Source organism: Mauremys mutica, chromosome 8 (genome assembly GCF_020497125.1).
Source record: "Mauremys mutica isolate MM-2020 ecotype Southern chromosome 8, ASM2049712v1, whole genome shotgun sequence".
Taxonomy (NCBI): Eukaryota; Metazoa; Chordata; order Testudines; family Geoemydidae; genus Mauremys; species Mauremys mutica.
The window spans coordinates 97,086,134-97,229,112 of record NC_059079.1 but is presented as its reverse complement, the minus strand read 5'-3'; the positions used below and the strand labels follow the sequence as shown (position 1 = coordinate 97,229,112).

Genomic DNA, 142,979 nt, shown 5'->3' with positions numbered 1-142,979 from the left:
TACTCATAGGAACTTTAACCCTAGCTCCAAGTGTCCTATCCATAGGAACTCTAACCCTAACTCTAAGTGCCCTACATTTAGAAACCCTAACCCATAGGAACCCTAACCCTAGCTCCAAGTGCCCTACCCTTAGGAAGCCTAATCATATGGGGGGAAGCCCTACCCATAGGAAACCTAACCCTAGCTCCAAGTGCCCTACCCATAGGAAACCTAACCCTAGTTCCAAGTGCCCTACCCCTAGGAAGCCTAATCATATGGGGGGAAGCCCTACCCATAGGAAACCTAACCCTAGCTCCAAGTGCCCTACCCAAAGGAACCCTAACCCTAGCTCCAAGTACCCTACCCTTATGAACCCTAACCTTAGGGCTGAAAGCCCTACCCTGAGGAACCCTAATCCTAGCTCAAAGTACACTACCCCAACCTAACCCTAGGTTGGGGTGCCCTACCCATAGGAACCCGAACCCTAGCTCCAAATACCCTAATCTTAGGAACCCTAACCCTAGGGCGGGAAGCCCTACCCATAGGAGCGCTAACCCTAGCTCCAAGTGTCCTACCCATAAGAACCCTGACCCTAGCTCCAAGTGCCCTACATTTAGGAACCCTATCCCTAGGGCGGAGTGCCCTACCCATAGAAACCCTGACTCTAGCTCCAAGTGCCCTAAAAATAGGACACCTAACCCTAGGGCAGGAAGCCCTACTCATAGGAACCCTAGCTCCAAGTGCCCTACCCATAGGAACCCTAACCCTAGCTCCAAGTGCCCTACCCATAGGAACCCTAGCCCTAGCTACCCATAGGAAATCTAAACCTAGCTTGAAGTGCCCTACCCTTAGGAACCCTAACCCTAGGGTGGGGTGCCCTACCCATAGGAACCCTAACCCCATCTCCAAGTGCCCTACCACTAGGAACCCTAACCCTAGGGCGGGAAACCCTACCAATAGGAACCCTAACCCTAGCTCCAAGTGCCCTACACATAGGAACCCTAACCCTGGCTCCAAGTGCCCTATCCATAGGAACCCTAACCCTAGGGTGGGGTGCCCTACCCACAGAAACCCTAACCCTAGCTCCAAGTGCCTTACCCATAGGATCCCTAACCCTAGGATGCGGAGCCCTACCCTTAGGAACCTTAACCCTAGGGCGGGGCGCCCTACCCATAGGAACCCTAACCCTAGCTCCAAGTGCTCTACCCATAGGAACCCTAATTGTAGCTCCAAGTGCCCTCCACTTAAGAACCTTAACCCTAGGGCGGGGCGCCCTACCCATAGGAATCCTAACCCTAGCTCCAGATGCCCTAACCATAGGAACCCTAACCCTAAGGCACAAAACCCTACCCATAGAAACCCTAGCTCCAAGTGCCTTACCCATAGGAACCCTAACCCTAGGTCCATGTGCCCTACCCATAGGAACCCTAACCCTAGCTCCAAGTGCCCTACCCATAGGAACCCTAGCTCAAAGTGCCTTACCCATAGGAACCCTAACCCTAGGTCCATGTGCCCTACCCATAGGAACCCTAACCCTAGCTCCAAGTGCTCTACCCTTAGGAACCCTAACCCTAGGGTGGAAAGCCCTACCCTTAGGAACCCTAACCCTAGGGTGGAAAGCCCTACGTATAGGAACCCTAACCCTAGCTCCAAGTGCACTACCCATAGGAACCCTAACCCTAGGGTGGGGCGTCCTACTCATAGGAACCCTAACCCTAGCTCCAAGTGCCCTACTCATAGGAACCCTAACCCTAGCTCCAAGTGCCCTACTCATAGGAACCCTAACCCTAGGGCGGGAAGCCCTACCCATAGGAATCCTAACCCTAGCTCCAAGTGCCCTACTCATAGGAACCCTAACCCTAGCTCCAAGTGCCCTACTCATAGGAACTCTAACCCTAGGGCGGGAAGCCCTACCCATAGGAACCCTAACCCTAGCTCCAAGTGCCCTACCCATAGGAACCCTAGCTCAAAGTGCCTTACCCATAGGAACCCTAACCCTAGGTCCATGTGCCCTACCCATAGGAACCCTAACCCTAGCTCCAAGTGCTCTACCCTTAGGAACCTTAACCCTAGGGTGGAAAGCCCTACCCTTAGGAACCCTAACCCTAGGGTGGAAAGCCCTATGTATAGGAACCCAAACCCTAGCTCCAAGTGCACTACCCATAGGAACCCTAACCCTAGGGCGGGGTGTCCTACTCATAGGAACCCTAACCCTAGCTCCAAGTGCCCTACTCATAGGAACCCTAACCCTAGCTCCAAGTGCCCTACTCATAGGAACCCTAACCCTAGGGCAGGAAGCCCTACCCATAGGAACCGTAACCCTAGCTCCAAGTGCCCTACTCATAGGAACCCTAACCCTAGGGCGGGAAGCCCTACCCATAGGAACCCTAGCCCTAGCTCCAAGTGCCCTACCCATAGGAACCCTAGCCCTAGCTACCCATAGGAAATCTAAACCTAGCTTGAAGTTCCCTACCCTTAGGAACCCTAACCCTAGGGTGGGGTGCCCTACCCATAGGAACCCTAACCCCATCTCCAAGTGCCCTACCACTAGGAACCCTAACCCTAGGGCGGGAAACCCTACCAATAGGAACCCTAACCCTAGCTCCAAGTGCCCTACACATAGGAACCCTAACCCTGGCTCCAAGTGCCCTACCCATAGGAACCCTAACCCTAGGGTGGGGTGCCCACCCACAGAAACCCTAACCCTAGCTCCAAGTGCCTTACCCATAGGATCCCTAACCCTAGGATGCGGAGCCTACCCTTAGGAACCTTAACCCTAGGGCGGGGCGCCCTACCCATAGGAACCCTAACCCTAGCTCCAAGTGCTCTACCCATAGGAACCCTAATTGTAGCTCCAAGTGCCCTCCACTTAAGAACCTTAACCCTAGGGCGGGGCGCCCTACCCATAGGAATCCTAACCCTAGCTCCAGATGCCCTAACCATAGGAACCCTACCCCTAAGGCACAAAACCCTACCCATAGAAACCCTAGCTCCAAGTCCCTTACCCATAGGAACCCTAACCCTAGGTCCATGTGCCCTACCCATAGGAACCCTAACCCTAGCTCCAAGTGCCCTACCCATAGGAACCCTAGCTCAAAGTGCCTTACCCATAGGAACCCTAACCCTAGGTCCATGTGCCCTACCCATAGGAACCCTAACCCTAGCTCCAAGTGCTCTACCCTTAGGAACCCTAACCCTAGGGTGGAAAGCCCTACCCTTAGGAACCCTAACCCTAGGGTGGAAAGCCCTACGTATAGGAACCCTAACCCTAGGGCGGGAAGCCCTACCCATAGGAACCCTAACCCTAGCTCCAAGTGCCCTACTCATAGGAACCCTAACCCTAGCTCCAAGTGCCCTACTCATAGGAACCCTAACCCTAGGGCGGGAAGCCCTACCCATAGGAACCCTAATTCTAGCTCCAAATGCCCTACCCATAGGAACCCTATCCCTAGGGCGGGGTGCCCTACCGATAGGAAGCCTTACCCTAGTGCAGGAAGCCCTACCCATAGGAACCCTATCCCTTGGGCGAGGTGCCCTACCCAGAGGAACTCTAACCCTAGCTCCAAGTACCATACCCATAGTAACCCTAACCCTACCTTCAAGTGCCCTACCCATAGGAACCCTAACCCTAGGGCGGGGTGCCCTACCCATAGGAACCCTAACCCTAGAGTGAGAAGCCCGACTCATAGGAACCCTAACCTTAGCTCCATGTGCCCTTCCCTTAAGAACCCTAACCCTAGCTCCAAGTGCCCTACCCATAGGAACCCTAACCCTAGGGCTGGGCGCCCTACCCACACGTCCCATTAACTTTGATTGGATTGTCAGCACTCAGCTTCTTCAAAAACTCAAGCCCTAGCTGTCTTAATTTGGGTACCGGAAAATTGAAGCCACCCTGGGGTCTTAGATAGAATCCACTGATCTTGTCCATCTTCTCTTGGTGACGTAAATCCTTCTTATATTCTATTATCTGTACTACAGCTTTTACTGGTACTCAAGAAGTAATGAGCTACTTAGTTGGGGGAGGGATAGCTCAGTGGTTTTAGCATTGGCCTACTAAACCCAGGGTTGTGATTTCAATTCTTGAGGGGAACTAGGAATTCGTCCTGCTTTGAACAGGGGGGTTGGACTAGATGACCTCCTAAGGTCCCTTCCAACCCTGATATTCTATGATACCTCACCCAGGCATGAGCACATGATATGAAAATAACAGGCAGCACAACTAAACTATTAAAATCTCAATCCAAAGGGTCTAGTTTTCATGTGCAGAAACATACTGCTCACATGATGCCAATAGAACAGAGCAAGTTGCCTTTCAGCATGCAAAATAGTGTTTATTTTTTAACTCTAAAAAAAAAAAACCATCTGCAACTGACTTTTCTTCCATTTTGAGTTTTTTCCCTTCCTGCTATTATATCTCGTGGCCTTGTTAAAGCCATACAATAATTCCACCTCACGTTAGATGTAAAAGCAATGGGCCGGATCATGTCCCTGAGAATTTTAGCCCCATTTCTGAGCCCATGAAGGCCTGTTCAGTGCTGGATGTGTGGGGGTAGGGGGGGTATAGAGTTGAGATTGTCCAGGCTAGGAGATGGGCATCTTCTCTTCTCTGCCTCACAGACATTAGTCAGAAATAACAATATAGCCTAGGGCTCCCTTGCCCTTCTGAGGGTGCTGGGAGCAGTTGGGCCAGGAGGAGACCTTCACTAAATGGCTCTCATGAAGTCATGCTGCTATAGAGCTGGGATTAAGGGAACAATGAATCCTAAAACCAGTGCATAGATCTAGAACCTCCAGACAAATGATCTTGGCCTCCTGTGGATCCACCAGATTTGGGGTGGATCCTATGGCTTTTTCCTGGAGAGTGGCAAACCCTGCCATTACCTTTATGATCCACGTGGCAGGAGAAACACCCTGCTAGGGGATTTTTGCACAGGAGGAGATGCTATGACTAACATTAAGTAGCAGAGTTGGGGGCAGGAGGGGTGTTACTCTGTACTTTACTTTTCAGGGAGGTGATCATATGGTTATATTTCACATTTTAATCAGCCCATTTCTGCTGTGAAAAGAAGCACTGTGCTATATGGCTTTCTCTCTTGAATGAAAGGAAGCAGTGTATACAGAGCGCAGTAACAATTTCTATTAGTGTAATTTATCAGCAAAAGTAAAGAGCAGTGGAAATACCAGCAAAACAGAAGCTAGGAGGAGGTCATATGACTATGAATCATAATCTGTTGCAAACTATCAAAGACTCTGTTCAGTGCACCACTGAGCAAAAGCAGCTGGCACTTAGAGTAGCCGTTTATATCACTAGATATAAAAAATTGCTCCTGCTTAAAGCAGAATTAGCAGCTCTCAGTTTTTCTGATGTTTTCTATTATGATGCTATGAAATCTCATGCTTCTGAATTTAAAATTTAAGCACAACTAGATCTGTCAACGTGGACAACAGTTCTGATATTGAGTCAAAGGACTCTTCATTTCATTTCAGTTTGAGAGGTGTTTCAAGAGCTGCAGAGGTTGGAATTCCCCAAACTCAAGAATCCAGTGTGAACTTTGTATTTACACATTAATGGAAGCATGTCTAGGAAGGTATTTACTAGTTTAATTAAAAAAGAGGGAGTCCACTGAAAGTTATGTAAGGACCCTGTCTGGTCTGAAGGAAATAAACTTAATTCCACAAATATTCTAAAGCAGTGGTCCCCAACGCGATGCCCGCGGGCGCCATGGTGCCCGCTGGGGCATTTATATCCGCCCGTCTAGTGCCCAACAGGAGAGAGAAGCCGCGGCCCCACGCCTGCCGGGGACAGAGAACTCCGGGGTTGCAGGCTTCATTCTATGTTAAAGTAAGAATAATAAATATATTCGGACCAGCGGTTCAACAATGTTTTACTTTTTTAAAATAAATAAGATGAAAACTGTGATATTTATTTTGTAAAAACTCCTTAATTTTTCTTACAGGTAGATAAAAAAGAGCAAATTCACATGGTAAAGTGAAAGAGTAATTGCCGAATAATTTAATTAATTCCTTTTACATGTAAAATTACCCTTTTTAATCTTATGGGTTCATATATTATGTAATATTAAATATGCTGTTTTTCGTATTATTTAATGTACAAATACAAAATAAGCCTTGAAAAATTGTTGGCGCCCGCCCCATTCTTCTGAAAACATGAATGTGCTACTGGCCACAAAAAGGTTGGGGAAAGCCAATAACAGTATTAACAAGGGAAGACAACTTTTATAAATGTCAGTTTAAATTTTATACCAGAAAGTTTCCTTTGACTGCACTGGGGGCAGCATCAAGACAACTGCAATTTTGTATTCAGATATCATGCATGAATTGGCCTATAATTATCTTACCCCCTCTGAAACCATTACTAATACTCTGAGCAGTCAGAGTATACGGGACAGAGAAGCAGGCAGTGATGTTATTAACACATACCTGAAAATCGGAGTTTTTCAAACTCAAAGTAATTTTCTTTAGGATTTGGCTAGCGGGCAGATTCTTTTCAGGGAAACCTGAATTGCATTTAAGCAATTGCCTTTTATTTCTTTGGTCTTCCACTATAAAATTGCCTTTGCAATAAAAACTTTTTATATAGTAAGTTTGAATCTGACCAGTACGATGCTATTTTGTGGACTACTAACTGAATCTGAATCCAAGAGGGCATTATGATTAGGGTGACCAGACATCCCAATAAAATCGGGACCGTCCTGATATTTAGGTGTTTGTCCCGCATCCTGACTAATCTTTGGTCAGGACACAATTTGTCCCGATATTTCATTCTGCCGGCAGCACTCGCCTTTATTTATTTATTTATTTTTGCTGCTCCACTGGCAGCACTCAGCTTGCCCCCCGCCCCAACACACCTGCTGTTCTGCCAGCAGCACTCACCTCTTTTTTTTCCCTCCACCAGCGGACACCTCCCCCTCCATGTGTCCTGATATTTTCTCCCCTCTCATCTGGTCATCCTAATCATGACTGTGCTGCATTTTGCAAGAAGGTAGGTGCAAGAAGGAAGTGGAAACCATTGCTCAAATGCCAGTTAAGGAGACATTAAGCCAGCAGTGACCACCTGTAAGACTTTTCCAGGCATGGTCTAAAGGCAGGTTGGGCATAAAATGGGTAAAGATCAAGAAGCTAAGAGTCCTGTAATAGAAGAGGATAATCAGAAACTACAGAAAATAATAAGATACTAAGATAGAAGAAGAGTAAGATACTAAGGCCTGGTCTACACTACAATTTTAGATCGAAATTAGCAGCATTACCTCGATTTAACCCTGGACCCATCCACACGACGAAGCCCTTTTTTCAACTTAAAGGGCTCTTTAAATCAATTTCTTTACTCCACCTCCGACGAGGGGATTAGTGTTGAAATCGGCCTCGCCAGGTCGAATTTGGGGTAGTGTGGATGCAATTCAATGGTATTGGCCTCTGGGAGCTATCCCAGAGTGCTCCATTGTGACCGCTCTGGACAGCGCTCTCCACTCAGATGCACTGGCCAGGTAGACAGGAAAAGGCCGCAAACTTTTGAATTTCATTGCCTGTTTGGCCAGTGTGGTGAGCTGATCAGCACAGATGACCATGCAGAGCTCATCAGCAGAGGTGACCATGGAGTCACAGAATTGCAAAAGAGCTCCATTGTGGACCGAACAGGAGGTATGAGATCTGATTGCTGTATAGGGAGACAAATCTATGCTAGCTGAACTCCGTTCCAGTAAACGAAATGCCAAAATATTTGAAAAAGTCTCCAAGGGCATGAAGGACAGAGGCTATAACAGGGACTCGCGGCAGTGCCACATGAAAATTAAGGAGCTCAGGCAAGCCTTCCAAAAAACCAGAGAGGCAAACGGCTGCTCCGGGTCACAGCCCCAAACACGCCACTTCTATGATGAGCTGCACGCTATTCTAGGCCAGCACCTTGTAGTCGGGAATCATTGCAGAACAAAGTATTGCAGCATATGGTCCCGGTGTTTGCTGGCATTCAAACAACATCCGTTCTTTATCTCTTTGTATTATCCTCAGGAGATTGATATCATTCATGGTCACCTGGTTGAAATAGGGTTGTTTTATTAAGCAGACATTCAGAGGTGCCCGTTCCTGCTGAGCTGTTTGCCTGTGGCTGAACAGAAATGTTCCCCGCTGTTAGCCACGTGGTGGGGGGAGGGGTGAAGCCATCAAAATGTGACCGTGTAACGAAAGCACATGTGCTATGTAATGTTAACAGCAAGGTTTACCATGAAAGAGTGTTCTCTAAAATGTGTCTTTTTAACTACCACTCTCCCTTTTTTTCCCCTCCACCAGCTGCATATGTTTCTCCTTCCCAGAGGCTAGCGAAGATTAGAAGGTGAAAAAAAATGCACTCGGGATGAAATGTTCTCTGAGCTCATGCTGTCCTCCCACACTGACAGAGCACAGCAGAACGCGTGGAGGCAGACAATGTCAGGAAAGCACAATATGAATGCGAGGAGAGGTGGCAGGCTGAAGAGAGTAAGTGGCGGGCTGAAGAAGATAGATGGCATCAACTTGCTGACAGAAGGCAGGAGTCAATGCTCAGGCTGCTGGAGCATCAAACTCATATGCTCCAGCATATGGTTGAGCTGCAGGAAAGGCAGCAGAAGCACAGACCGCCACTACAGCCCTTTGTAACCAACCACCCTCCTCCCCAAGTTCCATAGCCTCCTCACCCAGACGCCCAAAAACACGGTGCAGGGGGCCTCCAGCCACCCAGCCACTCCATCCCAGAGGATTGCCCAAGCAACAGAAGGCTGGCATTCAATAAGTTTTAAAGAGAAGTGCGGCCTTGTCCTTCCCTCCTCCCCCACCCGGTGCTACCCTCCTCTCCCACCCCAGGAGACATACGGTGACGGTGAGCTGAGCGGGCTCCATGCTTGCCGTGATATGGCGTCTGCACAGGTAACCCAGGAAAAAAGGCGTGAAATGATTGTCTGCCATTGCTTTCATGGAGGGAGCGGGGGCCCGACAACATGTACCCAGAACCACTCGCGACACTGTTTTTGCCCCATCAGGCATTGGGATCTCAACCCAGAATTCCAGTGGGCGGCAGAGACTGTGGGAACTGCAGGATAGCTACCCACAGTGCAATGGTCCAGAAGTCTACGCTAGCCTCGGTACTGTGGACACAGTCCACTGACTTAATGCACTTAGAGCATTTCGTGGGGACACACAGAATCGACTGTATAAAACACAATTTCTAAAAAACCGACCTCTATAAATTTGACCTAATTTCATAGTGTAGACATACCCTAAGAAAATACAGAGCAGTGAAGCCCAAGAGCTGGAGAGTGTGGTAGGCAGGTAGAGTCAGGAGAGGAGTAGCTGACAGCATCAGAGGCAGTAATGGGAACTAAAAACCTTGGGATTTGGCTAGGAGGAGGTAACGGTCATTTGATACATTGAGAAAAGTTCCTCTTGCGTGCAGCAGACCGAAGCTATGCTCATTGCAGCAGTGAGCCAGCCAAGCCATGGAAAGAGATGAGCTATACAGACAGAGAAGGGAGCAAGAAGTGGTGAACGCAGCAAGGTCTGCCAGTAAAGGAGATGCAGAGAGGAGACTCTTGGTGACACCATGGAAAAAAACTTCTGGACACCGAGGTCACATTCTGTTTATGATGCAACATTTTCAAATGTTACTCAGCTTTTCAAGTACTAAACCCAGCTGGCCACCTTGTTGGCCATTTGAGCAGGAAGTGGCCACAGAGCAAGTGAACCATAATGACGTAACTAATTTCACACCTTGATTGCAAGTGGTCAGTGGCTAGGGTGAGGTACATTTCTAGGGGTAGAGGGGGAAGCTGACACTGATACGGCCTATATTGTACTTATTCTGTAAATAGAGGACGTTGTCTACAGTTCTTTCAGGATACATCTACACAGCAGCTGGGAGAGGGATTCCCACCTAAGGTGCTTGAGCTGTGCTTGAGCTAGTACCTAAAAATAGTGAGGACATGGTGGCATGGGCGGCGGCTGGGACTAACCTCCAGATCCCATACCCAGAGGGTCAGGCAAGATTGCAGCTAACCCAAGCCATAGCCTGTGCACACTGCTAATTTTAGAATGCTAGATCAAGCAGAGGTAGTGCATGTATATGGGAGGAGGGATAGCTCTGTGGTTTGAGCATTTGCCTACTAAACCTAGGGTTGTGAGTTCAATCCTTGAGGGGGCCACTTAGGGATCTGGGGAAAAAATTGGTCCTGCTAGTGAAGGCAGGGGGCTGGACTCAATGACCTTTCAAGGTCCCTTCCAGTTCTAGGAGATTGGTATATCTCCAATTATTACCTTTATCTACCCAAGATGGGAATTACACCTCTCAGCTACTGTGTAGACATACCTCAGTCTGGCATGTTTCACTAGGACTAAAAATTCACCTTATTATTCATACAGTGCCACTGATGTGTTTCATACTTTACAGACCAATTACTAAAGAAGATGGTGCCTGAGGCACCCGCACTCTAAATTTGTCATAACACAATTAAGGACGATAATGAGAGAGAGCTTGGGGAGAAAGGTACAAAAGGAGGAGGATTCCAACAGTGAAAGATAGTGAGATAAGTTTCTCTCATTAAACTTGTCCAAAAAATTAATCTATTAAAAAACTTGAGGGGAAAGTATGCAAAGAAGGCTGGGGCAAATGTCAGCAGTGGAAGGGTTAACTGGAAGACACGAGTCTGAGGGTGGATTTGAACAATGAGAGTGAAGTTCATGGTACACAGGATCAGAGAAGATGTTTAGAACAGAGGAGGTGGCTGGAGAAAAGTCACAGTGTCATTTGCAGGAGAAAGAGACTGGGGAAGCCACACGGTTAACTGAGCATAAAGCATGAGCAGAAGTAGTGGGCAGCTACCTGACATGCAAGCACAGGTAGTGCTGGGCAAGTCCCTAAGGGTGAGGATGTGGAATTAAACACTAGAATACATTAAAAAGGGCTTGTTTACATTCAAGACTATTTCCCTCTAAAACTGAAGAGCGAGATCCTGGTTTAAATTGAAGTAGCCACACTAAAGCTACATTGAGTTATAATCAGAAGATCGGGGCCTCAACTTTAACGCTGAAACAGCTTTGGCCTACAACTCTCAAAAATGTCTGTTACCATGGGAAGGTTCTGTTTTTCCACTACCCCATAATTGAAGAAATGGTTAACATACCTAAACTATATTTTGAAAATATAATTTGCCTCTAGGCTGATGCCTTTTACAATGTACCAAGTTTCAGAACAATGAAATTTGAAATGACAACGATTCAGACCTTTATTTAAACCATTTGAGCCATTTAAGAAAATGGAAGCTTTAGAACAGAGTGAACATGATCATTAATTATCACAGAATAAGCAGCACAGCTGTAATTATCTTGTTCTCCTAGAATATCTTCCTGAAATTTTGTCATATGTTAATATATGCAAAAAGAAACACTTCTTCCCTCCCTTTTGCAAGTGATCGACATTATACAGGATTTCCAGTTACAGCGGCTATTAATAAATCTACTCCTTGAAATGTAGTAGTTAATTTCTCAGGATTCAGTGCACTTAGTAGTCTATTAAAAAATATAACTTGTCCCTCCATTACTGTAATTTTGAGGGGATTACACAAGAATTGCTGAAAGTGGGCTTTTAAATGGAATCTAAACCCTCTCAAGTAAATAGTGTCTTAAGTAAGCAAATAAAATCCTCAAGCCTTTTGGTACCCTACACAAAAACAAACAAACAAATAAAAAAAAACATAGTTTATAAACACTTTTATTTAAAGTGTTTGAAACAATGATATTTCTCACCCCCATACACTTTAAATATGGAGAATTAAAAAACAAAAAACCCCAAAACACACAACTATCCACACATTCCAAATTTTTCCCTCAAATACTAGTGGTCCCTACCAGAGTCCCAGTTACAAAAACAATGTAGAGCTTTGCAGTGATCACCTTTATGTATGGATTAGATTCTTGCACCATCTTCTCAGGCTCAGTTTGCACAGTTTACAGAACCATTTTCTAGCATTAGCAATGCCAAACCATTCTATATAGTCAGCTTATTAACCAAGACCAGAAACACTACAATTATTTTTTGTTTCAAAAACAAGAAAAACCTCCTTAATGTAAAACACTCAATCTCCACCTCTCTTAGCCATACCACATGCACTTCTATAAGAAATATTAGTTTCATTTTCTGTGATGTGTAAGGGAATATATGTTTGTTTTCTATTAACACCCTAGGCCAATTTCCACTTCCAGATCTACGGTGCAACCCTAAGGATGTCAATATAGTTGCATAGGTGTAACTGAGAGCTGTGAATGTAATCCATTATATCTGAGAGACAATTAACAGTAAAAACATCATAAATTTCACTTAACATAGTTCAACTTTATCTTGTATTAATCAATCAACTTCGAGTTCTCTGACTAGTACAAGGTAAAAAAAATAGGAATTTGGTATATTCTATCTCAAGCCAGTTGAGTCAAACTATCACAGAGGCCTCAGATCAGTGCACTAGCTTGTGATGGTCCAAGCCAGGGCTTAAATTCTCAGATTATTTCTTGGGGATCGGGGCTTCAGCCCATGGGAGGCACCCTGGTTCGGGGCTTCAGCCCTGCGGGTTTGAAAATATTTACCAGAGCTCTGCTCCAGACAGCTCCAGCTTAATTTAAGCCCTGGTCAAAGCAGAGCGCTGTGACATTAATTATTGGTAATCTAAGCATTTCTCATGGGGGGAAAAGTGAGTTTGTTCCACAGACATTCCTGGTAATATCAAAACTAGTGCTAAGGAGTTAACAAAAGAGAAAAGTAAGTTCCAAATTAAACAAACATTGTGGGTACATGGTTAAAAACAGAACACAAAAAGAACAGCCAAATATACATGCTGGTCACAGAAAGTTCCTTATTTTCTGTTGCACAGAACAACCCTCACCTCCCTAAAAAACTTAACTCCAATGCCAAAGTCAAACATTATGTCTATAACAATTCAGCATCTGATGGAAAAAGCAGATTATGTCTCCATAATCAGAAGCTGTAATTTAACAGCACAAGCATAGGAGTTGGAGCTACCCTCGGACTGTACTGTAATTGTTAAATACATGTTTAAAGTCTGACCCCTAGTGGTTGCAACTAATCCCACACTAAAATACAACTTGGGACAAAGATCAATGGATAAAGAATTGAAATTCTTAAGAGAAAGAGGAAGGAAGTGATAAGATGATATCAGACTTTTTTTTACTATGTGTAATTAAACTGGATGTGGGCAGTGTTAGGTTTCAGAGGCAACATGGTTCTCTTTTTTCATATAAGGTAATTGTTTTGTGATAGGGAAAGGATAGCACGTACAGGGAACTTCCTCCACTGCTGCCTGCTTGTTGTTCCAGCCCCGCCTTGGGTGAGGAGGAGGAAGAGGTATGTAAAGAATGCAAGATCTCAGAATAAAAGTGCATTACTGAGAGGATCTCATTAGAAAAGCTCAAGAGTTTTCTCCAAATTGAAGTTTCTAGAAACTTCTACAGCCTTCTATAAATCAACCTATGGTAGGTACTTATATGACCCCAATCAGTGTAATATTGCAGCATGTTGTGAACATTAATACAGTTCTCCTGGCAATGCCCGTGAGGTAGGGTAGTTTGGTAACCCCAGGGCCGGTGCAATCCATTAGGCCACCAAGGCAGTTGCCTAGGGCGCTAGCATTTGGGGGGCGGCATTTCGGGTCCTTTGGCGGCGACTGCGGCAGGCAGATCTTCCGCCGCCCCGGTCGTCGTCGTCATTTAGGCAGAGGAACCTGGGGCAGGGGGGGCACGGGGAGGGCCACCTGCAGCAAGTAAGTGGGGGGCACGGCACACAGGGGAACCGCTCCCCAGTTCACCTCTGCTCCGCCTCCTCCCCTGAGCACGCCGCCCTGCTCTGCTTCTCTCCCTCCCAGGCTTGCAGTGCCAAACAGCTGATTGGCACCGCAAGCCGGGGAGGCGGGAGAAGCGGAGCAGCGACGGCGTGCTCGGGGGAGGAGGAGGAGCAGAGGTGAGCTAGGGCAGGGAGCTGCCGCACGGCTCCCCGGGCTGGGAGGAGCAGCTGCTGGGGGGGGTGGGGGGCGCTGCCTTAGGGTGGCGGGGGCAGGGAGCTGCCACAGGGCGGGGGCGGGGCACAAGGTGGAAGTTTCGCCTAGGGTGCGAAACATCCTTGCACCCGCCCTGGGTAACCCCCTTTCCAGCTGGAGAGCTAAGGCACCTAGATCATGTTTTCAGAAGTGCTCAGCTCTTATTTAGGTGACAGTGTAGGTGGCCAGGTTCTCAAGAGGGCTTTGGGTCCTGAGGTTTTGTGAAAATGTGGCCCAGAGTAACTTGCCCAAAGTCACATTGGCACTCAAGAGACCTGGATCTCTGGAGCCCAACCTTAACCACTCAACAGGGCTTCCTTTCTGCAAAACTTAGAGCTATTCTCATGCAACCCTCAAATAGCTGCTCACGTCTCACAACTAACTGATAAATTCACCTTCTAATTTATATTTACTATGATTATAGAACCTTTTCTTCTTTGTAATTACTACTAGGGAGGCACATTAAAAATATGCTTGAGTCTCATGGCTGCTGCTTATGAGCCCAGCTGAAGATAGCATCACCTCTCTGCAACTTCACCCAGGAGACATTCACAGCTTCAAATGAGGAATAAGCAGCCGGAGGTTTGGAAACAAAATATATCCCACTTCTGTACAACTATCTTTGGTAATAAAAATCCAGGAACAAGAGCCATGTGTGTGCATGGGGAAGATGTGAGTGCTGCCTTGAGCCATTCTGATGCACAAGTGAAGGTGTGGGAGTACAGGACATAAGGAATCTCTTCTCCACCAAGAGCAACAGGGCAAGATCTTTCCATCGTGCTCAAGATGGATAGGACGGTTAGCAGCAAACATGCTGGCCCAGGCAACATATCCCCAAAGGAGTCTGGTTTGAGTTGTGCGGTGTGTCTATGTTGCATTCGGTTACTAGTACTATCCAGAAGTACTGACCCCTACACCATTCCCTGACCCTGCATCTCTGTGAGAAATCCTTCCCTGGCTGGTAGCATACCTGTTGATGAGAACACAACAGGAAGCATCTCTTCTCTTTCCTATGCCAGCCAAGGCAGGGTTTGACCCTTTAATATACAATTGCTTCTAAAAAGAGCAAGTTTAGAACTTTCCCACAATGCATCTGTCAAATAGAATTGTGCAGGTAAAAAACTTGGTGAAATGCAGATCAGCCACCCTCTCCAGGGAAAGGTAGAAGCACGTCAGTGCGGTAACTGAGACACTGGACCATATTGTAGCTTGTCTGTAAATAGAGTTCTTTAATTTGTTCTTTTAAGAAAACCCTACACACAATACACTGCCTGGAAATCAGATTTCTCTCAGAAGGATAAAGGCCTGGGTTGAGTCTGCCAGAATTTGTACAGTGGTTCAATGAATTTCCAACCTAAAGCTTAGTTCTGTAGCCAAGGAATTTAAACAAATCAGCCATCCCCTTGTGGCCAGGGTGCCTTTGCCCTGCTGCCTTCTTTATCATCCCTCTTCCAGGTCCTTTTACACGGACTCCACTTGCTTGTGCCTCCAATCATCGAGTGGGGTTGATTCAGGCAAAATGAACTCAAAAGTCTATCTGATGGCATGGCTCTTACCTCAGAACCTGGGTGACCAAAACAGTTGCTTCATAGGGGCCTTGCTTCAGTTCTTAGGCTTTGACCTGCTCTATGGTTCAGCTTACCACTACCCTGTTCAGAGTCGACTCCCTTATAAACTTTCCAGAATCAGCTTCCCTCAAGAACTGCTTCAGCTATCTTATAAGGACACAGCTGCTTAAGATTCCCTCATTTAGCAAGCCTGATCCAGGCTTCAAGTCCCCTGCAGGCAGCTCCCTCACTCCCTTTGCTCTAGGTATCTAGCTAGCAAGGGTGAAAAATCAGTAAGGGGATGGGAGCTAATAGGTGCCTATATAAAACAAAGCCCCAACTAGCAGAATTGTCCCTATAAAATGGGGATATCTGGTCACCCTACTTTGCTTTCTCATAAGGAAAACAATATATTTGTGCTCTGAACTCCTTCAGTGCTCCTACTGAATCTGAAAAATGGGTTGATGGTTTAAACAGAGTGCACACACCCACATATAAGTAGAGGGTGTTACCTTCAAAACAAACATCTAAACAAAAAGGCCTACCTGTCTCATGGGTACATGCTGATTTTTCCTTTTACTTACAAAGCTATTCAATTTTTCTCAATGATAAAAGTTGAGTTTGAAACATACTAGGCTCTTGCATAAAGGAGATAAATACCAGCTGTATGTCAGCAACAAACTTGTTAGCAATTTCCTTATGTACAGAGAGTACAGACTTGGCTGGCTACTCCCATCCCATAGGTTTTAAAGGTAGTCTTATGGTCAGTTTGTGCTAAGCCACACAGACTGCGATCACAAAGACTTTTGCTGCACCCACTTGAGCATGGGAATACTGACAATCTTTCAGGGGTGAAAAGAAGGTATTGATCGATAGCCGTTGCACTTCCACTGCTGCCCTGGCACTGACTAGGAAAAGGGGTTAATTAATGACTCTTCTGGGTTCAGGGAAATGTAGGAATTTATTAAAAAGGAAGTCAAAATAGATTTAAAAATACCGGACAGCAAGTGTTGCAACCAAAGAACGTATAAATGCAGAGCTAAGAATGAAATAAATGTTAGGTATTGTTAACATAAGTGCTTTCTAAATTCTGCACTAAGAACATTACTGAATTTACTCCTAGCATAACGATCTCTTGCCAAAGAGCCACACAGACTCCAGGCCAGTTGGCTAACCTCATACATGCAGTAGCAGGAGAAAAACTCATGATTATCTGCTGTGGTAACACAGGCTTCTTTCTAGTCGTTTATCTAGAGGAGCAGTTTTACTGGCCAAACAAGTTCAGGGACCTGATAAACATTTGAGCAGGTCGGACAATCCATAGAATATAAGGCAATAATACACAAGCATATGCGCCAATACACTGTAGTAGAACTCTACTACCACTCATACTGCTCTAGCTAAAATCTAAGCACCTCATTATGCTCTCGGACTTCAGACCTAATACTGCAGTCCTTATTCAGGAAAAACTCCTGTGATGCTGCATGCCATATGTTTTATGGAAATATGCTTATGAGTTTGAATATGATGTAACTGGAATATGCTTTATGCAAAAAGTCTCTTGCACAGTATCATAAAAGTTATAACCTACTGAATATATCCCTCCTATTTGTATGTATGTATCATTCTTGTAGCTGAAGCTAGAAATATGAAGTAGAACTCTGAGGTCCTATTGTAATTATTCAAAGTGTGGGTCATTAGTGGTGGTTTAGAATCTTGATGGCTCCCATTGACTAGGAACATTGGTTGTAAATGGTTTATTTACCTGCAAACCTTCCTGTATAGGTGTGGGCCAGCCCATGGGGAATGGAGACTAGGGGTCTTACAGTGACATGTGACCATGTCATCTGATAATGAAATCCATCTTAAATCTGGTACTTTTCCATTTAGAAGGCAGGGGTGGGGACAAGCACAGACAAAAGATTCCCACCTTGTGCCAAAGCTATAAAAGGGGGTGGAGCAGGACAAAAGAGGCTGCCAGTCATGAGAAAACCCCTGCTTACCACCTGAGATGTCTGCTGGAACTAACAAGGACTGGACCAGGGGAAAGGATTGGGCCCAGACTAGGAAGGAGTCTAGTCTGTGAAAGAACCTTATTGGAACATCTCTGAGGGTGAGGTATTACCTGTAATCAGTTTCTTAATGTATTAGGCTTAGACTTGCGTGTTTTTGCTTTATTTTGCTTGGTGACTTAACTTTGTTACATAACATAAAAACGGCCGTACTGGGTCAGACCAAAGGTCCATCTAGCCCAGTATCTGTCTACCGACAGTGGCCAATGCCAGGTGCCCCAGAGGGAGTGAACCTAACAGGCAATGATCAAGTGATCTCTCTCCTGCCATCCATCTCCATCTTCTGACAAACAGAGGCTAGGGACACCATTCCTTACCCATCCTGGCTAATAGCCATTTATGGACTTAACCACCATGAATTTATCCAGTTCTCTTTTAAACGCTGTTATAGTTCTAGCCTTCACAACCTCCTCAGGTAAGGAGTTCCACAAGTTGACTGTGCACTGCGTGAAGAAGAACTTCCTTTTATTTGTTCTGTCTGTTATTACTTGAAACCACTTAAATCCTACTTTTTATACTTAATAAAATAACTTTTGTTTATTAATAAACCCAGAGTAAGTGATTAATACCTGGGGGATCAAACAGCTGTGCATATCTCTCTATCAGTGATAGAGAGGGCAAACAATTTATGAATTTACCCTGTATAAACTTTATACAGAGTAAAACAGATTTATTTGGGGTTTGGATCCCATTGGGAGCCAGGTGTCTGGGTGCTGGAGACAAGTAACCTGCTGAGCTGTTTTTAGTTAAAGTCTGCACCTTTGGGGGCATGGCCCAGAACCTGGGTTTGCAGCAGGCTAGTTTGTCTGGCTCAACAAGGCAGGGTTCTGGAGTCCCAAGCTGGCAGGGAAAATGGGCTCAAAGGTAATTTCAGCACATCAGGTGACAGTCCCAAGGGGATCTCTGTGACCGAACCCATCACAACTCCCATTAACAGTTGTGCCAGAGATTGGCCCCTGCATCTTGAATCAAGACGAGCTCACACTGTACAAGCTGTGTGCCAAGCAGTAAACTCAAGACTTGTGATTATTAAAAAGCCCATTGATTCTTTGCTCAATTGCTTTTACATTGCCCTAACCAAAATGAAACACTAAGTCATTTGATCCTTGCTATGCTGCTCAGGAGAAGGAAATGGAGAAATGGAATTTCAGAATGGAGTATGAACAGTTAATCAGTTTCTTTTCTTGCTGTCATGAAAGCTTTCATAACGTTATTGTGATGCTTGAAAAACACTGCAGTGTTTTGTTGCTGTTTTCATTCCTCCCAGAGATGTACAACCCCCCACACTAATAGATACCACCTTACAGTGTAGGCCGTGGCATGTACAATTCAAAATCCTAGCAAAAATTATTCTAATGATTTTTGCTCTAAAATACACTGGTTTGCTTAACAGCGTTTCCACTGTGTATGTTAGCTGTTCTTAAATTCCATTCAGCCTGGGGTCTGCTTAAGGGAAATCCTCCCTTGAACAACCTCCCTTCCCAATCCCAAATCCATAGCTAGCATGAGCAATAGACTTAGTTACATGAAGAAGATATGAGGAGAGTGTTGAGACCAGAGGGAAAAGTAAATACACTTTAAAATATGGCTATGTGGCTACAGCCCCCTCCCCGGTTTTTATCTGTGCTGGTTTATTTCCTCTTGGAGGATGTAGGACTTTGCATTGATTAGTACTGAATGCCCCTGAACCCTCACTGGTACAATCTCTCCTGGTTAGTTCTGTGCTGTCCTAGTGTGTGTTTACTACCCTTCCATTTTTGCTTTAGTGCCACATTTGATCGTGGTTGAATTTACACCCAGGCAAAACCTGAAAAAGGAAAAACTTATTAACAGATCTTGCTTCTGCACAACAACCCAAAGAGGCACAGGCATAGAAGTGAGCTCTAGGAATAGAAGGGCACTGTGCATGCACAGTTGACACTTTCTGTGATGGCAGAACCATCCCTTGATTCAACCACTCATGCATCACCCTTGTAAAAGAAGCAGCTCTGCAGATAATCTGGAAATGAACTGTGGACCAGTGTTTGAAAACCTCATGTCTATGCACTTGTCTTTCTTTTTTTTTTTAAATAAGATTGCTAAGAATAATCCAAAAGACAAGGTGGGTGAGGGAATATCTTTTATTGGACCACCTTCTCTATTCAATTTCCAGAAACTTTCAATCTCTTTGGCTGTGGGGTTCTACTTTTCTCAGATGTACAAGAGCTCTGACTCAGTAAATGTATCTCCTGTACATCTGAGAAAAGTGGAACCCCTTAATCAAAGGGGTTGAAAGTCTCCTGAAACTGAATAGAGAAGTTGGTCCTATAAATGATATTACCTGACCCAGCTTGTCTCTCTGATATCCAACATGGCTCCAACAACACTGCAACAAGAATAATCAGGCCAGCTTTCTTCTGGGATAATCTTAATACAACTCTTTAGACTGATATTGAGGCCAACGTTTTCAGACTTGCATACATAACATTAGACACCTAAATCCCAATCAGGCATGGAATTAAGTGATCTCCGCACCTCTGATAATCATAAGATTTAATTAGGTGCCAAAGTAGGGATTTCAGGTGTCTGATATTAGACACCCACGTTTCAAACCTGTGGTCATTATGGTTTGTATTGTCACCCCCCACAAGTTAAAAAAACAAAACAAAACAAAAAGACACAAACAAGAGTCTCACCAGCAAGTAAACTGACATACTGTATTTATTGCACAATTTTCCCCTAAAATTGGGAATGGTTATTATAATACAAGTGCACATCTTGGGAAATATATACAAAAAACAAGAGAGATAACAAATATGTACATTTTACCCAGCATTTTACACATACCACCATCTAAATAATTTAGAGAAAGCAAAAAAATTGTCATAAAACATCTGTCATAACTAACAGGGAAAATGTATGCAAGGTGTAAAATCCTGTTCTTTTTATTATTATTAATTAGTATTTTGTTTTTAGCAGACCAGTGTTTTCCAATTGCAACAAAATAAATTTGCTAGTATATATGTTTAGTATACTTAATGTTTTTAGCCTCAAAATTAAGACATATTAATAGAGGTTGAGAATATTGAAGAAAAGACTCAAACAGATTAGTTTTCTATACACAAAAAAAGGTGTGATACATTTTAAAAAGTCAACACTACAGTGCTGTTAAAGATCCCTTTTAAAAAATTATTCATCAAAAAAGTGCATGTACCACATTTCTCATGTACCATAAAAGATAAGTTACAGGAACACTGCCCATCACGCTAAAGTTGAATTTGCATATTTACCACAATGGCGATATGGTTAGGAAAAGTGTCCCTACATTTTAGACCTAAAGCTCAGATATTTGTCTCACATGGGGAGCTAGCATCGGTGACCTGATAACCACAGTGGTGGCAGAGTGGCCACTTTCAGAGTCTAGGACTGACTGAACAAATGATTGCATTAAAACGGTCTAAGGGAGCTGTGTTAGGCAGAAGAAAGCGGAAAATGATTCATCTTAATGACAATTTTTTCCTCTCTCAAGTAATTCATTTCATGTTGGCAGAGGCCATGTGTTTCTTAGAGTCAACCCCAATTTCAAAATAATGTCCAGAGTTTTCTTAGTGATGAGTAAACAGAAGAGAACATAGTATTTTCTTGTAATAATTAATTAGGGGCTCAATCCTACAAGGTGCTGAGCATGGTGCTGATCCATCAAAGCACTTAAGCATGTGCTTAATTTTAAGCATGTGCTAGTACCACTGACTCCAGGTGAGACTACTTGTGTTTAATGGGACTAGCACATGCTTAAAGTTAAGCACGTGCTTAAGTGCTTTGATGGATCAGGGCCAGAGTGCTCAATACATTGCAGTACTGAGTCTTGTAGCACTATTGCGATCAGGTTATATTAACTGAAAAATATGTACAATGTTCAGGATTGTAATTATTGGCTACATACTGTATTCTAGCAAAAATAGTTTAAAATTCATATTTTAGAACGCAATCCTACATTACTGATGTGTGTTTGTAGAATCAATCCCTTAAACATTTGTTGTGTTCATTCCAAAACCCAGATGTAATATAATCATGGGCTTAAAAGAGGACATTTAAACAATAAGCAAAGTGACAAATTACATCTTTAAACTACGTATTAAATATGAAAGTCTTCCCTGCAGCAGTCAGCATTAGATTTTGTATGCAGACAGAGTTTCAGGACACATGCCCATATTAAAGTTTGGCTTTCTTACCAAGTTAGATCCCAATCTTACAAGGATAATGGTGCAGGTGCAACTCTGTCCATACGGATCCTTGTAGGAATGGAGTCCTAAGATTAAAGTTATGATTTTTTTATACTAGTACTACCAAAACACACTGGGTGAAATCTTTGCCCTGTTGAAGTCAGTAGAGTTTTGATATTGATGTCAGCCGGGCTGGGATTTCACCCATTGTTTTCAAGTTTGAATGGGGGGTGGGGGAAATTGTTTTGTTTTTAAAACAACATCTGCAAACCACAACAGAGAGCATGTTACATGATTGAAAAAAAGGCTTATAGAAAGAATGAGCTATTATAGAATGGTAAAGATAGTTTAGTGAACTAGTGAACCAGTACCTTTCACTTTTATTATGGCTAGTCTGTGAACTCCGGCATACTGAGGATGATCAATGAAAACAATAACTGTAATAAGCTACATGAATTGGCTGCTAGGACAAGAAAGCAAAGAGTAGCATATAACGCAGTATCCAGTTAAACTGAGGTAGTAGAGCCTTTTGAAACATAATCGCCCACCTACTGTACATTTACATGACTTACAGCAGATTGGTTCCACATCAGCTATGTTTACAACTACTGTGCTGTATATATGACGGCAAAACAATAATGAGTGAATAAAGGAGAAATGCTGAGAATGGTAGCTGCTCAAGTCAGTAGAAAAGGGATTACAAGAACTTGCATCGAGATATTTTGTCTAAAAATAATTTTGATATTTCTATGCAATGGCATAATCAGGCATCCACGTTTGTAGAACTTTTTTTTTTTTTTAAAAATATAGCAATTAGTTACCTGAGCAATTAAGGTTAATAGTCTATTTTTTCTCCCCCAGTGCTTTGGTACAATTATTTCTAGCTCATTATTTCACTCACTGACTGACTGCTGTAAAAACAATATATTGCCAGAATATTATAGACTGTAAAAATATTAGAGGTAACAGTCATGGCATTTTTGGGATACCACAGGGAAATTTCAATCAGCATTCTCTCTTTAGCGTTTGTTTTGCTTCAAAATTGCATTTCTTCTATTTTTCATAAGTCATGAAACAAAGTTATCACTATAAAGCAACATTTAAACATTATAGCCTTTGAATACCTGTTACAACACCAAGCCAAGAAAGGGAAAGAGAGTCACATTTGCCAGTTTGTTTGTTGGCTACTCCCCCCTTGAAAAAAAGAGTACAAATACATTTTTAGCTGAGTGTCATTAGTAAGTTGCTTACAAAAATCATTTTCCCTTTGAGAAATATCCACAATTTGACTATTTAGTGAAAAAGTAGAAGTTGTTACAAATCATTGCCGTTTGAGAGTTAAAGATCTTAATACACTCCTAATAGGTATACGCCAGTCTCAAGGCAGCTGCTTTCTTTTCCTGTTAAAGTTTACAATCAGCAAAAGCACTGTACATTATTACAAAGCAGTTCTTCCTTGCATTCCCTGTTTTTTCATTGTACATAATTGGCCTCCTTGCAGAAACTGCCCAAACCATTTGCAGTTCTTCAGCTTTTTCTAACATCTTGGGTTTTCTTCAGTAACCTCAAACTCGGGCTTTTCAATTACTATTATAGTTTAAATTCTTTTTTATGAATGGCCAAATGGGGGGGGGGGAAGAACTCTCCAATTGTTTGTATAATATGCAGTCAATGACTGAGACTCAGTCAGCTCAGCAAGCTGTTCAGTTCAGTTGCCTCCAGCGAAAAGGAACCAGGACAAGTGTGTTTCATGTCTGTCTCCTTGTCTTCCGTTTCATTTCCAGGGGAAAAAAAAAAGTTAATCTCTATGCCCTCCAGCATTTTAAAGTAGTATCTGGGCAACATATGGAGAGTGAGTGCTTGCTACAGCTGCCAGTAAAGGGAGGTCGCTGGATTCAATCCTAAAAGGAAGAAGAGAAACACTAAATCTAACCCAAAATGTACATGTGCATTAACTGCTAGATTATCCATGCCAAGCTAAGGTTTTTGCAGCTGGACTATTCAAGGAGAGAAGCTCTCTATTTTATTTATAAAGCTTTAAAATGCAAGTCATTCTAAATGTAAAATTAAAACATTTACATTTCTGAAGTCAAGGCAACATCACTATTTGTTATTAAAAACAGGAACAATCAGTTCGTTTTTAAACGGACATCAAAATTAATTCCTGGTCTGCCTGGTGATTCACGGACAGATCTTCTTTGTCATGCAGGAAACTTGGGTTCCATTCCTGCCTGCTCTCTTGGTCACTGAGCTAACCATGCTGGCAAGGGAATACACTGGGAGGAATTAATCCTACCCGTTGCACACACATGGCTGAGTAAAGGAGCTTTCTGTGGGGAACTCAGCACAAGTTAGGCGCAAAGGAGGGAGTGGAATTCATTCATTCCCCACTCACAGGCAAGCCATGGTACTGTGCAGCAGCTCGTCCCTTTGCAGATACTACTTCAGGCTGTGGCCGGCCCCACCCACCCGCCCTTCAAGCATAATGGCCTATTTAGAGCTGGTGTGGAGACTGCCTTCCTAGATTCCATTAAATGGCCTCTCTGCTTGTGCCCCATTCCCATGGAGAGGTGCTATGTGGCGTACATGATACAGAGAGCGTTCTCTGTGCCCTCTGCCATGTGGGGAATGTCACCCTGGAGGTATCAAGTGCCTTGTGTTATTCAACAGAGACTGGCCACCTAAAAAATGGTTCTAATGAACTCTGGAGTGGTGAGTCCAGAGCAGGGGAAATGGAGAGGGATCTTAGAAGATATGGAGACAGCCCCAGAATGGGAAATGCATGTCAAACTAAGGGTCCTGATCCTGCACAGGGATCCACTAACGCAGACCCTGTGGCTGTGACAACTCTACTAGTAGGTGTGGAGAGGATTTATGGTGGGGGAAACACATGTGGAAACTCTATTGAACAATGTTGTGATCATACCCCAGTATCACGCCCAGCTCTTTGACATGAACTCGCATCTGGCCCTTGAGGTATTCAGACAGCATCTTGCTTTTGAAATACAGCTCTTGCAGCCGATCTTCCAGGTGCATAACACACTAGGAACACATGAAAACAATCACATCAGAAACAAAACACCTTGCAGTCCCTATACCAGCCAAATTCCAAAGGGGAACAGCACAGTCCCCATAATTCTATTTTCTAGAGTGGGCCATATCAAGGTAAATAATTATTTGAAAGCACCTGGCAATAGCAGGGGAAGACACACAGCTAGAATGATGCAAACTTTTGTTTAGATTTCTGTTCTGAAAAGTATTTTCTATGTAAAGGATGGATCTTACTGTCCTAGTCTAGCAAGACTTTCACCTATTTCAGTGGAAATTTTGGTTGCATATCAAATCAGGACCAAAGACAGCTATCTTCATTACAGAACAAAGTTTAACTGAAAATCTCAAATGGGCACAACTGGAAGTTAGATAATGCACAATATGATCAACTGTGGCTATGTGGAAGTATGAGAAATATCAACTTACAGCATCTTCGTTAACACACTAATTTAAATGATATTCTCAAAACATATTCAACCCTTTAGATCTCACCCATACTTACAAAATTTGGAGATAAATTATGCTTGTAAAGCTGAAGAGTGGAATGAAGCAGGTTGGAGACAAGGCTAGAGACTAACACCTCTTTTCCTAGTTTATTATCAATCATTCGCCTTTGGCTACTGGCCACTTGCACTGTCCATTTATCCGTGTCTGCGATAATGCAAACAGCCTCTGCAATTGGTTCATCCAAAACAGGATGCTTTAAAAAAAAAAAAAAAAAGACAGAAAAACAATAGTTTAAGTCTGAGAGTAACAAAAGACAACTCAATTTTTCCAAAAATAATTTCTTCCTGAATAGTGACGGCATTTTTACATACACTGCAATCCCTTAAAAATGGATCTTTATAACAGAAAAGCTACCACAGTTTTAAATGGATAAAATCCTACATTTTCCAAAGTAGTTTTCTTTTTATTATCCTCTATTGTATCAAATATCTTCTTCCAAGAATGAATATGTTTCAGGGCCTACAAATTTTCCCCTTGGGCATTCAATAAATATTGATGTGTCCTGTTTGAATGGAGCTGAAGTTAAATGGATGTAGGTTAAAATCATATTTTTAAAAAGTCACCATGTATGCTGTTATTTCTTTTTTGTATTTCACTCAGTTTGGACACTTTAAATAGTCTGGTCAGTTTCACTCCTGTTACTAGTCAAGTTTTCCTTAATGTCAGCAACAGCTCTGGGAATAAAGTTTGTTAACTGTTGCTGCAGAACCAGCAGAGGGAGCAAACAAGGATGTCCACACTCAACTTTTTTAGTGCCTTCAAACAGCGCCTTTAACAAAATATTTCTCTGCAATGGATTTTTTTTTAAAAAGAAATATTTAGAACTCTGTTGGCCCTTTTCCCATTAGATTTTTGGCTTAACTGCTTGAGAAAACATCTCTTTACCCAGAGCACCACCATATGTGGTGCTATGGTACAGTATGATTTTCTTTGAAAGCCAGTGTGTAAAATCTTGTCTAATATTTTATATATCCTGCCAGCGCTTGATGTTATCGATTCAGTTGACGTTTGTTAGGGGAAAAAAAACAACTCTCTTTATTTTGTGGGATGTAAGAATGAAGCATTTGTTTCATGCCACTATTCATTTTGAGATACTGAACTCGTTTCTCAAAGTTCAGCTGGGCTTTATTTATAAATGGGTGAAATCCATCCAGGTGTGCAGGGCAACTCAGTGGCTGATAAGCACCTGATAGGGCTATGCGCAGGGAAGGGGAAGAAAACTATGGAAATAGCCACAGATATGGGTAGCCAAACCTGCTGCACATAAAATGGTGCCATTACTGGGGCTCTGTTGCAGAAGGGATCGTGCCAGAGGCCCTGTTTACTGCTCACGGAAAAAAGTGTTCTTTTATCTTTGCTAGGGACTGATCCTGCTCCCACTGAATTAAGCTATTGACTTACAGGGAAGCAAGATCATGTCCTTCAATGGCAAATGTAGGAAATGATGCACTTCCACCCGATACACTCTTCCCTCCAACCCGCCCAGTTTCCAGCCTCTCCCCCAGTACAGATCCTGGATTATGTGGCTAGGACTCTGTTGGGGAAGAAACAGTTCCACAGAGTCCCCTTTCTATAGGAAAGAGTAGGAAGAGAAAGGGAGATCAGAGTGCAGAGAGTCCTGCTCCCCATGTGGCTCGGGATGGGGTGTTTGCCTCTCTTTTCCCCACAAAGCCAGCACCATTGGGTCATTACCTTCTATGAAAAAGAAATAACAGTACTGGGAGATCCCAGTATTTCTGAGGACTGAATGTTAATTTCACCACTGTACGTTCTGCTCTGCAGACACTCGGGACACCAGCAGTTTGTTGGGGAGACATGAATGGGGAAGGCTGTATGGCAGTTCAGACTCCATACCTCATAATCACTATCTATCAATGGGGTTGCTGCAGCACCTAAAAGAAGAGAGACTTCATGATTTCTCTAAGATTTAACATGGATGTCTCTCTTCTCCTAGGGCAGGATCCTTCTTCACTGGCTTCAACAGGACCTTAAAGTGCAAATCTGGAGCAGATAAATATAACGACGTTACTTGGGAGCACTAACTGATAGATGAGAGCACTGAGGACAAACTCGTGAAATGGGACTATGGAAACTAGAATGGAGCTGTGACAATAAATATTTCCAGTTCTAGCAGGTTTGCCAGTTCAGAAATATTTGCCTCTCTTTATTGTGAAGGATACATTTCATTGGATATAGTTTAATTACCTGCACCGCATGCGACAAATCCGACACCAAACAGTGTCTCAGTTTTTCATCATTTCCTACTCCTTGCAAAACAAAGTCAGGTACGTAAGATGAACAGTAGCCACCTAGCAAGGACCTTCCAAAATTGGCAATACTGGGCTGGATAGAGTTCACTTCAACTAATTTTGACCTGCAAGAAAGGTATATCATGGACATGTACTATAACTAGCACTGATTTCTACTCATTTCAGCTTGAGCAAGTGTGACATTTTAGTTCCAATCATCTCTCCTCTAAATGTGATCAGCTGTTCAACTACATTTTAAAAAGCAACTTTCAGTTCAAAGACAGTTTAAAGTATTCAGGCCTGTGCATAAAATATGGCAGAGGAACAAGATATGAGCCAGGGTTGCAATGCATAATTAATACTGTTAATATCCAGATCACCACTCTCTTTAAATTCATTTTACAACCACCAAGCCCAAGAGAATCTTTCCAACCATTGATGCAAAAATAGGCTACAGTATCTCAAGTCATGTGTGTGGGGGAATGAGAAGAGATGAGATTATATTTGCCATGGTGTCTGTTATTGTTGAAAATACTTACCCAGGAAAAGGGATCTCATCTTCTTCTGTCCAATCTTCGTGCTCTCCTACGTAGTAGTTACTGTTTTGTCTGGTTAGATCATGACCTGTATCTTCACTTTCACTGTCACCGAGAGCACTATCTGAGCTCTCATTTCTTGGAATGTCCCAATCAGATCCTGGGGCAACTTTTTTCTCTGAATTCTCTTTATCCCCATGGGGGACACAAATAGAGATTTTGTCTCTTTGGTCCTGCTCAGCAAAACAGTTTTTGCATGTCTCCTGGCGAACAGATTCCATAAATTTACAAAATTCACTGGGTAGTTTGCTGTTCGTTGTACCTAATTTTTTAGAAAGTTCTAAACTACTGCCATGATCTAGAACCTCTATAGCTGCTTGCACTGGAATATCATCAATAGTCCTGGTTTCAATCGAACCATCATCCGTAAAATACTCATCAAACAGACTCATGCTCTCTGCATTGTAAGGATTCGGATTCCAATTCTGATGCTCGCTGGCAACTCGAGGGAACGGTTCAGCTGTCCCACAGCCTCTAGTTTGGTCCTCAACAGTTTGTTTTGCTTCACAGTTCTGAGCAGCACTCGCTCCTTCCTCCATTGCTGCTTGGTTGTGATGCCTAGCAATTTGTTCCACGACTGCTTGACTTCTGAGGTCAATATCTGAATCAGGAGACATGGAATCTCCAATCAGGAAAGTCACCTTTGTCTGAGCCTCAGCGGTACTACAAGGAAATGCATCAGACAAGAGCTTATCCGGAGGCTTCTTTTCCACTGCTATACCTGTTGATCTTGTTACTCTGCTGGCCTGGTTACCAGACTCCAGTGACTCCTCAGTCTTCCACGTTCCTGCTGTTGGCTCTAATCCCGACTCTGCCATTGCACATTTGTCCACTGACGCTGACCCCGTGCAGATTACTGTCTCCAATTTGGTGTCCAGACAAGATATCAATTTATCCTTGCACTGCTTAATGTCAGCAGCATTTTCTTGGCAGTCAGCAGCAGAAGTTGTCCTGCTCTCATCTGAAGAAGTCTCCTGCTCCACCTTAGAGGCATTTGGGGCATATTCTCTCTCTTGATGTGAAACACCTTCTGTATTTTGCCCAAGAAGAAGTGGACACTTGCAATATTTACAGCCACAGTTAGGAGTTCTCATTTCTTCAGACTCACTAGATAGCAAATTGCTTCTGTTCCTGTGGATTGTTATGAGCACATATTCAGATTCCTCTACTTCTCCTTTCTCCAGCGTAGTAGTAATAACTGTTCCCGGCATTACTATGGCTTCATCTTCCCCATTTTCTAGAAGATGCGTCTCTTGTAGTTCAGAGCATCTTATGAAGTAAGTGAGGAAATAAAGCAATCTCTGGACTAGATCTTGTCTTTTACCAACCACCACTGTTTTTGCTAATCTCACAGGTGATCCAATAGCCCCATACAAGTCTCCTACAACAGAAAACAGAGCAAGCATAAATATTTTGCAGCTTTAAACTACTCATGCTGTTATTATACAGATGCTAGTTTTCTAAGCCAGATCAACAATAGATGAGATTTGTGGGACGAACTAGACCAGTGAACCTCCCTAGTGCAGACTCAGCTTATACTGGCAAAAAAAGTGCTTTTGCTGGTACAATTGTGTCTACACTAGTGTTTTAGCTGGGATAGAAATGTTGCCCAACAAAAACAAAACAAAACCACACACTCCTAATCAATATTTTTACACTAGCAAAAAAGTTTTTAGTGTCAATGTTGCCTCAATCAGCCTGGGCGTCTCTGTATTTAGGCTTGACAGGATTAACTTTAAATTGTTAGTCATTGATAGACATGGATTTCACATGGCAGAAATTGATGAAAAAATCACGAAGAGTTGGCCAGCGCAGCCTCCCCCACACCTAGCACCCACACGGATCTAGTGCCACTGGCCCTGCTGTCATGGCCCAGCACTTTCACATTCTGAAGCCCAGAGGCCACTCCTAGGCAGGAGCCGTTCAGCCATAGGGTGGCCTCTCCCGTGGCCAGGAGCTTCTCCTCGGGGCCCTGGTCAAGGATCTCTGCTCCCCTGGACTAGGACCGCCTTCCTCTCACCTTGTGCCAGGTGCCTTGTGCCCCTCTGCTGCACAGGGAGTCCCCTGCAGCCCAGACATCAGTTCTGGGAACCCTCTGCCTCCGCACTGTCAGCACTGCCCTAATCCGAACCCCAATATTACCCCCCTTAATTTCCCACAACTATGAAAATTAAAATGGTTAAAAACATGCTTAAAATGAAAATTGATATTAGTTGCCAACATTACGAAAAATTACAAAGTATTACAAGTTCTGCCAGGTGTATCTCTGTTGAATACAGAGAATTGTAATAGCGCTTTTTGACTCATACAGAAGATGACGCACTGATCAGAGGAACACATGAGCTGCCCTATTGAGTTCAGAGGGAAAGACGTGTGTTTTCTTTTCAAGGGGTAATTATTTTTAGAGGGATCCTTCCATGGGCAACAGCCTTAACAGCAACCGTGAAACTATACACCGGAAAGGGGTTACTACGTCTGTCTCACCATTACAGTCCATAGGCAAGGGAACCTTTCACCTCTATGTCACCAGTTCAAGTCTGGCCCAGATTTACAGCCACTGAAATTTAACCTCTGCTATCACTTCAGTGGTCTGTGGATGATGATTAGATGGGTCTCACACTCTCACTTCAGTTCCTGCTGAGCAGGCGTTTACAACACAAAAGCCAACGGGCAAGCTCAGTAGAGAAGCCAAAAATTCAGTGATCACGGAAACTGAGCTAAACTTTTCCTTCTAGAGGAGACTCCTCCAGATCAGGGTTTGGGGTCACTGCCAGGGCAGTAGCGGGAAACTTGTGCTGCCACAGCCTGTGCTGAACCTGTTCTGTGGATACCGAGGACTTTGCTCTCCAGGGCTCTCTATCAAGCACCTTTAATGAGCACTAAATTCATTCAAGCGTGTTTACAGTGCAGCTCTGCTCACGGTTGTCGCCTGTTATGAAAGTGAGGATCAAGGAGAGTAAATGGCCAGGGATGGTTTATTTCCTCTTTCTGGTCATTCTGGAGGCAAAAGGGGCCCCAGACGGATCCTCTCTTTTTCCTCTTTCTTTTCACAGGTAGTAGCCCCACCCCCCGCTCAGGCAATACCCCCCAAGGCAGTGGGTGGAGACAGATGCAGAAGCTGGGTCAGCAGCACCTGCCGGAGGGGATGAGACTGCTCCTGATACGACCGTAAAGAGCCACATCCCCCGAGGCCGGAGGAAACCCCACTCCCACCTACAGGAGAGCGAGCTGAGGGAAAAAGAAACCCGTGCCATGAATCAGTGCACAAGGTGACTGTGAGAAGCACTGCACAGCTGCAGCTCTACCCGGCAGCCTTCTCGTCCTCCCACCCAGCTCTCTGCAATGGGGGAGGAGTTCAGCTGGGCTATCAGAGCTGCTCTGGTTCTTTTCTTTGTGCAGGCGAGTGGGGGCTTGGCCGTTTTAGAGGTGCTCGGGGGTGGAGAAGACTCACAGGGAGCCAGAGGGCATTGCAAAGGCACAGCACCTCCCGAATAACGGCTCTGGCTTCCAGCAGATTCCTCTCGCAGGCCAGCCCTGCCTTTACCGTAGTGCGAGAAATTCTATGAGGGGAACCCAAGTCTTCCTTTCCCCTGACCAACCCACTTCCATGGGACCTTCTGCCGGAGGGGGGTGATATGACCGAATTGTAGGAGTCTTAAATCCTCCCCTCCGTTGCCAGCCATGAGATGGTGACATGAATAACCACACACAGGGTCTGAGCCATTGAAGGCTTTCCATTGCTTTTAATGGGCTTTGGAACGGGTCCTTAGCCAGAGAATTTCCTATGGGTTTTTTTTGCATTAATCATTCACTGCACCTTACCATTCACGGTCCCTTTAATTGACAACACAACTGTTTCTTATTAAAATTAATCTTTTTATTAAGTTTTTAAGTAAGTAATTTTCCTGTTTCCTGCCATCCCCCCCAACTTGATTTCGTCAAGGACAGCATCCCAGCAGCTAGAAAGTTTCCCTAAAGAGATCCACAAGGGGACCAAAATCCCCCATCACCATCAAGGCACTTTAAGACCTTCCCTGCATAACTTAAAAGGGACTTTGTATTTTTCTGCTGCAGCTTGATTAATGGCAGCGCTTAAAGTAATTACATAGTAAATGCAGTGTCTCTCTGTAAGCTTGATCTATAGAGCTGTATCTTGGTCTGAGGGCACAGGGTTTTACTTGTAAATGATCAATGGGATTGGTCAGCAGAAGTCACTGTATTCATACACATATATGTGGTGCTCTAACGGATAGTTTGGTGAGGTTTAAGTCATACCTAGTTGTGCCCACAGTGGGTTGTATGGATGAGTCTTGGCTAACATGTCCACACTCTGGGAGGAATGCTTTTCCAGGAAGATTTTTATAGGTGGCTGTCCATTTGGCATGACTGTCGGGACCCAGGCCAGATGGTTAGTCAGAATTGCAGTCAGAAGGGCTGGTAAAAATCTGAAAATGAAACGCTCGGTGTCACTTTTTCCCAATCAGGCATTCATAGCATTAAAGCAACAGCAATTCTACAATCTACAAAACGCAGGAATGCTAGCTTCCTCATAAGAACGCAGAGACAGTAAAGACCACTCGGCCTGCTTGGATTTCTTTATGCATCAGGCTGGAAAAGAAAATGTACTGCCCCAAGGTGAGAGGCATTTCTTGGAAGGGATATACAATTAAAACTGTAAAACATTTCCATATTATGGGCATCTTAATTCCTCAGTTTAGCAATATTATGAGACTTCTATTCACCAATGATTCCATGCATAGCAAGCTGTTTATTGTAGCCATAGATTGTGCTAAAAATCTCTTGTGAAACCAAAAGATCTGGTGAATATATTTCCTAATAGTACACAGAGTACCATACTGCCAATAGAACTAATTGTAAGTCCAGTTATTATTAGAAAACACGAAACATATTATAGAATTTGCATCTAAAAGTAAAGAGTGGGTTTTAATTACTTTGACATTCCACTTTAGTAAATCTTTCACTGTCCAGTAGTTCTTAAGTATGAAAAAAATCTTCTCAAAACACAAGTTATTGGGCTTTATTACAGGAATAAATTGGATGAAATTCTACGGCCCGTGTAATACAAGAAGTCAGATGAGAATATCATCTAAAGAAATAATCCTTTTTGGTCTTAAAATCTGTGAATCTACGAAAAAGAACATCTCAGGAAAGACGGATCCTTTATAGTTACTATCAAACCCTGAAAACAGAGAGTCTCTGTGCTTCAATTGCAATTTCAAACTGATACAGTCACTTGCTTTCAAAAAATGCTCCAAGTTCTGTGGCATCAACACATAGCTCTGTGACTATCAGCCAGGAAAGGTGCATCTCTAACAGGCAAAACAGTTTTCAATTGCCAAGTTAAAAAGTTGGGTGAAAAAACTTTTTGAAAAACAGAACTACTAGATTTAATGTAATGATATAACATGGTTATTGATATTGAACGGATACCAACTTCACATTCAAATATAAATTGAACAACAATCACTGGGAAGACTTCAGATAATCCTTTTGAAATATGAGATCAAACAATTCTTCATCTGAAATAGGACTTTTACTACAGCAGATCTGAATTTATCATTGTATGCTACTTTCACTCTATCAAGGAATGACAGAAGAACCTACAAAGCAACATACTTCATATGATAACCAAATTTTAAATGGATTTATGCATAAACACTACATTAAAGTATTTTAAAAGTCATCAAGGTGTCACCTTGCTGTGTCTAAATATGGGAAGACAAAATTACGTGCTTCCCTCCTTCCAAGCATTTTCTTTGTTTTTGTCCATTTGTATTTCAACCAAATTGCGTTTTCCATAGGCCTTTGTTTTGCAGAGATATTAAAGGTAAACAGAGTCATTCAGGACAGAGAGAGACCTTGTATCTTGCAAGTGTTTGAAGTGCTTTGTATGCTTATGGCACTCCAAATAAACAACACTGATGCATCTACAGCTAATCCAACCAGATGGGAAATTTGAAGTGTTAGTGGGTTATAGACTCTATCCCTATCCCATATTTCTGGTGGCTCAGTAAGGTTAAACTGAGTTCAGTGGAGCAGAACCCCTTGATCTATTAAAGCATTATGAAAAGGTAAACTACTTCTGTTTGAATTATTTTCTGTAGGCAGTATTCTGCACAGATTCCCGCTGCTGAACTGAACTGAAAGGAATTTCTTATGTTGAGAACTGTACACTGAGTGGATATTTAACATTTTAAAAGTCCCATTTGTTGGGGAGAGAGAAAGTATATGTGGGGAAAGACAAATATGACGGATCCGGGGAAGTTCTGACCTGCAAAATGTCAGAGTTTTCCTGCAGTCACCTGTTAGGCAGTCAACTGTTGGCAAATCTTAAAGGAGAAGCAGCACCTCATAGGGCTTCTGAGTTTTAGTGGCATTTTTGTTTGGACATTATTTTTCCACACATTCTTCCCCCCAGCAATGCTAACCAAAGGAGCTGCAGGAGGCCAGTGAGCTGGAGAAAGGGTTAAGAACTCCACTTCTCCTACAGATATTTGCAGAGAGGTGACCAAGGACCTGGCACCCCAAGATTCCTCTTCAGACCAACAGGTGGTGATGGTTGGCCTGACTACAATTTCAGGTACCTCTGCCAAAAACAAAAAAAAAACCCACCCCAAAACACCCCCAAATCCCTCTGGGCCTGAGTAGAACAAAGTCTATTTAAATACAGTTTTGAAGATCTTAAAAACCTAAAGGCTTTAGTCCTCTCCCTCTTGATTGCTGGCTGGAGAGACTAAGGTGGAATAAATGAATGGAAATTTGGAACTAACTAGAAACCTACAGATGTTGGGTTTGATTCTCCTTCCACACCAACGTGTATTAGAAGCATTTCTATTGAAAATAATGGAGTTACATCAGTGTAAAACTGGTGTGACAGAGTGTAGAATCAGGCCCACAGACTTCGATGCTGCTAATACCCTCACTGGAGCATTTAAAAGTACACCATCCTGCCCCGTTTAAAACAAAAATCAAACAAAACCATACTAGAAAATATATCTTAGTGTGTACAGTTCAGAATGACTGAGGGCTGAAGAGTTTAATCTTGGCCAAATGCTTCCATCCCTGGTGGAACTTATTTTGGGAAAAACATTTTAAATTCCCTCTACAAATCATCAGGGTTTTCATGTTCCACTGACGTCTGCTGGCACTCATACTGCTGCAAGAGATCCCTTACTTACAGGAGGTGGACCATAATGCACGGTAATTGTGACCATCCTGTCAGGGGGATAAGGATTGCAAAATTACCACTCAGAGGCAAAAGTAAAAGGCTCTGAGGAACAGCAGAGTCACATTTTCCTTTGAGGGTGCCCGAGCAACACTGACCAGCTGCTGGATCTTCTCCTGTCCATTTCTTTGAGTTAAGAGCTGCTTTGCAGTTCTATTCTCACTCAGACTTCACATATTTGTGCTTGGTTTAGGATTTCAGTGAAGCCAAACACTTTTTAATCTCCCATATTTATGCCTTGGAGGAAAAGGATGAAGAGAAGACAAAAGAGTGAATCTATAAGATTCCACAGTTGAGTTAACCAAGTACTTTTTTATTCTGAATTCTGCTTAACGCTTTACTCCTTCGGGTCCCGTGGTGGGTTCTAATGTAGCACAAGTCCCCATTCATTCTTCATGAGGCCCTGGCTTTTTGTGGAAGCCAGGCTAACAACAATTTGGCTCTTCCTGAATTTCTGGCTCTCCTATTCACTGGTTTTGAAAGGTAGATTAATGCATTCATGGGGATGTTTTCCCTCCTCCCCTCATACACACATGGGCCCATCCCTGATCCCTATAGCCATCTTCTGAAGGCTTATTCTTGAGTTGGGGATTTGATGAGATTCTGGGAAAGGAGTCTTTATGAAGAGACTTTTTGTTTCTTCCTCTTGTCTTGCAGACTAGAATGTTTGTGGACCTTCAGGTACATTGACAACGTAAAAACAAAACCCTGCAACTGCGAGTCTCAGAGCACAGGTCAACTGACTCGGGCTCGAGGGACTCCCGATACTGGGCTAAAAATAGCAGTGTAGACATTCAGGCTCGGGTTGGAGCCCTAGCATCTACACTGCTATTTTTAGCCCCATAGCACAAACCTTGCAAGTCGTCTTTTGCAGCTTAGACATACCTTTAGCTTCCACTAGCTATTTCATCAGCCTTTGTTTATGTTAAACACTGACAGCACGAGAAACAAAACAACTAAACTAAATAACTTACTGATTTTTGGAGGCATTTTCCATTAAGAAAGTGAACTCCTTCATGAAGCGATGGCACAGCTGGTTCTTTTCTGGGATCCCCGACATCATGGTAAGCCAGACAGGTTCGCCAATACGCGGCATGGTATAGAGATTGCAAATAGTTGTTCTAAAAGAAATTTAAGAAGGAGAGGTCATATGGCTAAAGAATTTATGACAACATTTAGTTCCAGTGGCTATTTTTGTCAAACGTAAAATCTGTGTTATCAACTATTAGCCAAAACTCCACAGAAACAATGAACCTTTCACTAAATACACCAAATTCACCTTTCCACCTTTGCGAGTTAAAACGCTAGAAACTCCTTCTCAAACTGAACTGATCTCAAACACAATAATGCTCATTGTCAAGATTCAACAGGTTCCCTATTTAGAATGCAAAGGAAATGAAGGATTCCAGACAAATAACTGGTACAGCATTCCTTTTTTGGTTTGTTTTAATAAATGTCCTGCTTTTTATATATGACATTCAAGCCACATAAATCCTTCCCAAGTCTGACTTATTTGGTGAATATGGCAGTTTTTCTGTGTGCATAATTTATGAAGTATTTTGATTTGCTGCTTCGTTTAGAATCAACAAATATCTCCACCAAATCCATGAGTATATGGATTTGCAGAGAGACACACCAGTTAATTTCTTTACATGTAAATTTACTGCCGGTAATTACTGGACTGAAGGTTTACTGCACCTGTCCATGCCTTTTTAGTCTTACAGAGGACAGTAAATATATGATTAGAACTTTGGCTGTTTGCTAAAGCACCAGATTAAAATCTCTCAGATTACTGCCCAGCTTTCATCCCCCATCCTAAGGAGTTCTGTTTTAAGTACAGCACCATTAAACAAAATATTAAACCAGCATTCCAATGCTGTCAGCAACTTCGAAGAAGTCAAAGGAAATGCCTGACCACTTCAACTGGATTTTCCCCAACTAAACAACTACCTTTTTTTTTTTTTTTTTTTTTTTTTTTTTTAAAAAGAAGAGGAATAGAGTAACAAGTATCTTTCATCTAACAAGATGTGCGTGTCTCAGTTCCTGGTAAATCATGCCTACTCAAATCTCTTGCTTACAATGGTCTTCTCCAAAAAATCAGTGTATTGGCCCCAAACTTATTCTCTGCTCAGAATGGACACTTCTAGACCAGCAAACCGACGGTTATGCATGCCAGGAAGATGAATGCACTCAAGAAGCAGCTGCCAAAAAAGCTGAACAAATGAAGATTTAGTTGAAGTTCTCTCGGAAGTGGAGAAGCTCTGGAGGAGAGCAGCTGCGATACAAGCCCATGGAAAATATTCTAGTATGACAGCAGAATTCAAAGGCAGAAATTGCCCCCAGGCAATTGGGCTCCGCGAAAAAGAAAGAAAGAAAAACAACAACAAAACAAAAAAAACCCCACAATGCCAGAAACCTCAGAGCAGATGGAAAATCTCTGCCCAGACTGAACACAAAGGGCCTGTCAAAACTTCCAACATATTGTACAGTGTTCGGCAAAGCAGTCTGAGAAAAGGGGAGGGAGGAGGGCTTTTTCTCTCTTTTTAAAAATGATCTGCTCTACTGATTTTCATTTTTAAAAACAAATTCCACCCGGTGTTAGTAACATTCAGAACCGTCCCTCTCTTCCTTGTCAAAATCTCTACAGTAAGAGCTCGAGTCTCAGTTACTCCGTTCCTGCACTTGTGGCAGGAGAGCAGTGGGATGGGAGGCAGAGGGGAGAAACACATATGGCTTTAAAGCCACCTTTGTGCTCACCGTATTCTCGGGCAGCCTACGTGGCCCTCAGAGTTAAGTTAGTGCCCTGAGGCTGCTCTAACTTACACTCTGCTCCTCATGGCTCCGTGTGGGCTCTGGGAAGCAAAGAACAGGGGCTGGACAGTGTGCTGTGGCCCTGGCTGTGTGCATGGCCTGGGGTGGTAGGGAGTGGAGTGTGTTTGTGCTGAGGCATCAGAGCTTGAAGGTCTCAGACACAGTGCTGCTGCTTCAGTTCACTGGATGCCTCCAGGGTAAATCACCACACTTATGAGTTATGGCTAGAAATGGACTTATCAAAAGAAAGCCTCCCACGAGCCCTGATTCACAGCCCCTTCTCTTCAGTGGTCTTTACATCTGGCTAGTTGAGTGGGAGAGATCCTGAGTATCAGACTGCATGTGTGTGACAAAGTGGGACTGTTCTTAATGTTTCCTCTGAATACTGTGTGGGTGCCTCAGTTTCTGGCTGACACTGTCTCCTGGCAACTAATGGCCCGGGCTCTTCCCCCTGCAAGGGGATGCTAAAGGTGTGGGAGAACAAAGAGGTCAGGTGACCTCCTGGCCCAGGAAAGGATCTCAGCAGAGAAGGAGGGGCTGGAGGGGGTTTCACTTTGGAGCTGGCTGGGGACGGGAAGTGAGGGCAGATGGGGTTGTCTGGCTCGCTGGGCCCCAGAATGGACACGGCTGAGGGGTCCCGTTCTCTGTACCTACAAGCTCTGTTTTAGACCATGTTCCTGTCATCTAATAAACCTCTGTTTTGTTGTCTGGCTAAGAGTCACGTCTGCGAAGCGAAGTCGGGGTGCGTGCAGGACCCTCTGGCTTCCCCAGGACCCCACCTGGGCGGACTCGCTCTGGGAAGCGCACAGAGGGGCATATGCTGAATGCTCCAAGGTCAGACCCAGGAGGTGAAGCCGTGTGAGCTTCTCGCCCTGAAGACAGTCTGCTCCAAGAGAGAGGAGGCTCCTCAAAGTCCTGACTGGCTTTGTGGGGAGCAGTTCCAGAGCATCGCCCGGGCACTGTGTGACAATATGACAGAGCTTAAAACTGGTATCAGACTGTACATTGTGAGACACAGCTGATCTTAAAAAGCTAGAGGTAAATCGAAGAGTTCAACATGTAATAACCCCTCTGTGCTTCCGTTAGTACAGACTAACACCAAATCAAGCCCTATGCAGCTGTTCAGCTGTTTTCAAAGGAAAAATAAACTATTTCTACACTAAAACCAAGATATTAAAATATTTGTTTTTGTTGAAAGGAGAGCTTGAGTCTTATGACTTGTTATTTACTATTCTGGTAACCGAGGCTGCATCTGCAACTGATAGTGTTTCCTCAGAGACAGATCAGATTCCACTGGCCACCTGCCAGCAGGCATGTGACTGCAGTAAAGGGAACCTTCAATACCAGACATGTAAGTAATGGCACAGAAACCAAGGGCAAGGATTAACTGCGTTGCAGCTCTGCAGACGGGGGGGGAATCCCTCCTTTAACTTCTCAGAAATATTTTTCCAAACAAAACTAACAAATATTCCTGCTTTCATCGATCATCAGCCGTGATCTGCAGCAAACACCGCATTTAACAGACCAGCCCCCTCCCCTTCGCTATTCAGACCCGAACTTCCCCAATTCTGTATGCACATCAGCACCTTAAAGTGACAAGTCAGGGAGAGTTCACTTCGTAAGAGACTCTTTTCTTGTGAAGGTTCCAGTACGTTAAAAATGGTTTGGATATAGAAACGCGTAGGGGAGTCTGAACTTTAGCCTAGAACTCGCAGACACTCCTGGTGTGGTGGGCTAGCCGGCATGTCCCTGGCAGCACAGGAAACACTAAAGAAAAGATCATCTCTCATAATAGACTTCTCAGCTTTGAAAACATACACAAAGCCTTCGGAGAGTTGTGCTGCGTGTGCCTGTGGGTACAGAGAGCACCTAGCACACCCTGGCTGCTACCAGAAGACAAATAACCATAATGCTTATTAAGAATCCAGCAGCAGTGTTGACTACTGGTTAGAGCACAAGACTATGAATCTTTTCCCTACCCTACACTCACTGTGACACCCTGGGCAAATTCTTACACTCTTGTAGCAATAGAGGAGCCCCACTGGGAGAGGCACTGCACAAAGTCAGATCAAAAAGATGGTCCATGCCCCCAAAGGACTTCTCTCCATGCCTCAGATTTTCAGTCTGTGATATGGGCAGTAATAATACTTCAGAGAGGTTTACTTCATCACTGTATGTAAAGCTCTGAGGTTCTTGAAGGCAAAAGTGTTCTTAAAATACTATTTTATGATGTGAAAATCTTAAAAGATACTCAAAGTATTTTTCTTTTATGTTAAAATAATTTTGCTGGCTTGCAAAATTCACCAACACTTACATTTTCCCTCCCCCACTCCGTTTTATTTTCCTCTATAAAATGGGCATTTTCTTTAGACATGAAAATATTACACTCAGAATGCAGGATTTTGGATTAGGAGCAGGTGTGTTCTTTTTTGTCACCATACCTTCTGCTGCTCTGGGAGAGCCCAGGCAATATGCAAGACTCATGCACCTTGCTGAGTTATGCATAATGTAAGGGGCCACACTGCACCATCAATTTTTAAGCAGAACTCTCCACTGAAGTCAGTAATGTAATCTGCTTAAATATCACTGGTATGAAATAGGCCTAAGTCTGGTGCAAGCATGTTAGAAGAGGTGTTTCCCTTGTTATGTTTTTAATGTTTCCTCATCTATCTGCATATTTACCACACCCGAAGATGCCACATGGATATTATTCAAATGCATAATCAGCACTATTAATACACTCTGTTGGCTTGGCCCTTAGGGTTTTGAGAGCATCTGAACGTGTATGCAAGTACAGTAGCTTATTTTACAAAGCACGTTTCTGCGTATCTGAGATCTGAAGACAGCTTTCAGCCTCTGAGTCCAGTGTTACCAGCTAAATCCATTAGTAGATTAAACAATTTAAAAATATTTTAAAAGCGTACAACAATGCAAGGTAGATCTAGAGTTTGATGCTGAACTTGCAACACGTTTATTAATATCAACAATTTGCAACAGGACAAAAATTTCAGTCTGGGCCATTCATGGAAACAGCTTCCCCTCTGAGTATGAGATAAGAGGAGCAAACCAGGGCACTATTTCTTCTTTACTTAGGATTATAAGGTCTCTGGGGCAGGGACTGTCTTTTTGTTCTGTGTTCATACAGCACCAAGCACAATAGGTAGAAGCCCTAGTTGTAGTCAGGACTCCAGGTGCTATGATAGAACAAATCATAAGAAAGAACATGTGCAGGCAGGTAAACGTAGAAAATCTAGAGGGCCAGATCCTCTCCTGTATTAGAGCACTTAACACTGCCATACCAGCACAAAGCTGACCTAAACCATCTTTTCCAGCCACAAGAGGATCTTCCCTGCATAGGTGAGTCTTTGGATGGTAACAGCTCTTGCACTCCTACCATCCCCAGCAGCCAGTGCAGAAGTATGTGGCCAGGGAAAGTTATACGTCTTAGTGATTCATGGGCTGCTTTCAGAGCCACACGGGGCCAGAGGCAGTTGGTGCCCATTAGATTTAAAGTCTAGCTTGGTCTGCATCTTTAACATACAACATATAAAAAGATGACCATTACTTTAAAAAACAAAAAACCCAGAACCAGACTAACTTCATGGTAAATCTCTGTATCTCGGAAAGTCACAAGGCAGGGCCTCTGTTCAAAACGTCTCTTGAGAATCCCCATTTGCGTGGCCAAGGCTTACCAAGGATGTTGCAGATGACTGACTAGATGTCCCGTGGGAAAGGAGGAAACACAGGCTGCGAGATGCAGCATTATGCTACTTACTGCAGAATTAAGCTCATGCAGAAAGGCTGGAGGGCGGGGGGAAGGGGAATTCAGAAAAAACAAGGCAGGTCCCAGAATCTAACAATGGACGCTGCCTGCACGCATGGTGAGAAGAATAATCCCCTCAGGATTCCCCTTCCTACCTGCTGCCCAAAACAGATTTTTGTGCTTGGCAAGGAGAGGGCCACGGGTGGACCATCCTCATGATCACTTTACCTCAGAGAAGTACATCAATTAGTCTTTCAACTCCTTGGTGGTAAAGCAGGGAGCCCCACTCTCAGCAGATATAAATTAACCTTGTGCCATTGACTTCAGTGCATTTATGCTAGTTTATACCAGCTGAAGATCGAATCAAGAATGTAGTATTCTCGTTGTTAGCACGGGGGTATACTAGCAATGCCTTCACTATGGGGATGATGGTGGGGTTAACATTTCACACACACCCCCCACAAACACATGCACAAAAGAATTTGCTGAATAATACAGAAGTCAAAGTGCCTATCCAGAAGATATTCCATTTAACCCCAAATGGATTTTTGAACTCAATAATCCAGATGTTGACATTAAGATGCACCTCTTTTGTTACAAACACTTTATTGATAAAAAACAAAACAAACCAAAAGCAAGTGTTTTTCTGTTCCACAACAGCACGTTTTATAGTCCGCAGGTTACAATACAGCACTACCATCCTGTACAGCGCAGAGAAATAAGGTTCTAGAAGGCTGCCAAAAGCTGCAAGGCATTTGTAGCATACATACCTTAGTTAACACACTTAGTTAAAATATAAGGCTGCAGCCCCAGGAAATCCATACTGGATTTACTTCACCCAGTTACGCTGCAATGGAACAATATTTACAGCATCATGGAGAGGCTGCATAAAACTTGTAGTGCACAAACGCGTGCACTGAGGGTTACGCAACCCAAGTGTCGTGTGAATAATCACGTTTGACAATACTTTAAAGCCTCAGAAAACAAGCCTGTCAATCTTGCCCTATAAAGTGGGGTGTTTTATTTTACTTTTCCGCGTGCATTTTCACCCTACAAGTATGCAGATGAGAATCTTCAACTTCTCTATTCAAACTGTGCACGTCATCTGCACTTCGGCTGGAGCACAACCAAACAGAACTTATTTAGAGGGGAAGAACCCACGGGTGAGTTTCTTCTGTGCTGGGCCTTGCAGAAGCACAGCACAGCACTTGCATCCTAAGGGAGGGAGCCTAAAGGCGCTGCAAGCCACCTTTGAGCCTGCCAAGTCTCCTGATGCCAGGCTGCTCCTAGAAATAGCCACCAGGATAGCATATGCAGCCCAGGTGGTGTTGAAAAGGCTCACAGCGCTGTGCATTACAGGCCTATCCCTCCATCCTGGACAGACAGCCGACAGCATAGAGCAGCTGCACGAAGAACTGAGGCTTTGGCTCATTATGAGATGAGAGATGTTTGGAAAATATAACAACTGTGCTATGTTTGCCCTTAAATATCACATAATCCATGGCTATTCAGTAACACTCCTGTAATTCTGCTGACTGAAACTAAACTGAAAAGTCTTTTTTTTTTTTTCAGATGAATGGTCCTGCAGGATCTTTCACTGCTAAGAAAAACACCCTGTGAGTGGAAAGCAAAAGGTTAACTACTTCTCTTACAATATAATGTTGCCTTCTACAGGGCTTGTTAAATGTAGTTCTAGTCTCCCTTTTTAGGGGCATCCTGCCATTCCTACCTAAGTGATGACAAATCACTAGGAACAGACAGATTTCATTTTTCTTCCCCCCTCCATCCCCTACGCTACTTGAATTACTGAAGGAAAATGCCAGCAATGTACTCATCGGTGTTATTTCTCAACAGAACTGAATAGAGGCTAGATTTTGATATTGCCTCTCTCCAATGTGCAGGTGTCAGAAGAAAAAGGCTTAGACGTTTTTTGAAAGATGCTCCTCCTCTACCTGTCGGCAATTCCTGCAGAGCAATAACTATGGTTCCCCTCAGAGATCTGAGAGGGGGAAAGGTTACGTTCCATTCACAGATTAGGAAAAGATGAACTAGAACAGTGTTTCTCAACCAGTGGGTCGTGACCTGCAGGGTAGACCATGAAAGGCAATCAGAGGGGATGTGAGACATTGAAAACTTTATTACAATGTAAAGCAGAGAAAATCTTGCTCACCTGCTCCCCACACAGCCCTGCCCTTTCATGGTCAAGTAGTCTCCGACATCCTCTCAAAACACACACCCAGGTAAATTATACAGGCTTGGCAATGGTAGCATTAATACAGTTTTCACCCCGACTTTTACAGTAAAGGTAAGTGCGTCAGCAATCATTTTTTACTTTGAATAAAAGAGGTTGCCAATCTGAAAGGGTTGAGAAACACTGCACTGCAAAGGATCTGGAAGAACTCAAGCACATAAAAAGAAACAGCATTAAAAGATTTAAGACTAAATACTCACCTGAATTCATTTAGGGCGTCTACAATTCTGTTATATGCCAAGCTCCGCTGACTGGCATCAGCTGATCTACGGCTCATTTTCATAGCCTTGAAAACAATCATTAAACAGATAATGAACACCAGTCATGGCAACAGAAGTAAAGAAAATGGAAAACAAAGTCATGTGTTTGGCTTTATCTTTTATGCAACCAGTCAGGCAAATAACATTTTTTTAAACATGATAAATGATGGCACATTGCCAACTTTCATATGTAGGGAGAGTTATATGTATTTGCAGTCTCTTTCTCCTCCGCACTTTCAGTCATTAAAGTTAGAAAAGGCTTCAGAGTTTTCATACATTCACTGCTAAAGCATTTCCTAGAAGTGGGGTTTGAGATGACTTTATATGTAAAACCATTCATTCATTCTTAGAAAATCTGATACGATTAGGAATCAGCAAAACTCAAAAATATTAGAGTTATTTAGAGCCCACACAAACCCACTGAAGGATCCTGAACCTGCAAAGCAATCTGCTAGAGTGTAGCTGAGAGAAAGCGGCAAAGGAGGTCCTAAGCCACGTTTCAACCTTGGCTGATATCAGAGCTGGCTGGGAGCTGAAACTCCAGTGCAAGTTAGAGCAGCCTCAGGACTATTCTAGCTTCCAGTGACCCTTGCAGCATAATGCAGCATGCTTTGTCCCCATCCCCAACATAGTCCCTATGCTGTCAGTAGGAAGCATGGTCAAAGATCTGACCCACTGAGCATAAATCGTCTCTGGTATAACTCCATTACCTGCGAGGAATTTGGCCCACTGTATTACAGATACACTAGTAAGATGCAAGAAAAAAAAAAAAAAAAGAAAAAACTAATAGAAAAAGTGCAAGAATCCCAAGAGACTGCATTTACCTGTTCTATTGCACTCTTCAGTTTGTTCATGTGACTCTCAAAAAGAGGGAAATGTGAGAAAAAGAACTCGTGAAATTTATTATTTTCATCTTCATCCTTTGAGAGTGAAAATATCACACCAATTGCGATCTTCTTTTTCCTAACAATTCCCGGGCTGGGACCAGAGCTGTCATCTGACAAATTAAAACTTTCCTCCACGGACCTTGTAGGGGGAAAAGAAAAAGCTTGAGGAATTCATTGCTTTAAATGGCAGTTTGAGTTCTATGTAACTAAATATCAGAACATTTAACTTAATCTAACTCCTTTTGTTTGCATTTGCTGTTAAATCATCTTCCTTGGTAACAACGGTGTTGTCATTCTATAAAAGTATGACACATTATTGAAAGATGGGCCTTAAATCTCAAAGTCCAGATCTGAAAGTTTGTGAATTGAAATACCAGATCCGAACTCCACACTTATCTTTGCCAACGGTTTGCTTTTTTATTAGGATCTCAGGGCTCCTTCTCTTCAGAACTTCAACCCATATTTTTACCTGCAATTTGTTGGCGGTTTCTATTATGTGAAAAAACAGTAAACACTATGAAGAAATAAACCATAAAAAGCACCAGAGATCCAATTCTAATTTCACTTACACCAATATAAATACGCCACCGCGTACTGTGTTACGCTGGCGTATGCCAGAGCAGAATCAGACTACAGGAATCTGCAAGAGTCTGAGGTAAAATGAGCTTTATCATCTCCAGCTCACCATCTAGGGAAGACCCCATTCTCCAAGCTTGTGGTCTGACTGCGACGCCAGCGTCTTTGGTAACTGCTGGCACAGCTTCTGGTAAGTGAAGAGCCCGGGGAGGGAAATGGAGTGATGAGCAGGCTGCTAAGAGATGCTGTAAGAATTAGAAAAACCAAGTGAAACACTTTCTACATAGCTAAGGCACACAAAAGAAAAGAATATTGGGGAAATTATGGTAGCAGTTAGAGCAAGGGTCGGCAACCTTTCAGAAGTGGTGTGCCGAGTCTTCATTTATTCACTCTAAGTTAAGGTTTCGCGTGCCAGTAATACATCTTAGCGTTTTTAGAAGGTCTCTGTCCATAATATATAACTAAACTATTGTTGTATGTAAAGTAAATAAGGTTTTTAAAATGTTTAAGAAGCTTCACTTAAAATTAAATTAAAATGCAGAGCCCCCCGGACTGGTGGCCAGGACCCGGGCTGTGTGAGTGCCACTGAAAATCAGCTCGCGTGCTGTCTTTGGCGCATGTGCCATCGGTTGCCTACATCTGACTCGTCCTTCCTAGGTATACACATTTCTTATTTTAAAAATGTCCAGTTTACAGTAAAACCAGCAAAGTGTTCCAGCACATCAGAGCTGGAACAGACTTTAAACCCTCCAGTGTAGAGGTAATAAACAGCACAGGCACTGTATATATATGCAGATACCTTGCACTGTCTCCCCAACCCCACAAGGGTGAGAGAGAAAATTCTTTTTCAAAAGATAAGAAACTTGGGAGTTTCAATCCATTAACCGCTCTCCAAAAGCGGAGGTAGAAACAGACGGGAAGGATGGCTATTAGATGCAAGTCCCCAGTCGTAACAGGCCCAGCATCCTGAGTTTATTGGGGGAAATTACCCATTCTAAAAGCTGGAAATTATTATTGCCCTCAATAATAATGGGGCACAATATTTTTGAACACGTTATGAGTTTGATTTGAGTCTTTAAATTGCCCAGCTCATTCAATTGTACTACGGCACTCAAGAGTATTTTTAAGTATATCAAGGGTGCCTAAAGTATATGGATAGGTGCCCTTCTCTAACATTTGCATAAATATAAATAAATGAATACATACATTTCAAAACAGATCATTATAGTAGGGAAAATCAGATTTCTGGGATTCTGGTTTTAGAGACGTCACCAAGCAACACAGAAAGTGGCTTAGGTAACAGGATAGATGGATATCTAATAGCAATCATTCATTAGTGTCCTCTAGTGTGCTGGGTTTTACCAGATCTTGCTATGCCGCTGTCTCTATCCTCATTCTGCTCCCTCCCAGGCATGTCCATAGGGTTGCTGTGAACTGTAAAATAAGGCATACTAATTAGCAAGAGAATATACATTTTCTGTCCCTCTTTTTAGTGTTCCATTTAATTAACAAAACCAAATCATGCTCATCTCATTCCATTAATTTAGATATTTTTCAACACACTGTGCAAGACCATCACCAAGAGATGCTGTTAAGCTGAACAAGCCAAAACATTTATTTGAAAAGCTCTTACATATTTTTCTGAAGTCTGCCTCTTTATTTTAAGCACAAAAAGAACCAGACCCACATTCATTCTCTCTCCGACAAAAAGATTTTGGAGTAAAATTCTAATGTACCAAAAGGGTATTAGCCAAGCAGCTAAAGCCCTTTGTAAAAGACAAAAAGAGTAACATAGATTTTAGATGTGTATAAACCAGCAAGGTTGATAAAAGCTTTATATACAAGTCTGGACCACGTAATTAATAATTCTTCCAAAATATTTTACAAAAGTAGTCAGGGAGGAAAAGGATTACTATTAAAACTTTATATAGTGAATTGCTTGTTCAACTAAGCCTTGAGCAGCATCTGTATTCACAGCCAGTCCTTATGTGTACAGAAGATCAAAAAAGTGTCTCAATCATAACCTTAAATGTGATATATTTTACAGATCTGTGAAACACAAGCTACTCATCCATGGAAGTAAGACCCAGCCACTGAAAACAAGAATTGTTCATTTTATATGAACCAAAAGTGACACATTTCTTATAAATTTGGTTAAAACAAGTCCACATCTAAATTAGTTTGGAAAGCAACTAGTGTCAAATATTGCCTCCAAAAATAGATATGCACCATGCAAATGGGTAAATGTCTATAAAACAAAACTCATTAAGAGACCAGAACTTTTAAAGCATCAGTCCTGCTCTCTAGGATATGTGCTTAAAATTCCCACAAATGATAAAAAGCAGGCATCTCTGCTCACTTTACATTTTCCCCATGCCCTCCAATTTCACAACTGTATTTTTAAAGCGTATCTTATTTCCATGGCTACACTACAAATCCACACATCTCTGTTACATAAACTAGACTATGCACATAGCACACTGCAAACCTGCAAAGAAAGAGGCGCTCCGGATCAGGCGGAGCGGACCTTGTTCAGAGAACGCTCGCCTAGGGCTGCAAAGCTGTGAAAGACCTACATGGCAGAACGTAAAATACATATGAAAGAATGAGGTTAGTAAAGCAGAGCAGAGTCTGTAGAGGGGAAAAAAAAAGATATAAGCCAACATAAATGCAGACCAACAGATACAGAAGAATACAGCTCTTACGCTCAGCAAGAGGTACAATCCAAGCTGAAGTACCTATGGTTAAATCACTGTATTTCCAAATATTATTATTTTTTTAAAACAGGATCCAATTTTACATTACCTCCCATAAAAGGGACTTTTAAAATACAAATAATTAATTTATGCAGTAACTTAGGAACACCTACTAGCTCAAAACTTTAGCTTGATTCACAGATATTAAATTTAGCCTGATGTAAAACATTTGTTTTAATATGTCCATTGACAGAGTGGCTAGGGTACTCCACCTCCCAAGAAGATGAAAAAAAAAAAGCTTGAATAAATTAAGTTTAATAGAGTGGTGAGAAAAATTACAGGTCAGAATCACTGCTCATGAAAATTAAGAGTCAATACATGACATTAGTCACAAGAATGGTGAACAGAAAATAAACATTAACAACTTTAAAGCCATAGAAAAATTCATTATTGACCGGGAAGTTACAACAGGGAAATATGTTATACTTGTTCTACGTACGTAATAAAATAAAATATAATACTGACATTTTTAATTAGTTAATTGCCAGCTGCAACAAAAAGCTGAATTTGGGAAGCTATTGTGCACCCAAGGTTTTCTATGTAAATTGATTTAAAAAATTCAGAAGGCTGCACTTCAACTAAAGCTCCCTTCCCTTCTCTTTAAATGACTTAGGGACTAGCTTAAAAAAAAAAAAAAAAAAAAGCAGGCATGTATGAAAAGAGCAGTGTGTAAACAGTCCCCAACAAAAACACACAGAAACTTTTTTTATATCACGAGCTGGCAAGAGTCAGTGAGTTAGAAGCTTTTTTTTTCAAATTTAATTTAGTTATTACAAATGCTCCAGTTATAGATTAACTTCTTGGCCCTGTCTTGCCCATTGTTCCCTCTGCCTTGAAGTGGGAACTGTAAACAAACGCTGATGAAAGGATTGAAAGTTCGTGAGGTTTCACTGCGGTCTCTGTATTTTTGTTTCTTCTTCTGAAATGCTCTGTCATTTGTTAGCCGCGTACCTCTGTGACTCCCAATTGATGTACTGACACCTCCTATAGCAGCACACTAGGAGAGCTATTTTCCTTCTTTTTGCTGCTGTAGAAGGCCATCATTATAATGCTTTGCTACATCTAAATCACTGAATCGTAACAGTGACAATGTCCAAGTTTTAATTTTCCCTGTGGATTTTTTTGGGGGGGGGGGGGGGGAAGGAGGCAGGAAGGTGGGGGTTGGCATACTAACAATTTTGCCAGACAAAAGCCACTGTCTTACAAATTGCAGAGGAAAGGTGAGATTTTCAAATGTGCCTGAGTTAGGAACTTCTTTAGTTTGGCTCCTAACTCACTTAGGCACTTTTAAAAAAAATCTCACACAAAGCCCAAAGGAAATACTGAGTAATGAGGACGACGTACAACTTTGACTTTCCACATTTTGTGAACGTGGATGCATTTAATGGACAACAGTTTCAAACCCATTTACAAGGCTTCCCTTGTAAATGAATTACTGGCAAGAAAAGTAGCACAAGCCTATTATCATTATTATACCTCAATTAGCTTGCAAATGATGATGCAAGTTTTAAAGAAATGTGTGCCACAACAAGGAGGAAAAAACATCTGTTAATGTCTCTGAACCTTTTTAAAGCAGGTTCATTTCTGCAGTTTCAGCTATAAAATTGATTTTAATATAATTACTTAATTTCTGATCTAGCAAGGAACTCAAGCACATGTTTAAATTTAAGCACCAACGTCATCCCATTGAGATTCATGAGGACATGGATGGACCCTTGTTCCCAAGAACTAATGCCATTATTTGGAAGCCAAAACCCCATTTTGTGGTAACACGACATTCACTTAGCCTCAGAGGTCTGAATGCTAGAGCAGAAGAGTATGTATGTCACTGATAATCTTGGAAGCTGATCACTTAACGTTTTAAAATTAACTTTTTCCCGGCAATTTTATTCTAACTACAATAGAAACTTGGCTTGAAAATTAAATTTACTAATTAAGGGAAAGTGGTGCTTATATTGGTGTTTCCTGATATAGGTTGTACTTAAACCTCTAACCAAGATGGAAAAAAATGCTTTGTGTCCCATTACCAAGACCTAAGCTGTATGGCTTACTCTCCCCAAATCCATGCCAAGGTTTCCTTCTATAAAATCCCTTGCTACTGTTTCAGTGGGTTTTACTAGCTGCATAATAAATGTTCACATATGGAAGTTTTTACAACAGTTTGAAAATCTAGTGCTTATTCAATTAACAAAGATACTAAGAAAGAAAATAAGCTTTTAATTACCTATATTTCCAAGGAGTCCATTCATAATTGTACTATGGTCTGGCTTTAATGTATTACTGTCCTGATTAATGAACTCAAGACTATCCTGCAACCTAAAAAAACAAAACCCAACAAAATCAGTAATTCACATTTTGGTACAGTGCTGCCTGATTTATTGATAGCCTGAATGGAACAGACTAGCAACTAGTGCAGGCTTTCATTAAAGTTGTGGAAAAACCTCTACCACCTAAGAGTGTTCACAAAGCCAAGCCAGCTGTACAGTTAGCACATGCAAACCTAGCAGCAACATGGTGGGCCCCATCGAGGAGGCCGTGGTGAAGGTGGACAAGCTGGCCGAGGAGCACTCATGAGCCACTCGCTCCGTCATGCCTCTCCCCCACCGCATCCCCACCCAGCTCCCCAGGGCCCCAGCTGGGTGTCGTGTCGTATCTGCAGAGTATATTTAAAGTTTCCAATAAAACATCCGTCTAAAACAAAACAAAAACAAAACAAAAAAGTAGCTCAAAGACAGACCCACTCTGGAACACCTCACTCCCAACAGGTATTATTGAGTGCCTTCAACTCTCATTGAGTTCAGTAGGAATCAAAAGTGCTCAGCCCCTTGCAGGATCAGTCTCCAATTGCCAAAGTGCCAGCACCTGCGCTGAAGGAACAGTCCATCCCTTTGCTTAAGGCAAGGTGAGGCAGAGATGACCACAAGCAAACAGTGGAGAGGCAAGCCACAGGAAATAATACAAAGTTCCTTGTGATGTAGAAAAAAGAATGTTGAGGCTCCTGACATGATCAGAATTCTCTTCCAAGTAGTGCTTAGGTTGAGTTACTCAGATGCAATGATACTATTTCTAATGTACTCACGTGTTTAGACTTCCATAGATGCTACTTCCAGTTCGAGCTGTAAAAACCTTGCTAAGCATGAGCTGATGAGGGGAGCTATGAGACAATAAAGGAAGAGATCAGTACAGAAATATTGTCCCAAGACTTCCTTGTTTCTCCATTCACATCCCTTCAGATTTTAAAGGCTTAAATGTATAGCACGGCAATTAGCCTAGCATTATTATATGTCTAAAAACATTATCAGGATAAATACTATTTGTACCTGAACCTAGAAACTGCCTCTGCTCTGCATTGGGAACATTCAGTTGAATAACAATTTTACCCCAACACAGAATCTTGTGAAAAGGACATCAGTTTAAAAAAAATAAAAAAAATAACAACCAGAATGAGTCTCACCGGATCTGGTGAATTTTCAACGTAGAACCCTTGTAGCTCATGGCCACAGAGCCAAACATCATCTCCCCAAGCATATTGGCATCAGAAGAGCATCGAGAACCCTGCAGAACAAATCAGTTAATTATTTTGTTATGCACTTGAGCATTTCAAAAGCATGTTTTCAATTAAGGCCACACAGAAACAAGGAAAAAATATTAAAAAATGCTTTGCTCTGATGGATGCAAATATCAGGTACATTTGCAACATACCATGGTGTAGGCCATTTAAAAGCCTATGATTGGCTGAGATAAGTTCTACTCCAAGAAGCAATCTTAAGGTGGGTTTGTGGACTGAACCAATCAGTACAATTAACAGAACAAACCTATCTCTATGGGAGGTGCTGTGCATTTCTGTACTGGCTGCTGGCAGTTGTTACTGAAGACACAGCTGAGTCCTAAGGGTGGAGTGGAGTGTGATATATTCTCAGGAATTGATAAGGGATCAGTCCCCAATTTCAAGGCCTTGATTAAGGGGTAGAATTCTGCAGCCACAGGCAGGTTTGTATGAAATGCAACTTGTTTACAAAAATGTACAACTCCAACAGACTGCTATACAACCTATTTTCCCAATTAAGATTTCTCCTGTTTGCAACATAGGTAATTATAAAGAAAATTAGAAGACCTAAGTAGTCTGTGCAATATTACACATAATAGTACAGAAAGCATTTCTAGAGGTGACTGAGTGATGCAAAAAGGGATTTGTAATTATGCTCAAATAAAGTATTGATGAGTTTGATTCACAGTTATTCGTACAATCTTACGAGTTGTTGTTCAGGAGTATTCAGAAAGTCACTCTGGTATTTGTGAAACAGTTCACAAATACCGAAAGTCTCACAAACTTTAGTAACAATCATTTTCCATCTGAACCTTTTTACTAGCAGTAAAAGTTATTTGTAATTCATTATTTTCCTCTTTAAAAAGTTTCAACTATCCAGACAAGAAACAGAAAAAAATATCAGGTGACTTAAAGTGACCACTGAATAATGAATAGTAAATTGCTGAACAAAAACAGTTCACAGTCAGCTGAAATGTGGTCACAGACTATTCCCCCTCCCCTGGGTCTCCCTTTTCCACTGCAAACAAAAACTAGGTCTCCGCTTTTAAGGCCATTCATGGATTAGCCCCACCCTATCCATAATCTTTTATGTACAATCAAGCCTTCAACCCTCCACCCTTGCCTTGCCAATGATGCCAGCCAGCCTTGAACTCATCAGTCCAATCGTTCCTCAATCACCTTAGTGCTTTTGCCCAGGCCACCCCTTATGCACTGGGAGGAGCTCCCTGTAAAAATCCAAACAGACACTATATTGTCCTGCTTCAAAGGCTCTCCTTAAATCTCACTCTGGGCTTGGCTACACTTACAAATTTGCAGCGCTGCAGCAGGGTGTGAAAACACACCCTCTGCAGCGCTGCAAATTGCAGCGCTACAAAGCGCCAGTGTAGTCAAAGCCCCAGCGCTGGGAGCCACGCTCCCAGCGCTGTCCGTTATTCCCCACAGGGAGGTGGAGTACGGACAGCGCTGGGAGAGCTTTCTCCCAGCGCTGGCGCTTTGACTACACTTAGCGCTTCAAAGCGCTGCCGCTAAGTGTAGCCAAAGCCTCTGCCATTTACCAGATATTTGACAAAGGCAAGGCAGTGGGTGTGCTGTGTCTGCTGCTTATTACACTAACAATAATTGTGTCACTTATCTTGTGTTCCTCCCACATCTGTTGTATCCACCTGTTGTCTCTTGTCTTATATTTAGGTTGTAAGCTCTCAGTTTCTCCATTGATTACTGTCACTCACTAGTTGCGGTACTTTTTCCCAGGTGATATCATGCACTGAATAAGATCACCCTTTTTCATAATGCCACAATAATAGCACCTTTCCAGTCCTGTAGCACTTGTTCTTTTACCCATATTTCATTAGAGTTTTATTAGCTGCTCAGTCAGAATTTTCCCTCCTGCCTTCAGTACATCTGCTTGAATTCTGTGAACATCAGGCGTTTCCCTTGTTTGAGGCCTTTGATGACTTCTTTAATTTCATTGGATGTTATTGGTCCCTCTTCGATTTCTAACTTAGCACTGACATTTCACTCAAACCTGTGCATGATTGTTGGCTCTGGACAGTTTAATCTGAATGGAAATATTCTTTCCAGGCTTGTTCTTCATGCATTTTCAACATCTGTCCATGACAGTCATTGACGGGCATCACCTGTGATGACCTAGTCTTTCTGAGAGGTCTTTCACTATTCTATAGAGCTACTTGAAATCTCCTCTCTTGCGCTGCTGCTTCTGCCTCTGCAGCCTTCTTCTGAACCGGACATTTCTATATTGCCTGAATTTTTTCTTTATTTCTTTGTCCTTTCCTCTGCATCTGCCTCTAAGAGTTCTGCCTGTGTCTTGCACGATTCCTTTTTTGCCTTCAGGGTTTTCTGTTTGTCAGTTGCTGCCCATGTTTCAGATGTAATAATCTATGCACCTTACTTCTGTCCTCTTCGGAGGCCCACTACTTCCTCTGCTGTCTCAACTACCGTCTTCTTCCAGGTTGACCATCTGTCTTCCAGACTTCCATCAATCTGTAAAATACTGGAACGGTTGCTAAATGCAATCTGATCTGCATTTCTTTGTCCTGGAACTTCTCTATTGCTGTATTCTTTTTGTCCATCTTTGTGGTCTTTTTGAGTTTAAGTGGTAATGTGGCCTCTCAGAGATAATATCCGAGCCAACATCTGCTCCTCTGCTGACTCTGACATCCTTCAAAGACGACGCTCACCTCTTAGATATACACACATGGCCTCTCTTTACGGTGTTTGAGCCACAGAGATTCAAGAGACATTCATCATTATAAGTTATAAGCTTTCTGCTGCTGTGCCCAGGACACTTCCCAGCCAATCGAGTTGTTGCCAATTTGTGCATTGAAGTCACCTACCATCAAACTGAGGTCTTGATTAGGCATGTCATCCAATACTTGCTGCACCTGCTTGTAGAATGGATTCTTGTCACTGTTGCCTAATGTATTTGTTGGTCATATACTTGGGCTACATTTTACACTACAGAGCTTACAGCTGTAGTACTGCAGTGCAGATGCTCTATGGTGAGGGGAGAGAGCTCTCCCATTGACTTAATTAATCCACCCCCAACGAACGGCAGTAGCTCTCCTGCTGATGTAGTGCTGTCTACACCAACACTTAGGTCAGTGTAAATTATATCACTCAGGGAGGTGGCTTATTCACACCCCTGAATGACAAAAATTATACTGATGTAAATTCTAGTATAGACAAAGTCTTGGATTATTGTACATATGTTTTGTTTGCATCCTGGCTGTTATTCCGTCATTCACTGGCTCCCAAGCCAGCAGGGTTTTCGCTGTTATATTACCCAGCGTAATTCCTACACCTCTTTCATGGGTTCCTCCTCCTCAGCGTAAGATAATAGCACCATCTTGCCACTCCCCGTCTACCTCATGTCACTGACACCAAGTATGTTCAGATGGTATTTTTTCATCTCTCGTGCCACTTGTGCCAACATTTCCGTACTACACATAGTAAATACATTCGATGTGCCTACTCTTGTTACAGATTTGGTGGTCAGGATTCTGTGTCTCCAGTTCTCAGCTTCCTTTTGGCCTTCACCGAGATCTGTCATACTGGGGTTTTGAGCTCTATGTGCACCTACAGTCCTCAAGTAATGGCTTAACGGAGCTGCTTCTGTTGCAGTAAGGTTAACTCTGCTACTCTTAGCAACAGTGCCAGTCCCACGCTCAGATAAAAGAGTTGGGTTCTGCAGCTGCATTTGCGTCCCACTCAGGTAAAACCTTCCTGCAACACAAACTGTTCAGTTAATTATTGCAGCAAAGAAATTATTGCAGTTAATTATTATTAATTATTATTATTATTAATCCTGTTTATGATGTTGTACCAAAGGGCCAACCAAGAATGGAGTCCTATTGACCTATGCAATGTACAAACACATAGTATTAGACTTCCCTTCGTCATCTTCCTTGTCCCAAAGAGCTTATACGCTAATAACAATAATCATGTACACTGCCCAGCACAATGAGGTCTTAATTGGGACTATTTGACTCTACTGCAATATAAATTATTTTAAATTATTTACAACTGTAAGAGCACTTATGAAAATTGGGCTAAATTTGTAACAAATAATTTGACTAGCTCTGATTTGCTGCATTCCATCTCCTTTTAATCTTTATTTGGCAACTTCTGCCTTAAAATACCACAGTTCAGAATTTCACACATATTTAACACCTGGTTAAGAAAGATTTAAATCACCTGGCACCAGCTGAATGTGTCGCTATAAAGGATAATGTACACTTTCATGATTAAGCAGCAGGCAATGGCATTCACTAACATTAATCTAAACAGGTTCATCAGGGTTAAGTTCAGCCTCATCAGGAAGGAAGATGAGAGGAGGGGGTTGAGTACTGTTCTAAATGTGTGTGTGTGTGTGTGTGTGTGTGTGTGTGTGTGTGTGTGTGTGTGTGTGTGTCTTTTGCAGAAATTATTTCCTCAAATTACTTTTAGTAAATATAATTTCATATCACATACAAATCTCAACACTTCACTAATATCAGACAGGCCTACACCATAGTAATACCAGATATAATGTCTGCCAATGCATGGGGAAAAACAAACTGAATTATAGAATATAATAAAGAAACCATGGACTATCCTATGGAGAAAGTGCAATAGCAACACAGTATACAAGTATTTATTGAAAAACACGTGGGTTTGGAAAATCTTTTTTAGCCGAAGATGAAGACGGAACATGCAAAGAAGTTCTCGCCGTGTGGTATGAGTAGGGATGCTTACTTACCTTCTTTGCATATTAGAGAAATCAAGGGATGTTAATTCTTGTTTCCCAAATAATCCAAATATAAAAGCGAAGGCTCACAGAGTTTGTTCAATTGCTTCCTTAGGGCCTGATCCATGGTTCACTGAAGTTCATATGAGGTCTTTCCACTGACTTCAAGAGTCTTTGGATCAGGCTCACAATATGCAGTAGAACCTCAGAGTTATGAAAACCAGAGTTACAAACTGACCAGTCAACCGCACGCCTCATTTGGAACCGAAAGTTCAGAGTTACGAACATTTCAGCGTTATGAACAACCTCCATTCCCGAGGTGTTCGTTAACTCTGAGGTTTTACTGTATATGTAATGTTTAGGGGTTTGAGCAATTGTTTTTTTCTAGGTTCCAGCAGTGGGGTGTTCAGAGGACAAATATGGTGCCCCCTGAATGGCACATACTGAGGAAATAAGATTTTAAAATGAAGTAGGAATTCTAAAAGGGGAACTGAAAGAGTTTTTCTATAAATTAAAATATTTGTAAATATTCCAAAATAAGAAGTATCTGGGTATTTAAAAGCCCAATTAATTGTGAGTATCTGAAAATAATAATTAATTGCTGTTTTCAAAATACATTCTTTTTAATTCGTTGATCCAAACAGAAGCCTGGCCATAATCCATCTCTGCGGGCGTAATACCATGTGTATAAAGACACAGACATCAGGTCATGGGTCCCAAACCAAAAAGCATCCCTACAGAAGTCAACGAGACTTAAACAAATGCCCGGAGTTAAGAATGAGCTTCAGTGCTTTCCTGAATGAGGGCCTTAGAGCCTAAACTTTTCTTGTATGTGATCATCAGAGTGAGAAGAGCTATATGTTTACTGCTGATCGTTCTATGGAGATCATGGATTTTGGACAGGCTGGACCAATGGCTTCTTGACAAATTAAGGGTTGACTCAATTACCTATGCTTAATATTTTGCATTTGACACACTTCTGTCTATTGTTATTGTGCTGATTGCCTCCTTCAGTGCAAGGGAAGAGCACATGACGCCATGAGTAATCATGCATTTCCTGTTACTTGACTGGTGAGAGTTTGCCATAAGCGATACTGATTGAGCACAAAGGAGGAATGTCACGTCACATCATAGGCTAGATAAAGGACTGCACACAACAAGCAAAAAATCTTCAGACTAAAATTAAAAAGTTACCCAGGCCAATCAACTGAAGATGTTCTTGCGGCTGATAGAAACTCATGCCACTCTTTCCTCTCATCTATGTGCTGTCTTTCCAATCATATTCATAAGTAAGCAGGGTCACTTTTTGTACTCATGTTCTTTTTTGCCGGCAGTTCCTCTGGCTCCCCGCTAGCTGTGCCTGACCCTGACTAAATTAAATTCCCCAAGGACTCCCGGAGCTCAGACACTTCAGAGCTGCTGCACTTGGGCACTAGGCAAAACAACAACAAGCCACATCCTTTGACTTTGTCAACTCCAGATGGCGGAGCAAAGACTTTAGAACAACATTTGCAAATGTGGGTGCCTAAAATTAGATACTTAAGTGTGCTGATATTCACAGGGTACTAAGCATGCACAGCTCCTACAGAAATCTATGGGAGCGGGGTTTGCACACTCTCTGGGAAAAGTTAGACTAATTATTTAGGTGACAACCAAGTTTGGCCTAAATCTAAACAACTTTCCCAATGTCACAGAGTGAGCTAATGGCAGAATCAGAAACAGAATCCAGGCCTCCAGATCCTCCCTAGAAATAAGGAATATGTAAAGAAGGCCACTGGATTCTTCTACTTACCCTACCCATCAAAATAAAAACAAGGAGATATCATGAAACTCAGACAACTCATTTAAAACATAACACTTTCCGCTGCTTAGCTCTTTGAATCATCAAAGCAGTTTGCAAAAAGGATCCATTACTAAGGTCATAATATTTTAACAGAATACCTAACTTCTGCAACTCACTATCACCCCAGGAGCCCAAAAAAGATGGGGCATGAATAAAAATAGCAACTACCACTATAAAAATTGGAATGGTTGGGTCATTACACCAGTTGAATCTATTTCCCTATGTTAAGTTCTCCTCACACCTTCTATGGGCCATCTTAATTATCACTTCAAAAAGTTTTTTTTCCTCCTGCTGATGATAGCTCATCTCAATTGATTAGACTCTGCCTGTTGCTATGCATACTTCCACCTTTTCATGTTCTCTGTATGTATAAATATCCCCTGTCTGTGTGTTCCATTCTATGCATCCGAAGAAGTGAGCTGCAGCTCACGAAAGCTCATGCTAAAATAAATTTGTTAGTCTTTAAGGTGCCACAAGTACTCCTGTTCTTTTTGCGGATAAAGACTAACATGGCTGCTACTCTGAAACCAGTAATATTTGCATGATTTGGAAAGCCCATTTCTGACTGGTAAATTTATAGCATTTTAAATTTCTGCTTACTGCACATATTGCACAAAATAACCTTCTACACATTTAAACAGAATTGCAACACAGTTGTAAAACCCAGGGCTCATGATCAAACAAACCTTCAGCCTCGATGTGAGAAAAAAATACTAGGGCAAGATCCTGCGAACACTACCAGGTACAGTATGTTCTACTGTGTGAAGTCATCTACAAGTATTAGCAATATCAGACCTTATTTAGAAGCATCTGAATGTATTCTAGTGACATCTGTGAGTGCTTTAGATGGGACATAATCAGAATTCCACACAGCAGCCTGGGACAAAGCACCATATTTCATCTTCTAAATCACCTACAGCATAGTCCCATATATTTAAATAAAACTATTATAAAACGTGCTATTAGCATTATGTTATTGTATATGTATTATGTGCAACCTTTGCAGTTGGAAAGTGGAAGTCCCAATAACATAATGCTAATAGCATATTTTATAATAGCGTTTTTTAAATATATGGGACTATGCTGTAGGTGATTTATAAGATGAAATATGGTGCTTTGTCCCAGGTTGCTGTGTGGAATTCTGATCGATCTCACACACACACACACACACACACAAATACACACACACACACTTTATTCTCCAGTGCTAATCAGTGTTTGTACAGAGCCTGCCCAATTGACAAGAGAAATAAGTAGCTGTAGGTCGATACATTGGGGAGCATAATGTTCTCTTGGTTACATAGGACACTGTGGGGGTTCTGTTGTGCCACAGGAAGCACACCAAGAGAAATGGAACAGCTCCTCCTTTCAAAACCACACAAAATACCCTTCCAAGAAGGGCGAAGGGGCAAATAGGACTTCAGTCACCCTATTGAAACTACGGAGAAGAGCTGTACGGGAAAGAAAAGACAAAGGGAATACATTTCTGGTCAAATATAGCAACAGCTAATGTGATGATGAATAAAATCAATGCAGAAAGTTTGTTCATTTCTATCACCGATGGGTTAAGACATCAGTAGCGCTGTACCTCAAAATAAGATGCGTAAGGGGCAACTTCCCTCAAACACGCAATTAATTCATTACAAAGAGTATAAAGGCTCAGTTCTATTTTAGGATGGCTGAGTATAAAATGCCTGTGATCCATGGAAGCTGAGATGACAGAAATATATCCGTGTCAGATGACTCTGGCTACTCTTGTAACCAAAACCTCCACACTTTTGTAAAAATTAACTCAAGTAAGATAGCACTGTTACGTATCCTTCATCTACAGATTTACAGCTGTATGTTGTCACATTACCTTTTTTTTTAAAAAAAAAGTTTCCCCTGACATAGAACATTTGACTTTAAATAAATGTGTAATTCAGAATATTTAAAAATATCATGAAGCCTAGGGTCTGTCACTAGACAAGGGCCCATACAGGTCCGAATACTCAAAGGAACAAAATGTCCCAACCTACCATTATGGGTGCAAGTCTCATTTCACAGATGGGACTTATTCTCCAGGTCCTGTTCAGATATGGCCCAAAAGGGCAGACCTCTGATACTCTGCCATTCAAGGCAGCGCTCCTGAGAGAACAGTTTGCCAGGTTTTAGCGCCCTGGAACCCAAACCCCTAGTCTCGATTCACGATCCAACTGCGACCTTAGTCTAAACCTTAAAGAAAAACTCCTGCCTCAGGCTGTCTCTAATTTTCAGCATTTTAAAACATTCGATACATCTGTTGCAAAATTTGACAAGATTGAAATAATATAAAAGGATTCTCACCTGGTATTTTGGGCATTGGTCTTTCGTATCAGAAGACGAGGAAGATGAATTGATGGAACTGTCCAAGGAAGAGGAACTGTCTCCTCCAGGCTTCAGTTGGCAACATTTCCCAAAGACTCTCACCTGAGCATCACTACAGAGTTTCTGAAACACAGACCACATGCCTGTCATTAGTTTTCACATCCCTAAAATCATTGTTTAATGGCACTGGAACGATCTGGTCTTGTATTCCCAGTTTAGGAAGCGTATTTAGCGGCAAAAAGGTTATATGCCAAGGCAAACAGTAAGCAGAACGAGGATTTATTTCTCCTCCAGAGGAGGCTGGGCTGCTTTCCTTAGAAAACTGAACCGGGAGCTAATACAACGCTCCTTGTTCATTTTCTTAAGAAACTCCAGGCATTGAAGCTGCTTTGAAGTTTTACAGAGAATAATTACTGGGCACAGGAGCAGGAGATTGGGTGGCAGAGAAAAGGGTGAATACAGAGAGAGGAACAATAGATTCCACCTGCCTTCTCCCCACCTTACGTACATACTAGTAAGTGTTTATACAGTCTTGTGGTTGGCATAGCACTTCATAGATGCAGATGACAATTTTAAAAATTCAACTTTTTAACCCTAATGGTTGTGAAGAAAAGCCTGAAAATGCAACCCAAGTGTAAGCAGAGTCTGCAAAGGGCCAGAAACAATAGCTCTGAGAGGTGCGTATTGCCCCAGGCATCTCAATGGGATGGGCATCCTGCCAACACCACCCCAGCAGGGGGCTCTGTGCATGTGTCAGCTGGCAGAAAGAAAAAAGTGCAGGGAGGCCCAGCCCATTCATCCAAGCAGATACATGCCAGCTGCCAGGGTAAGTACTAGGTCCCTGCCACTCCTATTCCCACCATTGGCCCTGTGCAGGGAGAAGATGGTCCCCTGCTGCTCCTGGGGGAGGAGAGGTGAAGCAGAGGGAGAAAGGAGCACCATGTCTCTGCCCCTCCCTCCCTGGGCAGGGTAGAGGCCAGTGCAAGTGGAGTGTGGGGCTCCATGTGTCGTGGTGTATGTAGGTGACCAGTTTGCGATAATCTGGCCCCAAGTGTAGACAGAGCTCATGCGCTCACTAACATTTTTCCATCAAGTTGCCCACACTAGTATTTGCACTGTTGCTACCAGTAGTGAAGCTACTCCAGTGGGAAAGGTTAAAGAAAAACGTATAGACAAACTAGTGAGTCTGTGGCAGAGCTGGGAATGGAAACCCATTCTCCTGACCCCTAGGCTTGTGCTTTACCCACTAGCACAAGTTCCGTCTCAGAGGAACCACCTCCTATTATGACACACCAATCCTTATGGGGAGCACGCTGAAGTCATGCAGTGTGGAGATTTGCTAGTGGCTCATATTTTTGGCTTACGCCTAGAACACAATGCCTGGAACATGTGAACGATAATCATATGACTTTAGTAGGAACTCGTGAACTAGAATTGCATTTTATCTCTGACAACAATGTCCTAGGCATCATGTGATAAAAAACCACATTGAATCCACAGGGTTACAGCAGCTTGTGCAGGCAAACCACATTTCAGCTTTACATTTTCCATCAGATGTTGCAAGTTCCCATAAGAAGATGTGGTAATAACAAGGCTTACTTCAGGTTAGAAGTATATTAAATGCATTTATGTAAAGGGAAAAACTTCTGTGTATGAAATGAACATTTTGCGAAACCTAATCATTTCTCTTCACTAGCACTTGAATATTTTCAGCATAGTAGCTTTTCCCAGATCCGCTGATGAGATCCGTCTTGAAATTAGAGTTTCCTAATTTAAATACTAGAGGGGAACAGACATTTGATCTTTGCAGTGGAACGCAAAATGAACTAAGGAACCTGTGAAGTAAAAGAGGTCAAATGTTCAAGATCTTTCAGATACCATCTGTCAGCAGCTTACAAGTAGCAAATCATCTGTAAAACGCAGAACACTGACAAATTTTGGAACATGCAATTTTAGAATCCAGCATGTGCTTATGTATAACCCGTTGGGCTATGAGATCAAGTATCGGTAATGCGCCTCCTCTCTGTAGTTATGGAATTTGAATGTCAATGAAATATTAGGTGCTAAAAATTGCTAGATATTATGCAACAAGGGAATAGGCCCACTTGTGTTCCAGTATAATATTCCAAGCATTTTCAAGTCATATTTCCCCAAATAAAGAGGTAACTACAGAATTCAATAAGATGCACAAACAGAAGTTTCAAACCTATTCTCTTTCTTCCCAAATGCACATAGTGCAGCAAATCGAGTCTCTAGATAAAATGCTGCTGGCAAATCTCTGCCATGCACAAAGTTGCCGGAAAGGGGAGCTGGGAAAGGGGGTCTTTGCATCCCCTGGCCAGAGTTCTTATGCACAAACTGCTGACAAGACTCAGCTGCAGATAGATATACACTAAAGACCCACTATGAAACAGCTCTCACCCCAGTGGCCTTGCTTCTGGGCTTCTACCACGTACATCTGCAGCAGGCTCTTTCCTAAATCGTCTTCCCCAACCTGCCCCAGCCATGCCTGATCCTGCTAAACCCCTTGATGGTTTTACAATGGACTGTCACTGGCTCCATAAACTCTTCATTGTATGGGCAGGGCACAAGCAGCACTTTTGCTTCTTCCACCGCGGATTAAACAGAACGAGATTAAAATGAAAATAATGGAATCTTTAAAGTTATGGGAAGCCAGAATCAATGGGATGAACCCTTTGCAAACACACATGGATAGGTCAGGGTAAATGAGTGTGGGGGAAGGTTTCTTCTCCTGCCTGTATAGGTAAGGGACTCTGGTCTCTGAGCTGTTGATCCTCATGTGGATAAAATGTCTCACTGTGCCCCAAAGGAGAATTGCTGTAGAAGCGAGGTCTCCATTAACGGAGCTCAGACTGGACAGAAGAGCTAGCATTTCCAACACCTCAGAAGTAACAGAGCTGCTGGGAGAGGGGAGTGTAACCAAACTCAGGCTGGCACCGGAGTAAGCTGCATCCTGACTGACTAGAGAGGCCTGAAATAAAGCAGAGAGAAAGTCTGTGAAAGAAAACAGGGAGAAGACTCTGGAAGGCTGTAGGACTCCAAAAGTCAGACTCTCAGCAACTGCAGGAAGGACAAGTTTCCTGAGGCAGGTGATGGAAGCACCAAAAATGAGAGTAGAGTAGAAAAATCCCATTGGAAGGGGACCTAAGGTATTGGACCAAAGCCAAGCAGTGTGATGGGGTGGGCGTGCATAAGAGAGAGAGAGAGAAAAAACATTCATCATGCGTTTTATTCTTTTGTCTGCCATAGTAGGTGCTCAGATTTCACTGCAATGAGGACAATGTAAGAAACCAACCAAAAAAGAACACTAAGCTGCCATCGCTTGAGAACTATCCATCCAACAGCCAGGCTACTCGAATCTTCAGAAACAAGGGGACCATCACACTGATGAAAAATGGATCTAGAAAAATTAACTCTCTGAGTTTATGATTGTTTATGGACAACAGCCTGAATTGCTGCTGATGTCCTGAACTGAGGCTATAAAAATATTAGTGCATCCGCCTAGAATATTAGATGGTTGCACATTTTTTCAACTGCCAGGTGTTTTTTAAAGTGAATGTAGCACTCCTGAAAGTTGTCAGCTTTGTTCTCAGTGTTGTCTAACTCCTGCAAGTATTTACAAGACAAGCAGGAGCAGTGACCGGGAAAGACATCCCTCTGCTGGCCCATCAATTCTGACTGAAGGGAATACTGAGAGCGAGGGCAGGATTCAGTCTCCGTGCTGCAGAGATGCCAACTGTAACAGTAGTCTCTTGCTCCCCGAAAACCTGTCCACGAGGAAACAGTTTGAGACCATCATCTCAATTTCCCAGGTCACCTCCAGGCAAATGGCTCAATATTCTGTTACTAATCCCTTGAGCAATTTAATGCCCAACACTTACCCTATGCTTAAAGCATAATCAAATGTGTGGGTAATCCTGGCCTGTTTAAAATTATGTGCCGTTTTATGCTTTTTAACCAGTGTGGCAGTTGGAGTCAAAGATTCCAAACGAGGAGGTCACGGAGTGCACTAGCATTTGGTTAAGTGTCACTGCACCAGAAACAGTGGCCTATGCAGCACTTTGAAAATGAAACCCAGCGGCTCCCCAAACCCTCTTGCTCTTCCCAGCCCTGTGAGTAACTCTGTGACACATAATGCAACCCCATGCAGTATCTTTGGGGACCACTGAATTTAAATGTATGAATGGTTTAGGTATGAATGTGTTCTGCTCTGTGTGGGAGGGTTACCACAGCTCCTCCAGGAACTAAAAACAGTGGCAGGCTGATTAAGGCACATCACTGAAACTGTAAACAACCCCAGAGAGGTTCCACCCCTGTGGTAGTTTGCATATATTTGTTCCAGCTGGGTTTCTCAGAGACCAAGGGACAAAGAGAAAACTTGGGCTATATAAAGGCTGAGTATAAGTAGACTTAGGGTCTTTCTTTAGATTCAACAAACAGACAGGACCACTGATCCTAGGAGGACCCAACCCTAGAGTGAGGAGTTGGAAGGGCATTGATCTACCAGGACCCCATAACATTGATGGGCTGTTTCTGGTACGTTAGTAAGCATGTAGGAACCTTTATTGTTTTTATATGTTTCTTCTGTAATGCTTTTACCCTAAGAATAAATGTATGCTGCTTAGAAAGAACTGTGTGATTACGAGTAACTCCTGGCAATACACTGTTCATAGCCCTCGGAAAGAAAGCAAAGCACAGGCACTGGCCTTAGGCAGACTGGCTTGCTGGGAATATCATAGTATATGGCACCAATCAGAAGAGAGTGGCTTGGATCCCTACCCAGAAACGGGGGATGGCTGGAAGTCCGGTACCTGACTGGGCATTCCTGGAGTGTGTGTGTTGGGGGGGTGGATACAGGTGTCGTTACCCTAAAACTGTGACAAACTCCATTGTCCATCATCTGAACTCCTAATGCTAGTGTCACATTAGACTCTCGTTTACTCCTTCCTAAATCCAATCCAGCTGTCGTCGCATCTTGTTCCTTTGCAGCATCGCTAAGCTCCACCCTTTCCTCCCCAACACAACTGCTCAACAACTTGGTTCCCGTTTGCCTTGTCTACTGCAAACTCCTTTTCTCAGTTTCTGCCTTCATTCCTTCTGACTCTTCCTCCTTCTCTTGTTCCCTCCATTATCATTCTTTAAACTTTCTTCGCTACACACCTCCTTATGCTTAGAAAATTCTCCCACTTCTCATGTGCCAGTCAGCAACCATTTTCAGTCAAATCCCTTTTTGAGAATGCCCTTCACCCACTAATCTTTGAGCCATAAGCCACCACAGGACAACACAAAGCAAAAACCTAACTAACAAGACATAATGGCAAAAACAGAACACATGCACTCTGTCCTCTGGGGAAAGCACTGATGCAGGATTCCCCTCCTAGCGTTTACTTTGACCTCCTCTTTCGCCTCCATTTTGTGGCATCATTTCTGTTGTGTCCTTATCAAATTTGACTGTAAGCTCCTTGGGACAGGCACCTTTCACTACTGGTAGTTTTTACATACCATACACATTCATGATCCTATATAATTAATGAACAATAACAGCTGAGTACAGAACTGTCTGGTCCCTGCAAATGGCCAACGTAAATGCAGTGTCAAGGTTGGGAAGTCAAGCACTCAGCTCAAACATCAGAAAATACAGAGTGAAGGCTGAGAGCTCAGCATTGGCTCTGTCCTCTGGGGCCTATACCTTAAAATAGGGGTGAGAAATCTGTCTTTCCATTGCATATTTGCATCCAAATTCAAACCAGGTCGGATATTAGTTTTTCAAGGATTTCTAAGGAACATTCTTCCTGCTCGTGTGCACATAAATTGTCATTGGGACCCAGTGAGGAGGCACATTTCTAACTAATCTCTGGGTCTTGCAGATAGAAGGAAACAGCAATAAGGGAAAGGATGCTAGGGGAGAAGGAGCAGGTTCAGATGTGACGCTACCCGGAAGCATTAAAGTGATAGACAGACATTATCCCCTAAAAATAAATTAATAAGGTGCCATTATGAACAAGCCTCACAGTTGTATGAAGTGCAAACACTGAAATCTTTATGAAGGCAAGTAAATCAGATTTACAAAGCTGCCAAGAGTGTTGTGACTGTTTCCAACACCTGACTGACTGACAACTACGGCCCTACAAAATTCACGGTCCACTTGGGTCAATTTCATGGTCGCAGGATTTTAAAAAATGGTAAATTTCATGATTTCAGCTATTTAAATCTGAAATTTCATGGTGGTGTAATTGTAGGGGTCCTGATCCAAAAAGGAGTTGTGGGGGGAGGGTCACAAGGTTATTGTAGCGGGGTTGGGGTACTGCAACCCTTACTTCTGCGCTGCTGCTGCCAGTGGCACCTCCTTCAGAGCTGGGCAGCTGGAGAGTGGTGGCTGCTGGCAGGGAGCCCAGCTCCGAAGGCAGAGCCACCGCCAGCAGCGCAGAAGTAAGGCTGGCATGGTATGGCATTGCCACCTTTACTTCTGCGCTGCTGCTAGCAGGGTGCTGCCTTCAGAGCTGGGAGCCTCATCAACAGCCACCGCTCTCTGGCCGCCCAGCTCTGAAGGCAGCACAGAAGTAGGGGTCACGGTATTGCCACCCTCTTAAAATAACCTTGCAACCCCCCTGCAACTTCCTTTTGGGTCATGGCCCCCAATTTGAGAAACGCTGGTCTCCTCCGTGAAATGTGTTATCTGTATGGTACAGTGCAGGGGTTCTCAAACTGGGGGTCAGGACCCCTCAGGGGGTCGCGAGCTGTCAACCTCCACCCCAAACCCTGCTTTGTCTCCAGCATTTATAATGGTGTTAAATATATTAAAGTGTTTTTAATGTATAAGGGTGGGGGGGGTCGCACTCAGAGGCTTGCTGTGTGAAAGGGGTCACCAGTACAAAAGTCTGAGAACCCCTGGTATAGGGTAAAAGCACACGTGATCAGATTTCATGGTCTGTGATGTGTTTTTCATGGACGTGAATTTGGTAGGGCCCTACTGATAACATCTGAAAGATGTAGGTGTTATGTGTGGCTATTTGGTTAAGGCATTGGTAATGTCTGCCCTTTTCACCACACTCTGCCCTCATGTACTCTGCATGCAAATGATTCCTGTTCTGATACATCTTCTCATGATCTGATGTCACAATGCTGAAAAACACAGTCTCTTTCTCCTGAGATACTGGCAAAACCAAAGTGGAAGAAGCCTTGTCTAACTTGCTGCTGCTCGTGGGGAAAGAGACTAGTCATCAATTAATTCCAGCACAGTATCTAAGAATTGTGTAAGGCCCCTGGATACAGAAGGCTGACTAATCAGTAGGGCCATAAAGTTGGGAAAGAACCTGTTGTGCCTAGTACCAAAAAAGGCACAGGATACACAAAAGGAAGTCACTTTGCCCTGTCCTACATGCCAAGTGCCCAGGCATCACAGCTGTCTAACATGGATCTCACATCTAAGTGACAATGCCTGGCACGCTGCTCGGCCAACATTCTCAGTTCCTGCAGCCTGCAGTCCCTGCCACGCGGCCCCTTCTCAGCCTTACCACAGAAGTTTAACCCTCTAGGGGTATGTCTACCCAGCAAAAAAAAAACTGCAGCAGCAAGTCTCAGAGCCCAGATCAATAAACTCGGGTTTGTGCTGCAGGAATAAAAATGACAGGGTAGACACTGGGCCTCGGGCTGGAGCCCAGGAGCCAAGGCTCTCCTCCTTTGCCAGATTTCAGAGCCTGAAAGTCTACACAGCTATCTTTAACCCTGCAGTGTGAGCCCCACCAGTTCTAGTCAGTTGATCTGGGTGCTGAGACCCATGGCCACAGGTCTTTTTTTTTTTGGCTGGGTAGACATACTCAGGTTCCCAGACTCAGGAAAAGTAACAGCTCTCCTTCAAACTGAACAACAGGCAGTTTTCACCATGGCTATCAACTGTACTATGATCCCAAAGTAATAAAACACACAGAGTCACTCGTTAGGGAGAGTGTCTATTTGTCCCTTTCTTTGTATTTCCATTTGTTTCTTTCAATCGTCTTAATTTTCTCAATCCTGTAAAACCAAGAAAGAACGATGGCTTTTTGCAGTGTGCGGTGATAGCAGACTGTTATGCAGACTTCAGATTGCAAAGTCATAATGTCTGCAATTAGTTAATTCCTCAGTCAAGTGCAAATTTTAACATACAATGTTTATATATTTCTTCCCCTCAAGTCATCTAGCATAGCAACAATCATGTGGTACCTCAGATAGAAGGTTATCACCCATTAGCCTTCACTGTAATTCTGTTGTGAGCATTCCAAAAAACTCATTTACTTGGCTTTTTGGATTATCAGGGGGCAAAGAGGCAAAAGAGAATTATTTAAGGATTTCATCAGACATTCTTTCTGATATATAAACATTTCCCACACACAAAAAATGTTATTAGGATGTCTGGTAATGTTAGATTAGGCCCCACTAAAAGAGGATACTGCTGGACAATTTAAGACCATCAGGGTCAGCTTTTAAATTCTTCATCTATTCAAAATGTAAAGCCAAGCATCCATACAACTGATTGATTTAAACCAAATTCTCCTGCCTGGAATAGGCACCTCCCTGGTGTGCTTTAAATTTCATAACCATCTCATCCCTTTATAGGGTTTAAGCTGACTGAGCTACATGCTCACCTCAACTGATCACTCTCGTTAGAGTGCGTATAGTAACACCCATTGTTTCATTGTGTGTGTGTGTGTGTGTGTGTGTGTGTGTGTCTTCGTACTGTATTTTCCACTGCAGGCATCTGATGAAGTGGGTTTTAGCCCATAAAAGCTTATGCTCAAATAAATTTGTTAGTCTCTAAGGTGCCACAAGTACTCCTGTTCTTTTTGCGGATACAGACTAACACAGCTGCTACTCTGAAACCATTCACCCTTGTCTCATCAGATGCAATTCTGATATATGCAGGGGATTATGCATAGACAAAAGACAGCTGAGTACATCCTGGACTGCTGCAAGCACACTACTACTAAACCATCGTTGTGTTTAGTTGCATTACACTTTTCACTCACAGCAGAAAATCAGGGATATAAAATGTTTACACCGGTAGCTACATATTAAAAAGGGGCATTCTATGATAATGTGCTGCTTTAAGGTGGGATTTTCAACAATGGCTTAACTCAGTTTACTTGAATAGGAGCAGTTGGGCCAGCGCTCAGTGCTTTTGCAGATCTTCCCCCTTAGTGTATTTGCAAATGCACAGAGGTATTAATCACATTAGGGGCTTGGCTACACTTACAAATTTGCAGCGCTGCAGCAGGGTGTGAAAACACACCCTCTCCAGCGCTGCAAATTGCGGCGCTGCAAAGCGCCAGTGTGGTCAAAGCCCCAGCGCTGGGAGCGCGGCTCCCAGCGCTGTCCGTTATTCCCCACAGGGAGGTGGAGTACGGACAGCGCTGGGAGAGCTTTCTCCCAGCGCTGGCGCTTTGACTACATTTAGCGCTTCAAAGCGCTGCCGCGGCAGCGCTTTGAAGTGTAAGTGTAGCCAAAGCCTGGGAAATCCAGGGAAAAAAGCAGAGGACATTGCCTTTGGAGAGGCAGTTAACAGATACTCTTTCACAGTGGACAGCGCCCATCCCACACAAATGTCTTACTGCAAAAGGGCAAGAGTGCCTTGGAATGTGCTTAGAGCCAAGATCTAACTTTATATATGCAAGGAGTGTCCTTGTTAAAATCATAATAAATAGGAGAGAAAAATCAAACCAACACAATTCCTTGAAAATTTCCAATACGTACTAGTAACTATACAAGTCTGTACTGCACTAGCAACACGCTGAGTTAAGGATTGTGGTGCACATTTTTAGCTGCAAAATGTGATAATTCTTGCAAAGATTTGCTGAAAGAAGGAAGATTGCATGAGATGACCAGTATTGGAATCATTTCATTAAAGTCAGACTGAAAGTTGGGGAACGTGGCAAGAAATGTATCATCATAAATTCCCTTTCAAATACCAAGAATGTGACCAACTATAAAATAAATGAAGTCATTAGTGGCTAGCACTGGGCATTCCAGATTTGCAAGCTGAAAACAATTTTTCCCCTGCGTCCTTACCTCCTATTTCTTCCCTGTTAAGAAATGGCATAAAAAGTAGAGATTGTGGTGATGTGATTTCAGATGCTTGTCACCCTAGTAAAACAAGTCTATTTTTAACAGAACTCTAGCTACCAAGCTGTCATGCTGAACTATGTATCAGTAATGAAACCAATAATGATGGAAAATTGTCTGGGTAATTATAGACACTTTTTAGATCTGCTTTGAGGACTCCAGTAAATCAACAGGAATAGGACAAGGGGGTCCCTATTACAGACAGACACGAAGCTTTGCTTAACTAGCACAGCAATAGCACAGGCGGATCCAATATATATTTTGTTGGTTATGTACTTTGGACATTTAAATTGGTCCATTTCGCAGTGGCACTTGCTACTGTTACTGCAATTAAGCTTATGTTAAGTACCTAACACCTAAATTCCCAGGAAGAACAAGGAAATCTGGGTCTTGAACTGTGGATATAAAATTGATATATTCAGCTATGAAAGTCATGAGAGTTCATGCCCAACGCCACACAAATTACTTCCCAGAGTTAGAGGGAGGTATTTGGAGGAAGCAGGCAATCAGAAATGGGATGAGAAGCAGCAGGGTTTCAATAGGCGGGACCATCTTCAAACCTGAAGTGAAGACAGGGGTTTTGTTTTAATGTATTGTACTGTTCCACTTATAGAACTTAGCTGTATGTGAGATCCTAATGCAAAACTAACCATGACCACCAATTTGCACTCAGATAATGACTGCTATTTGAAGATCTTAATGGCTTTGCAGGCGTTTTACAAAACGGAGAAAATGAGGTTCAGAGAGAATTCACACAGATAGTCTACGGTAATGCTGGCCTAGAACTCAGCTTTCCTGTGCCTACCCCCAAGAACATCCTCCTTCAACCTGCTATAGCAATTACACTGCAAATTCACAGATCAATAAACAGCAGTTCATTCCGCTGATCAAAGGAAAAAACAAAAAGATAAAGTTTTCAAGTGACTTTCCACCAAAGAGCTGGTACAATAGTTAGAAGAAGAAATTTTCTACTGTCTCTCCATCACCATACATGGCATTGCTCAGGCCAAAGAAAGCAAGACATCTCTTTGAAAGAAAAGGTTAAAAAGTCCAAGAATAAAAAGACCACTGTTGGAGGGAATCACTGAAGCTCAAATACTTTGCAACACAATATTTATTTTAAAATAGCATAACGTGGATCTTTATGTTTGAAATGTGAACACATATACGAGGCATTTTATGTATTAATTTTGTGCTACTTTTAAAAGATATACAATATACTGTAATCAAGTATCAATTAAATGATTAGCAATGCTCACCGACACGGATACATCCTCGGTTTTTCTTTTAGAGCTGGAGTCAAATAAGACATTTCGTCCTCTTCTTTCACAGTCCTGATACACAATCAGTCGGATCTGACTTGGGTCAAACTCGGGCAAAGGCCAGCTTGAATGGAAAACAAAAAAGGACAGAAGTGTCTATTACCACGAGTTATTACATCATTCCTTTTACAATTTTTGTATGCCTGACTTTATTAAAAAATAAAATCCAGTACATGCAATGGCAATTTATTAAACATGTTGAACCTATGGCAAGCATCATGCTTATGTAGATGGAGGGCCAAATCGCACACTGGTGTAAACTGGTTTAACTCAGCTGATAGCAGTATTAATCATAGTATCAAGGGGTTCCCAATTCTCTCAGTTTTATTGTGAGTCTGGTGATTTTTAGTGTTTTTTCTTAAAGCCCCAGCTGCTGGAATCAAGAGATTGCATGAGAACCTTGGCTTTCATTAAAAAACAAAACAAAACACAGTGGTAGTAATTTTTTATCCTTCATGGTTTCCGAGAAAAATTTGAAAACGTGAAGTGAGTGCACCCTAAAGCTTCAGTAATCCAAAGGCAAATAAAGAGAGCCCAACATTTTTTTCCAATGTCATGATTTTTAAGCCAAACCTCATGATTTTTAATGCTTGGGGTTGATCCATCAGCATTTAACTGCACAACTGAAAAGAAACACACAGAGAAGCCACTCATCCTCCCCTTTTATAAGGGCCCAAAACACTGTGAAATGACAGAATGTTTGTGTTAAAACATGATTACGCTGGTGTTGTTACTATAGATGGGTTCAAACCAAACCCCTAGATTAGAATCACCCCAAACACTGGACAGTCTACAGCTGGATGTGGCTTGGGCCTATCTCCAATTATTATAATTGCTGCATTCCGACGCAGGGAGAGACAATTCGGGCCACCATCATCAGCATTATAAGATCTTGTGTTACTAGACAGGGCCTTTATTGAGATTGTGCTTTCTGGGTCCCCTGAAGAGACACTTATCCCCAGCAATTCCTCCTGTAACCTGGTGAGCTTCTTGCAAGCCTTCTGCATTCAGGACTCCAGTGACTTAAACTAGTGTGAGCTCTGCAAATTGATAGCTTGCAAGGGGTCAAGTCCACAGGGTACTTTTTACCTTACTACAGATGGTACTGCTTTTATGGCTGCATCATAAACTTAATGTTATTTATATTTTTAGCGTGTGGAGTAAAGGTTGCTGTGCAGCCTAAAGAGAGCAGGAGGCCATGCACTGAGACTCCACAATCCAAATAAAAAACAAACAAACTATTATGGTAGGGTTGCCACCTTTCTGATGCCTCAATAACTAGAGCATCTCTGCTCTGCCTCTCCCCCCTAGCTCCCACCCCCTTCTCTGCCGCTTCCCCCAGCCCCACCCCTGCTCCACCTCTTTCCTCCAAAGCCCCACCTCTTCCCCACAGATTAAAGAAAAACCAGACACAAATGGCACCCGAGACACGCCAGCCAAAATCCAGACTGTCCAGGTGAAAACCGTATGGGAGGCAACCCTGTATTATGGAGTAACTAAAAATACTAGGAATCTGTAAAAGATATTCATAAGTGTTACTGCTAGATTAGTCTCAGCCTGGGGGAAATTTAAGCAGCAGCAATAAATACGGTTCTCTGGGCCTCTTGGGAGAGGAAGTCCATTTCCTAACAGCTTAGCCCCACAATTTAGCAACAGAGGATAAAAAGAGAAGCTGCAGACAGGATGCTATGCAACAAACAGTAAGAGGGAAAAAATATAAGAGAAAACTTGAGCAATTTACAACTGAAATAAGTTGATGTCCAGAGGTTTGAGTGTAAGAGCCTGGTCTTGTCTTGACGTACGCACATCAAGCTAGTTACCCTCAGTGAAAGCTGCATACCTCAAAAGGAGACCAAGTACTACTCTTTGCTAGAACAGCTATTAAAATGGCACAACAGAGTCAGAGTACAGCGCTTGCAAGCAACGCTGGTCCTCTGCCCTTCTCCTGCATCTCCTACCAGCAGGCCCAATCCTGCAGCCTACTGAAATCAATAGGAATTCTGCCATTACTTCAGTAGCAGCAGATTCTGGCCCATTAACACTGCAGGCTCTGCAGCACTAAACAGGTTCTGACTGATAGCTGGTGTAAGAATCTGGTGAGGCTCTGCTTCATGGGAGAGGATAAGTGTCACTTACTGTGACACACAACCACACAACTATTGGTTGGGATTGCACCAGAAGAGGGTTATTTAACTGAGACAGACACCAAACCACTACATTTGGGGATGTTTGGCCTCAAGCCAAACCCCTACACCCAATCTCTAGTTCTTGAGGCGAGGCCAGTAGATAATCTCAAATTCACAGCCCCAGTAGGAACATATGGCTGGGGCATCTCCTACCCCTAGGTAAAGTAGGTGGAAAGTTTAGAAACCATTCTCAGAAGCTATGCCATTGACACTATTATAAACATGTACTAATAATAATCCATTGCTTGCAAAAACATTATTTTCATTTGCCCCACTCCTTCAATGCATTTGAATTTGCTTCTCTCTTAAATAAGAGCAGGACTTCTATTAGTCAGTACTTCTGACATTCGACTTTGAAATCGCTTCACTATCCTGACAAAGAAGGGCAGGAACCGTTCCAGATGTTCAGGAAAGTCTGCTCATAACAAGCTCCAGGAGCAGATTACACACGAAGAGGAAAGTAAGCTAAATACAAAACCCTTGCTGCATTCTGCAACATATTTGATCAAGATAACAAGAGCCTGTTTGCTTCTCCGTTTCTGCACATGTCATTTTAACTTTCTTGACACAATTCTTCAACGTGTACTGTAAATCATATTCGTGATAGTCCCAGTTAGGTGTTATCTGTGTTACATAACATAGCTCTAACACACAGCTTTAGCCTTGCAAAATATTCTCTGGCAGTACTGGAGTGTTCCCTGTATCAGAAGAAACTGAAGAGTACTAGCAGACGGTTCAATAGGACAGACAGTAAACAGAGGCAGGCTGGCCCCTCTAACTCACACCTGTCCCGTCAGCAGTTAGGGTAGGTCTATACTGCAATTAGACACCCATGGCTGACCTGTGCCGGCTCGCAGGGCTATTTAATTGCAGTGTGGACGTCCGGGCGAAGGCTGGAGCCCGGGCTCTAAGACCCTGTGAGGTGGGAGGGTATCAGAGCCTGAAGCCCGCAAACCCGAATCAGCCGGCACGGGCCAGCAGTGGGTGCCTAATAGCAGTGTAGACATATGCTCAGACACACATTTTAGCAGGAAACAGGATACACAGTTGCTCTCCTGTTTAGCAGATGTAAAGTATTGTAAGGCTGACATCTAAAAAGAGCATCTGGAGAAAATACACAAACTACTGTCTGCTATATGTAGTGCACCCTCCCAAAATAAATACTGCAGGGCAATACTCTGGGACAGATAGTCACTGGTGTAAAAGAGAAAAGAAAAAAAACTTACACAGCTAAGGATCTGCCCATCTGTATTCCCAAAGTGTGGGGGATTCTCTTCATTGTAGAGGAAGATGATGGTCCAGTGGTTAGAGCACTAGCGTGAGACTTGAGGTTCAAGTTCCTGCAGTGCCGCAGACTTCCTGTGTAACCTTGGGCAAGTCACTTAGTTGCTCTGTGCCTCCGTTCCCCATTTGTAAAATGGGTATAATGGTACTTCTCTCCCTCATAGGGGTGTTGAGAGGATCAATATATTAAAGACGGTGAGGCACTCAGATACTACCATAATTGGCACTACCTAAGACAGAGGGCCCAAGCAAGGCTGTCAAAACCATTTAGCTCTTAACCTGAGACTCAAAGGATGCAAAAGGACGGCCTTGTATAATGCCCCTCTATTGCTGGCAATTTCACTTGTGTGGCATAACAACCTTTGGGGAAATGATGGTAACACGCAGAGAAAACTTTTTCCTTGGGGAGAAGGAGAGTGAGAGGAAAGATTCATGGAAAATACATTCCCTTAGCTCTCCATATAGCTATATGTAGATATTCTTTTCTTAAATGGTACCTTCCTATGAAGCGTAATTGATATTTGGTTGAGGTTTTCACAGCATTCTAGGGGATTTAGACTCACATGTTCTACTCATGTTAATGAAAGCCACGTCTAAACCTTCCAATACTGCTGTGAAAATCTTGACCGGTTTGCTAATGAGACGTTTCTCCTGCATAAGCCAGCTGCTACTACTTGATCTTCCTGAGCAGCTGATTTTAAGAAATCTCAGTCTGTTGTGATGATAGAGGATTTTGATGTCACAAATTTCATATTCTGACCTCACTGAAGGACCAACAGAGGAAAATGGGGTGGACCATTTCATTTAGCACCATAGAGCACCCGTCCTGATTGTATTACTGTAGTTCCCATAGGCCTCAAATAAATAATAATTCATATAGAGTGAGATTTTCACATGCACCTAAATAATTTATGAGCTTTAGAAAATCCCATCCATAATCAGCAAATTATGTAAAGAACATGGCTGTTTAAAGATGGGAAATATGAGAAAAAGAGTCTCTTTAAAGGTTATATAAATAAACAGATTCTTTAAAACACAACTCAGAAATGTAAGCCATTTTCTTTAGATCTTAGCAATGAAGTGCTCGAGCCTGGCCCCTAAATGGTGAAGAATGACTTGGTTCTACAGGTAGACTTCCAGATATCACATTGCACGTTAGTTGAACCTGCTGCAATTAGATCATAAAGATGGACTTCTCTCCAAAGGGTAATACTACACAACACAACCAACTGGGTGCATCATTTTTAACTTCATCACCTTAAATGTCATGGTCATTTCTGCTCCTGCACTGAAGGTGGAAGAAGTGGGGGCATAAGCAATTCTGAGAATACTACCTGGCTGAATCACCAAACTAATACAGTAATTTTCAAAAAGTCACAAATGTTTGCAAATCTTGTTAGAAGTAATACTCCTAAAACATCCACTCATGGAAATTCAATGATCAGACACATTCTCTTTGGTCTTCCTTTCCCCTCTTTGAATCCCACTGAATGTAATTTGTTTGCAAAACGATTTAAAACACCAATGCTGAGATTTGTTCAGCAGTACACAAGTCACCATTCTGAATTCCCTCTGATAAAGGATTTTCTCACATATCTCTAACACACAGCATTTGTTGCTACCACAAATATTTCTCTTGGTGGTGATGGGGTGATCTTAAGATGATGTTATACTGCATCACTATGGATTTAATAAATGAGACCACACACACAAATGCTCCCTCGGTCCATTAAAAGTTCATTTTTTTTCTGTAACTAGAAACACACAAAGCCCCCTTGTTCTTTATAATATCAACGGAACCTTTTTCCACCACAGTAAGAAATTACCTTAATGATGGTTTTTCTCTCTTGGCAAAGATTTTACCTTGAATAAGATTTCATGTCTAAATGACTTGGGGCACTACTAGGTTACTTTTTAATAACTAACACAACATTTTTGGAAGTACAAATGAATTCAGAGCAAACTAATCAAGACACTAAATAAACAGAAACCTGTAACTTACAATTACCAAAAAGCCAAACCTCTTTAAACAAAGATATGGCCAGTTCTCCAAACAGCAAGCTAAAACTATCAGTCAAATTATTGTTCTCAACATCATGTTACCCATAGGTATGAAAACTGCCCAGTGATGAATCACTTCAAACTATTTTTAAAAGCATCTACGCAAATGATATTTATAGTTTACAGCAGCTTATCTGTTCTGCATGTTTTTCATGTTAGCACCTTTTTAGAATGTTGATAGAAACAGCCATACTGGAATAGACCTCTGGTCCATCTCGACTGGTGCCCTCGCTCTCATGATGACCAATGCCGGATGCTTCATAACACAGCTAGCAGTACAATGCTATGTATGGGGGGGCCGGTATTTTTTCTTGGCCCAGCTGGTGATCAGTTACATTCTGAAGCATGGGGATTCACAGCCCTTGTGGTTTTAACTAATTTACCTGCAGATGCTATTCTTAGAGGAGTGTTATTATTATGTGTACGGCAGTTGTGATTAGAGTCCCCAGTCCAGGACTGGGACCCCATTATGTTAAGTCTTGAACAAACATATAACAAAAAAAGTTTGTCCCTGTCCGGAAGAGCTTAGATTCTAAGTCTAAAGGTGAAATCCATTTCTGAAATCTTTCTAAGCTGTATGCATTTAAAATATCCTGCAGCAAAGAGTTACACAGTTTATCTACAAGTTGCATAAAATATATATATTCTTTCTATTAGGTGTACATTTGCTGCCTATTGATTTTGAGATCCCCTCCGTTATTTTATTATGGGGGAAAGTAAACAGGAGCACCTTATTGGTCTTCTGTGTACTATTCATTACATTATCTCTATTACCTCTGATCTTGTTCTATCTCTTGTCAACTTAAGTACTTCCTTCCCTTTACCACTCCCCACTCCACAATCCTCCAGACATTTCTGCTGTGTGCTCCTGGATCTTTTCCTTTCCTATGCCTTTTTAGAAGATGTGACCCCCTTTCCTTCCCCCCCCCCCCCCCCCCAAAAAAAAAGGAATGCAGGACTTGCAGTCAGGACATACCATGTTCTCTAGCATTTTCTCACCACAATTGAGTAACTCACTCACTGTTTTGACTGCTACTATACTTATACAGATGTATGTTGAACTATCCAGGACACATAGATCTTCTTCCTGAAAGAGTACAACTAATTTGGAATCCGTCAGGTATGTAATGGGTTGTATGTTGACAGTGTTTCCAGTTTTAATGTAGCCATTTTTGCTAGGGACACCAGAAATGCAAATGAAAGAAATTATCCAAGAATGAGGAATCCAGTTCATACCACTGCTTTGCATGGTGTTTTTAGCAGGGAGGTCTACTTAAATTTCTGCGACATAATATGGCCTTATGGTTGCAGATGGAGGAAGAAGATAAGCAGATTCCATTGCTAGTGCAATTACAGGACCAATACTTAGAAAAGTTTTGCAAGGTACAGGTGTCCTTAAAAGGTCTCAGGCCACTGCAGGGTTGTATGTTCATTTTGGTGAATTTTAGGATGTACGGCTCAATCCCGCAGAGAAAATTCTAACCTCTGAGATTTGACAAAGGTCACAGTCAGTGTCAGCTGATTGGGAGGGAGCTTACCCTAATGCCCTGGTCGACACTGCCTCCTACAGCTGTGAACTTTGTCTGGGATCTTCCAGCAATCAAGGGTCTGTGGCTATGGATGGTTGTCAGGGAATAACCAATGATCTCTAACGCAGGATCACTGACAAGCTTTTAACCCTAGCCATTGGTTTGAAAAGGTTACATTTTCAAGGCTTGCCAGGAGGAAGAGGGCTAGAAACTGACTTTTCTTGTAAATGAAAGCCGAGTCTGCTCTTTTACATTTCTGGAGGGAGGAAGGGCACAGCTGCAGGCTGCAAATGCCAGCTTTGTGTCACATCTATAAATCTGTCTCATTGATCTATCAGTTTAGCAATCCTCACTTTGAGTAACTGTAATAGCCAGTCTCTGGGATCCTTGAGTCGCTTGCACTGTGCACATACTGTACCACTGGTCACATAGAAAGCGGTCAGACGTTCTGCACTCTGTACAGTATACCGGGATCTAAAATTCGGCTGGTTTCCACCTTTACTGGCTCCTAAATTCTAACTTGCTGTCTGATTCCCTAACTGCAACCTACACTAACTTCAGTTTGTTTTCATTTTTAACTCCCACCTGTTAGTCACTTGCTTCTATTTATCCATTCAGCTCTCACTTGGATGCCTATTTCACACTCTAAACGCCAATACACTCCAAATGCCTTTTTAAAATATGGACTTAGTTCTTCTCTGCTGGCTCCTGAGCAAAAGTACACAGAATATAAAGACACAGTATAGACTAGTTAACCATATTATAATTAACATGTTAACCTGAAATCATCTTGAGACAGTGAAAACAAATCCCCTAGAAGGTTTGTGAAAAGGATTAAATTTGTTGATCATCTTTACAACTTGACTTCCAGCAATCAAAAATTTAAAAAGTCAACACTAGCAATTCCTCAAAATAGATTTTTGGGCATATTTAATGCATGCCATTCCAGAAAACACTCATTTAGTTTCTAGGGGATTTACAAACACACACAGACTTTCCCTAAGGTGTTCTTTTGGAAAACCACTCTGTAATATATAAAAACACACAAAAAGCAAGAATAGTCCCTTTAGATTAAATTAATTAGCACTGAACACAACACTTCATTATTTTAGCACATCAGCATTAGCCTTTGCAAAATTATAGCAGATGGCATTAATTTAAGGTATTTTTAAAATGCAGAATAGTGCCACTATATACAGCTATAGGCATTATCAACTATATTTATTTTAGAAAGCATGACATTTCTACAAAAAAAGTGTTATGGCAGCAAGTCTATTGTTAAGATATTTAGTAACCAAATTGTTAAAATAATTTCAATAATGTGAATATTTATCGTACCTGGGAAGCATCTTTGTCCCCCAAGCAGTTCCACTTTTCAAAATCCCTATAAACTCCTGTTATGCCCAGCTGCCAACCCAGGTTAATAATAGCAATGAGCCATATTCATCCAAAACCACAAGACTGTCAGGTGACATATTGAGAGGTCTGAATTTAACTCAAACAAAAGACTCTCCATGTTGCAATGCAAAAAGCTTAATCCTGGCAACCGGATCATAAAACCAGCCTTCAAGAAAGCAGATCCCTGAAGCAAAATATGGGCTTTTGCACAAGGATCCATCTACACTGTCTTATAGTTTCATAACCAATCTCCTGTCCTTCCATTCTGCTGCCCAGTCCAGGATCTTTACTAAAGTAAACATTGTCTGTTTTTCCAGTTCCTTTGTCTCCCCAAGTGTATTACTGCGGAGGAGAGAAGATCAGTCTAATTCATTTGATAGCTAAATGCTGCTTTGGCAGTCAACGTAGGCTGTACATGCCAGTTTAAATCTATCCTTCTTCTTTAGCGAATCCAATATGGGTTGAGACTCATGACCAGAATCCCCTGGCAACTGTGGCTGCAGTTCTAAGCCCTCGGGATCCACATTTGTAAGGAATTCAGACTGATAGAAGAAGAGGGGAGAAAAACAAAGCAGCTTGCTCTCAGACACCTCCCCCTTGACATTCTTGGAAGCTGCAGGATGCTCCAGTCCAACCCTGGCTGACAGTCTGAGCCAGGCGAGTGGAAAAGCAAGCACTAATAGCCATCATGTGACCCAGAGCTGTCAGTATATGCCACCTGGATCTGCAATGAGCCTGCCAGCCAATCCCAGCTCTGCCTTAGATTCATGCACACAGATTTCACTATTAAAATAAGGCCTTGAAAGGTTTAACAGTATAGGGGGCCTGCTTTGTACTGGAAATCCAAAAATGATGCCTACGATTATTCACATTTATTGCACAGGTTTGGATTGTTGATACACAGTTACAGTGCAGAACTTAAGTATGTTTCATGCTAAGTGAAAACAGAAACATTTTATGTTTTCCAGCAACCTCCATCCTTCACCACCATCAATCTCCAACAGGAACAAAGAAGGCACTGTATGCTCTATAGAGGCTCATTAAGATTACAAGTAATCAGGAACAGTCAAGACAATCGGATGGCAATACACAGTTTAGAAACAGGAGATGTGTAATAAGACCTGCTAAGAAATCCTGACCAGCTTCAGAGCTGTAAACAAGGTTTCATAACTGCTCTTGGGGTAACCCCTGGCCATAGAAGGAAGCTGTTTGGTAATACCATCACAGGAGCAAAAAGCTCCGTGTTTATAGGATTCGTCCCAAAGTCTTTGGAATTGGGTGGACAGTGAAACATCCAGAAAGGTTCAGCATGCGACAAAAGGTGTTAAATATTGGGTGTGTGTGTGTAGAAATAGCTCATATTATTAATTTTCTTATTATCTTGGACTAGGAAACAGTAAGAAGTATGCAGAGGTAGAAAATTAACACACAGTGGGGACCATCACCCTTAAAAATTTGGGAGGAGCCCCACTTTAATTTTACTCTGTATCTGGAGACTTAAGGGTTTTGCTAGCACCTAGGATACACAGGGAGTTACCAGAATTAGTTTTCCATCATTAGGATTTTCTGCAGCATTTCTCCCTTCCCCCGCCCCCCAATCGCAAAATTCACTGTTACTGCTAATCCCTTCATTTCAGAGAAGCAGAATGAGCTAATACATAGCTTCATAAACTTCATTCCTGGAGCCTGTCCTGCAGAGGATTTCCTACCTTCCAGGGTGAATTCCACTGAAGAACACAGAGTTCCTGTACAAACGGATACTCCCGTGGAACACGCAGAATGTTAGGACTCTAGGGGTGAATTCCTGGCTTCACTGAAGTCAATTGCAAAAATCCCACTGGCTTCAGTGGAGCCAGGATTTCACCTCAAAACTCTACCTGAGTGGTGTCTTTTTGATCCTTTGTAATGGGAGCAGGAAATATATATATACCAGAAGTAGAAACTCAATCCAACATCCAGAACTACAATCTGTTATGCTCATTACAGTGACCAAAATTAAGGACCAAAACTCTGATCCTGCAAACAGTTATGTGTATGTTTGACTTAACACTTAACCAGTGAGTAATCCCAATGGCATCAGCAGAACTACTCAAATGAGTAAAGCTAATACTGTGAGAAATTGTTGGCGGGATTGGTGCCTTAAACCCAGATTCTGCCTTTCATACTCTGAACTCCCTTTCAATGGGAATTATAAATGATAACGTTTGAGCCTGAGTTATCTTCTTGCTTACCAAGAGGCACAGCCAAGAATACAGTAGCTTGCTCTTGCTAGAATAAAATTGCTTGAAAACCATCTATGTGACGTGCTCTGTATGCGCTGCTCTCTATAAAAGTCAATGATGTCAAAAGTGACCTTTTTCCTAGGGATGCAGCAGTGAGGAGTTGAGCCCAATGTATTATGTAAACATTTATTTACAGGAGTAATGCCTGAAGTTTCCATTTTATCTCACAGTAACTTGATGCACATTGAAGAGATGAGCTTTGAAAGAGGACACAGCCACAGACTAACAAGTGAGCAGGAAAAAATCTGAATGGATATCACTCAAGATGTGCTACGTGAAGTCAACCCTCATAACTGTAGAAAGACAGCAACAACTGCCGCATCCTCTACCGACAATACTCTGTATGTTTCAAGAGGGCCACAGGATAAGTTAGAAACACGACCACCATAATGCATGCATACAAAAACAGTCCACCTTCTCCTGTATGGCTACCCAAGACACATCCTGTTCCACAGAGATATATGGGTAGCAACAGGGCCCCACTTCACCTGAGGACCATGGGAGTTTCTGGTCCCATAAGGAGCACAAGATCGGGCCCTGAGTTAGTAAAGTAGATCTAATTACACTATCAGTTATTTCCCACATACAGTTGTGTCCTCTTCCCTGTGCTATTTGCATGTAATTAATTTTGTGATAGAGTTGCAGCTTCTATTACTGACAGGTGCCTCCATGAAAAAGGACTTCTAAAAATATTGTAGTTCAGAGAAAGTTGCCTTCATTTCCCATTTAAGCCAATGTTTTCTCATTGACTTCAATGGTGGATACAGACACTCAGCACCTCTGAAAAATCAGTCTGTTTTTTTAGGGGCTTAAATATCAATATGTATATGAATCCAGGCTTTCCCAGCAGCTTAAAATTAGCAGCAACCAAGAGAATGAGGAAGAAGGAAGGCAACCTATATTTCCTCAGCAAGATAACTGAAAGAGCTATATTTTCTACCAATCTAGAGAAACTTTTAAGAAGATCATAGAATCATAGATCCTGTCAACCTGCTTAGGCCCCCAGATTTATCTTCCTTAAAGAAAACTAGACCCTATGGTTTCCAATGAGAAATGCTTTTAGATAGATATATAAAATCTAAAAGCTTCGTAACCTTCCTACGTTAACAAAGCTTTAACGTAGGAAGGAATCCTGCAAACCCTTTACACATGGTGCTCACATCAAGTCAAGAAGACTTCACGTTGGAGGGGCTTGACCCTAAATAAGAATCTGACACAAGGAATCCTTGGGCAATGCCACATGAGATTTACCTTTCTTTTCACATGATAAATGTTTGAGCTTGAGCAGGATGGCTGTCCCCCTTTAAAAACTACATGAAAAATTAAGAAAGTAAAGATGCCTAAAGTGAAACTAAACTATCAGAGAAAGAATCTGATGCATAGTTAAGCTACACTGGAACACTGGTGTTTGTTTTGTATCCAGTTTCCAACTGCCATCTCCTATAAATAAGACATGAGACACCAAACAAACCTACATAATACCAACTGGTACTGCAAGACAACAGGGCATTTTTTCCCCTGCCAAACAGTTATTTTATTGTGCACTCCCGGGTAATCAGAGAGCTGAAGAATCTCTCTCTGTAGCTATGAAAAAATAAAGAGTAAATAGTTTAGTGTTGTGTGTATTTAATGGAAAGGTTTGGGAAAAAATCCCAAAACAAATCACTCCCAATAGATACAAATAGTTATTGTAATCGAGTGGGGAACACAAACTTGTCTTCACTTAGGTCATACATTTAAAAAGCAAATGAAATTCTCTTGTCCGGAAAGGAAGCCTTTTTTAATGTGTTGATTTTTTTCTGTGCAATTCTGGCAATGTTTTCTTTGATCCTTAAACCCATGTACAAAAATTTTGCCTCTGTCTTCCATTCCTTCATCACAGTCATAAAGACAACCTTACATTCAGTGGTGAAGCATCTGCATTTACCTTCTGCATAAAATAACCTGGCACACAATACGTTGGATTTCCCCCATTAAAACTAGCAACAACCTTTCCTGCAAGTTCCCAACACTGTGAATTATTAATACGAAAAACTAATCTTGGCTGTTTCACAGTGCAGGACACGAAGCAGTCTCAATGCAACTCAAGGTACTTGAACAAAAACAAGGTTACTAGCTTAATTTTCTGACTTGCGAAGTCTATTTCTTACATGAATAAACGGTGAATTAGCATTTTAAATGTTGGAGGTCATATATATGTCCAATACATCAAAGAACTCAGAAAGGGCACAGTGTGAAGATATGAAAACATTTACTATCAATAGAAGAGAGTCTGAATATAAGATCTCTGCTGTCACTGAATCTGAAGGTGTGTGGGCCAGCTTCTCAGCAGCTATAAATCAGCAAAATTCCATCAGAGAATTGTCAATATCCAGCATTCAATAGTCATGAATCAGGCCCCCAAAATAACAAAATTACCTTAAGAATCATGAGATTTTAAAAACAATAATACACTTTGGGTTCTTTTTATTTCTCTTCTGGTTTTTGAGCCTTTGGGAGTCATGTTCTCAAACTTTTCTCTGCAAGAAGGCTAGAAAAGGGTTGGGTTTTTTTAATCGATTAAATCTGGCACTCTCATAAAAATATGCCTCCAGGAGCCAGAGCTTTAAGAAAAACAAGTATTGTAAGACTCTTGATGAAACTTGTGAGAGCTGGCAACACTGCTATTACTTCCATGGAGCTATGTTGATTTACACCAGCTTAGGATTCTGCCTATCATCTGCTTCTATATCAAGAAAAAGTAAATTATTTTATTAAACAGTCATGTAACTTCCTAACAAAAGGACCAATTATAAAAGATTATGGATAGAACTATCCATAACCTATAAACACTAATGTACCTATACAGCACATATCCACACTCTTAATATCAAAACACCTCGCTGGGCTGGCATCGTGGCAGCAGGAGACCAGGAGCAATACAGGATCCCTGCCTTTTACACAAGACATGAAGGTAATATCACTGGGATCCAAACAAAAGGTCACCAATTGCACCATGTTTTCCTCCTTCCCTTCTGGTCAATTGATAGAAGAGCATTAAATGAAACCATCTGTTTTCTCCTGTAAGGGTGCGTGTGTCTATTCCCAGAACTCAAGGGCTCTGGAAATGACAGAATGACTGGGAAACTGTCACATCTGCCTGAAGAATTCCCCATTTGCAGCAAACCAAGTTGAATGTATTTTTTTCCATTCCCTTCTGTCTCCAGCTACAGCTCAGCCAGTCCACCCTGGAATGCAAGAACTCATCTCAGCAATACAGACAGAGAGATGGATAGGAACGCCCTCCTCACAAGGGGACGTTCTCTGCCATTGCTCTGACAATTACCCACCTCAAATCAGTACTGCCAACGCTCATAATTTGATTGTGAATCTCACAATATTTGGTGTTTTTCTTAAAGCCCCAGCTCCGGTAGTCTGGGGGACAATCTCAGCTTTCATTTAAAAAGAAAAAAGTACCTAGCCCGCGTGGTTGCAGGGAAAAGCTTGACAAAGGCTCAAAACCCAGAAGGCAAAAAAAAAAATGTATTTTTCAAATCTCATGATTGAAATGCATGGAGTTGACAATACTGCAGCTGCTATGCTATAGTACAGGGGTCGGCAACCTTTCAGAAGTGATGTGCCGAGTCTTCATTTATTCACTTTAATTGACGGTTTCGCGTACTGGTAATACATTTTAATGTTTTTTAGAAGGTCTCTCGCTATAAGTCTATATATTATATAACTAAACTATTGTATTGTAAAATAAACAAGGTTTGCAAAATGTTTAAGAAGCTTCATTTAAAGTTAAATTAAAATGTTGATCTTATGCTGCCAGCCCACTCAGCCCGCTGCTGGTCTGGGGTTCTGTTCACCTAGGCCGGCAGTGGGCTGAGCGGGGCCTGTGGCTGGGACCCTGGCTGGCAAAGGGCCGGCAGCCAGAACCCCAGACCAGCAGCAGGCTGTGCAGGGCCGGCGGTCGGGACCCCAGACCGGCAGTGGGCTGAGCCGCTCAGCCCACTGCTGCTCAGGGGTTCCATCCGCCGGCTCCTGCCAGCCGGGATCCCGGCTGCCGGACCCGCTCACCCCGCTGCTGGTCTGGGGCCCCAGTCCTGCCCACATACAGTGGGTACCTAATCTTCTCCCTGGTTCTGGCCCATTCTCTTCCTCTCTGCACTGAGCTGAGGGTGGGAGTGCACTGAGCACAGGGCTGGGGGGGGGGGGGGAAGGTTCTGGCCAGGAGCTAGAATGAGGAAGGGGCCTCAGGGTTGGGGCAGGAGGTTTGGGTGTGGGGCACTTACCTGGAAGCTCCCATTTGGTGCAAGGGGTGCAGGTGGGAAGGTGGGGTGGGGTGGGGTGCAGGAGCTCCCATTTTGTGCTTAGGGTGGGGATGTGGGGGGTGCATGGTGGGGCTGGGGATGTGGGGGGGTGCAAGAGTCAGGGCAGAGGACTGGGGGCATGTGAGGGGGTGCAGGTGTCAGGGCAGGGGGGGCTGGGTATGTGGGGGGGTGCCAGAGTCAGGGCTGGAGTATGGGGGGGTGTGAAGGAGTCAAGCAGAAGGCACAGGACTCAGGGCAGAGGGCTGGAGGGGCTATGGCCCTATTCCACCCCCTTCTTCTCGAAGGCTCTGCCCCCACTTCTTGTCTGCCTCTGCCAGGAGCAGGGAGCACGCTGACTCTGCTCCTTCCCGACCCCCTCCCTCGCAAGGGCCATCAGCTGATCGGCCAGCAGGGAGGGAGGGACAGAGAGGCGGAGGAGGGGCAGGAACCCAGCATACTATGAGAAGAGGCAGGGGAGCCGTCAGGACCAAGCTTCTGCCCCCTGCCCCCGCGGGACTCTGGCAGACAGCAGCATGCCATTAAAAATCGGCTCGCATGCCATCTCTAGCAAACTGCATGCCAGGCCACTCTGGTCTGTAACTTCTTGGCCAGCAGAGCAGATTTCCCCAAAGCCAGCAACCATGCACTGCTTTGTAACCCAAACAGACCATAACCAACAAACTCAAGTTCAACAGGACTGCTGTCCAGCTCTGGGGATACACAGATGACCCCTGGTGGACATCTGCATCCTGCAACTACTGTGTGAGAAAAGACTCCAGCTCTAGGGGATGAGGGCAGGCAAGCCAGTCTCATGCAGACTGAGGTTCCCAATAGGGTTGCCAACTATCTAATGGCACAAAACCAAAAACTGGACACCCGACAATCCTAGTTCCCAATGACCACCCCAGAAGATCCACACATGCTGCTCTGGAGCCCAGTATATGACAGAGGTTGCCAGCATCAATGAAGCAACCTGTTTATATATATATAATTTAAAAAATGCGCTGCAGGGTTTGTTTCCCAAATCTTATAAGGGAAAAATACTGCCTTGCCTGTGAAAGTGATATGGCTTGAACATGTAGTGTGGGGATTTGAGCATTCTTTGGCTATAGTCCACGTCCATATAATTGATTAAGGTGGCTGCACTTGTGACTAGGTGATAATTGAGAACCTAATAAATCTCCAGACAAGTATGTGCCAGCCGGACTTGGAAAGCAATTGCGACAGAGCCTCTGTAACGTAATGCAATTAAAAAAAAATCAAAATTAAAATAGGCTATTAGTTATTTTTCACCCACAAATGCCAAACCAGCTGGAATGTCTCATCCTGCATTCCTTGGCCACCAATTGCATCTCCAGCTGGAATCAAAGGGAGCTTGTGGGGGAACACGGACCAATATCTTAAAAGACCTCCAATGTCTTGAAAACACATGTATAAACTCAACCACTCCAACGGCTCCATCCATTCCCCTCTGTCGCCCCGCCCCATGTATCATTCTTAGAGTGTAGATTCTCCTGCAGTTTATTCAATCCATTATCCTGGAGAAAAAAAGTATTTGGTTGTGATTCAGAATTTCTCAGACAAAGAAGACGACAGACGTCAGCAGTGATCCTCCAAAGATTCACAATGATCAGGGTATGAGTAACATTTTACTCCATCCCTCATGTGACCACTTAATTATGTGTTGATTCATTCAGTCATGAGATACGAGTGAGACACAAGCAAATAAGGATGCAAGCCCTAACGCCAAAGAAATAGTCATGCCTGTTCTGCCAGTTTCTATATTAGCAAAGCAGAGAGGGGACATCCAGTTCTGACAGGCAAAATGGACATTTCTTTACATTTAAGCCAATCTCCAAATCACTTCAACCTTCTGCTAAGAAACAAACATTTGAATGGTCTGGGAACTGGATGCCCAAGAGTCCCCTGTTCATTTTATCCCAGTCGCTGAAGTTAAGACCAGCTGGGATATTCTTATTCTTACATTTTTTAGACTGAACCTTGCAAGGAATGTAGGTAGAGCTCTCTGAGAGCAGGCCCTTTCCTCTGTGATCCAGGTCTGAGTTGTTTCAGGATATGAAGCATTTATTTTATTTTAAGTGTATGAGCAACTTTCCTAGGATATGATCCTGGCCACGGCAGTATTTCTCGGGTTTCCTTTTGCCAAACAGCTTTTTTGTACTGGGCCTAGCTGCTATAGCAACAGACTCTTTTAAAAAAAATCAATTTTCATTATAATGTAAACCAATTTGCAGTGTGGATATTTACAGTTGGAAAAGTTGGAGGAAATTAATCTACATGTATTTACTTGAACTAAAGCCTGACATATTGACACTTAAAATACTTTAACACTTTCAGTGTGAAATCTGGTTTCACAGTTATTTGACACAGCATTTCATTGTTACTCAGTGTACGTTAACTCATTATGTTACTGGATCATTTATAAAAATATTCATATAAAACTGACATTAAGTAATGGTGAACTAATGACTTTTCCACAGACTATATTTTATTTCATTTGGATGTGTTAGATACCTACAGCTTATTTCAATGGGAAAAATCTGCATGGGATCTTTATATACAACCTTGAATCTTTACTAGATAATTTATTTCAATAGTAACATTTTTAGACACTTGTGGCCTTATCCTTCCTCATGGGCCCTCTAATCATAAAGGTTCCTTTACAAATATTAGGCCCTAATTCAGCAAGCTATTTAAACATGTGCCTAACTCTAAGCATGTGAGTAGTCTTACTGAAATCAATGGAAATACGGTATTTAGGGGCTGAAAGTAAGGTACGCATTTAAACACTTTGCTGAATCAAGGTCTTTGGAATGCACCAAAACACTTGTCATCTCATCACTTCCAGTGATTCTTTGTCATTTGTGAAGAGCCAACAGGCTCTTGGCTTTGCACAAGACAAACAGGGTATGTCTACACAGCAACTGACCATCCGCAGTTGGCCCGTGTCAGCTGGTTTGGGTTGCAGGGCTGTAACCCTACAGGGTAGACATTCAGGCTCAGGGTGGAGCCTCGGCTCTGGGACCCTCCTCTCTTGTAGGGTCCCAGAACTTGTGCTCCAGCCCAACCCCAAACATCTACACCACAATTTTACAGCCCTGCAAGCTTGAGACAGCTGACCTGGGCCAGCGGTGGATGTTTAATTGCTGAAGTCCTTGAACGACTTAAAATTCGAGGGCCTGATCCTGCAAACATATTACGGAGTACACCAGTCAATACCTGTGTTTAACTACAGGTAGTCACGGACAATATTCATGGCAACAGGAGCAACATGCAGCAGCAGCTGTTTGAAGGGTCAGGATATAAAAGAAAGATGCATCTATCTAACATAAGACGCCCCAGGAAAGAGACAGGAAGGTGTGAATTGAGTAGGTTTGTTCCCCCGCCTCCCATACAACACTGTGATGGAGAAGACATGAGAGGTTAATGTTTGTGGGCACTGCTCTGTATCTTTTCTACTTAGGTGGTCCCCACAACCATAGTGCCTGAACACCTCCCAGTCTGTAAGATAGTTCTCCTCACCACACTCCCATGAGGCTGGGAGATGCTTTTTTCCCCATATTACAGATAGGAAACTGAGGCACGGAGACACTAAGTAACTTGTCCCAAATCACCCAGGAAGTCTGTGGCCAAGCAAGTTTTCCCAAGTTCTAAACTATCTTTCTTCTGTAGTCAACTTCTTCTTGTCAGCGTTGCAGAAGATAAATTTCAATTTACTTACAACTTTTAAGCCCAGTCATCACTATCTAATTGTAATTAACTTCAGCAAAGGGGCACTGAGCCACCAGTCTCTGGGAATACATCTTCCTTATACCTTAGTTGATACAACAGACAGCTGTGTCATATGATTAAAAAGTATATAATGATCCTTATGAAAACCAAATTGTTCATATTGATTAAAAAGTAGTTCTGATACATGCTACTAAAAATCAAAAGCACAAAAGAATAGCTCTGAAGAGGAGATTAATTTAAATTATATATTGGATTTTCATTATAGTGATAAAGTCAGCACTCACTGACAAACGAGGATATGACCAATCCAAGATGGTGTTTCATAGAATCATAGACTATTAGGGTTGGAAGGGACCTCAGGAGGTCATCTAGTCCAACTCGCTGCTCAAAGCAGGACCAATCCCCAGATTTACCCCAGTTCCCCAAATGGCCCCCTCAAGGATTAAGCTCACAACCCTGGGTTTAGCAAGCCCACGCTCAAACCACGGAGCTATCCCTCCCAGGGCACCCTTAACACAAACCAATATGAACATGTCTCACACAACTAGCCTCTTGTACCTCAACCTTTACATAGTCATCTAACAAGTACTACTGCTGGCCTAAAACTATTGAGACAGTCTTGCTGAGCCTATGCTTCAGTGACAGAGACAGCAATAGAAACCTTTGGAGAATGTTGAAGCATTCTATAGCCTAGCCTTAATGGGGATGTAGAGATAGACAACGGCAGTGGACAACTGATCATCCTGGACAATTTAACTTAAGTGGCTTCAGATGTCTTCAAACGGTACTGTCTCCTTTTCATTGCTTTTGCTGATTTGTGGCCCAATTCTGTAAGCCACTGTGTACAAAGAACTCCTGTTTGTTTCAGTTCTGTGACCGGAGGGTGTGCAGACCAGCTCCTTAGTTCAGAACAACAGTCCACCTCTGAAGCAGGTGGGCAGTTTTTACATCCTTTAACAGATGTAAAACAGGCAGTGCATCCTTTAACAGATGTACTGAAGAATACCGATGCCTCCTAAGGATAGCAACTAATAAAGTGGGTCTATAATGCAGTTTGCGTTCAAGGAGGCATATGGAACTGCTGCCATATGAGGAGAGATTAATAAGACTGGAACTTTTCAGCTTGGAAAAGAGACGACTAAGGGGGGATATGATATTAAAAAGGTCTATAAAATCTTGACTGGTGTGGAGAAAATAAATAAGGAAGTGTTATTTACTCCTTCTCATAATGCAAGAACTAGGGGTCACCAAATGAAATTAATAGGCAGCAGGTTTAAAACAAACAAAAGGAAGTATTTTTTTTTCACACAACGCACAGTCAACCTGTGGAACTCCTTGCCAGAGGATGTTGCAAAGGCCAAGACTATAACAGGGTTCAAAAAAGAACTAGATAAATTCATGGAGGATAGGTTCATCAATGGCTATTAGCAAGGATGGGCAGGGATGGTGTCCCTAGCCTCTGTTTGCCAGAAGGTGAGAATGGGTGACTGGGGATGGATCAGTTGATGATTACCTGTTCTGTTCATTCCCTCTTGGGCACCTGGCATTGGCCACTGTCGGAAGACAGGATATTGGGCTAGATGGACCTTTGGTCTGACCCAGTATGGCCATTCTTATGAGGGCATTTCTCTGCAACTTAGTTCAAACTCAAGTACTGAACATTCCCACTCAGTTTCTACCCTACTGGGTCTAGAAGCTGGATGGGCCCCTTCATAATTAACTTGCAGAAGAGACAAGAGAGTCCATTTCTGTCTGTTTAAATACTACAAGAGTCATGTGGGTACTGTGAAGAAAAAGTCTAGACTGCTCAATTCTCCATAACAAGAGTGATGCTGCTCACTGCTTTTCCAATTTAAGATTTCTAAGGTGACCTGAAACTATTTCAGGTAGGCCTATATAGAGCAGGCACTGAAAGAAACTAATTAACTTGACTTTACTATTCTATAACTGTAAGGAGATCAGGACAAATAAAGAATGGACATCTGAATACACTGCACAGAAGAACAGCTCCATCTGAGGTTTGCAAAAGTAGAAAAAGTGGATAGCCTGGTAGTTAAGAAACAAAGTGAACCACAAACTTGATTCTACAAAATGCAGAGTGTTCTGGTCCCCCGATCCAGCACAGCACTTATGCATGTGCTTAGCTATTAACCTCTGGGTCATCCCACTGACATTAAAACTAAGCACAAGGATAAAAGCAGCAGCCTAGCATGAGGGTACAGGTGAATGCCCAGACACTTCCTGGATGAGGCCTTGTACCATCACCAGGAAGGAGGCGAAGAAGCATTGTCACATCATCAGTGCTTAGCTGCATGGAACTGCCTAGTCAAATTCAGACTATTGAAAAAAATAAACAAATACCAAAGTAAAGACAGGCCAAATCTAGACCCTGAAACCTGGATCCCTTCACATTGCAGTTAGAAGGGAAGGTGGACTGCATCTGAAACCCATCTCTACCATCATGGTCAATCAAGTTAGATCCCAGACTGGAAAGGGATCTGTTTTATAGTGCAGGTACAGCTGAAATCTCCGTTCCAATACATCATTTTAAGCCAGCATCTCAACAGAAAAAAATAAAAGATGTTTTCAGAATTACTGAACCCAGACCCAATCCAGATTCAGTCTTCTCAGGTCTGCTTTATATACAGTTGACTTAAATGTCAAACACATGCTGGGGCGGGGGGTTATGCACAGAAAGGTTTTATGAATGAGGTTTTATAGAATTACATTATTTCTCCAATCTACTTTTGAGTGGCACTCAACATATCATCTTTTGTCTCTCTCATATGCTCCTTTCATTGAACTCAGCCAACTGTGAACAGCAACATGGAGAAAAGGAGAGTTTATAAGCTGTTGCAAAAGGAGAGTTTATAGGCTGGAAAATGAAGTATTATTAGACTGGTGGTTTTCTCCTTGGGTTTATAAATTATGCTACACCCAGCAGTACAATAATAAGGGTACAAGGTTGAAAATAATAATACACAGTGCTTGAAAAAAAATGATATTAAGATATATATAGCTAAGATTTTCAAAAGTGACAGGTGCTTTTGGGTGCCCAACTTGAACCATCTAAATGGGGATGGGATTTTCAGAAAAAGCCAAGCACCCAATTTCTGAAAATCAACCTTTTTTTAAGGTGTCTCAAGTAGGATGTCCAGAATCATTAGTCATTTTTTAAAACTGTAACCATGAACACACACTGTATGGAGATCATGGGTAAAATTTTCAGAAATGCCTTAGAGATTTAGGAACCTACGTCCCACAGTTTCAATGAGACTTAGGCTCCTAAGAGTATAAGTCACTTTTGAAAATGGGACTTAAGCTCCTAAGTGCCACACATTTAAAGGTATATAGGTGCTTAAAGATGCAGATGGGCACCTAGTGGGATTTTCAGTGGGAACGAGGCACCTAATCTTAGACATTTATGAAAATCCCACGAGGCCACTATCTGAATCTCCAGGTGCCTAAATACTTTTGAAAATCTGGCCCTAAGTGCCTATGTCACTTTGGTTGGTTGGTCAAACTTAGTACAAAGGTTCAAAACAGAGAAATTTGAAATTAAGGAAGCAGCAGCCACCTTGTCTCACCTTTATTGCATAATGAAATACACTCAAACTGTACACAATAGAACAAGCACTGTCTTTATCACTGGGTTCAGGCAGCACATACAAAACAAATCAAATTTTGCCTTCACAATGTATGCCATCAACAGAAATAGCTGATAAAAGCTACATTGTGCAGTTGGATAGGCTGTATTCTATAGAGATGATAAAATCCACCCGTTTTGTTGCCAACACTAATGAACTAGTTCAGAGTGCTGTGCAAGTCAACCTAGGCCAACACAGCGGCTTGTCTGGCATGGCTAGAATGACTCCTGTCTGCCTCTTGGTGACACAATCATGCTGTAGCAGAACAAACCGTTTCTGGTGTAGCGCTGATCTGATCCACTGCAGGATACCCACAGTGTCAGCAAGCACATTTTGTTTCGTTCAAGTAAAACCGTTAAAAAAAAAAAAATGGAACAAAAACCTAGTGTTCCCCCTATTCCCTGGGGAGCAGCAGATTTGGCTTTACTCTCACTACAGCGCAAAAAGGAACACTAGTGTTTTTTGTCTAGCTTTTTTCCTCTATTAAATCAGTTCCTGTGAGCATTTGGAGGATGGGGGGACCCTACGAAAGCTGGTGCCACGGATATCCTGTTGTGGACCATTAACAGCATGACAAGAAGCCATCTATTCTGCTGTATCAATTAGAAAGAATGGCTCACAAGTTGGATGGCTTGAGCTGTCAATACCGCCAGGCTGTGTTCAGGCTGGCTTTTCTAAAGGCACTGTTGGCAATATAATTGCTTGCTCTGCTCCTGTTCCCTGCTCCCCTCCTTGGCATTGTGTATGTCACTTAAAATTATCCGAGTAAAGATCCTAGCAGCTTTTGCTCTGCAGCCTGTGGTGCAAAAACAGGATGGTGCTGCAGCCAGAATGAACATGAAAGAGGGAGCGGCTGAGACAGCAGGCCTCCAAGAAAGGGGGTAATTTGGAAAAGGACAAAAGAACAGGGGGGAAAGTGACCTGGCTTCACTTGTTTCTTTAAAAAAAAGAGAGAGAGAGAGAGAGAGAGAGAACATGAATTTCTTTTCCAAAGCAGAGGAAAATGGATGTCATTAGCAGAGAGAACAACAGATAGAATTCAAGGAAAATACAGAAGAAAGAGGTGCGTGGAGCATTTAGGTGAATTAATTCTTTCATGTGTGTCTCTCCTCTCTCCCCTTTATTGTTGCACTACATTTCAGTGTAGTTCCCTTGAAGGCTGAGAGAGCGAGAGTGTGAGTGAGTGAGTTTGTGTTTTCAGGGTTGAAAGAGGAGTTGCAGAATGTTACCACTTCACATCCAACTAGGCTGACCAGATCGCAAATGTGAAAAATCAGGACACTCTGGGGGGGGGGGGGGGGGAACGGGGGGGAGAGATATAGTTCTGTATATAACACAAAGCCTCTAACATCAGGACATCTGGCCACCTTACATCAAACATTCACAGCAATTTTAGTTTTTAATTACGTGCCATTTTTAATGTTACTTCTTTCAAACAAACATGGATTGCAAATCCAATCTACTGCCGTTTTCCTGCAGACATGCTGAAGATGGACACAGCACATGCATCTGCTGATAAAGAACAGGGGCACAAGTGAGGGCACCTGGGGTACCTCTACATTGTAGCTGGGAGCGAGCCTCCCAGCTCAGGCAGACAGATTCCTGATAGCGGGGCTCGAGGCAGCATCCTAAAAATAGTGCTATGGATCTTGGAGCTCCAGCTGGAGTTTGGGCTCTCCAGCCTACGGGGTCGGGTGGCCTAGCTCAAGTCTTGTCTACTCTGGCTGGGGGAATCGCTCCCAACTGCAGTGTCGACATGCCCATAGGGAGCAGTCTCTGGCCAGTGCATTGTTAGTAAATGCAGGAAAGGAACAAAAGAAAAATGAGATCACTTTAAAATACCTTCGCCTCTTTTCTCCCCGTACCCTTTTCCTCTCTTACTTGTTGATATTTTAAATATCCTAGTAGCACCTACTATTCCAAAGGAGCGCTTAGAAACTATGGCCCTGATCAGGGAAACAGGTGGACTTTTGTACCCACCGGGATCCATTTACAGGAGCAGGCCCTGTGTACGTATACGCATACAGAATGTACATTGCTCAGGGTGAAACAAAAAATAATATACAACTCAACGCAGACCACAGTTTATGGCCTTGATTCAGTGACGTGCCTAAGTATGTGCTTAGTGTTTTGCTGATTAGGGGTGGACTTAAGCATGTGCCCACATACATCAAGGTCTAAGAAAGCAAACGTACCCAATTAAAGCAAATGGATCCAATTAAAACTCAGGGAGGAGGGGATCTGGGGAAATAGCATCTTGTCCCTTGCTCTAGCTCAGCCGTTCTGGCGTGGCTGGAGTTGGCTTTGACTTGCTTCAAACTCCAGCTGGAGCTCAAGTTACAGGCCCCCTGCCTGGGGCTGAAGCCCTCGGGCTTCAGCTTTAGCCCTCCCTCCCCCACCCGGGGCAGTGGGGCTTGGGCGGGCTCAAGCTTCGGTCCCCCCTTCTGGTAATTTTAGTTGTCAGGTGGGGGTCGCGATGCAATGAAGTTTGACTTGCTCGGCTGGTCTCTTTTTCTTCCTGTTTCATTCAGTTCTGACCTCTCTCTCACCCCTTCACCCTGATGTGTTCTCCATACCGGGCTCCAGCTTTCATGGCACTGAGTGGCTTCAACTCCTATAGACTTCAATTGGAGTTGAGGATGCTCAGCACTTTGCTAGATTGAGCCCTTTAGGTTTATCTTTATTTCTAATTTTCTTCTGTGCTGCAGTTACATTCCCTGTTTTCTGTGCTAGTTACCTGTCCATTCAGTAACTGATACACTTCTTGAGTTTTACTTTGTTTATATGGCTCCCTCTTCCATTTGGTTGCCGACTAGTGTCCTCTCATGAGCACAATTTATCTGACTTGTTCTGCGGGCTACTAAAGGAAAACAAAAATGAAGGGAAGCCTTAAAATGAAAAGTGCTAAAGGAAGGTGGAAAAACATCTCCTTATGCTAACGGGGGAATGGCATTTTATATTAATTCTCAGAAACAGAAATCCCAGCTTCTGTCCCCGAAGTTTGAAAGAATCAGTCTTATTCATCCGAGAAAACACACACACGCATGCGCGCACACACACACACTTCACTTCATATGGCACTTCATTAATCAGGATAGTTTAATACACTGATCTTTACATTTTACATAAACACATTTAGATTAACCAGTGCATCTAATTTATCTTCATTTTATAATGCTGTGGTGCTTTTGTTCACTTAACTTGTTCAGATGGGAGGAGAAAACCTTAACATATAAAGCATAAAGTTAAAGTTTTTTAAAAAATGCAACACTTAATTATGTTATCCATCACCCCAGAAGAATCTGCTTCAGTCTACTCTGATCTTTGCCTCTATGTTTTCTACGTATGGGTTTCAAAAATGTGGCTCTTGCCTATTAAAGATCAGTGCTTTGTGTGTGATCTGGGTTCAAAAGATGTGGGTAGTTAAGAAACCAAGTTTATTCTAGTCTTTTCAGCTTCTTCATAACCATCCAATTTGTCAGTAGGAGGACTTCCTTTTCTACCAAGAAAGTAGAATAATTTCCAGTAATGAGTCAACTGAAATATGTTTAAGTAATGAAAAATGTTTTTCTGTCTGACTATTTTAGTCACCTATCAGAGATCAGTCTACCTTTAAATAGAAACAGTCAGCGCTCTAAGCCAATTCACTGGCCTAAAATTGGAGACATTTCATTCAATTTTCCCTCCCTTGGTATTCACCCCTTCTTGTCAACTATTAAGAATAGGCCACTTCCACCTTAACTGAATTGGCTCGTTAGCACTGACCCCCCCGCTTGGTAAGGCAACTCCCATCTTTTCATGTGCTAGAATATATATTCTGCTTACTGTATTTTTCACTCCATACATCTGATGAAGTGGGTTTTAGCCCATGAAAGCTTATGCCCAAATAAATTTGTTAGTCTCTAAGGTGTCACAAGGACTCCTCATTGTTTTTGAGGAATACTAGTGTCAACTGGACAGAACAGGATTATTTCTCTTACATGTTCTAGTCTGTTTTCAGGCCACAATTAGTGCTGGAGACATAATGAAAACATCATAGAGATGTATACTGGAGATATTTTTTAAGTGGAGATATACCAATCTCCTAGAACTGGAAGGGACCTTGAAAGGTCATTGAGTCCAGCCCCCTGCCTTCACTAGCAGGACCAATTTTTGCCCCAGATCCCTAAGTGGCCCCCTCAAGGATTGAACTCCCAACCCTGGGTTTAGCAGGCCAATGCTCAAACCACTGAGCTATCCCTCCCCCACAAAATAGCACTAATGTATGATGGATGATGTTCATGCTCCAAAATGAGGATTCCTCCTGGTTCTGATGAGAATTCCTCCTAGGGTAATGGATATGAGACAGCATGCTATATTGATATATCTAACACTATCAGCTGCTTATGCCATTGATCACAAGGTGTTGCTGAATCATGTGCAGGAACTATCTGGGGTGTATGAGTTCTCTCTATAGCAGATCTGTTCATTACTAAGTGGCATAGGGACTTCAATCCAGAGAGCCCTCTAATCTGAGGCAAATATGTGGTCTGGTTTATCAACACAGTTTCAACCTATATACAAAAGCCACGTGGAGTGACAGCCTAAATTATGATTTTAGGGTTTAGGTTTTGTTTGGGCACCCAGAGGTCACCAAGCATAGGCATCTAGAAATTAAAGGCTATTACATGTTCACAATACAGTGAAGAGAAAGAAGTCATTCTGGTGACACTTATACATTTCCTAACTCATGTGATTATAGAGAACTAGAGCCAGGGAAGGAGGCACCGACTTCCTGAAGTGTGAACTATTCTGAGCTTGTATGTGTATACGTTATAAAATAATACACATACTACAGGCTTATGCAGTACTTTGAATACTACTTCCTGTTGTAATTCACACGTTCCAACAATGAATGGATTTTGCTTTTGATTACAATGGGAAATATTATTAAACCTCTGAAAAGTACATCACTGTATTCTGAATAATATTATCTACACAAGCTACTGGTTTCACGATGGAGGTGGGCAGGGGGGAGGAGGTTGCCAGGTAATCAGTCTTATTCATAGGTGCAAATTATCCCACATAAAAGTCTCCGCTGAACATTAAGTAAAAGAAAAATGCATCATTTAAAAAAAAATCCTCTTTGAAGCTGATACAGTAAAGGCTACATAATGACTATGGAACAGAACACACGTCTACATTTATTTTTAGAAATAAATGATTAATCTTTCTGAGGGACTGCCCCTTCTGAATGGAATCTTTATGGTTGAATCCCTTAAGCAGTTAGTCTCACATTTGTATTGTGCAAATGAGTTTTTCAAAGGAATATTTCTTAAATACAAGTGATGTTACTACTCAGCGTAAAGTGGAGTAACTGATGCATTAGCAAGGGATTTACAAATGACTGACATTATTTTCTGTTTTTAATTCACAGAATTTAGCTGATGTAATTTCTTTTTCTTCCAGCAACATTTCCAGAAAATTGTCCTTCCCACCATACCCCAACCATTTTGAGCTTTACTAAGAGCCAAATTCTGCTCTCAGTTACATGAGTGTAAGTCCACCATAACTGGATGGTGGATTTACCCTGGTGTAATGAGCACTGGAAGTTACACAAACATGATTTTCTGGGAGTTACACAAAGGTGATTTTGTAGACACTCTGTTACAGATGTAGCAACAGGCAGGGTGCGTTCTCTCAAGCACAAAAATGCCGTGTATGCTATTTTCCACTTGTAAAATAGGCTATAAAGTAGCCATTTTTAGAACTAAGACAGAATTACAGCAAAATAAAATCAAGTTTCAGCCTCTAACTCATTTGGGCCAGTTTATCCAACAATTCACTGTGAAAGAAAATAAAAATTGAACCCAGTATGCGCTCTGAGTGTGTGTTAGCTCAGCAGAATACAAGGGCCAAATCCCCTAAAGAAAAGCATTGAGGGGATTGAAAACCCCGTAAGTAGTTCCTGACTCATCACACCAACAGCGGCTGGGTGGGGAAGGGATCTTCCTCCCCCCAGCACACATCACAGAACAAATCGGAGAGAGAATTTCAGGGTCTATTGTATACTTCATGCTCCCCGCCCCCGTCACCTAAGACCTGATGTGGAGGAGGAACAGAAGGATGCTGTGCAGAGCACCTCAAACTCCTCTAAGAGCCCTTCCTACCTTCACCAAACCCACACTCCCTTGACTATGGGGAGAAGTTTTTGTGTTCCATTACGTGGAGGTAATTTTCAGATAAGGTAACACTGACAGCATATCTGCAGGGTCTGAGGGCACCTCTCTCTCTCTCACCATGGAAACAGTACCCACCCCATACCTCCTCTCCCAAGCCCACCAAACCCCAGCCTCCCCCATGTCACAACATCTGGCTCACTTGCCACCATGACAACCCAATGGAGGAAAGGGCAGCCAGAAATCCATGTAACACTTTCTTCACAGAATGTGCTACACAAAACAAAAAGGCTGCCAAGCGTAATCAGAGTAATGCATGAAAAGATGGCAATCAACCATAGGAAGAATCTCTGATCAGCTGGCAAGAGGAGGCCATCTAAGCAGATACTGTGGAAGCCATTTTACTACATTGGTTAGATCAGACCGCATAGGTCTAACCTAGGGTCATCAATTCTGGTAGGATGAATTCCTGGAGGTTTCATCACATGACAGAATCTTTAATTAAAGATTAATACTTAATTCCTGGAGACTCCAGGACAATTCTGGAGGGTTGGCAACTCTAAACTCCTTAAGATTCCAGAGATGGAAAGGGAAGCAATATAATTCATTTGCTATAGCTTCATTTCAAATAACATTATCCTAACGAAGAGACAAGACGCTGGGAGTGGAACACAGCGAGACACTGCTCCAGAGGCAGCCTGGAACAGGTCAGAGATTAGATCGCAGCCCTTCTTCATAAAACTCGTGCTGTCCCAGCATGAGGAAGTGATAATGCAGAGAACACAGAAGGCTGATACATGCACATATCACAACAAACCCGTGATCTTTACTACAGCACCTGATCTCACAGAACACAAAAGAAGTGCTTGGCCACTTAAGAAGGAGGTAACATTACTAAGGGAAACAAAGGGTGACTTTAGTGTTTTGAAGTTGGTTGATTTCACATCTTTTAATTCCTTTTTTTAAAAAAGTTTAAAGGCATTTTCTAATCAGCAGCAGGGGAGCAAAAGGATCTTTTCACCTACTCAGTTTCTCCCTTGAAAAGGGCCAGATTGTGACCATCCTGCACACCCACAAAGGAGAGTGTAAGGTGCTACTTGTATCACTGGCGGGTGGAGGACAGCTGCCCCAGAACCACTACAACAGTGTTTCTCAAACTGGAGACGCCACTTGTGTAGGGAAAGCCCCTGGTGGGCCGGGCCGGTTTGTTTACCTGCCCCGTCCGCAGGTCCGGCCGATCGTGGCTCCCACTGGCCGCGGTTCACCGCTGCAGGCCAATGGGGGCTGCTGGAAGTGGCGGCCAGTAAGTCCCTCAGCCCCCATTGGCCTGGAGCAGCGAACCATGGCCAGTGGGAGCCACGATCGGCTGGACCTGTGGACGGGGCAGGTAAACAAACCAGCCTGGCCTGCCAGGGGCTTTCCCAACACAAGCGGCGACCTTAGTTTGAGAAACACTGCACTACAACCTCGCCCATACATGCAGGGGAAGTGGGAGTAGAGCACACACAGGGTATCAGACTGGTTCAGGGAACATTCCCTCTGGAGCATGGGGCAGTTTTCAAAGGCACAAAGGGTAGCCAGGCACCTAAGTCCTCCTGACTTGCAATGGAAGTTAAGTGCCTAACTACCCTCTATGCCTTTGAAAATCTTCTTCCCCCGTGACTTGCTGTATCACAAGCTGCTTTCTGGAGCAACACAATCATGCATTGCCCCATACACGGTGCTTGCAGCACAGGCCACATTTAGCCCTAACACACCTTACAGGGACACGGTGAAACTGACTATAAACAATGTGCCATCAATACATAAAATAAACAAACTGAAAAAAAGTAGATGAGACTCTTTCCCCTCTCGCCCCCACCCTTTGTTTTCATAATCTTACTTATTAGCTTGTCGCTATAGTAGGTACAACATTTTCAGGCAGAAATGTGATCTTCAAATTGATATTGTGCCTTTAGTCGAGATCCTTATTTTTGCCCACCTGGAGAGGAATGCAGGACTCCTAGAACCGTACGGAATTCCAGACTGACTGTGTCAGGCCTGGTGTAACGTAGGACTTGGATGTTGGCCATCTTAATAAAAAGTGTAAGCACTTTTGAAACCCCGCAGGGATGCTAATCTGAACCTATTATACTGTTTGTTTCTGCGCTCAAGGGTGAATCCTGACTTAAACAACCAAAGGATACATAATGGATCAGATGATAGAAAATGCCTCAGCAAAATAAAGAAAGACTATCTGAAATAAGTGTTCTGGAAACAGAAATGTAGTTAGGGTACATAAAAAATATCTTTCATAATGCTAGCCAAAGTGATCATAGCTGGAGGGCAACTTCAGCACGATTTCTAGTGAGAGCTGAATACATAATAAATCTTGCAAAACTCAAGCTAATTAGTAAGCCAAGAGGTCAGAGACTTTCCCACTCGTATTATAACAAAGAAGGATGGGGAAATGCCAGAAACAGAAAGAGAAGAAAAAGCAAGGTTTAATACAAAATCCTAGATAAACTTAATAAAAAAAAGAATTTTTTTTTTTTAAAAAGCTTCATCAGAATCTGGTGGGACACGAGGTTATAAATTGCTTTTTGGCAAAGCTAAAGCCTTCTAAACTTAGGAAGGCTAATCTGTATATAACTAAAGTTTCTCTGGCATTGTTGGAGGTATTGCCAAATTAAAATCAGATAAGGCTCCTGATCAAGATGAGTTTTAGAACTGGCTTTAATAAGACTTTATTGAAGGGACTTGAAAAGTTTTGTAAGCAGACAAGTTTTCTGATACAATATCCTTGGCTGCACAAGCTTTAATTCCAAAAGAGGACACATCAGCTTGACTGGCTGATAGTTCAGCTGAGGAGTTATTTTATATTCTTACTAAAGACTTTTGTTAACCATATTATCCACTAGAACTGGAGTGGCTTTCTAAAGTGATGGAATAATAGGTTTGATTCTCTGGGCCCACGCTGGGCAGACACAAAACCACCTATTGTTGATGGATGCAAAAAAGGCCTTTGACTGGGTGGAGTGGGGCTTTTTGTTTGCAGCAGACGGTAACCATAAAAGGGGTTTTGGCAATACTGTATCAATTGGGTTAAATCACTCTGGATGCTCAAGCCCAAAGCCTGATAACACAAGACCTCCAAACTGTCTGACTCCCACAGGCTCTAAGCTTTCTTAGGCACCTCATACATCTTTCCCTTAAGGGAGGGCATGCAGAAGAAAATTTCTATCACCATCTCTATTCTAAGAAAGACTTATTCATTTCCATTAATTTCCAAGTTCAAAAAAAGAAGTAGAGGAAGCTTATCATCAGTTATGATGGGAGTGGGAAGGCTATGCAGATGAATTGCTTCCTCTAGCTTCTAGAGCATCTTTGTATCATGCTACCCATTCTCATTCCTAGGTTTATTCCAATTCCCTTCATAAATTCAACTGCCAATATTATGTATAAAGTAAATAAATAAAATAAAATAAATCTCAGGATACATTTTAAAGCTACTGCAACAGAAGACGGAGGGAGTCCAGGTTGATAGCAGATATTTGCCTCATCTGCTTTCAGGAAATATTACTCTACAGCCAACCTTAGGTCTTTCATATATACTGGAAACTTGACAAATCATTATCAATCAAGCAGTTTGTGCTCCAGAAAGACCCCAAGGAAAAGTATGTTTCCAGAATCGCTGCAAGTAGTCTGGTCCATACACAAGCAGGGGACACAAAAGTAACTGATTCCCTGTCTCTCCCTATTTGGCAAATTGTGTTCTCCCTCAAATACAGAAACATCTAAAAAGAGCATCTGGTGGGAAAATGTCTGCAGAGATACTCCCTGCTGTTAGTAGGAGGAGGAATTTGTATGGTTTATTTTTAAGTTGGAACATTTCCCACATATTTGTACCCCTATAACAGATGCTTTGACAAGAGCAAAATAAAGCTGACAGGCATTCATGGAACACCACCCAGGACGGGAAAATTATTCTTTAGAGCTCCTCAGATCAAACAAGATACTGAGAGGTCCTATTGAGCTCAGACCTGAAGGGACTCTCAAATTCAGTCTATCCTCCTGTTAACTGGAAGGGATAGCCAGATGCACAAGAGAACTCGTGTGCACAGAGCTGTTCCGTGTAGCATAAGGAAGCTCAATGGCTCTGTCATACACAGAACACAAGAGTGCATCAAACCACAGTTAAACATTATAGGCCTATATTTCTTCACGCTAGTGGGGTGAGTCTATAATGAGGTTGAGGACCCATGTCTTAAAAGGCTCAAAGTGAGCAACATACTTGAACTATATAGAAAGATGTAGCCTGCATCTCCCATTAACTCCTGAGTTTTTGACTTGTAATAAAAAGGAATATTTCATTTGCAGAAAAAGTAAAAATAAACTGAATGATGAGGCAGCTGGTAACATACAATTAAATGCAGCACTGTAGTGCACTATTAGAAATCCAAAAAAAATTCCATATTTACCCACCTTCTGACCCTGCCTCCAGCATTCAGTAATATAAACAGCGCAACTAGGATTTATTGTGAAGGTGACAGTTTAGCAAGATGAACAACAGATGCTGCTTAATTTAATAAGATTTTATTTTTTATTTTGTTTTGCTTTATTTTTAATACATAGTTGGTTAGAGAATTCATAATGCACAGAGTTCATCTAATGGCTATTTTATATATATATATATATATATATATATATATATATATATATATATATATATATATATATATATATATATATAACTGAATATTCTCGATTTTAAATCTGGATGGACTTGTTTTTAATAACAGGAACACAGAAATATAGGAATTGCCAAATTACCAGACTGGATCAGACCAGTGGTCAACCTAGTCCAGTATTCTGTCATCAACAGTGACCAGTACCAGATGCTTCAGAATAAGGTTCAAGAAACCCTGCAGTAGTTAGTTATGGTGTAAGGTGCCCCAGGGAAAGTTTACTTCCTATTCCCCAATAGCAGAGGTTAGCTTATGCCCTACAGCATGTTAAGGGTTAATAGCCCTTTCAAAATTCCTAGGGATATTTCTTTTAACGTATAATTACTATTACAACTTGGATATTCTTGCTATCCATAAATGTCTAATCCTTTTTGGACTCCTTCTCAGCGTCTGGCCTCAGTGAGATCACAGGGAGTTCCACACACTAGTTTTGCATTGTGTGAAAATATAATTCCTTGTATAAGATTTGAATTTGCCTTTTGATTTCATTTAATATCCCTCAGTTCCCACAGTATGTGACAGGGTGAACAGAAGTTCCCAATCTACCTTCTCTGTACCATTCATTGTTTACCCATTTATCAGGTCCCCTCTCATTCATCTTTATCCCTTTTGAGATTTATACATTGGCATTACTTTACTCTCCATTTAGGATACATATGGAATGGGGGACTAACATTTCACTTGCTTTTTAAACCCTGCGGCTGCACAGTGAGGTCTTCCCTGAGCTGGCTGCAGTAATGTTCTGCTTTTTTCCCTGTTAATACAGAACACACTTAGGTATCTCACTAGATGAAATTACTTCATGAATTATAAAAACAAATCTTTGGTATAAAGCTTGGCTAAAATATGGGTGTTTAAATACATATTAGATCAAAATGCGACAGTGTACATATTTTATACAACTTAATTGAGTTGTGTTAAGAGCACTTAAGTGAGTTATGAATTAGCAGGCAAAGCAGCTACTTCTCTAAGGAGAACCCTTGCTATATTGCAGTTAAAGAGGAAGACATCAGAATCTTCTTCATGGCTTCTGCTAAAAATGTTACTCCTCCATTTCGTGCAGAACTGGGTCCTCAGATTGAAACCATATTGTACAAACACTGCAAATCGTACTCACACAAGTAATCAACCTACCCACATTAGCTGCATTCCACATCACTACTCTAATTGATTTCAATAAGACTACTTGTGTAAATAATGTTGAACAAGTGTGGGAATGTTTGAAGGACTGGGCCCTAATCTACTACTTTAGGGAGTGCCACATTATCAATCACAAAACTCTGGAACTGCTAATTTAATTAACACTCATTCCTGATGCATTTCCCATAGTCTGACTTGATTCTGCCTTGCAAGACTCCACACACCCATGGTAAATAAATTTGGAGGGAGAACAAGCAAGTAAAATATTGCTTTCATTAAAACATTGTAAATTCAGTAGAATTTGTGCCTCTTCTGGTAAATTTTCATGACAATTTTGCAAGCATGACTCAAATGCAAAATGTATTCATGGTTAGGGAAGAATGAGTAACTTGCACCAAGTTACCCTGATATCACTCACATGTCAGTTACTCAGTTCCATACCCTTGCATGACAATTGCTCTTAAATGTTCTATTTAACAGTTGGTTGCAGATTTGTTTTTAAATGCCCCCAGAGCAATAACTGTTGCCTCAAAGAAGGCAATAAGTCCAGACACACAGACCAACACTTTTTTTTCCCCTTTAAATACGTGACCCAATTTTTCAAAAATGAAACTGATGGGTGCTTTAAAAAACTGGGTCACTTACTTAGGAACCTCAGTAAGGATTTAGGGCTCTGATCCTGTTCCCATTGAGATCAATGGCAATGGTATCCTTGAGTTCAGTGATGCAAGATAATGCCCTATGTGCCTAACTTAAGCACCGATTCTTTAAAATCTCATCCCTAATATTTTAATAAATACTTTGTCCTTCTATAGCACATTCTTCCAAAGTTTCACAGACAAGTTCATCATCACATGCCCTTCTTAGCTAAGAATTATCCCCATTTTACAGATAAGGAAACTGAGGCAGAGAGAAATTAATCCACTTGCATAAAGGAAGTCTGTGGCAAAATAATAATAATATTCAGGTCTTATAAAGAGAAGCCAGTGTTTTAACCACAAGACCATCCTCCCTCTCCTTTGAATTTCACATCAACACACAACAAACATTTGGAGGATGCACTGGACTTTTAAGTGCTTACCAGCTACTAATAGGCTGGCCCAGATCATATGAGAAGTTTGCTTTCCTTTCATGAAATATGAGTCTGATTCTGCACTCATGCAGTATTTGGAACTCAGGCAGGGCCTTATTTAAAGTAAAATACCTGTTTCCTACCTTTATGGCTTTAAAGGAATTCTGTGCACACTCCAAGGATTGAATGCACTTTCACTTTCCTTTATAAGAATACAACTATTATGCTGATTATTGACTTTAGCATGGTACTTTACATAGGCCTGTTATTCAGTTTTATCATTGGAAAATTCAGCTTAGCAAAATATAATATTAGCAGAAGGTTAGAAAGACACCTTTTTATGAAGTGTCTCCATTTAACTATATTTTAGAAATAAAACTTAAAAACCTGAATATGACCACTAATGGATTCAGCATATAAAAATATCTTAATTGTACTACAGGAAAAAAAGGGTAATTGGAAAAATACATGTCCGGTTCTGGCACACAATATCCTGTGTTAAAGGGAAAAAAAAGATGTTGGAGGATGATATACTAATTTTTTTCTTCCTTACAACAAACAATCCTCAGATTATCCCCAAGTGTGCGGAACGCACCTGCTGAGTTATACACCAAATCCTCAGTAGAAGTTTATCATTAAGAAGTGTCTTAGCAGCATGAGAAACAGGTAAGATATAATTGGCTAGAACAGCCCTTGAGCCCTCTCCGAGTCATGAGAGTTAGGTGCAAGATATTAAAGTGATCTAGAAAACACACACACACACATTTGTTAAAGAGTTATTGTGGACCATCCAATATGTCAGTAAAAAAAGGAACCACTCAGCAGGAAAACGAAATGAAGGTGTTTTGGCAGCTATAAACAAACTTTGTTAAAGGTGTATTCCAACATTTACAACGTTGGATTCTAGGTTAGTTCCAAAAGTTCTCACTTACTTCCTAAGAACATAGAAGATTAACCAGTATGCTGTGAAAATGGCTATGTTGAGAGAATAGTGTGCTTACTAATTACCACCCCAGATGTTTGCAGTGACAGTCTCAATAACCAAAGAAAGTTGATCAACAGATATACCATTCCAGAGAGCAGCCCTAGGGCTACACATTTGCTGTTACATCACACAATGAAACTCGAAAAGATATTCAAAATATTAAATGAAGAGCGGTTCCAAGTAGCCAATTTAAAATATCAGTATTTTCAGATTATGCTATTCATGCCAATAAATGCAAAGAAAGTATCATTTACATTTTAGTTACAAAATCATGATTGTGTTTTAAATTAATAGTTTGCAACTAGACCAGATTTTTGCTACTCCAACTGTGACTGGAAGCTGATTAGTACTATAGAAATCTACTAGGTAGGTACTATTCTGTGTATCTATTACTATTATTATTTTATAGACACCTAAAATACCTTTTCCTAGGACAACGTTTTAAACTTATTTTTTAAATTTTTATAGGTCACAATATGGGAAAACTGCCAAAAGAGTAGTTCTGGCCCCTGATTTTTAACTTTTCACTGGAGTCTTCATAAAGAACTGCAAACTCAAGTTCTTATACCAGACAAGGGTCCATGGACCTCTAGGGATCTCCTTTCTCCAGATGACAACAACAACAAAAACCATACATAGACTGTTAGCATTTCAGAAATACTGAGGGAATGACACACACAGCCAGGTCAAACGGAAACATTTAATTGTAAGAGGTGAAGAGGAAGGAACATTCTTGGGGGGCAGCGTTTTTTTTCCTTGAAGTGTTGTGTTTGGCACCCTTTGATGGCTTCAGTTTTGTTGTGGTTAGATCATGACAGATTTCAGGAGTAACCCTACACTTCTGTCGGCAGCCACACATTTCGCATTTGCTCTTCCCTCTGACTATTTTTTAAGGTCGCTCTTGCCAGATAGCCACCGCCTCCCAACTTCAAGAAAGCCAAAAGAATGGCGTGGTTTTTTTTAAAAGGGGCTTTAGACGCATCAAAGGCGGGGGAAAAGGGGGGGATTTGGGGACAGGAAAGGGAGAAGAGACCCCAATCCACGCCGAAAGGAAGAGTCACAACCCGGTCGGAGAGAGCAGCTCGTCTTGGGGGGCGTTAACCAAGGGGCTACTTCTGCTCTGCAACTTTTTGCAAAACAGGACGGCGATGAAAATGAGCTTCCCTGCAGAGCGGCGGGCTCGGAGGGCCGGGATCCCCACGGGGCGCCGCCAGAGGAGCACACACCGAGGGCACCTTTACGAGGAAAGCTCTCCGGAGAAACAATGTTGCACGCGTCCTCCGAGTGCCTGGCTAAAGGCACATCAGGGGTTTCCGTCTAGCTTATTGTGTGGCCGGAGGAACCCAGGCCAAGAAACCTCTCCGCCCCCGGGGCTCTCCTGGGAAAGGGGGTGGGGAGGAAGAGAAAGGAGACATGCAAACGACATGTGTGTCAAAGGGGGGAGGGAGGCTGCGAGGGGCCCAGGAGCCGACTCGGCAGCGTATCGAATCGTGCACACGAGAGTCCTCAGGGCGCGCACAATCAGAAAGGGAATGAGACCCCCCCCCGACCCCCTCCTCTCCGGACTCTTCCTGGGCAGGGGGGTTACAAACAGGCGAAAAGGGGGGACACCCTGGCCCAAGCTGGGGAGCAGGGGCGAGCCAGGGGAGAGGGCTCCCCCCCCCCCCGCCGCCTTACCTGAAGACACACTCCTCCCTGGAGTCCCGGGCAGGGGAAATCAGCCCGTACTTCTTGTTGAAGAGCTTCTGGAACAGGGTGGGTGGCATTTTGGGGCGCGCTGCTCCCCCAGCCTCCTTCTCTCTCTCCCTCCACCCAGCGGAGGCGCTGGGGCTGGAGCAGCGAACTCCTCCGGCAGGCAGCTAGTTCCGCCAACCCGACTCCATTTGGTGTCACAGTCATATGACAAAAATTAGTCACTTGGCGCGGCCAGAAGAGGAGGATCGCAGGGAGGCGGGCCCGGGAGGGGTTTCTCCGGGGCCGTGCACAGCTGAGTGGCTGAGGCCCCAGCACCACGTGCTCCGGCAGCCCGGCTGGGGTTTGGTAGGGCAGGGGGAGAGCTGGATGGAGCCTGCTGGTGCTTGGCCCCCAGCTCCCACTGGCCAAAGGCAGAATAAATCTAACCTCTTCTAGGGCACCGACTCTAACCCCGGGGCCGCCCGGCTCCCATTGCAACAGCCTTGCAAAAACCTCCCTCCTGCACCCAGCCCCTTTCGGATCCAGCCAGGCTCCCCCTGATTCACTCACATCCCTCTCCCAGCAAAGACCCCCTAGGCCCTGGTGCGTCTCGGAGCAACGGGTGCTTCAGACGTCCAGAAGATCCCAATTTTTGCTGCTCCTCCAATAAATAAATAAATGAATCCCCTGCCTCAGTAGAGAATAGGCGCCAGATGCAACAATCGAGCCTCATATACCCCAACGACGCGAAACACTGGGCTCTAGCCTCTGAATTGCCCACCCAATCGTGTCAGCACATTAGGAAACATCCCCATTTTCCAGTGGGATCTGGATTATTCTGGTGGACCCGGAGAAACTGCATCTGTACTGCGTGTATTGGTAAAACTGGGGAGGAGGGGCTGCAGGCATAAATACACCAACTCCAGCAGGATGCAGGTGAAACAGAGTCGTTGCAGCTTTCTTCTACCAGGATTTACTGGGGGCCAAATTTCTTCTTCCACTACTAGAAGTGCCACTTGTTCTCTGTTTTGATGGTACCATTCCTGGGTACTCAGATGCAACAAGAGTGGCTAACCAGGATTTCTATTGAGGCAGTGGAATTTGTGGAAGCCCAGAACCTGGCAGAATCCAGCTGCCAAATTGACATATTTCCAGCATTGCTAGACCTTGCTCCATCAGGGACCAGTGGGGTTTTGTTTGTTTGGGTGTAAGAAAGAGAGAAATGGTATATATGCTCTTATGTGGTAGAATTAGGGGGGCTGGGACCAGAAATTGGCCAGGTTTAGAACAGTAACTAGACTTGTTCTTTATTTAGGCAATGGGAATTGTGGACTTGGGTAGAAAAAACAGGAGGCTCCAGGTTGATCCAGCTTTTTATCTTTTCTTCCTTTGGTTCATAGGGAGTTGCCGTTTAGAGATTTAAGAGATCCTCCCACAGTGCAGGGAGATGAATGAAAGCAAAAGTGGTGTTGACGCATGTGGGCGGTTCAGGCTATGCAATACCAGGGGAAGGAAGGTGAAGGAGATTTGCATGAAGAGGAAGCTTCAGCTTGTAAACAAACATCACAAAATACTACCAACTAGTATTAAAGTGGTAACAACAAATTAATGTATCAGGAAAAAAACAGACAGGGTGGATGAGGTAGTAACTTTTATTGGACCAACTTTTGTTGATAAAATTGAAAAGCTGGCACAAGAAGAGAGATTATTTCATTCATCTTGTCTCTTATATTGTGGGACCAACACAGCTATAACAACACTGCAAACAGGAAGAAAATACAGTTAGAGCAAGTACCCCGGTTTAGCCTAAAATCTAGGTTTTACAAAAATCAAAAGGAGCTAGAGGTTTCTGTACAATATATTAGTAAATACGTCATGGAAACATCTTTAAATAATGTAGGACAACAATTTTTAACAATTTAAATAAAGGCCAAGAATTTTTGGGTGGATCTTAGGATTCTTCATCAGTGTCTACAATGCAAACATTGCAGCATTGTATAAATGCAGAACTAGAAAACAAAATTAAATAAAAACTAATTAAAGTGAAACTCACCTCATTTAATTCTCCAAAGCAAGTGAAGTAAAACATGTAAGATTATTAAGAGTGTGTGTTTATCTGAATTAATCTAAGCAATTTATTTTGGTAACACTCAAAGAATGAGTTTTTAAATTATATTCTATTATTGTGACAGGGGCCTTAATTACCCTTCAATATGCACTTTTAGAACCTCTTAAGGTAACTGCAGTGAAAAGCAATGAGAGAAACCTTGGTTTCTTTTTCGTAGTTTATGTAAAGTCAGATATCCAAGTCCAGAAGGAGGACCTCTTTGCAGACTGCACCTTGCCCCACATACAGCCCTATGTGTATACTTCAAGAGGGCTATATGTGGAAAGAGAGAGTCTCTGCCCTTTCTAAGATACGGAGCCTTAGTTTCCCCTGTTGTTTATATGAATTTTTCACACAGCAAAAAAGGGAGAGCATTCTTTAAATGGAAATACTATTCCTTAATTCTGTAATGGGACAACTTTTAATTCATTTTTTGAGATTGACTAGACTTTCAATTGATGGTGTCCTTTTAAAATGGGTATTTCCTCTTCTTCCTGGGATCTGATCCAAAGCCCATTGAAGTCAATGGGAGCTGACGCTTTACAGATTTGGGGTCTACAACAGACCCAGCCTACAGAGACTAGGAAGTGACAAAAAATCATTTGCACATGCTCTAAAGTTTATTGCATATATCAGAGACTCACAAAGACTGTATAATCCTATTATACCAAATAAACAAACACATGTATGTGTATATCTACACATTCATATACACAGGAGGCATCAAGTATTTTCCCCCTTAAATTGGAAGCACTTAAAATCAAAAGCACCCATCTGTAAATTACTTTTAAAAACTTAATAAAAATTGTCTTGCTTGCAAATTCTATTTAAAAATCTAATTGCTAAGTCAAATCTCTCTACTAAAACGTAACTATTACGTATTTCAGTGATTAAAATAAATAATTCTAGTGTAATTCTTACATAGGCTATGATTAATCTGAAATGACAGTTAAAATCCTTCAAAGATATATTTTGGCCTAAATTTTTCCACGGAGAAGTCCCCTGGACTTCAGTGAACAAGGACTGCTCCTATGAGAGCTGCCTGCACAATTGGGCCCTTAGGCATTATACATGTGACTGACTGACCTATAACCTTTCCCCACTAATACTGAGGAGCCATTTTTCATTTCCAGTGAAATTTTATGCAGTCATTTTTCTGCCTAAACTCAAAACATGGGAAAATGCTTAACTGGCATAAAAAACAGAACAAGACTGGATGCTGTTGTGGCCTCAACATGAATAGAATTTCCTTCCTGGGGCAAAAAGAGGAGCTAGGCTGATAATTAATTATACCAAAGTAAAACATTTAGTAGCATTTGTCAGGGTCAGAGATGAAAATGATTTAAAAAGCATAGCTGTGTGGGGGACAGGATGATGTTAGCACCCAATCCTACAAACATCTAGCCATGTGAGTAATTTTACTCAGATGCATAAGAATTCAGGCACTTGGTAATTCTCTCAAGTTTTGTGTTATGCTATTTCTAGACTTAGTCATCCCAACACTGTCTCATTCTTATCTGCTTCACTTTTAAAGTGATTGGCATAGAGATGAACATGTCATGAAAATTAAATTTAAGATGATGCAGGTATTAACAAAAGAAACTTATAAATCAGATATACAGCTTGAAGAAAAAGAAAAGAAAAAAACCCCGAAAACCTTCCAGGGGCTCTAAAGTTTAAGTCTAACAGTGACCAAAGCAAAACCTTATGATATCTGGCAATAATGGTATTAGGAACCATTTCTTGTTACAGTGATTTACCAGTTGGTTTACCAAATATGAACACACTCTAATACTGTATATAATGGCCAAAGATTTTCAGTGTTATGCTATAACCTTTATAATATAGACTCGGGGCCTAGTTATACATCCTTTGAAGTCAAAGAGTTGCAACTGAAATGACTTCAATGAGAGTAGGATCAGGCCCTAAACTTTACTGGTTAAAGTTGGACATGGGATTCTCAAAGCCAAGCATAACTTTTTTACCTAAGAAATTCTTATTTTCACAAAACTAATGACACGGGATATAAACTAAGAGGTTTAGAAAGTCTCACAATGTTTAAATTATTAAAACAGCAAGATCCGTATGCGTACAGACAGATTCTAATCTCAAGCGACAGCCAGTGGTTGTCATCAATATCAGAAAAATCTGTGGGTAGCCAAGTCAACCTTTCTAATAATAAAAGAAAGGTGCATGGGGGAAAATTGTATTCTAAAAGCCTCTTACCCATGGTATTTGAAGCATTCAGCATCTTTAGTAATCTATGGACTAAATCAATGGGACTGATAATCTAACCTGCAAATCAGGTGAATGCTCACCTTTGCACAGTCCTGGAGGAGATGGGAAATAAGGAGCCTTTTTCTGAAATACTATTAGACTCCTCTCTTTCCCCTACATACAGTGCATGTCAAATAATCCTGATGGGGCCAGCCTCTGCTGAAATGTTGGTGGATGCCCAAAGTGCATAGGAGGGGGACATCCACATAGCCTAATGGGAACTGCTCTACATACCCCACTCCCTGAGCCCAGTTACGTCCAAGGCACAAAAGAATCAATTTTGTAACTTAAAATAAGGACTTTTGTCAAGAACAAATGTAAGCCTTTACTATATGGTATGCAATATAAAGTTTAAATTAACACTGAGAAGCTGCATGGTGTAGATTCCTGGATGAAATCAGAAGCATGTCATTCAAAGTATGTCACTGTGTTTGTGTCAACAGTGGAGAACCGTTCCAGGAGGCAGCAGAAGGGAATCTCATAAAACAGTGACCTTGTTGGATTGTGTGTTTTGGAAAGTATCAGGGAGGCTGGGTGGCCTTTAGAGTGTTAGTGGAAAAAAAACCTATTTTGTTTATAAAACCTACCTTTTAGGAAGTTCTACTGGGAACATACAAATTGATTCAGAATGTAATATGGCCAAGAAAATTAATCTGAGAGCAAATTTTTACAGTATTATAAAAGAAACAGACAGCAGCACTCACTGCAACAATGATAAGTTACTGAATATGTGAATGCTTTACATTAGGGTTTTTAAACTCCTCATCAGGTGTACTAAAGAATGCAATCTAGCTAATCATCTCATTAAATAGGACTGAAGTGAATGCACAATGGGTTAAATGCACTGCACCTGTGTTTAAATACATAAGGCTAAAAATCCATCCTTGGTTGATGGATTCATAAGGGGAAGCTAGTGATATTAAGAATCAGTCTAATGTTAAAGGATTAGGCCATATAGGACAGCTGGCTAGCATAGCAAAAAAGGTAGCTGTAATATTTGTCTAAGGAAATTAAAATGAATTATGCTAAGTTGTGTAGCTGCTTTGTGGTACAGAAGAGTGGCCAGTGGACGACCAAGACTTACGACCCACTAATGTAAGCTGAGCACTTCCATCCCTTTTCTTTCAGGTTATTCTTTCCAGGTTTGCAAGTGGTTGCAACTTTGTCTGTGGTTCTTTAAGAAATCTAGGATGTGCTCCCGTAGGGTAGGAATTTCTAAAGGAGTCTAACATAGCCGGTACTCAAATCAGATTGAAAGTCAATGGAATGTGGGTACCTAATTACCTTTGACTCCTTCCGAATTAATCACCTTACTTTTGTTTTAGACAAATACCACTCCCTCCCTGTCAAAACTGAGCAATAGTATCTGGAAACTTATTGCAGAATTAGAAAATGTCTTAGATCAAAGGTAAAACAACTAGGCCCCATCTTGCAAACATGTACATTTTATGCATGTATTAAAATGTAAGCATGTGAGTAGTTTCACAAGAGTCAGAGTATGGTAGTATTATTAATACCCTGCCTAGTCAATACAATTACTCATGTGCTGAATTTTATGCACATGCATACTGCTTGCAAGATTGCAGCTCTAAAGCTTCAACCTGTAAACTCTTAAGTGAGTAGTCTTTACTTAGTCCTATTGATAGACTTCAGTGGGATTACTTGCATGAGTAGGGGTTTTCAAGGTCAGGCTCCAATATGGTATTTCATGTAGACTTCCAGTAGATATTTTTCCATATGGCAAGAGCACCACGATAAACTAACTAGTCTCTGTTCAGAATGATCAGATAAGATGCCGTGGAACAGGACTGAGGTACTTGTGCAAGCTGTCTACTTGGATCACATGAACACTAAGTTTCTCGCTTTCATGAACATTATTCTTAACTACAAAAAATAATCAGGACTTGAGCACCAGTTTTAAAGTTTTCATAATTTTCTTTATAAATATTAGCAAGTTGGCATATCAATCCAAATGTTTCTATTTAATACAATTTAATCAATTTTTTAGTTAATTGACTATATGGTGCACCTGGAGAACACTGCCCGAGTCAAAATATTACTTATTTGTACAATTTTTTTCAACAAATCATTAAGAACTTCCTGCAAGGCATGCATGAACACACTATTTCAAATGATGCCTCAACAATTGACATCTATAGATAATGGACTACACTATGCAATGCAAGTTACTCTTCTGTGAGCCTCCTCTTCTATATCGTGATCATATACTTCTGCCCCTTACAGTGGGACCTTTAATTCTTTCATTTGACTCCTGAAGAAAACCAAAGAGCTCATCCATGGTCACTGTAGATCCAGTTTTTGGTACTTGTAATAACATCTGAAAAATAATGTAAGGGTAAAAATAAGTTGTGTGTGTAAATGATCTCTCTCTAAAATATATCAGTCCAATAAATTCTTTAGTTAGTCTGTGGCATAACTGGTATGTATAGTGAGCCCTCTGCTGAGTGGTATCAGGGCCTTACAGGTCAGCTTCCTGTTAGAAGAGAAATCAGCAATGCAAAGTTTGGGTATATCCTTAATACAGCTTGTTTATTTTACATTATATACCGCAGCCCTTGACAGAGGTGGTCACAAATAGCATGAAGGCAATCCCCTTTTTAAAAAATCTCAGCCAAAACAGCTTCCCAGGAAGCAACTGTTTCAAGAGCTGACTAGTTAGAAAGATTAAGGAACAGAGCAAACTCTTACCTCTTGCCACACCTCCTCTAAAAAGAAATGTCAAAGAGTATTTCTTCAGAGAAAGAACGGTATTCTCACTAATAATGAGACCTTGTAAGACTATGTGCAACTGCGCCATCTGGTGACCCTCAGGATAACAGTATTTAAAATTTGTGCAGCTATTTCTGCAGACATTTTCCCTAAAAGTTACAGATCAGAAGTACTGTCCTGATCTGCTCTTATTAGTAAGTGGCTACTGTTTACATACAATAAGTATTTCTCAGCGATTGCCAGTACATGCAGAAATGTATGTGCGTGACAGTTACATGGAAATCAATTTCAGGATATGGTTCTAGGAATTCTTTAGGTGTATCCATGTTTCTGATAGCTTAACAAGACAAATGCCTGAAAAGACATGCTTACAGCAAGCTAACATTTTGAGTTTAATACCTTAAGTTTGCCTTTTACATACTTACCAGAGGACTGAACCTGGAGCCATTTGTAAACAGAATACCCCAAACGAATTGACATCTACTCTACAGAACTATGATCAGATCCTCCACAAGTGAAATTTAAAGCGGGTGAAGGAGGATCACAGAAATAGATGAAGTGGAAGTAGACAGTATATAGAGAGGGGAAGTGGAAAGTGTATGCAGAAAGAGGAACAAAAACAAATAGGATTTAAACATTTTTGTACAGCTATTAGAAATTTGACAGATTAAATAGCACAAGTTTTTAGTAAATATTAGTTTCACTTAATGCATTAAATGTAACAATTACATAAAGTTAAATATCAGTCTCTAAAACTTTTACATTAATAGGAGCTGTTAAGTGCTCAGTACTTTTGAGAACCTAGGTTTAAACATTCAGTTCTCCAAGTCTTATATACAGCACAGTACTTTCTCAAAAAAAAAAAATAGATGAGTTTTCCAATGCAGTGTTTATAATTTGAAACATTTCAATAGAGCTACAACATGCCAGAGCTACAATATGAAAAAACGTAATAATCCGTTCATGGAAAGTAGGGTATTATGAGAAATGTACATATGAGGCTCAATTCTACAAGATACTGAACACACTGACCGCAATCCAGGAAAATTTAGGCACATGCTTAATTTTAAACACATGCATATTTCCATTGAAATCAGTGCAATTAGTCACAAATGGTTAATTTTAAGCATATGCTTAATGCCTTAACTTCAATGGGAATATTCTTATGCTTGACGGTAAGCACGTCTTTGCTGGGCTAGGGCCAGAGTGCTCAGTCCATTACAGGAGCAAGTCCACTGTAAGATAGCCAAGAACTACTAATTTCTACCACCTCCCCCCAAGGAAGTGTCTGTCAAATGAGTTTATAATGGACGGTGGATTTTTTTTTTTTAGAAGATTTCACAAGTCTACTTGTGACCTGATCAGAATTTGATGTCAGATTTCAAGGTAAAGGCTACATGCAAACCCAGCGTACCATCTTGCGAACATTTCTGCTATGAGAAAAAGCTCAAAAAACTAGAACAGCAAAGCAGCTCAGAATTCCCCTACTGCTCATATGACTAAGCAGTTTGTAACGTTTTATAAATACTCGTACATCTTGATTTAGAATTGGATCACATTATGTTTTACAAGTGTCCCATTAAAATAAACATTGGTTCAGAAATAGTTACTTACTACCAGTTATTTTGGAATAGGTTCTGCATTTTCCTAATGCCATTGTGCACAAGATGAAAAGAGAACACTCCCTTGTCACTATACTCCTATATCTGTACAGAGGAGTAGCTACTGATAATTTTGACACATTTTTAAAAGCACTTCATCTCTAGAACATAGGCTATCTATGTATTCTTGTTATGTGGTAAAATATAAACAATATAATCTTTTGCATTAAAAACTTCCATGAGCCATTTTGTGCTAGTGTCTCGTCTCTGGGTTGAAGCTAAGTAATGCCATAGTCCAAATGGCCAACTAGCTGTAATTAGTTTTTCTGAAAAAGTGCTTGAAAGAAATAACATTCTTAAAACTAGAAGAATGACTTTAAACTTAGTAGCTAAGTAGAGACATGCCATCCAGTGGCATGCCAAGAAATCTGCAGATGAAAAGTTTACAGTATTAGTGAGACCAATACTACATCCAGTTCTGATGTTCATGTTTTAAACAGGATGTTGAAAAATAGGGAAGGGGAGCCACAAAAATTGTTTGCAGACTGAAAAAAATGCCATAGAGGGGGAAAATTATCCATCCTATCAGAAAGAATACTGAGAGGTGACTTGATTACAGCGTATAAGTACCTTCATGGTGAGAAAATACCAGTTACTTAAGAGCACTAATCTAGCAGGGAAAAGGCAAAACAAGAACCAGTGGCTGAAAGCTGAAGCCAGACAAATTCGAATGAGAAATAAGGCACAAATATTTAACAGGGAGGGCAATTAACCATTGGAATAAACTATCAAGGGAAGTGGTGAATGCTCCATCTCTTAAAAGTCTTCAAAATCGAGACTGGATGCCTTTCTGGAAGATCTGATTTATTCAAAACAAGTTATAGAGCTCAATACACTGAGTGAAATACAACTTCTTGTGATATACAGGAAATCAGATTAGATTATCTAATGGTCCCTTCTGGCTGTAAAATAAAATGCAAACACAAATATTATAATTAGGTACAAATAAGTTATGACTTAAGTATCAGAGAGGTAGCCGTGTTAGTCTGGATCTGTAAAAGCAGCAAAGAATCCTGTGGCACCTTATAGACTAACAGACATTTTGCAGCATGAGCTTTCGTGGGTGAATACCCACTTCGTCGGTATTCACCCACGAAAGCTCATGCTGCAAAATGTCTGTTAGTCTATAAGGTGCCACAGGATTCTTTGCTGCTTTTATGACTTAAGTTACTTAAACTCAAATATATTTTTAAAAGAACTTTCATTGTAATTTCTAAAGAAGGTAAAATGAACATGTGTGGAGTCCCAGTGAGTTTATCACACCTTAGAAGATAAACCAGACAAAACTGAGTGCTTCCAAATACTCGTTCTACTACATAAATATCTTCACAATTCTCTAAAGTTCATGCTTATGGTATTTTTTGTGTCAAAACATTGTGAGATAGGGCGTTGAACAGATTATTAAATTAAGCAGCTGAAGTACCCGATTTAAATTTTCAGAACATGCCTGTAAGAGATATTACTCTTTGAATTAAAGGTAGCACCTAGGAACCCCAATTTAGAATCAGGGCCTAAGAACCATACAGACTACAGACAACTGTTCCTACACTACAGAGTTTATGGTCTGTGTATTCGACAAGATACAAGATGACAAATCGGATGGAGGAGGAAGAGTTTAGCAGGAAACTAAAAGCCTCAGCTGGCCACTAGCCTAACCAATGCCAGAGTATGATTTGTAAGCATCATGGCAAATGTGGGTTTTAAGGAAGGATTTAGAAAAGAGATGGTGGCGGCTTCATAAATATTGACATGGAGTATTCCCAACCATAGGGCAGCATGGGCCCAAAGCACAGAGGTACTCGAAGCATCAGAAAAGTGGGTAAGTGAGGCTTATCATTGGAAGAACAAAGGTGTGATAGAGGACCAATACCTTGATAAGTTGTGTAGGTCTAATTTTAATGCCTCCTTCCTGTCTGTTTTGGGGTGAAAAGTACCCATGAGGACGCATGTAATCTCTGTGGACAAGCAAATGCAGAAACTGCAACTTTCTGTGGCTCTTGCATGGAGGGCTGGGTCCAGTTAGAGTCTGGGGAAATTTCTTGAACCCTCTCCCATCCTTGTGCATCTATAAAGCACAGTGATTTCACCACACAGGTGTGAAAGGTGTTTCGAAGAAGAAAGCTCTGTCATTTTATTGAGCTTCCCAAATGAATCTTACGGAGAACGTCAATGCTTCACTGTTGCACCACTTTATTATAATTTTTCCATCTCTCAGATGTGTGGGGAGGTGTTTGGTTTTTTTAAAGAAAACTACAACTCCCACACTCAGGCAAGTATTTCTATCATTTGCATATGAAACAATTTTCTATATATTCCATTACCTTCAGGTATTCCTTCAGCGGGATGCAATGTGTTTCTGTTTGCTGGAGTTTGGTGAACCACGGAGACCCTAAGCCCTGGTGAAGTTTTAATAATAGAGCAGATTTCTTTGTTTTTTGTTTCTTTGTTACGCAGAGACTGAAAAGAAGAATGAAGCAACTCCAATTATATAACAGCTATTGACAAGTGATCTTCTCATCTACTGATATCAAGAACTTCCCTTAAAGCAGGTATGAGTTTGTACAAAGAGGGAGGAATAGAGCCATTAGAGATTACAGATATCAAGGGATATTACTACAGAATATTAAACTAAGATTACTCTTGTACATTTAATGAAATACTATAGCAACAGTTCTCAAAAAAATTCAAGACACTTAAAGTCCAGCATTTAAATATTTCTATCATTAAGTTCTAGTCCAACTGTGTAATATTGTAATACTCTAACACATTCTATCATGAAACTATTAGGCCAGAGCTAAAAATTAAAAAAAAATATATATATATCTCAAGATTACAACCTGATAAATAGTTTTTTCTTCTGAACTCAAAGATGCAGGAGCAATTTCTTCTGAGTTTACATATGGACCCGTTGAATTTAGGAATAAGTCTTCACCAAAAGAGGCCTTGTGCACTGGTGACAAGTTAAACTACACCTCAACCAAAATATAAGCAATATCAGTAATATGTACTTAAAATTCAGCTGATTTACCGTACTAGTAAGGTAATAAACAAAACTGAATTCAAATGGGCTAGCTCTTAAGTGAGAGATGCCTGTGCTGAGAGAATAGGATTAGGAATCTCAAACTCCCAAATCACTGAAGAGTCATTGTGGTCTTGGGCAAATCATTTAGGATATGTCTACACTGCAGCTGGGAAAGGAGTCTCCCAGCCCAGGCAGACAGACTTGCAATAGAGGGGCTCATGGTAGTGCACTAAAACCAACAGTGTGGATGTTGTGGCATTGGCAGAAGCTCAGGCTGGCCTTCTGAGCTCAAACCCACCCAATCCCCTGGCTCTGAGTGCAGGTGGCTAGCCCAAACCTCAGCCAGTGCCACAACATCCTCTTGTGCTAGCATGAGTCTGTATCCGGGCTGGGAATCTCCCTCCCAGCTGCAGTGTAAACATATCTTTATGCTCTGATTTAGTATCCTCATGTGTAAAATGGGAATAACATTAATACGTCTCTCACATGGCTTGTTAGAGTTAATAAATTTGACTTTCTAAAGCAGGTTCAGCAGAAAAAGTTTGATGCATTATTATATCAACACATAATACTGGAGAGAGCCAGTACATCTTCCTTCTGAATAATTTGGTTCCATATTATGGAGTCTTCCTATTGAAGGAACATCTCTCTCTAAAACTGTGCAGTTTGTTATGTCTCAATTCATCTCATGTGACCTGCACAAAGATAACAACTAATGCATTAATCTCAGGCAGTTTCTCCCAAACTTGGGATGCCACTTGTGTAGGGAAAGCCCCTGGCGGGCCAGGCCGTTTGTTTACCTGCCACATCTGCAGGTCCGGCCGATCGCGGCTCCCACTGGCCACGGTGCACCGCTGCAGGCCAATGGCAGCTGCTGGAAGCGGCACAGGCCGAGGGACGTACTGACTGCTGCTTCCAATGGCTCCCATTGGCCTGGAGCAGCAAACCGTGGCCAGTGGGAGCCGCGATCGGCCGGACCTGTGGACACGGCAGGTAAACAAACCAGCCCGCCAGGGGCTTTCCCTACACAAGCGGCGTCCCAAGTTTGGGAAACACTGATCTAAGGAATTAAAGGTTTTTAAAATGCAATTTAAATATGGATAGCATTTGTTTTCAACAAACATTTTTGAAATATGTTGGAGCAAGTAAAGCTGTAAGGTGTTCATTTAACTATATAAAATCCTTTTAAAAATCAAACATTCAATTTTAACAAGTAGCTATTCTAAGAAACATCCAGTTGACTGGATTTGCTCACAATTGTTTGTAACTTAATGTGTCACAAATCAGGTAATTGCATGCATAAGTGAGACTACAACTTGTACATCTAATTCATTCCTAAACAGTCCTAATTCATTAAAAAAGATTAACCATCAACTTTAACGCTTTCAACTGTTTTACCATATTTTAAAAAAAAAGATAGTACCCACTAGTGTTTTGTATATTCATCTCACCTCTAATTCTTCTGGCTGAAAGTATGCTGTGCTTGTTAGCAATTGTCTATTTTTTTCTGTGATCAATACTTTAGAATTAATTTCCTGTTTAGAAATACAATAGAGCATGTAAACATCAAAAATACTCTTGGCAATTTCCTTCATTAGTAACTTGGGGTCCTATACAAAATGGCACATTCTGGGATTCTATTAAAATTCTAAGAAACTGATCTAAAAGGTAAAGACAAGTTACAGTTCATCCTACATTTACGTTACTTTTGTTCTTGTATTCTTTAAATGAAGGCATGGAATCAGTTTACTGCAGCATAAAGGGACAAGAGTTTACTCCTCAATCCCAGGGTCAATGGATAGATTAGACACTTCTTCCCTGTCTAGTGGTCTGATAAGAGTTCTCTCTCTTCCCGGGATTCTCCAAATCAGTCTCAATTAGGAAACAAGATAGAAGGTACTAGTTGTCAGTGACACTAACTAGTTTTGTCTCCAAAGCACATGTCATTTTGAGATTGCAGCTTTGTATCAACCTTCACAGCTTCCATCATTGCCCAGTGGAATTCTCACTTATCTGTGGGAGCTCCTCTCATTTTAAGCCTCCATGGGTAAACAGCAGAGTAGATACGCTTACCATCTCAATGTCTGGTTGTTTGGATGGCAGCACTTCTGCTGCCAATTCATATGATTTAGTTGAAATACGTTCTGCAGGAGATACAAGCTGATGGCATGAAGACGTCTCACCCTTTAACAGGCTGCTGAATTTTACTTTTTTTCGGCACTTCATGTTTTTAGGATTAGCAGTTTGGTTATCAAGCTATAATGAGATGAACAATTATACTTTGTATTATAAAATGAACCCCCATTATCAACCTCTGAAGTGCCAGACAAAACGATAGCACAATAATACATTGATTCTTAAGAGTTAGATCATTGCCTTACACCACACTCTTAGGTCTAGTGAGTTATTAGGCACAGTTAAACTGATCAATGTACACAGTAGCACCTAGCCATCCAATCAGGGCTCTGGGTTCTGTTGCATTGACACTGCACGCACACACTCCCTGCCTCATAATGCACACAAATCTAGTATTACTTACTGCCACGGTTCCAGAGTGACCCCCTCACTCAGTCTCTCCATGGGCACCTCTTTCAAGTGGTAGGCCCAGTGCCTACACTACTCTCAGAGTGGAATCCCATGACCTTTAGGCTGAGTCATCTGCTTACATCTCCCCTGTTTACCAACCATGTTTCCTCAGCAGGTCCAACCGGGCTTGGACCCTGCTATAGACTTCCCTTTGGGAGCTGTGAACAGTAGATAGATGCAGTGACACAGAACAGTTTCTTCAAAGCCAAGCATTATTTATCCATAGGATAACATAGCAATCACGGTGAAAGGGGTTAAAACAAAATAACCACATGCCTTATTGCCTTACCTAAGCTTAAGATTTCCTTCAAATTTGGGTAGGCCTACTTATCCCTACCTGCTCCCTCCTTCCTCTGGAAGCCAGCTTACAGTCTTTCTGCAAACTGTCTCTGCCTCTCAGCTTCAAGGCTGAGGCTTTTAACAGTGTCCACTTTCTTTAAGGTTTCTTGCCTGAAAAGTCCTCACTCTGTCCCAAGATAGAGATGGTAGTGCAAGAGACAAACAACAACAAAAGGTTTTTACACCTGTATTGTCAGTTAAGCACTAGTAATTAGGGTTGTCTAAAGCCATTGTCTTTGAAGTCTTGCAGTTGTGCAAAAATCACCCAGGACTGAATTAACTCTTTGCACCCATGTAACAGTCAGCAAGCTAGAACACCTAAAAGATACAACTCTCTCCCAGGTTCTTTACACTTACCATTACCAAAGACCTGCTAAACTAAGTGCCTTCAAAAACATTTAGGAAACACTGCCTCTGTCAAGATATTACCCCTTTTTTAGTTCTCCTAGTGATATCTGGATGCTCAAATTACAACAAGGTATATTAATCATTAAAACCCTCACCTGTCTCTTTGGTCTTGTAGGTAATGAAGAGAATGTACTGATTTTTATATCTGGAGTTTTTTCCATAGTAGGCACAAATTTACACACTTGTTTCCCTGTGATGAAAACAATGTTTTTATTGGAGAAAAGGTGCATAGATGCTCTCCATCCCCACATTGTAAATTATCCCTTGAAAGAGAGAATCAGGGATCATGCCACAAAATCCATATGCAGAGTTTGCTTCTCTTGCTCCCTGATTTTGCTCTATTCCTGGTTCAGTGTTTGGTGGGAGAAGTTTAGAATGCTTTTCCTGCTCGCCTGTCTCCCTACTGCTCCCTCTGCTGCTGCCCAGCTCTGCACACAAACCACAGAGCAGGGAGCAAACACTGTATAAGTCAGGAAGCAGCCTCTGATGGGGTCTGCCTGTGCTACTATTTTCCACCCCAATTAACCAGAAAAAATTAAGCAGTTTTTTGGACCGTGGCCAAAACTGCAAAATTAGTTGGAATTCATTCAGAATTTGAGCTATCAGAAGCCACTCATGATATTAATAGGAGGCTTCACCTTCAAATACCACAAACAAAATAAAAAAATAAAAAAACAAGTCTCACAAAATATAAGAATTAGCAGTCTTGTACCTGGCTAAATTAAACTTTTTAAAAAAAAATTATTCATGGGGAAAGGTAAGAAATTGCCTTTTTCATTGGACACTGTATGTGATTAATTGGTATACAGAGGGGGTTTGGTTTCCTGTAACAGTTTACTGTGTGTTCTGGATGAAATCTAGTTCTCTTTACGGAATGGGTTTTAAACAGGTTCGGTTCCCTTCCCATTCCTGCTCATAGCAAAGCTCAGGCTTTGTGAGAGATAATGGGTCAGGCACAAGCCTGGTTCTAATAAGGAGACCTGGGCTGTAAGTTTCATATGAAATATAATGGAAGTTCCTATGGTTTTGCTTATAGATAGCAAGAGATTTGCTAGCAGCAAATATCGTCAATGGCCAGTGATGGGACATCAGATGGGGAGGGCTCTGAGTTACAACAGAGAATTCTTTCCCAGGTGTCTGGCTAGGGGTCTTGCCCACATGCTCAGGGTCTAACTGACTGCCATATTTGGGGTCAGGAAGAATTTTCTCCTGGGTCAGATTGGCAGAGACCCAGGTTCGGGGTCACCTTCCTCTGCAGCATGGGGCACTGGTCACTTGCAAATTTAAAGTAGTGTACATGGTGGATTCTCTATCATTCAAAGTCTTTAAATCAGGACTGAGGACTTCAGTAACTCAACCAGAGGTTATGGGTGAGCTTCTGTGGTCTGCAATGTGCAGACTGTCAGACTAGGTGATCATTATGGTCCCTTCCAATCTTAAAGTCTATTGGGTCTATTAAAAACAAATTTTTACTGTTGTTAGACCTTTTTAGCTTCTTTTCTGAAATTTAAGAACTATATAGTTATTTTAGATTTAAAAAAAAAAACATTTAACCTCAGTGCTACTTCTCTGCCAGAAGTTAAATACAGTCAAAAATAAAAGCAAGGACCTGCTTCTCACCTACCCCCTGCCAATAAAACCAATAAGTCAAACCCCTTTTCCCACCAATATTAGCTTTTATGAGCCCTTTCCTTCCAGACACTCAGTCTCTATATTCCCTAAATAATCCTTCCTGCGTGCTGAGACCTCTCAAACCACACTGAAATCACTGGCAGAGATTATTAGGTGACAAATTAAAGTAAGCAGTTATTCAATTAACTGTACTACCAAGACTTGCTGTCTTGAATAGCCATGTTCCTTACTGGTTTTCTGCAAGGTAGAGGGCTAGGCTGTCACTAGGTTAGAGAGGATCTAGTAAGACAGAATTCTTTGGGAATCAGCATAACTGGTAGCAGAGTCCAAATAAGTTTAAAGTGGAATAAAAGAAAAATCTATGGCCTGGTCTACACTAAGGGGGGGGGAGGAGTCGAACTAAGGTACGCAAGTTCAGCTACGCGAAGTACCCTAGTTCGAACTACTCACCCGTCCAGACGCCGCATGATCGAAGTCCGCGGCTCCAAGGTCGAGTCCGCCACCGCTGTTCGCGGTGGTGGAGTTCCGGAGTCGACCGGAGCACGTGGGGAGTTCGAACTATTGCGTTTTGATTAGATGTGATAGTTCGAACTCCGAGAAGTCGAACTCTCCGCGTCGACCCGCGCGGTAAGTATAGACCTACCCTAACAGACAACTAATTTGCAAGTAGTACAACTATTTTAGGCCATATTTTACCTGCTACAACTGTTGAAACACTCATCAAGTCAGAAGAATCTTTATTGCATTTTGATGGTGACTCTCTGATGATAAATTAAAATTCTGTTATTAGTATCTTAAAATTTAGGCAGCAAAATATTTATAGAAAACTAATCATACAGATAACTCTAAACTTTCCTCTTCATTTTTATCAAAAAAGCTTAGGAGTTCAATTACATTTTTCTAATGTAATTTTTCAAACAAAACAGCTGATCAAATGAGTCAAATAATTAGTTTATCAAATCAAGTAGATTAAAACTATGAAGAGATTTTATAATTTAAAAACCAAAGAAAGAAAAAAAGTCACTGAAATCAAATACTATATAGTGTAATATATCCAGAAGACCATAGAAAAATGTAAGTAGTGTGTAGTGGAGCCAATTAAAATCCAAGAAGGTAGCTTGTTTTAGCAGACATTTGTCTTAACCCTGCAAGCACTTACTCACCCATTTATCTTAATTGATCAGTCCCACCTTAAGCCATTGGGGCTGCTCTGAATGAAATCAAGCAGGGGCACAAGTATTTGCAGATCAGGACATTAATTTGCATATACAGGACAAAATAAGGATACATGTGTGTTTTGTAGGTTTATTATTAAAAATTAAGTCAAATTCTCTGCTTTACAGATTACCTCCCAATGTTTTGGTGTTGATGACCCTCTGATATGGGCTCTAAAAGACAAAAAAGTTTAAATTTAAGATAGCTATGAAAGGTAGAGGATATCCTACTGCATATTAATATTTATATAAAGTGTATTATAAACATGAACATTAACTAAATTAACTAAAGCTAAGAGACTTACAGGGACTTTCTAGAGTGAACTCTATCTAGTTTTAAATTAAGTGAAATAAGCATTTGAAATAATTTAATATAAAAAGGAGTTACCTAATATCTCTGAAAGATTTGAAAGCTGTGGCATCTTATCTATGGTCACCGCTTTGCTGGTGTCCAGGAGAGTAGAATTCTTATATTTGAGAAACTCCTCAGGATTGGAATTATTTCTGTCTGAACACAGAAGATGCAGTTAAAAGTTACCTTTCATTCTGTAGTTAATTCTGTTACCAAATTTAGTCTATAATGTAGACCTGTGATGTTTCTAAGATAAGTCCCTCATTTAGGGTGACATGCACTCAAGTAGATAGGGAGCATTGTGAGAGGTCCTCTGCCAGCTGTTGCAGCCAATCTCTTCCCTACATACCTTGCAAAAGCAAAAACCCATAATTTCCTTCTTGTTTTTTTTTTTTAATATAAGAACAGTTGAAATCTCTGATGCAATATAGTAGGTCAGCATACACTGCAAATGCAATTTTTAGCCCAGGATCTCAAAGCATTTAAAACATTAGGCCTAGACTATCAAAAGGCACAATCTGTAGGCTTATTCTGGCCAATAACATTTGAACAACATGAATTCGTGCCCACAAAACAAAGATTAGACTTTTGACCATTTAGAGCTATGGTCTTTGGGAAGGCAGAACGAGTCTAACTAAATAGTGAATACCAAATGTGATTAATAGTCTAACAGATTTTTTTGTGCATCAAGGCACCATGCAGTGTCTCTGATATAGGGAACAGGATGCACCAGAACTAGGGGGATCTTTCAGCATTTACATTGTGCTCCTTGTTTAAATGTTCAGTGTCTTTATTTTGCTATCCTATGCTGACACCTGTCAGAGTGGACATCCTTAAAGGAGTACATATACATAGAAAAGTAAAGTTTTGTTGCATGTTTTTCTATTGTATACAAGTTCAAAATCTTTCCCTTTGCTTTTTTAAAAATTCTAACTTTACCTGTTTTAGTCCCTAATTAAGTTTTATGAACTTGAAAAGAAATCTGATTAAGTCACTGGACTAGATCTTTGACCCTATTCTAACTGCTGTGCATTGCTCAGGCCACCCTATCCCAGACACGTTTTGGGAGTGGATGGGGATGTGGCCAGAGCATGCTGTGCTCAGCTATCTCCAGCTAGTACTAAAGCCCCCAACGAACCATTTCTGCCAGCCTTTAAAATGACTTCAAATTATGCATATGGCCAGTCAGCCCCTAGCTTGGAGGATCAAGCCCCTGTAGATCCTGCAATGAGCACTGCCTGGCTCAATCCAGAGATCTGACCCAATGAGTGAAAGATACAAATATTCATACATAATTGAATAATTAATTATATCTATGTATCTTTCTACACCAGGGCCGCCCAGAGGATTCCGGGGGCCCGGGGTCTTCGGCAGCGGGGGGCCCTTCCATTCCAGGACCCGCCGCCGAAGTGCCCCGAAGACCCGCGGCGGGAGCCCCCCGCTGCCGAATTGCCGCCGAAGCGCAGCCTGGTCTTCGGCGGTAATTCGGCGGCGGGGGGGCCCCCACCGCGGGTCTTCGGGGCACTTCAGTGGCGGGTCCCGGAACGGAAGGGGCCCCCCGCTGCCGAAGACCGGGCTGCGCTTCGGCGGCGGCGGCGGGTCCCGCTTCCCTCCCGCCCCGGCCCCAGCCTCTTACCCCCGGCTCCCTCCTCACCCGGAGCCTTAGCGCCTCGCCGGAACAGCTGCAGCGTGTGGCCGGCGGGGCCTGAGCCCCGCTCCGAGCCACGTGGTGAGGGGGCGGAGCTATGAGCTCCGGGCCGAGCGGAGGGAGCTGAACTCAGCCCAGAGCTCCCAACCCCGCCCCCTGACCATGCGGCTCTGAGCAGGGCGGGGCTCAGGGGCCCCGGCGGAGACTCGGCGCTTGATGCGCTGAGGCTCCAGGAGAGGGGCGGAGGCAGGAGCCTCAGCGCATCAAGCGCCGAGTCTCCGCCGGGGCCCCTTGGGGCCCCGCCCCGCTCAGAGCCGCGTGGTCAAGGGGCGGGGCTGGGAGCTCTGGGCTGAGTTCAGCTCCCTCCGCTCAGCCCGGAGCTCATAGCTCCGCCCCCTCACCACGCGGCTCGGAGCGGACCTCAGGCCCCGCCGGCCACACGCTGCAGCTGTTCCGGCGAGGCGCTGAGGCTCCGGGTGAGGAGGGAGGCCACTGCGGAGCCCCTGCGGGGCCCGGGGCAAATTGCCCCCTTTGCCCCCCCCTCTGGGCGGCCCTGTTCTACACTCATATCTTTCTACATCAGGCTGAAAATACAATTTGAAAATTAAGTTTTACCTAAACTGTCTTCATCCCTGAATATTTCAGGTGATGGGCAACTATTCATGCTATCAGTAGACTCTGTACTGGAATCCATGTCCAAACAGTGCAGTAGAAAGGTAGAGACACCTGTAGGCAGAGTCATTCCTGTAATTTAAGAGGAAAAAATGGTTGAAATATTGTCAACGTACCATCAGGTAAGGGTACAAGTTCTGATCCTGCAATGAGCTAAATATCTTCAATTATTATGGGTAGTTTAAAAAAAAAACATTTTAACACAAAAAAGTGCAAACTGAAACCTGGCTTATGTTGTAAGCCTAGAAACAATCTTTATTCTTTAAAGGAAGTAGGTGTCTCAAACTCTTTTCATGCAAGATTCATCCAGAGAAAAAGCCTGTAGGTTACAGTCAATTTAAAGGGGACTCTTATACAAGCTCACACTGCAGCAGAGCTCCCAGTCATATATAGTCATAGTCATATATACTGTTCTTTAAATGAGATACTAAATCTACAGTAGATCCCTTCTGGCAGGGGTCTAATGGAAGTCTAGGTAGAATATGAATATCCTATGGCACTTTTCAATAGAGTAGGGATAGCCTTGATTAACAGGCCTTCACTCAAAACTGTTCTTCTAGACAAAGCACACTAATCTATTAGAGTAGCTAGGTAATCCTCCCAGTGACATTTTGGAGACTGGCACAGAGCTTAAACGTATTATCAATTATCCACCTAAAAACCTTTCTATATAAATTAACTCCCAGAAGTAAGCTAGTTACACAAGAGACTCCATTCCCTTGGGTACAGCCAGAACTGGCGCTAGGCATAAGCAGACGAAGCAATTGCTTTTAGGGCCCTAGGCAGCTCAAGAAAGCCCCCTATTAAGTATGGGGGGGAATCAAAAATATTCCTGCATAGGGTCCCCAATGGGCTAGCACAGCCTCTGTGTACAGCATGATGGCTACCTGCTTAGATCATCCTGTTATATTCAGTTGGCTTTCTTCAGTACACTTAGAGACTCACCAAAAGGCATTATTCAAGTTCAAGGGTTAGAATTCTATCACTTTAGGTTTGTCTCCCATCATACTGTTGTCTGGGACACTTGACTACACCAGAGGTATAACTGAACTGAAGATTGCAACTGGAAAGATTAGGGGAAAAATTAGACAAAATAGATGAGGGTAGACCTCTTCCACCTAAGCCTCAGATAACTACAATCTTTACAGCCAATCTTAAGAGGCCAAGTAATAACTATTATTAAAATGCCAAACCATAACTTTCAGGACTACATTCCTATATGCTCCTGGAAAGTTAAGAATACAGAGAAAGAGGGCTTTTCTGAGAAGTGTCGATTTTGCAAGGAGAGTCCTGTTCATAAACGAAGGTAAAATACATAAGCTACTCAGAAGTACTTTGTAACAAAAGTTGACCAAACATGTTGGATTCAACAGAAGTAGAAACCCAACCTGGATTCAAACAGTATGTACTTTCTGAATGTAATATGCAGTGTCGTAGCTATGTCAGATTCTGGATATTCAAGAGACAAGGTAGGTGAGGGTAATATCTTTTATTGGGCCACCTTCTGTTGGTGAAAGACAGGCTTTCAGGTCATACAGAGCTCTTTGTCAGGTCTGGGAAAGGTTCTCAAGCCCCTCACAGCTAAATAGAAGAGCAAACAGATAGAAATGTTAACTACTTGTGCTAAACTTGTCCAACTTTCAGGTGACATTGTAAACAAGAAGCAGGCAGCATTATCGCCTGTAAATGTAAACAAACTTGTTTGTCTTAGCAATTGGTTGAATAAGTAGGCGGCCTGAGTGGACTTGTAGGCTCTGAAGTTTTACATAGTTTTGTTTCTGAGTGCAGTTATAGAACAAAAAAAAAATCTACATTTGTAAGTTGCACTTTCAGGATAAAGAGATTGCATTACGGTACTTGTATGAGGTGAACTGAAAAATACTCTCTTGTATTCTGTGTAAGGGATAAAAGTGTTGTATTATAATTGAAATCAATGTATTTGAAACTGTAGAAAAACATCCAAAAATATTTAATAAATTTCAATTGGTATTCTATTGTTTAACAGTGCGATTAAATGAATGTAGGGCAGTCTGAACTAGTACAGGAATAATGCACAAGTCAAATCTAAGGTGTACTGTAATAGCAATATTTATAGAACTGTCCTTTAATTCCAATTTTTAAAGTTGTATGTATTCTATATATTAATAGCCTAAAATGTACTCACCTGAAGTAGTTTCACTGTTTCTCAAACTTTCTTTACTTTCAGAGTTGATATGCAGAGATTCCTAAAATGAACAAGGGAAGATGCAGATGAAAATAGTAACAAATGCAGATCAAGAGATGTAATCAGATTTGTTCTTATGTTATCAAGGATTTAAAAGAAAAGCTTTGAGAATGATTTTCTTGCAATAAATTTGTCACTTAGGTTTACTGACAATTAAACCTGCCAACCCCAAATAGCCAATATAGTTGTATCCTACTCTTTTTCATGCATCATTAGCAAAATTGCCATCTGACTTATTGTTCTGAATCTACTGTTAGTAAAAGTTGGTTTTATCCTAATTTTTTGTTTGGCTATAGCTTCCATTGAAGGCCTTCTGCAATCAAGGAAATTTCTACGTAAGCAAGAGGTGCAAGGCTAGTGCAAATATATGAAGCAAGAGAACAAACAAAACACACACCTAGTATCAGAGGGGCAGCCGTGTTAGTCTGGATCTGTAAAAAGCAACAAAGAGTCCTGTGGCACCTTATAGACATGTCTGACAAAGTGGGTATTCACTCACGAAAGCTTATGCTCCAATACATCTGTTAGTCTACAAGGTGCCACAGGACTCTTTGTTGCTTTTTATACACCTTCTAGTTGACTTTTGCTTCAAGTAAAACTGATTTGCACAAATATGATGTCACTGCTGTAAAACACACACAAGTAACTTTATGCACCGTGTAGTCTTATAGAACTCAAGGGGACTACTCACATCCATAAAGATGAATGTTTGCACGATCAGGACCTAGGTATCGAAGTAATTGACGGAGGGTAAATAAGGAACACCCACGTGTAAATTTTACAGTAACATTTCAGGATAATCATTTTACAGTCAGAAGTAATGGGACTTAGTTTATAGGATGTGTTTGAGCTAAAAAAGGATTTTGTAGAAAAAGTGTTTTTTTGCTGTAATGACATTATTTAGCTATTATGTAGTACTTCTGATTTGTTAACACCTTTGTGAAGTGCTTTGAGATAAGTATTATCCCAGTTTCGCAGATGGAGAAACTGAGGAAGAATCATGACATGACTTGCCCGAGATCAGATAGCAGCTAGTTAGTATTTCTGCACGTTTACCAGTTATACACCAGTTTTTGTTCTGGCAACCCACATCGGGTGACCAGACGTCCCGATTTTGGGGTTTTTTTTTTATATAGGCTCCCATTACCCCCCCACCTCCTGTCCCAATTTTTCACACTTGCTGTCTGGTCACCCTAAACCCACAGTGCAAAAAAAGCCATAAAGCTAAGTTCAGCCCTAAACAAATGCATGTGACTTGAAATGACTTTGCTGAGAGTAATGCTTGTGTAGAGAAGGTGAGAATTAAGCCCACAGCAGACAAGTACTCCCCCCGCCTCATCTTACCCTCCACCAAATAGCACCAGCCAATAAAAATTTTAGTAAAGGGTGGTGGAGTAGAAAATGTTCATACCCTCAACGGCATAGTGCTTTTTTCCCCGATGTCTTCATTTTCTTCCATACCTGTAATTTTCTCATCATTTAATTGACCACTATGTTTGGAAAAAGAACACAGCAAAACTAAGCTTGCACTTGCATTACACACACAAAAAATTAGCTTATTCACAATTTTTAAATTTAAAAGTTAAATTAAAGCTCATTCCTGGGAAGTCCTTAAAAAAAAAACCAGCCTTTTAGATGGTGGTCAAATAGCTCAATAGATAACTGCTATCAGAATTTGGTCAGCATATCTCCAACATTTATCAGACAGTTATGAATTTAGCACAAGCAGTTCTAAAGTTAAGTATTGTAACTGGTATATTTTGAATGCATGTTACCGCAGACCTCTGATCAGATGAACTGTTTGTTTTGATCACTTCAGAGTTTTCTTTGATTTTTGGTAAGGCTTTCACATTGGGATTTCCCTTTGCACCTACAGAAAAGTGAATATTTAAATTTAGAACTAAGACTACCATTAGCAAAACTATAAAGTTAATCTATAATGGGCAGGGTCATAGAAGACAAATTAAAAATCTTATTTAGAGACAGTCATCAATCTTTAATATGTTTGCAATATTGGGGTAAAAGTCTGAATGAGGATCCTACCTTGCTATTTCTTCCCAGGTGATTTGTTTGCTCACACACTAATATGAGACAAATCACACCATCTGGCTTAAAGAAATACAGCAGGCTGTTCAGAGTATGACAAATCTCACTGTGTGAGACATTTTCACAGGAAAACAGAATAAAAATTTTTGGAAGTGACATTTTCTGTGGGGTTTGCAAAAGCTTTGAGCCCAATTAGATTTTAATAACTAACCCATTATAAATTCTGAATTTATAAGTCAGAAGTCTTTTTAACACAGATTGGTTACCAATGATATTACATACATCCCTGATCCTGAAAACTTAGAAAAATCAACACCACTCTTCATTGCTTGCATTCCAAACATTGCAGTATAATTTGACATCAATTTTATCACCAAGGTTGCTTTACACTGTGGATTTTGGGGATATGGGGATGACAATATTACAGAAAGCTAACAGCCAACATAAATCCTGAAAAATTAGACATGATAATTTCAGCATTAATAAGATAAAATGTTATTTTCAGACACATGTAAGGACATTTCTTAATGAATGCATCATTTTAAAGAGGGGACATGGAGGTGAAGCTTCAGACCATTTCTTCCTATTCACAAGGGGGAAGGAGAACGGAGACCAACCACTGCATAGCACTCTCCAGCAGCCCCTGGCTGGGACTCACTGGATTTTGGGATTGGACAGGATTAAGAGCCAAGAATCATTCCCCACTAAGCCCCTTCCCTCTGGATTTTTGTAGATGTTTACAGTTTATAAACATATTAACTCTCTATAGGTCTTCTCCATGACTGCTATCAGCACCCACTCCATTGTACAAGGGGGCTCAGCCAATGGAAACAGCTCCTGCAAATTAGAGTGGGAACCAGCAGAACAGAGTCAAGGCAGGAACCAATCACAGGGTTATTTTAAATGCTGCCTTTTAAAGAGGGTGTCTCCTTCTCAAATGAGTGAAACTTGATAGTTCTTTTGTGGGAAATGAAACAGCTGATCTTGATTAATCATGATCTCACCCCATCTAAGCAACTCACACAAAGACCTCCAGTTTAAGTTCTATCTGTAGTCAATGTTTATATACACAGATTTTTAAAGTCCCTAGCCCCTTCCAGCTGTAACTCCCAGACCTGCCAAGTCTCAAAGGAGACTCTCTCTTCTGAGGATTAGTATGAATTCAGTTTTTGAAGTGCCTCTTCTTGGTGATTAAGGGGTTTGTCATGTGTTTCAAGAAGGGTCACATCTTGGCAAAGGAAAACAAATTATGTCCCTTCATGGGAAACATCTATGAATAGCAAACAACTATTTTAATCAGTCTAGAAGAGCTGACTATTGATTAAAGTAGAGAGCAAATCAAGATTGCTGAGTTCTATTCCCAGGTCCACCTCCACCTTGTGACCAAGTCACTGAACCCCCGTTTCCCCATCTGCAAAGTTTTATTAACTATGCTTTCCTACCTGTCAGATAAATCTTCCACAAACACACACTTGAATGCACTGCCTCTTGCTGCTTGGAATACTCAGACTCACAAAGACACCCTTTCCTCTCTACAGCCTGCTGACTCTTGATGTTACATACATCAAGAGCACATGACCAGCAAGTGGGTTTTCCTTTTTAAATCCCAATTTAAAAATTTACAACAAATTTACAACAGCAGTTTAACAACATTTGGACTGTCCTAGGGGAAGATGAGGATGAGCCATTTTAATTCAACATATAACTTACTGATTTTTTTTTTGTGTGGTGAGCACAGTACTTTAATGTGCATCTATATTTTGACAAGACTCAGGCCTACATTTTCCCTTTTCTTATTAGCAGGAGAGTCAGAACATGAAGCTTACAGGACAAACAGAGCAGTGGTGGCCAGGGAATGTACACAGCTGATATCTAGATCACTCCTTGCACATCTGAAACTATCAGAGCCTAAAACTGTTGGACCCAATGGGGAACCAAGACCCAGAATGGAGAGATGAGAAATATGCCTTGATATCCCACATGTCAAGCAGGAGGGAAAATTGGCTATTGGCACTTAATGTTATCTAATAGAATGCACCCTGAAGAACAAGAGATCCATTATAGGATAAAGGGAGATGTTAAGGTTCCAGGACTCAGAGCATTCACTGTCTTGGTTTAGACCTTCTTTATTCTGGAAGTAAACTGTTTATATTTCAACAAAAAGTCCAAAATGCACATAAAAATCAAATTGGGCCTTGAGAGAGGCACAGCCCCCTAATTAATGTGGGAAGGGTGAAAGGTAGCAAGTAATACCTCTAGTGAGGACACAGACAACCCCCTTCCCTCCCCAAAGCCAGGATCTGGCAAGTAAACATCTCTTAATAGGGTTATCCCTCACCATCTTAATAAACCCACACAACCTCAAACTATATTTTTGCCTATCACACATTTTAGTGGTAGTTAAACCTCTAACATGTCCATGAATGTTAAAGGAAACTCAGAGGAGGTGACGAGACGGAGTAACAGTTACTACTTTGGGCATGGGACTGGAAGAGGCGTCGGCAGGGCTGGAGGGTACTGCCTTTTCTGCTGCTTTGGGGAACCGATACAGCCACCCCTGGTACAGGGGAGGAGCAGTACACAGTTTTCTGTCTCCGTCGGGCATAGGTGCGCAGTTTGAACCACTCCATCCTTTTTTCCTTTCGCCTCCCAGCAGTGCCTGCAAGCGAGAATCAGAAGAGTCAGGAGGAGCTTTAGGTCATCCTCAAAACCTGCCCCGGGGTAGGGGAACGCCCCTCCTCCTCCCACCCTAGGCCATCCCCCTTGCCCACCAAAGGGACACCCCCCTCCTTTCCCTCCCCTCCCCCCAGGCCATCCCCCAACCCACTTCTGGGACAGGGGCATTCCCCAGACTCACCACAGGGGGGACGGCCCCCCCCATTTCTACCCAGGCTTCCCTTCCCAGGGGTAGAGACGGGGCACACCCCCCACCCCAGCAATCCCCCTCCCGCTGGAGAGCGCTCCCCCGCCCCGCCCCACACACCCTCAGGGCTAACCGCCCTCTGGCGGCAGTTAAAGAAAGCGGAGCCGGGAAGCTCCTTTTATAAGCAACGGTCGCCGCCCAATAGGCCAAGACGACCCCCCTCAGTCCCGCCCACAATACCCGCCCTCTCCCCCAGCTACCAATCCGCCTCCCGCCACGCCCCACCCCCTGCCGGCGGGCCGTGCTCCGTGCTCCGCCCACCTGCGGACTCGCGCAGCCCCGCTGCCAAGCCGAGCGCTCGAGCGATCTCCTTCTAGGTCCCGCCCCCTCGACCCCCTCCCCCGGCAACCTGTCTGTCCTAGATCCAGCCCCCCCCCACAACAGCCCACCTCATCTAGAGCCAGCTCCTACCCCTAACATACCCTTAAATCCAGCCCCCACCTCCAACAACACACCACTCCTAGATCCAGCCCCTGAACCCCCTAACAACCACCTCGCCTAGATCCCCCCACCCAATGCCCTATACCCCCACCTCTCCTAGAGCCACCCTCCTACCCCTAACATACCCTTAAATCCAGCCCCCACCTCCAACAACACACCACTCCTAGATCCAGCCCCTGAACCCCCTAACAACCACCTCGCCTAGATCCCCCCACCCAATGTCCTAAACCCCCACCTCTCCTAGAGCAACCCTCCTACCCCTAACATACCCTTAAATCCAGCCCCCACCTCCAACAACACACCACTCCTAGATCCAGCCCCTGAACCCCCTAACAACCACCTCACCTAGATCCCCCCACCTAATGCCCTAAACCCCACCTCTCCTAGAGCCCTAACATACCCTTAAATCCAGCCCCCACCTCCAACAACACACCACTCCTAGATCCAGCCCCCAAACCCCCTAACAACTACCTCGCCTAGATCCCCCCACCCAATGCCCTAACAACCCACCTCACCTAGATCCAGCCCCCTAACAACCCACCTCCTCTGAGAGCCCCCCATCCAATGCCCTAACAACCCACCTCGCCTAGATCCAGCCCCCTAACAACCCACCTGCTCTGAGAGCTCTCCACCTAATGCCCTAACAACCCACCTCGCCTAGATCCAGTCCCCTAACAACCCACCTGCTCTGAGAGCTCCCCACCTAATGCCCTAACAGCCCACCTCGCCTAGATCCAGCCCCCTAACAACCCACCTCCTCCGAGAGCCCCCCACCTAATGCCCTAACAGCCCACCTCGCCTAGATCCAGTCCCCTAACAACCCACATCCTCCGAGAGCCCCCCATCCAATGCCCTAACAACCCACCTCGCCTAGAGCCAGCCCTCACCGACCCACTAAGAACTCCCCTTAAATCCTACTCCCACCCAGCCCCCTAAGAACCCTCTCCCAAATCCAGCCTCCTAACAACTCCCCTCGCCTAGACCCAGCCAGCTCCTTGCTCTTCCCAACAGCCCCACTTCCACCGTCAACCCACCTGCCTCCTATTGATTTTCAGTAGCGGTGAGTAATTCTGTTACTGCATTAATTAAGTACCTATTGTAGTGTGACTGGGCTATGAAAACTACTGTAGCCAAATAATGGATTGTAATATTTAGCTGGAGGTACTCTACAATACTTTAAGTATCAGGGGGTAGCGGTGTTAGTCTGCAGCCACAAAAACAACAAGGAGTCCCGTGGCACCTTCAAGACTAACAGATTTATTTGGGCATAAGCTTTCATGGATAAAACTACAATACTTTGGAAACGTGGTATTGTTTTTGTTGTTTTGATTTTGGGCAGAAGGTGGCACTGTTAGCTCTGTGTTCAGTGTCTTGTGCACTTTAGTGCAGTTGCATATTTGGCAATTGAGCTGTGCCAATAAACTGAATGTATTTATTATGATAGCTTCAAAGTCAGCCAATCCCTTCTGGGGGTACAGACTGTAATTCCAAACCACAGATTGGATTCATATCTGCAGTGAAAGACTAGTCCGTGTCCCACTCAGTTCAGACTTTCCCCACCAACCTGCCCTCATTCCCTCCTTTGTCCAGAGATAGTCTGAGGGGAAATAAAAAAGGCTATGCTGTGTGACCTGAAAGGTCTGTTATGCCCCCAAAAGATCGTAATTGTTTTTTCTTGTCCCCAAGAACATCAGCAATTCTTCTCTGAAATGGTGCTTTCTGGTCACTCAGGATGCGCTCTTTTGTGGTCATCGTTACCTCGAATTCTCCTTTTTTGAGTATAATTGGACAATAGTAATAAAATGGAATTATATATGTGCAGCAGCAGTGACTTGAGAGAGGGCCTGCTAGCCCTAATTCCCCACTCTGCCCCTTCCTAAATGGCCCATCCCAGAAGAGGAGGCCTTTGTATCCAATTCACCATGTGGAGCAACAATAATTAGACATCCATTCATGTTAGAGTTTTGCACTGTTTGTGAATGACAACAGAATCTGATAGGAGTTTTTACTGCCATTGTATTTTGATGTTCAGTATATTTACTTTTTAATGTAGTGATAGATGCATAAGTGTGTTTAATAACTCTAACGATAGGGGTGATGGTATGTTTCTGTTTTCTGCATACTGCATCTCTAAATATAAGGAGTTTGATTGTTAGGGGCTCAATTATTACTTGAGTTTTAACTAATGAAGTTATAATAATAATACCTAGGTCTTAGAAAGCTGTTTTCATCAGCAGATCTCAAAGCACTTTACAGAGGCGGTCAGTATAATTATCCCTATTTTACAGATTAGGAAACGGAGGCACAGAAAGATGAAGTGACTTGCCCAAGGTCACCCAGCAGGCCAGTAGCAGAGCAGTGCTTTATCTGCTGGGCCATACTTCCCCATAGAAGTGTAAAACTGGTGTAAACTCTACTGGTTTGTTGTAAACCTGGTGCAGTGGGGTAGATAAAGAGTACCCTAGTTGTCTTCTGAAATCCAGTGCCACATTGTGCCTATGTTGAAATGACTTGCCAAATGTTGTGCCTTTATTTAAAAGAGGGCAACCGGGATGACCCAGATAAATATAGGCTGATTATCCTGACATCAATCCTGAGCAAAATCTTGGAAAGGTTAATAGGGGATGTAACCAGTAAAGAATGAAAGGATGGTAGCATAATTAATGCCAAACTTCTTGGCTATGTTCGTTAATTAAAATAAACATAATATAGACTGAAAATACATGTCGGCTGTCTGTGAGTGTAAAACGTAACACTAAGGAATCTGTAGTTGATTCAGATGTGTAATTTAAGATGAGAGAGAACATATGGATTGGATGACACATTCTGGCAAATTCCTTATTTTTTTATAGAGACCTGTATGTTCTTGATTTGTTCATTGAAAACAAGGGACTATCATTCTGACTCAGGAATAACTGAACTAGCTTGTTTTTTTTCTCTACAACAGGATCATTGACATCCAGCAGGGCTGGACCTAGGCTTCACTGGACTGTTTGGGTCCCTATGTGAAGTACATATGATGGGGTGTCACCTCAAGTCTGCTTGTGAGCCCTCACTTCCCCACAGCCACACATACCCTTGTTTAAGAGGCTCCAAGGCCTCTTCTCCTGAGATAGACCTAGTCAGGGAAAGCTTCTATCTTAAGTTGTTCCTTCTGCTCCCTTCATCATTTTTGTTGCTCTCCTCTGAGCTTCCTCCAGTCTCAGTATCTGTCAGGCAATTTGGAGAACTTAACACCCTTATCTAGATCAGTTTCACCAGAGCTGCTGAGGTGGTGGCTAACTATACAGAGTATTGCTTTTAATTAGGCCACCCAAGAGTGTATTTACTGTAAGAGACCATAGCTGCACATCCTGCACTGTATGACTACATGCACAGAATTATTTTAAAGGTGACTTGAAAGGCTCTTTGTTTGCCATGGCCTGAATGTAGGTTTCTGCATCTCTTCTGGATCACTAATAACAAAGTAGAGTTTGAGGTGTATGTGATGTTAGCCGCTGTAGCATAGCAAGCACAAAATTCTTGGGTCACATAGATGAAAGACACTCTTTTTCAAATACTGTAATTTGCTTAAAACATATTTAATTTTAAATTAAATGTTTGGGGTTCTTAAATAGATTTTTGTATCACATTTCAGTTCAGCCTTACTGCTCTACCCTGCCCTGTTCTCAAGGGCCAGCAATGCATGGAAGTGCTAGCCAGGACCCCAGTGTGCTGTTGCCCAGAGAAACAACAAAGCACGTACATC

The 142,979-nt window shown here is 42.1% G+C and overlaps 2 protein-coding genes and 1 long non-coding RNA gene across 5 annotated transcripts; 1 reads left to right on the top strand and 2 right to left on the bottom strand.

Annotated features, from left to right (window-relative positions):
- Nucleotides 1–23,519: 23,519 nt before the first annotated feature.
- On the bottom strand, nt 23,520–111,174 carry FNIP1 (folliculin interacting protein 1). Its single transcript, XM_045026508.1, is given in 19 exon segments — nt 23,520–23,785; nt 24,811–24,926; nt 25,438–25,635; nt 27,648–27,816; nt 28,231–29,668; nt 32,563–32,732; nt 36,508–36,654; nt 44,559–44,644; nt 45,443–45,644; nt 46,191–46,326; nt 47,444–47,515; nt 48,570–48,653; nt 51,062–51,153; nt 51,917–51,991; nt 52,292–52,392; nt 61,300–61,443; nt 72,696–72,822; nt 110,953–111,080; nt 111,082–111,174. Coding segments are annotated over 19 exon segments (3,657 nt in total). The 3' UTR covers nt 23,520–23,706.
- LOC123375546 lies at nt 27,324–32,912 on the top strand. The gene is made up of 3 exons (XR_006581509.1): nt 27,324–27,576; nt 31,341–31,556; nt 32,772–32,912. It is a non-coding gene; the product is annotated as an uncharacterized LOC123375546 (long non-coding RNA).
- A 6,159-nt stretch (nt 111,175–117,333) lies between the features above and the next one.
- MEIKIN (meiotic kinetochore factor) lies at nt 117,334–138,955 on the bottom strand. Of its 3 annotated transcripts, none has more exons than XM_045026271.1 (15): nt 138,725–138,800; nt 138,341–138,526; nt 135,604–135,691; nt 135,233–135,311; nt 133,762–133,822; nt 131,541–131,669; nt 129,314–129,433; nt 129,060–129,099; nt 128,408–128,472; nt 126,175–126,269; nt 124,820–125,002; nt 124,198–124,281; nt 122,562–122,690; nt 122,046–122,181; nt 117,335–117,671 (listed from the first exon to the last, which is right to left on the bottom strand). In XM_045026271.1, exons 2-15 carry the CDS (start codon nt 138,495–138,497, stop codon nt 117,625–117,627), a joined length of 1,413 nt encoding a protein of 470 aa, XP_044882206.1. In that variant the 5' UTR covers nt 138,498–138,526; nt 138,725–138,800; the 3' UTR covers nt 117,335–117,624. The 3 variants fall into 3 exon arrangements, with proteins under 3 accessions (XP_044882207.1, XP_044882206.1, XP_044882205.1); XM_045026270.1 differs by lacking the exon at nt 138,725–138,800 and adding an exon at nt 138,854–138,955 and having other exon boundaries at nt 117,336–117,671; nt 138,341–138,528; XM_045026272.1 differs by lacking the exons at nt 122,562–122,690; nt 138,725–138,800 and adding an exon at nt 138,854–138,955 and having other exon boundaries at nt 117,334–117,671; nt 138,341–138,528.
- Nucleotides 138,956–142,979: the final 4,024 nt, after the last annotated feature.

Excerpts from the sequence above, each read along its gene's own strand:
- MEIKIN (XM_045026270.1), bottom strand. The coding sequence starts at position 138,497 with ATGGAGTGGTTCAAACTGCGCACCTATGCCCGACGGAGACAGAAAACT. Across the intron at positions 124,282-124,819 it reads AACAACCAGACATTGAGATG|GAAATTAATTCTAAAGTATT; the intron begins GTAAGCGTATCT and ends ATTTCTAAACAG. Across the intron at positions 122,691-124,197 it reads TTCAGCCAGAAGAATTAGAG|TTTAACTTGTCACCAGTGCA; the intron begins GTGAGATGAATA and ends GTTGAGGTGTAG.